Below are 114,044 nucleotides of genomic sequence, written 5' to 3'. Positions count from 1 at the left end.
TGCATGGGGTGCAGGTTGGACCCGCAGCTCTGCTGGGACCTGCGCACTGAGGAGAGGTGCTGGGACCCACCAGGATGGCCGGTGGCATGGATGGAGCAGTGCTGCGTGCCAAGGTAAGGCACAGCAAGGGGCTCCAGTGATGGCTAGTGCCGTGCACCCATCCTGCTCCCCAGTGCCACACACAAGTGACTAATGCAGGGACTCGGGGTCTGCCATTGAGAGAAGGAAGCGCTGGCAGGGGGGTGCTGTCGGGACATCACGACCGGATGGATGCAGCATCGCTTCAGGGAGAATCGGAGCAGCCTCAAGGTCACAGAAGTGTCCTCTTGTGTCCCACACGTGTGCTCCTCTGGCTCACAGCAGCCAAAGGTGCTGTGCTGGGGAGGCGCAGGCTGCGTCCCTGCGCTCGGATGCAGGCGCCAGAGTCTGGATCTTGTCTCTGGAGGAGGTTTTGGCTCAGCCCAGTTTAGATAAAGGCTCAGATTTGCAAGCTGGGAGCTGGACCCAGGCTCTGCTCTCCCCAGGATGATTTTGAGCCTGTCTCTTTGTTGGTGCCCAATTAAAACCCCTTATGGAGATGTATCTGCTGCAAAAGGTGAAGGTGAGGCTGTGCAGGTCCCAGAGAGGGATGTCAGCCCTGGGATGGAGACTGAGCCCTTAGGAGGAGTCCAGCCCTTGGAGCTGGTACAGATCCCCCTGAGCATCTCTGCTCACCGTGGAGGTCACGCTATAGGCAGCAGTGGGGGTGACCAGCCTGTACCTGCTGGAGAGGGGCAGCTGGGGATGGAGACGCAGAGCAGCTCTTATGGGGTGACACCAGGGACAGGCAGACACAGCCACCGGCACAGAGCGCACCCAGACAGAGGTGCTCCTGGTGCAGGATCTCCATCCCTCTCCTAGCGCTCAATGGAGGCTCCCTCAGAAGCGTGGCTGTGAGGTCCCTGTGGGGTGAATGCATTTTGGGGGTGGTGTGGGGTCACCTTGGAGTGGTTGTGGTGGTTGGAGCAAGCCAAGTGCTTTGCTCCCTCGATGCAGTAACTGCACGTGCAAACGTCTACTGCCTCTTTAACAAAGGGAGTAAAACACGTGAAGCTGAGGATGAGTGTTGGACTTGGAATTCCCTTTTGGCTCCAGAACTGTGGGGGAAGCTTCAAAGAAACGTTGAACCTTTTACTGCTCCTTCTGATTTCTGAGTGATTTTTATACCAGGCGAATGTATGAGGCTACACATAACTTACACTGAGGTTCCCCAGGTGCTCTGCAGGCATCTCCTTCCTTTTCTGGTTACTTAACATGGTTATAGGACTCTATCACGGGTTCACGAGGCCTTTGGGGGCAAGGGCAGGAGGCTGGGCTGAGGTCAGCTCCTTCCCTCCTGAGACAAGCACTGCAAAGGGGGAAATACTTCATTTCCAAGAGAGGTTTGCTTAGGAAAATGGTGGTTAATGACAGGACAGAAACACAGGCTTTAATATAAATGGCACGTAATACAGATACATGACACAGACTGCCCTGCTTCCAGGAATGCCTGACCAATTCCTTGAGGTCTGGAGGTGTTGCGTGGTAGCCAAGGGGCTTGTGGTCCCCGGTAGCGGTTGGTCCACAAAGCAGCGAGGCTCTGATGTGCCGGGTGTGATGGAGGTGCCCAGCTCCCACAGCGGAAGCTCCCACAGCAGAGGCTGTCGTTTCTTGCTCTCCTGGTTTCCACTGGTGCTTGGAAGGGTTTTGCACCAACTCAACCTTGGAAGCGCAGCCGTAGGCTCGGGAAGCGGTTGCCCCACAACCGGGGGCTGTGTTAAGTTTGGCCCGGTGTGTTTGCTTTAAAACGGGATACAACTGCTGCGTGTCCTGGGAATGGGCTGGAGATGCCTCCTTAAACCAGACCAGTGCTGAGTGGCAGCGGCAGGAGTTGGCTTGTCTCGTGAATGGGTTTACGCTGATGGGAGCAGCGAGATGCGTGGCTCCTGCTCTGTGAGGTGACACGGATGGAGGACCCTGCAGATGGGTTCCTGTGCAGTGCCCTGGGGTAGCAGGAGCCCCCCAGGATGTAGGATGGGGTCTGCCTGTTTACACCAGCCTAACCCCTCCCTGCTCCTTTGCTGTTGGGTTTGCATCCAGCCCTCTCCTGTTTGCTCTCTGTGGTCCAGCAGTGGGGCTGACTGGATGCGGGCCCTTCCCTGAGGAGCAGGATAGTTGTGCCATTAGCAGCTTAAAGAATGTGGCAAAGTCCCATCTCAACAACCCCTGTTAGTAGTATTCTTGTTAGCGGTGCGTCTTCAGAGCAAACCAGCTGGGAAGCTAAAAGAGGAATTGCATTAATCCTATGGCGTGTAATCCATTCTGCCGGCCAAACCCACCCTCCTTGGAAACAGAACGGAAGCAAGATCCATCCTCCCATCGCTCCGTGCAGGACCCTGCTCTCTCAGCGAAGGTACCTTTGGTTGTCAGTGGGAGAGCACACACAGTGAGCGCTGCCCGCTCAGCTCCGTCTGCCACCAACTGCCCTCCGCTGGGAGCTGCCCCGGCATCCATCCTGCTCCTGCTCCTGCTCCTGCCGCTCCGGCGGCTCGGAGCCCAGCCTTAGGGGCGCGTAAGCGGGTGGGGGAAGAGGATCAGGTCCTTGGAGCTCGCGGGAAGTCCGAAGCTGTGTAAGGCATGAGGAGGAGCGCTCCCACCCGAGCCGCGCGCCACCGGGTTAACGTACATGGAGAGTGCCCTTGGGACGTGAGGAGGGGAGGCTGCCCCGGTGCTCGCTCCTGGCAGGGTCCCGGCCAGGGTGGTTGATGGAGGGGGGAAAGGCCACTGTCAGAGATGAGGAGGGGGTTTAGTGGAAAACACTGTAGAGCTGGCTCATCCCTGGTGCCTGGGGAAGACGTGGACTCGGGTCCTGCCTCCCTCCCTGGCTCCCAAAGGATGCACATCCCTGAACTGTGCAAGCTGCTGATGGGGAGCTGCGGGGAATCCTCCACCCAATCCCTTGGGTGCTTCTCATCCTGACCTTTGGTTCCATCTGGTTTTCAATATGTGATTTCCGGTCCCCTCATCCTATGTTAATACTGGTCCTGCTTCCGCTCCCTCTTTGCTACATAAGATACATGGAGTTGCCTTTAAAAGAAAGCAGGCATGGTCGGGGGGAAGTTCCCCCCACCCAATTCTTACAAAGCAACGACTAAACCCAAATGGTTTGCCTACAGTTACCCGGCAAGCAATGCTGTTCTCCAGGGCTTGGAGGGTGAGCGGCACCTGAATGGCCTTCCACAGGTCCCACAAGCTCTTCTGCAGCCTCTTGTCTCTGAGGATGCTCTGGAGCCCTGCCGGGGGGTGAGTGATCACCCCATGGGCTTTGCAGTGGGGATGGATGGCAGAGCCTCGGCACCGATGTGAGTTATGGTGCCAAGGGCAGTGATGGGAGCCTCCCTTCCATGCATAGGTGCTGCTGGATCTGTTGGGAAGGAGGTGGTGGTGCTGGCAGCTTGGGAGAGGCTGTGGGCAAGGTGCTGCCGTGAGGATGGACATCTCAGTCACACAGTGCCGTGGTGTCGCTGCCCAAAGACCCTCTGCTTTCCTCCTGCCGTGCATTTCTGCTGCTCACCCTTTCCCCTCCCCACGTTCACCTTTTGGTTTCCTTCCCCCCTCCCCTCTTATCTGAAACCTTCCTGTAAAGATTAAAAAGAAGAATTGTTAACTCCCTCCCAAAAAGAACCAAAGGGGCCTTGGGGGGGGGGCAGCTGAGACCACCCCATGTCCCTCACCAGGCTGGCTCGGGGTACTGGGACCAGCCCTGAAGCTGGGGTGCAGCTCGAGCATCCCGCTCCTCCAGCCCCTGTGGCTCAGCCCAGCTTCCAGCTACAGCTCCAGCCCATCCGTGCCCCGGGAGTCCTTGCTCTTTGCGTGTTTGCTAAGGAGAAGATGGCATCGGCAGCCCCTGGGCTGCCTTTTGCTTGGGGTTTAAATTGGTTTTCTATTTTTTTGTTGTGTTTTTTCTTATCATTGTTGGTTGCTTCATTCACACGTTGCTGTTGGCGGCGGCGGCGGCTGTTGGTTAACCCCCATCCACTACGAACACCTCCAGCTCTTTGTGGGTTCAGTGCATTGCGCTATGCCAACGAGTAAATAGCATTGACTGGGGAGGTGGCTTCCGAGCTCTCGTTGCCTTCGGTCTCCTCTTTGTCCTTCTTCACCGTGTACTGGCCGATAAAGGAGCCGTCCTCATTAAACTGCCCTTCTCCCCCCTCTCCATAGTCCACCAAGCTATCGTCACTCTCCTGCTGCTTTATCGTGCCGTCCAGGGAGGTCTGGCTGTTGGGCAGGGGCTTGTTGTCTTCATCGCTGGGTAGCAGAAGACAGACAGACACCGTTAAGGGTTGAGAACAGGGCTAAGAACCTTCAGCCAAGGTCTGGATATTCAAAAGACAGATCCAGTGTGCGCATACATGGAGCAGAGCCCCCGCGTGTGGGATGCTCTGGGTGCAGACAGCAGAGTCATGGTGTGTCTGACCCGTGTGCGAAGGCTGGGAGGCATCCTCCACGAAGGAGGAGTGCTGTGGTGGGTGTTTCTGCAAGCCCAACCTTCGTGGGTTTAGTTTATGGCAAGCAGTTGTGGGGTTTTATCCTCTATTACATACAACGCTTAGATCAGTCCAACTGGATGCATGTTCTAAATATCCTTCCCTTGTCAGTGCTTACATTCTTTCTTTCTGTTAGCATTTTAGCTGCCCTTGGTGGAACCTGGTTTAATGAGGTTTGCTTCCAGGTTTCCTTGCATAACCCCCCCACTTGGCTGTTGAGATAGCTACATGCAATGGGGAGTGCTCTCAAAGCACTGGGAGGGGGCATGTATAGGATGCCAAGTTCTGTGCAGCTTCCAAAACTCATGGGAATTTACCTTTCCAAGCTTATTTCTGAGCATCTAAAGCTTGTTTGCTCAGTTCTTTCTCCTTTTCTCTTTTTCACTCAAAAGATTAAGCCAGGTCACTGTAAAATAAATAGTCTGACCCACAGAAATAATCCCCAACCCTTTAAATAAACCCTTTTACCAAAGAAACAGGGCAAAGCTGTTTTCTCTCTGGAGGGCAAAGGCTGGTATCTCATCAATCCAGATAACGTTGTGTGGAGGATGAGAGTGGGTTGCTATATATAAAAGGTAATTTTCATATCAACTCGTCCTTACTTCATCTTTGATCTTGGGGCCAGCATGCAAATCGTGTGTTATTCCTCAGGGTATCACACATGTGCCTTCTATTTGTCCTCCAGCCTCCACCCCTGACTCCCTGTTGGGGTTGGTTTAGTTCTGGCCTCCCCAGCATGACTCTCAACTCTGTTCCTTCATTTCCCTTAAACCCAGTGCAAGTGCAGGGCTTTGATTGCAGCCTTTGGTAGTCGGTGCCCACACAAAGGTGTTTGCTTCCCACAGAGAAGCACTTTGCTTGGGCCAGGGAGCAAACCCCTCTTTAGCTGGGGAAGGCATTAAGTCTCTCTCATGCCATTTAATTAATGGCATCAGCTCTGTACAGTGGGGGAGGAATTTGGTATCCCACAGCAGAACACGCAGCTTTCTCCTGGATATCCTTCTATCAGCACTTTGTGCATTAAAGCAATATCACAAAACCCAATATTTGAGGCCTTGTGTTAACTTGGCATCACAATAAAACATAACTTGTTAGCTTGGAAAGCAGCTTCTTTTACGGGGGTGAGGAGGAAGAGAATTCAGCCTGCAAGCAGGGCTGCCTGTTAGGAAGCTTAATAAATGCCAAGTAGAGAGTGGCAAACCCCAGCTCCCTTCAGTTGCAAACCTTCCCCAAGGTTTGGGCTTTGGTTACAGCTGAATCTAGAGCCAGATTTTCCCTAAGGGGGGGTTCGCTTGTGCCTTTCTTGCACATACCCTTGGGTTTACCTCTCTCTGTTAGTGTTTATCCTGTTAGTGCATTAGGAGGGTGAAGCAGAGAGGCATCAGCAGCTTGATGCATTATAACCCTGTTAAGATTCGGGGGGGGGGGGTAAGTGGCTGATGTGTGTGTTAGGGAACCAGAGCACCCAGATGAAAACCATGTGGGAAACATTGTCCTGAGCTGCATAAATCATTGAGGAGGGGGGGAGGCTTGAGCCTGGGCTGAGACCAAGAGCGGGCAGGTTGTTTCGCATAGAAAGGCTTTTGGCTTGTGTCCCTTGCCACCATCCTCTGGGTGTCTGGCATCAGGGTGAGTGCAGCAAGGGCATCATCTCCAGGTCCAGCTCCACCAGGAGGGATGAGCTACTCGAGCATGTGGCTGGGGATGCCCAGCATATCCCAAGCTAGAGGCGCATCACTGGACGTGGGGGTACCCTCCGATGCCAGCAGGAGTTGGAGGGATCTTGTTCAGTGTGTTAGGTGGAGGCAGGTACGTGGGAATAGGGAGGGGGAGGTAATAGTTTCAGCTCTAAAGAAATAAATAGCTCGAAGGAAGGAATATAAAGAAAAAGCTAAATGTGCCGGACTTCTGGCAGCACGTGGTCCTACCTTTCAAGAGACCTTCATGGTCCATGTGGATAGACCAGGTGAAAAGGAGAAGAAAGAATGGGAATAAAACAGAGAGAAGCAGAAAGAGCCTGATCAGAGAGAGATATGATGAGGTCTGCATTTACAGGGGCAGTGCTACAAACCAAACCGTCTGCATTCCTCATGGAGCTGATTGCCTCGTTATACCAAATGGAGCCGGTTTAATTGAGCCTCAGAGGCTTCCCCTGGCAAGCTCATGCAGAGCAGCAGTGGGTGGTGCAGGTGGGCTCTTCACAAAGGGCTTGTGGTTGAAGTCCATTAGCAAGTGGCTGGGGACCAGGATGTGCAGCGGGACAAGGGCCAAGTGAGGGGGTTGCTCAGTTTCCCCTCCAGTCTTGTGCTGGGTTTCCTTGCTGTCGCCATGCACGAGTCTCATGTTATCTACTGACAACCTCCACCTCCCCTGGCTGCTTCACCAGACCTCTGCTCACATGGCTGGCTCCATGTCCTCCTGTCTCAATGCCTGCTGAGATGGTCCATTCGGGACAAGCTGGCACTGCCTCCACCATGTAACCTGTGCCATGGGTTATCCTGCATCTCAACTGGAGCCCACTCAAGTTTCCCTTCCCATTGGCCAGGGTTTCCAACTGACTCCCCCATGAGCAGCTTAAACATTTGGTATAATGAGGCACAGTCACTGGCACAGAACATTGGCCAAGGATAATGGTTTCCTGCTTTGCAAACAAGCTTCTCAGCTTAGCCTCTGCTCAGGAAAACCATTATTCTGTTAGTGGAACAGGAAGATGTGACAGTATCTCTTAATTATAGGCTGCAGAGATTTGAAAGTTGCATGCACGGGGCATTAAGGATGTGAGATATGATGAGAGCGTATCAGACATGCTATGTGGAGGTGGGGAGGGAAACCAATGAAGAATTCATGTCAGCTCAATCCCTGTCCTTGCTTGAAATACTAATTGCTACCCTCCTTGAGCCTGACGTCACAATCAGGTTGAATCTTAATCAGCCAACAGGGTTCCATCTCAGTCCTTCAGGTTCACCTTCCTTTCTGCCTCTCGTTACTTCTCCCATGAAACCCGTTGTTCCTGAGGATGGGGCAAAGCTCGAGGGTGGTTGGGGATTGGTTTTGGTTGTTCTTGCTTGACATCTATGGGATGGCGTGATTGGAACTGCAGGAGCATCTTGGAGCTTTCTTATTGCCCTTCTACTGACCTCTGCCTTCAGCTTGCAAACTTTGGGAACGGGGCTGTCAATGGAAGCTTGAGCTTCAGCCAAGCAGAAGCTGCTGTGTGCTGGGATGGGGGATTTACCCTGTTCCTTCCCACTGCCTGGAGGGCAGTGACCTTGGATGGTGCCTGGGCAGTAAATGCAGCACTGGGACTGCCTCAGTGCTGGCAGCCATGCCAAGAGCTTGGTTTTAATCCTGTGCAAGGCAAGTGGTCCCCATGATGCAATTGCCTTGGGAGGGGTGCAGTGAGGAGGTCTGGCCTGCAGCCACCCCAGCGGGCTCTGGAGCAGCAGGTCTGAAACCAGTGGGTACGGCCAGGAGCTCGGCTACCGAGACCTTGTCTGAGGTGCAGGGGATGGGGCTGAGCCCACAGGGTTGGGTGCAAGCCCCTCCTGGGTGAGGAGAGCTTCCAGGTTTGCTACGTGGCGTTTACCCCATCCCCACATCTGGGCACCGAGAGCATCTCTGCCATGGCTCAGAGCATTAAGGGGACTCAGCTGCCCAGGGAAGCTGTGGCTGCCCCATCCCTGGCAGTGCTCAAGGCCAGGTTGGACACAGGGGCTTGGAGCAAGCTGCTCCAGTGGAAGGGGTCCCTGCCCAGGGCAGGGGTTGGAGCTGAATGAGCTTTAAGGCCCCTTCCAACTCAAACCAGGCTGGGATCCTATGAACTTATTCTGGTTCCTGCTGGGGTGCGTTTGTCCTCTGCCTCGTGCCAGCAGCAGGCTGGGGAGCTTTGGGCTCCAACATCCTTTGTAGGAAAATCGTTGCTACTGCAATGGAGTTACCGTGCTCCTAACGACATCAGTGTGCTTGTTCTGAGGGCTGCAGCTCTCCCACCTCCACTTATGTGCTGCGTGCAGGCAGATGCCTTCCTTTTGCTTCCTCTAAAGCCTTCGGTGGAACACGAGTGTCTTGCTACATCCCTCGCTGAATTGTAAATAAGCTCTTTCCATCTTTGCTACCTCCATTTGTAACGCTAGAGGTATCAGTAATGACACAGGCTTTAATTAACCCCTGTTTTGAAGGCAGGAGAGAAATTCCTGCTGCCTGAAAGGGCTCTGGATCATCCAGCTCACGTGGAAAGGGGCATTTTAGTTATTTAAAGGAAAGCCAAGCCCAGTTCAGGGCTCAAAGGGCAAGCTGGGTGTAAGCAGTACACCCCCTCTTCTATCAAGTGTGGGCAAGCCAATGGGATCTGACACATTACCTGCTCGTTGGGGCAGCCACCCCCAGCAGCGGGGCTGCGAGTGCTGCATTGCACGGGAGCAGGCTTGGGAGAGCCTTGTCCCTTCCTGATGTAGCCAGGGAGCTTTCCTGGAGCAGAAATGGGCACTGCTGCTGCTTTGGGTGAAACTGAAGTGGTTTCAGCAGAGCCTTGCAGGGCTGGGGTTTGCCTTGGGACCTGACAGAAGAGCATTGGCTCCATGCAGGCAGGTCCCCGAATCAGTGCTCTGAATGCTTTTAGGGCTCATCTGCTGATCCAAACATAGCTTTTCTCTCTGGATACTCTCTTATAATTGGGAGAGAGGCTGAGCTACAGGGTGATAGACCTGGAATATCCCCAGGCTGCTGCAGAGTTGATGTGTTTTGTGTGTGTTAGGGGTGACACTGAGCTGTGCCCCAGGTACCTGCTGCCAGAGCCCCAGCTCCCTGCCTGGACTGGTCCTCCCAGGCTGCCGTAGGGAAAGGAGGAGACCCCTGCAGCATCCTCACAGCCTGGTTCCTCTTCCAGGGATTTAGGCAAGGAGATGTTGCCTTTGGTAGAGGGCTTGCAGAGGGAAGGAGGCAGGAGGAGGTGAGGGCTGTGATGGCTGGGAGTGGGGCTGATGGGGAGCCGGGGGGACACATGCCAATGGGAGCATACCTGTAGTCGAACGACCCGTCTTCTACATTCTTGTCTTCAGGATTGAGATGCTCGTCTTTATTGTCTCGTACTGGAAAGAAGCACATGAGCAATGTTCACGTTAAAGAGCTGTACAGGAGGTAAAAGCTTTATGGGGTGTAACAGCAGCTGGTGTTGAGGCTGTGAGAAACCTGAAGGGTGAGGTACAGCTTTTCATTGCCTGGTAAAACCCCAGCGCCAGGAAGGGCTTGCAAGGGGTGTTGCTGTGTAGTGGCCCCAGGGCTCAGATAGCGAGTGAGGATGTGAATTCCCTTAAGCCTTATCTTTACTTTGCAAAACTTTAATGAGGTTTTGGCCTGAAAAGGTCCTTTTCTAGATGAGGACAAGAGAATTTGCAGAGTTAGAGGCTGAGTTGAGCATCACCGGAGGATCCAGCTCCACAGAACTGAACCAGAGCCTTAATGAACTGCAATGCTTCCCACTAATAAGAGTTCCCACTACAGAGAAAGCAAAGCCCTCGTAATCACAAGCATCCATCCAAGAGCGAGCCAATCTGATTAGCCCCCAGAAGCCTGGAGATGTTTAAACCATGAGCACAAAGGATTGCCATGCAAGGCTCTTACCTGGGTATTTCCCACCTCTGCTCCTTTTAATGAAGCAGACGATCAGCAGGATAAGGACCAGGAGAGCGATGGCGCACATCAGCCCGATGAACCAGCCCTGCGTGGCGATGTCCACCTGGTTCTTGGTGTAAGCTGGGGGGAAAATGGAAAGGGAAAATAACCAAACCCGTAGGGGATGGGCCAGAAGCACAGAGGGGATCGTCAGACACAGTCCACTGGTTTAGACATTGTCTGTAGGCCTGCATTGGTGTGTGTCTGCGTGTATTGACCAGGTTATCTGAGGCTGTGGCACAGGGATCTGGCTTTTTGTTTCCTTTTGTGGCATTAGGTCAACTCAAGGTTTTAGCAGGAGCTACAAAGGGTCACAACATAAAGTAAAACCTAGCACAGACCAGAGAGAAAGGGACATTGCAAATAATGGCAGAAGAAGCTGGGTAACAGATCTGATCTTTCATTTGCTGTGTCTGAAAACTGCCCGGGAAGTACCAAGGTCTAAAAGAGATGTGCTGAGCAGATCCATGCCTGGTGTCCAGTGGGGCTGAGGAGCACCCCTGGGTCCAGAGGGCTGGGAACAACTGGGATTCTTGCCTGTACAGGGATTACAGAGGCTCTGCTGCCACCCCACAGGGGTCCTGCTGCTGTTGGGGGTCTCCAGTGGGGGGGAAAGAGGGGACTGGGGAAGCCCACCAAGACTTGGCCAAAGGACGAGTTGGGACAGGGTGGGAACAGCTCATTGAGGACTGTCAGCTGGGTCCTGGGTAATGAGAGGTGTTCTGGGCACACTGAGAGGTCTGCTCTCCTTGGGCAAGCTCTATAGCACTGCTCCTAGCATGAGGCTATTCAATGCTAATATGGTTCATACCAAGCAAGGAGGTGTCCTGTGCCCCAACCACCCCTGTGGCTCCTAACGCCCGTGTCCTCCCTCACGTACTCTGACTTCTTGATTGCAGCTCCCGTACACGGTCACAAAGACAAATCTGTGTCCTATAAATAGCAGCAAGCTGCCATGTTCTGGCTCTCATTGACATGCACTTCTTATTCAGCAAGACAGAGCAGAGGAGAAAATAACCTTCAGCGCAGCGGGGGGGCTAAATTTAACCAGGCTGCAGTGCAAACAGAGATGGGTGTTCCTGGCAGGGGCATGGGAGAGCCGAGCTGGATGGGACTGAGTTGGGATTTAGCAGGGTTTTGCCTGAAACGGGCCAGGCTGATGCAGCAAGCATCCTCTTTGGTGCCCGTGTGACAAAACCCAGGATGGTGCTTCCAAAGCAAACATTGAACCTATTCTGAATGAAAGGTTCTTGTAAGAGACAACAGCTTTGAAACCGGATTGAATCGGTTCAGTTCCTAACCCACACCATCTCGTGGCTCTGAGCATGTACTTGTTCCATGCAGATTGAATCCAAGAGAAGAGGTGCTTTCCTTAGGATGAAATCTAAGCAGGTAATTGCAGCCAGACTGTGACAAGGAAAATCAGATGGAAGAGGAGAATGAGCAGAAAGAGTTCTGTTTGCTAAAGGAATGATCTCAGGTCCTGAACACTGTGAGCAGCACCGAGCTCCTGCCTCCCATTGCCTTGGCTCTCTCCTGCTTCCCTTCCCTCTAATGCTGCCACATTTAATATGTACCTTCAGTACAACCTGAGCTATGAGGTCCTCAAAGATGCACTTGTAATGGAGACAATGAGATTAGAGCAGCAGAGCTGAGAACTGGATTCAATTAGCTGAGTGCTTGGGGAGAGAAGGGGAAGGAAAGCTTTACTGGGAAGCTTTGAAATGGAAACCGATTGTATTGGTGCTCCTGGTGGGATGGGGTTCCTACAGAAACCCCTGCTAAGGAGGAATAAGGGGGCCCTCAGAGAAGTGGGTTTGTGCCTCCCTGCAGCTTGGGTTTTGCAGGGAGGGAGGGGTTTGGGTACTGAGGGGATCCTGCAATAGGATCATGGCACTGCCTAGCACCAAGGGGGGGGATAACTGCCATCCTTCCCAGAAAAGCAACACATGACGACAAGCTGATAGTGCCAGCAATCGTGTACTTAGAGTAAACGAGTGACTGTCATTGCAGCGTTAGAAAGGGAGATTAAATCTGCGGCTGTCAGAGGGTGTTGGATTTGCTTTCGCACAAGGCCAGCGTCAAGGGGAAACAGTGGAAAGCAGCTGCGTGATCCAACAGGGATTGATTGGGAATGCAACGCAGCGGCTTTATTTATAATGAGCTAGAATGCTGTGGCAGAAGACACGGTACCTCACAGTCACTGTGTGTGTGCCTACAGCAAACCTGAGTCTTCCACCAACAGAGCTGAGCGGTTTTGTCTCCCTTTGTCAAGCAGACCATTAAGTGTGTGAAGCCTCACACGCTCCCCTTCCCCGTGTCTGTACACGCGGGGGAGTTTTAGTTCTTCTTTAAATACAGATCTCTTTGTATTAAGCTATGTTTTTACAAGGTGCTGTAGGGATAGGAATGGCTTTAAACTGACAAGAGGGGAGTTTCAGGTTGGATAACAGGAAGAAGTTCTTCCTTGAAGTATTCAAGGCCAGGTTGGACACAGGGGCTTGGAGCAAGCTGCTCCAGTGGAAGGGGTCCCTGCCTGTGGCAGGGGTTGGAGCTGGAGGAGCCTTAAGGTCCCTTCAACCCAAACCAGGCTGGGATTAAATGGTAGAACTCTATGGTTGTAGTTCTGATGTGTCCCTTCCTGATGGAAGGAGCCCCGGTTCCTGAGCTCTCAGTCAGAAGCAGAGTCCTAGGGCAGTGCCCTGCAGCCACAGTGCAGGTGGATTTCCTTACCTGCCCTCAACCTGCAGGACCATTTGGCAAATCTGTTTGCAAAACATGAACCCAAATGCACAAACCCCGAACGCTGCTGCTGCTTTGTCAGAAGCATTCCTGATGGGTTATGGGTGTCAGCAGGGACCACACGCTTGTGTCAGCAGGATCCAGCCAGCAGCAAAATGGATCTGCAACGTTTATGCATGCAGGGATGGGGGAGCTCTGCATCCCACCGTGATAGGGCTCAGGTCACCCATCTGCCTCTATCACAGGGATGAAAGTGGCCCCATCCTTTAGTCTCAATGATAATATCTGCAGGAACCCCTCAATTACAGAAAATAGATATGCCAAGACTGCCAGCATCCATCAGCCAAGGCTATTGCTTCCCCCCTCTCTGTCTGATGATTCCCTGCCCTTCCTGTCTGTTGTGCAGGGCCTCTGCCCTCTACCTCCCACATCCCAAAGTGGGTGAAAAGCAGGGGAGAAAAGACAAAAGGCGGGTCCAGGTTGGGAAATACTCATCCAGGAACACACGTTGCATGGTATGAATGGGGGCTCTGGAGCCGGTGGCGATTTGAGGCAGGCGAGGGTCCAGGAGCAAGAAACCAAATTGGGGATGTTTTGAAGAGAGGCTGAGTTGCAAATCAGCTCTGAGTGTGTTTGGAATGGTCACATTAGACCTCAGGGGCAGGACAGAGCCAAGGTCAGCACTTGCAGGTTGTTTCTGAGGGTTGGGCAGCATTAGCCATGCAGAAACACCAGCAGTTGCCATCTGTCCCTGCATCATCTTAGCACATCAGGGAATTAATCAGCAGTGCTACGGCTTGCCAAAGTTTTGGACACCAAATAAGATGTGCATCGGGAATGTGAAGGGAGCTGCTGCCCCTCCAGCACTCCCTTGCTGTGCATGGCGTTTCCCTTTTGCACTTCTCAGCAGAGAGGCTTAATCAGTGCTTGAGCTTCCCATTACACGGCTGGACGTGAGCACGATAATTGCAGGTCTTTGGAAATCGCAGCCTCCCTCTGCCTCCTGTCTCAGTGTGGGCTGCTCAGTGGCGCTCGCTGCTTGGTTTCGCAGCTTTGGGAGGACGTTGTGCACAGATTCCTACAGCAAAGCCTCGGGTGAACACAGGGGAAGTTTTGATTTACTGAAACTCATCGAGTGTGAACGGTGAAGGTTTATAAATGCATAAAGCTCAATACAGAACCCGTGGAAGGCAATAAGGGGGTTTCTCAGGCATTCGGTGGGCAGGGTGCGAAGCCCATCAGTAGAAAGCTGTAAAAATCACTCAGGTGCTAAACCTGGAAATTGCTTCTGCAATTAAATGTGAAGTTGCCAGAGGAAAGGTACCTGGAGGATGGGAAACCCAAGTTACCCGTGACTAGGACTGAGGCGGTCTGCGAACACGCTGTTCTCCCTCCCGGTCCTGCCCCTCGCCTCTGTCCCATCGCCAGGCTCTCCCCTCCTGCCCCTCTGCCATAACCTGGGCCAGCCACGTGCACGTTCTCCAGGGTCAAAGCACCACCATCACCATGGGTAGCAACGCGTGTGTGGAAGTGGAGACGCAGTGGCAGGGCTTCAAGCAGAGCCGCTGGCAACAGGAGTTCTCCCCCTCCTTCAAAGGGATCCCCATCCCCTCCTGGGGCTCTCCACCTCCGTGCAACGCAGAGCAACCTCCTGGTGATGCTGGGGTGGCTCTTCCATAAAGGCAGAGATGGGGAGGGGGCCGCTGGGGTTGGATGGGGGCTGTTCCATGCAGTCATGGTCAAACCACCTCCCGCCACCACGCGAATGACGGTGGTGATGGATGTGACATGCCTCGGAAGCGCTGAAGCCCGTCTCACCTGAGCTGGTGGTAAAGGTTATGTACGAGTGCTCGCTGGGGCTAGACCATATGGGGAACACCCACAGCTTGTACATCATTCCCGGCGTCAGATTCGCCAGCTGCACAGAGGAAGGGGTCTGAGCTTTAACAGGGATAGATTTCTCTGTGTTGTTACCTGAGAAACAGAAACCGCACATCAAACCCAGCCGCAGGAGGCGCGGAGAGATCCCCGTGTTGACACTGCAGGCAATGCATTACCCTGTCCCTGGCCACTGAGCAGCAATAACCCAGCTGGGTGGGCAAGGAGCTGTTAACGGCTTTGTGATCGTTACTCACTGAGAAGAGAAGGAGCTCAGTGAGGCAGGAATACGGAGTGGGTTTTGCTGCATCCCTGCTTGCCGTACTAGGAAGGCAGACCGGCAGCTACCCAGGTCTCTCCCTACTTTTAAGCCCTGATGGAGCCTTTATCTGCCCAGCCTCAGGTCTGAATAGTTGGGAATTTATCTCAAAATATGGCCTTTGCCTGCTCAGCTGGATGGAGATGCTGCAGGACTCAGTAAAGGAGCCAGTTCTTGTGCTTTTGGGAGTGGGACCTGGGCACTGGTTTTGCTGGGACCTTAAGGAGGCTTTGAATGTGCTAGAGATTGGGCTAGCCATGCTGTGGGACTGCTCACCCCTGCTAGCAGGCTGTTACTTTTGGGGGCGAGAGGAGCTGAGCCCTTCAGCTCATGGGGTGGTTGCTCCCAGGCTCTATCCGGGGATGAGCTGCTCTTTGTACTGTGTCAGGAATCATTTGCTGATGAGTTTAATGCTGAGCATTAATCCAGTGAATTGTAAGTGAGCTGGAAGTGGGGTTTTGGTCTGTGGCTCTGGAGGTGCGCACCTCCCGTGCTGTGGGCAAGGAGAAGGGAGGCTTTGGAGCAGAAAAAGTGCTGCCTGCTTCAAGTGACACTAGAAAGGGGTGGAATGTCCTGGATTTCCTCCCTGTCATCCAGATCCTGATAAGGGTATCCTAATCCACTGCTGCTGTAGCCGATCCTGATCCCAGACCCAGCTCTGGGAAGGCATTGCCCCTGTTTTGTGCTTCCCAGTGATGGGGAAGACCGAGCGCTGGCAGTGGGTGCTTTGGGAGCTTGGATACTTGGCATTTAGGGCTTGGGAAGCTGATGTGGATCCTGAATTTGGGAAGGCTGAGCATTACCCAGCCTGTGCTGCTACCAAAGCCCTGCAGGCTGCAGAGCAAGGCCAGGCACTGGCTATGTGCTAGGAACTCTTTCAAGGAGAAATCAAGGTCATCTTTAAGTGATCTTGTAAATGGCCAGAAGTGGTTTGCTCTCAATGATTGCACCTACTTGGTTCATAAATGCTGATTTAAGACTGGTCTACTAAATAATGTGAGGGCTGAAATGGCTGGGAAATAAAGTCAGAGATAAGCAGTAGTCGTAACTGCCTATCTATAAAAACAACCCCCAACAACCAACCAACAACATGTAAACATCTTTCTAAGCAAGTACTAAAAGCAGAGATACCAGCTTTGAGTTTCCACACTAAGGATGTAGCCTTACAATGTTAAGAGACAATGATATCCGATACGACGGGAGGTTTGGGATCAGAGAGGATTCTGCCAACTCCAGGTTCAAGAAGCCCATTTTCAAAGCCATTGCAAACTGCTCTCCAATTTAGATAATCTCACTTGTTTAAAGGTTTGTCTTCTTTCATACTTATATATATTTATGTTTTCAGGCTCTTTAAGGTGGGACCACATACGGCCCTATCTTGCGGCAGTCAGTGCAAGGAGGGGGAATAGCTCTGGTGCCCTCTCAACAGCCAAAACCATGACCTGCCTTTCCCTTTCCATCCTCTGCATGGGCACAGAGCATCATTCCACACCCTCAACCACGGGAGCTGGCAGGATCTCTACTGGCGTCGCCACCCTGTAGAGTCCCCACGCGATCTGATGCTTACTGGTGATATACTTAACCACAAAGTCAGTTCCTGCAGAGTAATTGTGGCTCCAGGTGATGTTTGCCCAGTTACTATTAGCCATAGCTCTTATGTCCCATATGGACGATCCATTGGTGGCTGGTGGACAGGTTAGAAGAGGAGTTAGTATTTTGGATTATACATGAATGAGACCCTTACAGAACCATGCCTGATGTTAATGCTTTGGTCTTAACCTACAAGTTAAGTGCCTAAGGGTATAATTGTTCTTTCCAAGATCCCTCACTTCAAACCTTTGGGGGAGGTTCTGTAGCAGAAGCTCACTGTGTGTTGGTGTTTAATTCCAGCTGCCCTCAGCTCATCGTTGGAGTCTGGAGGCTTCTGTGGCACATCCCTGAGGATTTCGGTCTGCAGGGAAATCTCTTGACTAAACTCATGTCCAAACGGACACGTGCATGAGTGCACACGGACTCCCTGCCACGACGGAGGAGGGAAGACTGGGAGAGAACATTGTCGTGTTACTGGGTCTAGAGACAGCCAGTGGGGCAATGAAGTCACTCGTTTCTGATTTTGAAGTTAAGGATTGTCGACGTTGCTTTGGAGAGCGGATGAACTTCGTTTCTAGTCACTAGAGCTAATGCGCCGGTTTAGTGTGTGTGTGAGTGGCATCAGGTAAGTCACACCTTGCTTTTATTGCTGGTCTTATTTACTTCAGGGTGCACCTGAGGTTTTGGGTTGACAAAACATGGGTCAGTAACTGCAGTCCCCGGTGCTGTGGCTTTTAGGGCATCCTAGCTTGGGAACTTGACCTAGAATCCCTCTTGCAAGCACAACCTGTGCTGCCACACGCTTGCCCTGTCTGCCCGCATTACAGCTCAGCCTCTTCCCCTGTGTCCCCAGGGTGGTTGGGGACACGGGTGGCTCCTCTTGCAGTTCATCTTGTGCTCTCCCTGCTCTGCAGCAGCGTGCACCTCACCACTGGCTTGCCCGTTTCCAGTGAGCAATGCTTCCCCACGTACTCACTGCATAGCGACTATGTTGTGGGAGCAGTCACCAGGACCTCCTCTCTAGGCTGAAGCTCCTCTGTCTGTCTGCCACCACTTTTTAAGGTGGTTTGGTTGTGGTTCGGCGCCCAGGGAATGGTTTCACTGGCTGGGGAGGTGCCAAATTCACGTTTCTTGGGCTGGGGCTGCACCGGAATGAGCCCAGAGCAGGCAATGTGCCTCTGATGGAGGCAGGACCTCTCAGCACATGGTTTTGGTGGGGTTTTAACCGTCCTGAGCTAATCTTATGCAAGAATGTAAAGAAAGGGGGCTGAACTGCTTGAATAATCCAATTCCTGAGTTAAATGGGTGCCAACTTTGATGCTCATTATTGCTGCTCTCTCTTTTGCACCTGAGTGTATCCTGTCCAGCCATGCAGCTGTATTCTTTCGACTTCATTCCCCTTTTCCTGCTAGCTTGAGTTATTTCTGAGTATAACTGCCCATAATTACTTAGCAAGTGTAGATTGCATTATAGCCATGTTTTCAAACCAAGGCTCAGTGAGATACAGCTCTCTGCATCTATCAGTAAAACACAGAGCATGCGGGATATGCTTTCACCAAAGCAGAGTTTGAGCACCCCATCCCTAGCTGATTGCACGAGGAGTTTCTCTTGACCTGGCGCACACCTGCGTGCAGGAACTTAAGACTTCCCCAGCTCTCCCGTGGGCTATGGTTAGGTTCCATCACAAAGAGCAGGAGCATAAACCAAAAGACTCATATAAGTGATGACAGGTCTCTTAGCTAACAGTTGGTGGGCTAAATTTGAAGTGACATCTTCTATAATAGTAACAGAACCCCCTTTTAATGGCAGAAAGACATGAGATAATACTTTAGAGAAATTTTGTAGGGTCTTACACCTCCTTCCCAAGCACTGATGCTCATTCAGCACCACGGCACCCCAGGGAGAGCTGTGTTAACCCCGAGACTAGACCAGGAGGGTGGCACAGAGACCCCCAGATTGCCAGGAGCCACTTGTGCACCTGAATTCCCAAGCCTGTGCCAGCTCCATCTCCACACCGAGCCATTCCCGGAGTGTGGAATGCCTTAACTTTCCCCTGTGCCCATTATTAACCCTGGCCCTGGGCAGGATGCAGGGAAGGTCCCAGTAGGGTTAGAGGGGTTAGAGGAAAAGGAAAGCGCAGTACCCAACTCCTGCTTTGTGGTGGCTGCCGGAGCCCTCTCTGTAGGTGCTGTAGTGCTTGCGGCGATGGTGGCGGCTGTAGTGGTGGTGGTGGTGGTGGTAGTTGTGTCGGTGGTGGTGGTGGTAGTTGTGTCGGTAGTGGTGGTAGTAGTGTCGGTAGTAGTGGTAGTAGTTGGGGTGGTTGTAGTACTGGTTAGACCGACTGTAGTTGGAGGCACCCCAGTTGCAGCTGGGAGAGGGAAACACTGGCTTTTTAGAGAGGTGATGGCACCTCAGGGCTTGCACTCGCCATCCCCAAGGCTGGACATGCAGCACGCGAGGGGAGCAGAGCAGCACAGGGCAGGGACAGGGGTGGGAGGCAGCAACAGCACCGGGAAACACGAGGCTGACCCCCTTGTCCCATCCCCAACCCCATGCGGAGCCGGCCACAGGCAGGGAATGATGCTGGGGCAAAGAGGGGCTGCCCCTGTGCACCCTCTGCTTGACCCCTTTCCCAGGGCTGAAGGACCTGCTTCTCTTCTGCCTTTGCTCTGCTGCCAGTGCTCCCCAATACCCTGGTCTTAAATAGAGTGGAGGGACGGAAGGAGGGGTGTGAAGGATGTCTGGGGCAGGCACAGCACAGGCTGTCCTTGCTCCATCATCCCCCAGCACAGAGCTGCTGCTGAGAGCACCCTGAGCTCCCTGCAATAAGAAATAGGATTTATCTCTTAAGAAAACATAATAATCCCTTTTGTTGTGGGCCAGGCCCGTCACAATCCCATTAATTCAACAGCCTCTGGACTACACCTCCAGCCTCTTTCTGAGCTGCCAGTTCAGCCTGCAGCTTGTCAGCCATTCCCTTCCTGGCTCCTCTCATCCTGCAGTCTGTGATGGAGCAGTTGGAGCATTGAGGTGGATTTTTGCTCCTTGGTGAGTGATGGATGGTGCTTTGCCATCCCCACCCCTCACGATTTCCATTTGAATTAGGATAAAGGGATTGATGCACCCCAAACTGTCCAAGGGGAAAGTCTGAGCAACTTGTTTTCTAAGCAGCCCCCATCCACATCTCACCTGTGCTGAGCAAAGGGCTCAGTGTGCACTTTGTGGGGTCGAGGGGGTCCTGACCACCACCAAAGCGAACTGCAATGGCTTGGGTCTGAAAATGCAGCTGAGATGCTGCTCAAACTACCTGCAGCAAATGAGCAGAGATTCACCCTGCGGTGCTTGCATTCAGTCATAGTTACTTTGAGTGTAGATGGAAGGATTACAAATCCCCGTCAGGCAAATGAACCCAGCTATTGGGAATATCACCCACGAGCACAAACAGCCCCAGGAAAGCACTTTTAAAGGTCTCCAAGAACTAAACCAGGGCTTTCTTTCTCGCCACTGAGAGCCAAGCGCTGAGCCCTCAGCTCCCGCAGAGATCCAGCAGCAGCAGAGCAGAGCAGTAGGTCACTCAGCCCATCTCCACGGGTACCAGCACGTCCCAATCCCACCAGCCCACCCCAAGGAGCGCCCAACGCAGCATCCAGCCAGCCTCATGCAGCAGTGCAGCCACCCGGAGAGAGCACCCGCCTTGCACGGCCAGGCAAGGGGCTGGGGACAGGGAGGGGACCTGTTCCCATGGGAATTGGCACGGCTTTGTCCTCAGGGGTTTGCACCTTTCCAGCTCATCACTGGATGAGCTTTGAGGACCCTTCCAACACAAACCAGTTTGGGATTCTCTGGTCTCCATCACCTGGCTCCTGATGAAGGGCTTTGCTGTGCCCTGGGTTTATAAGTTACAAAAGCCTTTCTTGGGTTGAGAATATTGCTATCCATCTTTGCTGATCCACAGAGGTTAAGAGATTAGTGTCACCAGGTTAATGCCACCATTACCCTGATTAAGCTGCAGCTCCTCAATAGGTTTGCAATGGACACAAACAGCGTCGTGGACACTGGTTATTACCTATTGCAGTCTCAGCATTTCCCTAGTGAATCCCTGGCTCCCCTTTAAGGAAAACAAGACTGAAGAAGGCACAAAGTAACTTGCTGAAAGGCAGGAGCTGGTGGGGAACCTTGTACACCCCCCCCTCCAGCTCCCAGGCCTGTCTCTGCATCGTTCATCTCCCGCACCACCTAACACTGTTGTAATGGCTTTAGCAGAAGGAGAGCTTCAGCTTTAATGCTCCTCTAGCCCTTAGATGGGAAGAGATTATCTGGGATAAGGCAAAGCTTTGCTGTCTCTCGTGTAGGCACCATCTTTATGTAGTACATGCAGATACACACACAGGTGAATCTGCAGTGCCAAGACCCTCCTGGATGCTGCATTGACCCATTCAGCATCAGGCTGTGCTGTGCTGCTCAGCTCTGCCTGGCAGGATTTGCCCAAACCACCCAGCACTAACGAAAGCAATCCCAGAGAGCAGGGATATCACCATGTAACAGGAATAATGATGCCAGCTCACTCCTGAGCAGGTCCCTGGGTGAGATCGAGGAGGGGGTGATGGCACTGGGGGTAGGAATGGTCCCAGAAGGACAAGGAGCAAGGAAAAAGTGGGATGGGGGAGTCTGAGAAACAATAGTTCAGAGAGGGGAGGATGCTGCAGGATGGAGCAAGGTGACTTTACAGCTGGGCAGGGCTCCCGCAGCCATGGGGGGGATTTAGTCTTAAGCTGCCCCGGGATTCAAAGCTGCAGCCTCATTTGTGTTTCAATGTGAAATGTATGCGGGGGAGAAGCTCAGCTGGGAGATTTGGGGGAGAGAAGATAAGGGGCATTTTCCAGGCTTTGAAATCGAGCCCCTAATGAGAGCTGGTTCCAGCCTGGGAGGAGATGAAGGCGGCCTTTGACAGAGATCAGAGCGCCCCAAAGAAAAGGGCCCCCTGCCATGGGGAGCCTCAGCCCTTCCCTGGGGCGCTGGGGTCCCCCCTCGCTGCCCACCCTGGCAGGGCTCGTTACAGAGGCACGGATCCCTGCTCCCAGCAGCACGGGGGCACAGGGATGGGCGCTGCCAGCACTGCAGTGGAACCCAGCCCGCACACATCCTCCTGCACCAGTGGCTGCAGTTCTTCCCCAGGGCTGGCATCTCTGAGTCCTGCAGGGCACCGTCCCTAGCATGGGGAGAGCTCTGACAGCGTCTGCCTCAAGTGTAAATACAGGACTGAGCCTGCCAGTGCCTAAAGGGGCTGCAGGGAACCGGGAGAGAGGCTTGGGACAAGGGCCTGTAGGGACAGGCCAAGGGGAATGGCTTGAACCTGCCCGAGGGGAGACTGAGCTGAGCTCTGGGGCAGAAGCTCTTCCCTCTGGAATTCTACTGTTTGTGTGATGGGGGGAACAGTCTCCCCTCTCTGAAAGCAGGAGGCGACGCAGAGGAAGGACTCTGCCCCTTTCCCAAATGCTGGATGTTTCCAGCTTGAAATCACCCCACTACACCCAGCATCCCCAGAGCAAAAGCCAGCACCAGCAGTTTCCCTTCTCTTCCTCCCACCGTAGCCTTGCCCATCTTCCTGGAACCATCTCAAGGAGCATCCAGCTCATTTGGAGGCCCCATCTTTGCTAAGATGCTTTTTCTGTCTGCAGGATGCATTATTACTCTCTCAGGTAGTGGAGACCGCAGCGCAGAGGAGATGGGTGGCTATAATGGACCAGGGAGGCAGCGCTCTGCCTGCCGCACTTAATAGGCTAAGTAAGGAGGGAGATGCTTGCAGCAGGAGGGCTGAGCTCCTTGCCGCAGCCTGGCTCCTCTGGCCAGGGAAAAGGAGCCCAAAAAGCTGTGTGGGATAAAACCTGAGTGGAAGACCCCTAAAAGCAAAAAGGGGGGGCTTGAAAGTGGGGCTCGAGTCCTGCTCCGGCATTGTAGGGAGCGGCTGCATGGGGCTTGGTGCAAAATACAGGGAGCACCACACAGCCATACGTCTCTTTAATTATTTAAAGATGCTTTTAATGTGTTGTTGGGCTCTAGGAAGAGCCTTCCCTTGGGGGTGCCTACAAAATAATTAGGCTTGGAGAAATGGGATGAATTTTTCATGGGTTTTGATCAGCAGCCAAAGACATTTGCAGAGATTTCCCTGTTGTTTCTCCTCGCCCTCTCCCAGCTTTTAACAGAAGGAAATTGTGAAGTCTTTACCCCAAAGTGTCCCAAATCTGATGATAGCTCGAAGAAAGTCAAGAATAGAAAGGAGCAATTGAGCAGCCTCTGAAAGAGAGGGGTCAGCGGTTCTCGCTGTTCCGCTGCTGTTTCTAAAATGAACAATAGGATCTTTCTCCTCCGGTTCCTAATTATGGAGGGACAAGAAGGGAACAGAGAAAAGTCCATTTTTTTTTCCTTGAAGTCTAAGACCAACGATCGTTACAGTCTCTGATGAAGTTTTTCCATACACATGGGTAATCTAGGATCCAGTTTTGATTTTTTTCTCACCCTAAATACCCTAAATGAGAGCCCTTTTCAGATGTCCTCCCTTTTCCTTTATCACCGCTCCCTTTGCCCAGGTCTGGCTTCAGGAAAGATAAAGCCTTTCCTACGGGAAAGTCCTTGCACTTTGATTTCACGAGGCTGGAGCAGTTTCTCATACACACCCAAAGCCACTCTGACCCTGTCTATGTGAGGTTACTCCTGAGAAAAGGCCTTGTTCTCACTCTTAGTGCCAGCAGCCCATGGCAAAGAGCATTTGCCTGCAGTTGAAGACAACTTTCACTGTGAATCCGTGAAGATCCACAGAAATCTAGGTCACTGAGCAGGGAGGGATGCTCCGAGGAAGGTCAGGCAGTGTTTCACTTGAGCCCTGTCCTTGTGGGAGGAGAAACAGCCTCTTGGGACGAACAGATCTCACAAGTAAGGAGACGAGACCCTGCTCAAGAGCGGGACAAAGACGTGTGCTGGGTCTCACCATGGCTCACGCTGCCTTGACTCCTCTTGCTGGAGCCCAGCACGGTGAGGAGCTGTGAACAAGGCTGAGTTAGCACTCAGTGACCTACTACTCCAGGCAGGACTTCTTCCAGCTCTGGCCTATCTTTGCTCCTTATTATTTCTCCTATCAGAAGGTCAAATACAAGGGGAGCAGCGAGCTTTGTCATTGAATTACCCTTTAAATGGCAAATAATTCACCTAGCTTCCAGTGGTGGGAGAAATTGAAATGAGATGAGGCTGGAAGGATGAAGAGCTCACATTGCATTTTCCAGCTTCAGCGATAGAAGGGTACTTTAGAAGGTGATCCTGATCCACAAAGAAAAGCTGGATTCCTGCGGACAAGCTAAACTGTGCCTGAAGTAGGAGCTGTAGCAGCAAAAGAGCCATCCTAGGGTCCTAGGACAGAGATCCTCTAAGCTAAGAGGTGATGTCCGTGCACAGTTTCCCACCACCCAAAGCAGACCAATCTGTTACCCCCTTTATTTCTTTTTAGGAAGAGGAAAAATACAGCAAGAAGAAGTTGGCATCTATTCAGAAAGGAAAAGGAAATGCAAAATAATAGTGGGTAGGGAGACATCACTGCAACAAAAGAAACGGAGGAGAAACATCTATGAGGTAGGAAAGCAAAACCTACGGGTGCAGAGAGCAGGTCCTGCACTTGCATCACTTGGGGAGAGCCGTCCCTAAGAAGCTGTTCCTCTGTGGGAAGCCCCAGGGCTGTGTCCAGCCAAGGCAAAGCAGGACCTCTTACAGAGCCCTTGGTGCGGGGCCAGCGAGTGCTGATGCTCCAGACCAAAAGCTTTTAGGGCACAGGGCTCAAAGGGTCCCTGGTCCTGAAACCCTGGCTCAAAGGTGGTGTTGGACGGGGGGGGGAAGTCCCATCTGCAGCTTTTGTACGAGGCGGGCGCCCTGTGGGCAACCAGCAGTTGTGCTTTGGGTCTTGCAGGGTTGACACTGGGTGAAAGTGGGGGTTTGGGTTCCTTGGAAGCAGTGGAGATGCTGCCCCTCTTACAAGAAAAGGGTTCTCGGGTTCTCTCTGCTGTAGGAACACGCAGTCGAGGGCAAAGCCAGCAATAGCCTCGCATGCAGACATGCACAGCTGCGGCACAAACATTGTCCTTAACCCTTTCAATGGGCACCTGGGAATAAAAGGGTTCTCCTGTACAAAAAGCCCTAAAGGAGCCCTGGGGAGATGAGTGGCTCGTGGTGCCCGCACGCTGCGACACAGACCTATGCAGCCAGGGGAGGCAGCAGCTCCAGCAGCACCCCTGAGCTGCTTTCCAGCTTCAATCCTGCAGGACAGAGCCCGGGTGCAGGATGGGCACCACCGAGCCAGGGCTGGCTGGGAAAGAGGGTTTGGATGTTGAGGCTTCAAAAGGGAGAGGGCTTTGTGCAGACCTGGGATGAAAAACCTCTTTAATAGGGCATCGACTCTCGGTTTTGCTCATCATCGGTGGCAGCTGCAGTGGTCGGGGGCTGTGGCTGTCATTAGGCAGCTGGGAGGCTGTTAAGCCCCATTCAGAGATATTTTGATCTCTGCAGACCCCCCTGCAGAGCCTGCCCTTGTCCCTTTCTGCCTTCGGGGCTTTGCTTTTACCTGCTGTCGTCTCATATTTAGCCCAATTTAGCCTCCTGCCACTTCATCTCCCCATTGAAAGGGTTAATGGAGTGCATGCTTCACTGCCAGCACCCCGAGCAAGCCTTGCCCCATGCCTGTTACCTCCTCCGCTGGTACGGTACCTGGGGTTGGCGTGGCTTCAGAGGGCAGCGCCAAGATAGAGAGGGGAATGCGAAGAGAGCAGCACAGAAGAGAAGGGAAGAGAAAACAGAGGAACATATAAAAACAACCAGAACACACCAACAAGAGACAGGGACCACTTGCACACAGGCACCAGGCTTGAGAGAGAAGGGATAATGCATTAGGTACAACCCTCCGTGTGCATCAGAGCTGTTGGCAGAGGGCAGAGAGCAGGGATGTCCCCTCGGCGATGGGGATCACCTCTTAAGACACACACCAGCTCCACTAATCCGCCAAGGGCCATTTGTGACCCCAGTGCTTTGCTGGTGTGTTTCTAACATCAGTGCTCATCCTGCCCTGGGTGGGTTGGAGCCCGTGATGCACAACATCAGAGCATTGCATTTAAACTCAGGTGAATGAGTCTGGCAAGCAGAAAACCACCTCTGAAGGCATTAATGGGTTCGATTGTCTTAATCTGCTGCTTTTTTTACATTCCAAGCTTGTCTTTTGCGTAGCTTTCCAGCAGGTAGCTTCATATCCAAGTGGGAATTTGGAGCTGCTAAGGGTACTTACGTGCCTGGTGGGGACCCTTACCTTACCTGCCATTTCCTGATACCAATCAGTGCAGCAAGGCTGGTTATGGTGTTATTTATCTGTGCTGTTCTCAGCATATGGAAACAAACCCAGTAAAGCAAATGGATCTGAAACAACTCCAACTTTCCACTACCAGCACCACCAGCTCCTATCTTCATTCTGTTCTCTATGCTTTAAAAGCAATGTCGTGCCCTCTCTCATGTTTGCCAGGGTGTAACTTAGCTGATTTCTCTCCCATAGCATAAGCAGCCCCATCTCCCGTCCTGTCACTGCAATGAGCGATGCTGGAGCCCACCTAAAAGGTGTCAGGAAGCATTTTATTTCCACTGGGTCATCAGGAGGAATGACTTTTCCTACTCAGAGCCATTAGCTGGGGAGGGGGAGATGGAAGAGAGACAGAAACCCCATTACATCGGGGCACTAACCAAATCATGGGTCTCTTAGCAAATGCTAAGGGAAGGAAAGAGAAAGCTTTTGTCTCCCGCTGCTCCCTCAGGGCTCCTGAACTTTCACTTACTTTGATGAATGTCCCACAATGGGCATTTGATCTGATTACCAACCTGGGAGCTGGGGCTTTGCTTTGGAGGGTCAGGGCAGCTGCTGGTTATGGGGTGGCAGGAAGGTGGCCCTGGAGCCCCTGCCCTGGGGGATGCAACTGCTGCATCCCCTCCGAGCCACATCAGAATCACTCACATCTGCCCCTTATTTAGCTCATGCAGAGGCTGTAAACTGGAGCTTCACTTTAGCATGGGCAGAGCAGGATGCCCTCCTGTTCCTGGGCACGTAAGGAGGACCGACTGCTTAGGGGGGCATCAAGGTAGTTCCCTGGAGCACAGGACAGTATCCCCAGTCCCCTCAATAGCGTTACTGCTGCAGTGTTTGATCCTGTCTGCCTGTCTATCTTTCCATCATCCATCCATGCATCCATCATTTCCCTATCTGTCTCTGCAGTAGAATGTAGCTGAGCACCAGTTGCTCTCTTGTACTGGTCGCTCTGTGACCGCCCATCCTCTGCCCTGCAGTTTCTGGCTCACAGAGGTGCCATTGCCCCCTCCCTCCTCGGCAGAGCCAGGAGCTGGTGCTGCTGCACCTACCTTCATTCAGCAGGGCTGGGGACTCCTCCACCAGGGTTTCTCCTTCTCCCACCTGGGTCCGTGCGCGCAGGAAGAAGCGATAGCGCGAGATGGGGTCTGTCCTCTGCAGGGTGAACTTTGTCTGGTTGGGAGAGAGGTTCTCTACCAGGGTTCGGCCTGTTTTGGATCCGTTAACTGGGGAGGAAAGGCAGGCGGTGGCGGCTTCAGCCTCGGGGCACAGCACCCTGCGTGAGCTCCCTCATCACCTCACCCCAGGGCCAGCCTGTGGCCAGTGCTCAGAGCCGCGGCTGCTGTTCAGTGCACTTCACTTGGTGGCTTTGGGGCTGGGGACCTGCTAGAGGGGATGCTCAGGGCTGTAGAGGCACAGCACAAGTACCAGGGTCTTGGAGAAGGCCGGACCCCCCCGGGCATTGTGGGCTCTGCGCTCCCAGCACATTCCTTACACAGCCAGGACCTTGTGAGCACAAGAACTGCTCAGAATGAGGTCTTTAAGTCAGAGATCAGGCTTATCTCCCTTCACTGATGAGTGCGAGCTGCAGAGCACCCCCCACCCTCCCTGGTGCTGCAGCTGCCCAGCACTGCTCCAGGGTCCCCTCTGCACCACCGTGGCCTCCCCTTGTGGTCAGAGCCCCCAGTTCCTTATGGAGACCTTTCTGTGCTAGGGGAGGGGGTGAGCAGCAGCAGGGAGCACGCTCAATGGCCCAATGATTATCACTAAGAAGATAACACATGGAACGTACAGGCTTGGTATCTGAGGCTGTATCCTGTGAGGACTCCGTTGGGATGCTCTGGGTGATCCCACTCCAGATTGATGCTTTCCAGGTTTGGCTGTCGGATTCTTAAATACCTGGGGGAGCTGGGCACTTGGGAGGAGGATGGGAGCAGGAAGGAGAGGGAAAGAAGACACACAAGAGAACATACCTTACAATACTGTACACAGTGCAGGCTGAGTGCTGCACTTGACGCCCACAAATACACACACAGATCACATACTAAAGGTCAGAGAGCGACGGAACAAGAATCCGTGCCAGAAACCATGCACCAGGCCGGGGTTTTCAGCAGCACATGTGCAGGGAGCAGGAAGCAGAGCAGCTCTGCATGCAACCCAGCAGCACCGTGCCCGCACAGCACCCGCGAAGGATGCTGCAGTGTGAAGCAGAGCTACGACACAGTTCAGGGCCCAGTTCTCTATGTCATACACACACTTCACTGGTCTTATTTACAGCCCCCACCCAGCCCAGCATCTACAGCTCAGCTATTTATCTGTTGGAACAGTACAAGAGTAGAGCAGCTTCTCTTATGGCAAAGCATCACTGTGTTATTGACACCTGGAGATCCAGAACAGGGGGCTGGTGCTGTGTGCACACAGTGGTCCTTACCCTGAGGACTGGCTGCTGTTGTGACTGCTTATTCAGAGCTAGTAAAGGAAGGAAAGCATTATACATTCTTGAATGCAGTTATTCTCCTGGTCTACTCATTATTGTGGTGTCTTAACTGGGGAAAGCTCTCGGTGCTCTGATCTGAGACATCAGTGATTTCTGTTTCTTTAACCAGTTTTTCAGAGTATCATTCAGTTTCCTAAACATCAATGTATGTTATGTAGATAGAATGGGTTGGCAATAAAATAGCTTATGGTATTGGAAAAAATATATCAAGAGTTTCCTTATTGCAAGAGTCCGATCCACTATAATCATTTCAATCAGTGCCACCCATGTATGCATGCAGCTACCCCGAACCCATACAGGTACCTCAAAGTCTGTGTGCCTCTAGCACCCAGGTAAAGCAGCTCCATCCAATGCCCTATTGAAACAGTCCCTTCTCTTGGAACAAGCTTAATTGTGGCTGATCGAGTGAAAACCCTTAGAAAATGGTAGAACAGGAGCAAGAGTTCCTTGTGCAGCAGGAACGGGATGAAGGCAGCGAGAAAGACCACCACGGTATTCTGTGTTACTTGAGACAGGATTTGCTTCCAGCCTCTACTCGTTTCTCCTCTTGCAGTTTGTGCTGTTCTGTGCCCAAGCCATCTGTGCTCTAGGCAGATCCCTCCCCAGCCTCGGAACGTGCAGCTCCAACAGGAAGGTATCAGTGTGCCTATAAATAGCTCTTGTGACAGCAAGGAAATGAAAAGCTCAAGTTCATCCTTGACACAAGCTCTTTAACCAGAAGAATGAGGTGCTCTTGCCTGAACAGCCTGACAGGGTATCAGTGATGGGCTTTCGGGAGAGAAGCACTCAGGTCTTGGGCAGATCTGACTGCCGTTTACTGAGCACAATGAATGCGTTCCCTCCTCTTCACCGACCCGCAGCACAGGGAGGTGTGGGGACACGTGCAGGTCAGGCAGCAAATCAAGGGCACGGTGCTGTGCTGTGATGCTGAAACATCTCTCTTGCTCCACCTAAGAGCTACTCGCTGATGTGTTCGAAGCACCCAGAGGGCACTTTTGGGTGGCTGAGGGTGCCAGCCGTTGGCTCTCGGTGCGGAGATGTCACCTCTCCCGTGGTGACAAAGGCAGAGCCGTGTGACAATGATGCTGCTCACAAGATGCTCGCCTAAATCTCATCCCTGGCACTTCTCTGCAGCAGCATCACCTCTCCATGGAGCTGAACCACCCAAACCTCTCCCTACATCACCCCCCCAGAGGAACCTACCTCCTTCTGGTGTGGGGAACTCCTTAACTTCACTGCGTGGCCCATCTCCTCTCCCGTTGGTTACAACCATCTCAAGCTTGTAGTTGCTGTAAGGAAACAGCCGGGACACTATGCCCCGGTTTCGGTCTCCAGGAAAACTCACATACTGCCGTTTTTTGGAGACCCACAGGTTCTTCAGCAAACTACTGTCTCTCCAGAAATAGGCCTTCAAGAAACATGCATGGCAAGTGAAGCTTTTCCTGGGTCAGTGCAATTGGGTTGTTTTTCTTTCATTAACAAAAGCAGAGCAAAACTTTGCCTCTCCAAAGAGCATCTCGTGGCTGCAAGAAGCCTTTCAGAGGAGTTAATGAAGCTCCACGTCCCCCCAGGCAAGGCAGGTCAGTGGTGTTACCCGAGGAAGAGGCTGAGCACAGGGTTAGGAGCTTACCAAAGGTCACACAACACTCAGTTCAGGCTACAAAGAGCTGTTTCCTGCTTCCCAAGCTCTAAGGATCAAGTGATTCTCCCTTTCTACCCGGAGTAGCAGCATAGTGATGGACAAGGAGAGGTGGGTCACGTCCAGGCACAAAGGAGAGCCTGCATTTGGAAGTCTCCCATTTGAAGCCCTGGCTGTAAATCTTATTTCATGCAGAAATAAGGTTCATTCAGAAAACAGACCAGAATGACAGAGCAGAGGCAGGAAAAAGGAAAGCAGTACCCAGGGAGCTTGCTTTATGCCCAGCACATCGTTGGATTTGAAATGCTCTGTTTGCAGGGCACGTGCTTTTGGTAATGGCTTAATCTGTGATACAAGAGGCTCTGTCCAGACTTTTGCTTGTTTTGAATGGGGCCTGTCCTCTGGAAATGGACACTAAGGTTTTTAGCAACAAATATTCACCATTAAAAGAAACCACACCACAACAGGATCCAAGCTGTCTTTAGTTGCCAGTTAGTACGACCGCTGGGTTTAGGCTTTGCAGGGGTTGGTGTTCACGAGAGACGATGTAGGAACTTTGGGGATGACAAAAACTTAACCTGTTGGTACCCATCGGAGGTGGCTCTTCCCACAGCCACCCCATGGGCAGCCCTTCCTGCATGGGTGCAGCACCCCACGTCCCTCTCCGGGCAAACAAAGGCAGCCCCGCTTGCTTTTAGCACCTCAGATCCTGCAGCCCCAAGCCTGTCCAGGCACCGAATCAAAGCCCTTCATTGCTGGTGCTGCTCTGGAGCAGAGCTGGGTCTGCCCCCAGCCGTCCAAGAGGGCTTTGGTGGCTGGAGGAGCGGTTTCTGTCATCCCCGTTGCAGGAGGTTAGCTGTATTAATGGTGAGCACGGAGAGGTTTGGGGTTGCTCACTCTGTACTCCTTGAGCTGTCCCTGGATGGTGTCCAGGTGCACGCGGGTCCAGGTCAGAGCAATGGCAGTGCTGTTTAAAACTCTTATCCTAACATCCGTAGGCGCAGCCTTGGGATCTGAGCGGTCGGGATAAAGCAGAGTGTACGTGAGGTACCTGCAGTACCTGAACACCAGACAGACAGATGCCCCTCTGCCCCCCATCATCTTCCCATTGTCAGGCTCTGCCATCCCTGCTTTCATGGGGATGTTCGTCTCCTTTTCTCCCTCCTTAAAGTCAGTTTCTGAGGGTTTCCAGCCTTGGCAGAACAGCAGTGACAGGCCCTGGCTGCCCTCACTTGGGGTGAGCAGAGCCTATGACCATGCAGATACACAGAATAGCATCACCTCCCTGCCCAGCACTCCTTCTCACTGACACGTACATGCTTTAAAAGCTGACTGTTGGGTTTTTAGCATGGGAAAGGGAGAACTGGAACTGGATGAGCTTTAAGGTCCCTTCCAGCCTAAATGAGTCAGGGATTCTGTGGTTACCTGGCTTATCTACCTTACTTCTTGATACTCCTGAAGTCCCACAGCCAGGGACCCCCCACTGATGCTGCAATGCAAGGAATTGATATCTATTTGTTTAAAAATAAAGCTGTTGTCAGGAAATCTCATTATCCCAGCAGGATGAGAGTCCTTCAGGAGCTCGGATGCTACAGGCACAGAAAGTGATACCAGGAGCCCAGAAAGAAGGTGGAAAGAGAGTTAAACAACCTGGGGCTGTTCTGTGGGACCAGGCAGAGAGGTTTAGGATAAGCTGAGCCAGTGTGTGTTGCAAACAGGAGCCCAAGCCGGGGCCTTATAGAGAGGCACAAGAATCCAGTCCAGGATGAACCAAAGCCCTTTTGGTCATGGGTAGCACCTCTCACCTGAGGTGAGCTCAGTGCTCTACAGAGGTCAGGGCAAGGAATTTAATGGGGATTTAGCTGGAATGCAGCCAATCCTCACCCTAAGGGGATTGTGACCATCTCCCAAACCCAAACTGTTCTCTGGGCGCTCCAGAGAGCACGGGAGATGCTGAGTGACCTGGGTCATGCAGGCAGGACCCGGAACAGAACCCAGTGACCAAGCCTCTTTCTACGATGCCCAGAACTGGGTTTTTGTGCCCATTCAAGCCGTGCTGTGAACACGTCCCAGGCGCAGGCGCCAGCTCACGGAGCCGGGGTGGGCTCCTGCCCTGAAACACTGAAGTCTCTGCCTGAGGAAGTACTCACAATCTTCTCCGGAATAGCCGATGTAGGTGTCAGGCTCCGGTGCTCTGCCAAAGTCATTCTCTGCCTGCACCTTGATCTCGTAGGGGACGTAGATGGGGGTGTTCCAGACAACATGCCTGGGCGCCTTCACGGTCTCGTTGTACCAGCTCCCTCGGGGGTCCCTTCGCCTCCACCGCACGATGTACCTGAGGTTGGGCCCGTAAGCTTGGGTTGCATTCAGAGGCTTCATGGACCAAAACAGGAAAAGAGAGTGAGGAGGAGGAAGAACAACTGCATTGAACAACTGCTGTGGAGCTCTGAAACGTTCTGTTCAGCAGCTGGTTCTCATTTCATGCTCCATCAGCAAATCTCCAAGGAGGTCAATACACTCTTTCCCAGAGAGTCACATCCTAAGCCCTTGCCCTCCAGACCCAAGGCAGGATCAAGACCATAGCCTTATATTCCAGTCCATGATACTACTGCAGTCTCTATCCTCCTTACAGATGCTGGTTTGTGGGTGACACCTGCTGGTCCATGAGGAAAAGCAAGAGCTGCTCTGTCAGCCCTATGTACTACTTAAGGGATCAGACCCCCTGAGCATCCTCCCTAACCTGCACCTCTGACCCAGAATCCTTTCTTTGGCTAACATAGTTCAAATGATTGTTTTTATCACAAACCTTCTCCTAGGCACTAACAATGGCCTCGCTTATAGGTGCATCTTCTGCTTTTTATCCCCTTTCTGATCCTGAAAGTGTTGGTATCCATGTGGTACCTCACACATGCTAGAGATGCCGAGTTCTCTCTGTCATGGCATCTGTGACCCTGATGGTAAGATGCTGGGCCCAGCAGCACAGAAGAACTCACCGTCCAGGTGATCTCCATGTTGTTCTTCTGGGTCCCTGCTCCTTGGACTCCCGTTGGGTTAATTTCAGGACCTGAAATCCACATTGAAATAAAATAAAGAGCAGTTCATAATGGTGGGGAATGCGCAAGCCAGAAGTACTTCCAAGGCAGAAGTCAGTGGCCTGATTTTTCCAGAAGCTCCCATTCAGGTTAATGGAACAGGAGCCTCTCAGAGCTGGTGAAAACCAGGCCATTTATTTAGGAGCCTCTTTCCTTTTCTCCCTCCAGAATGTCCTACATTGACAGAGCCATTGTGCCCCGGGAGCCGAGTCCTCCGCTTGGCATCTGGAACAGGACGAGTGATGTTCAAAGCCAACACTAGATGCCAGCAGATGCCGCCGAAGAGGCTCTGTGATGGCTGCAGTGGGAAATGCAGCACAAGTGCAAAGCTGGTGGATTCCTAAGGGGAATTTTCCCAGGAATTCCACAGGGCACAAAAACTGAAGACAAAAGCCTTGGCTGTGGGCTGGGGTGGCAGGAGCCATAACGCTTAAAGGCAGCTCCAGCCCCTGCCATGGGCAAGGACCCCTTCCACTGGAGCAGCTTGCTCCAAGCCCCTGTGTCCAACCTGGCCTTGAGCACTGCCAGGGATGGGGCAGCCACAGCTTCCCTGGGCACCCTGTGCCAGCGCCTCAGCACCCTCATGGTGTGGATGTGGGCTCCCGGCCAGCTCTGGCAGTGGAATCTGCAGTTTTGGAACATTCAAGCCTTTTACACTCAAGTCTCATTTCCGCAGAGACTTTGGAGCTTCCTGCGGTCAGAAGGGATGGAAGCCTTGCTTTAGAGAGCCTCTCTGTGCAACAGAACCGGCCTTTCCTTCCACAGGCGCTGCTGGAGAGACCTCGGCATCAACCTTTCCATCTGAGTAGTGCTGCATGGACCAGCTCATTCCCTCACCTGTGCGCATCTGCTCCTGTCACAGGAGCTGGGATGTGCACCACGGGGAAGGAGTCTGCATGGAGAGTGGTGGCCAGGAGCTAAGAACAAGAAGTCACCACGGCAAGAGGGAGCGGGTGGGTGGTACTCACGTGCCCCGTTGGTCTGGTAGCGCTCGGAGGGCACGCTGGGCAGGCTGCTGCCCACATCGTTCACTGCTATCACCCGGAACTGGTAGTTGACGTAAGGAGAGAGGCTGAGGATGGCCGAGTTGACGCTGCCGGGGTACCGGGAGTGGTTGTGCCACATGCCGGGCTGGAACCGGTCCTCCTCGAACTGGACGATGTAGTCTGAGGGAGAGGATGGGAGCTGGGGTTAAGGGCTCAGCTCGCAAGGGGACAGGAGGAATGGGATGGACGCGGGCAGAGCGTGTGGTGGCACCTGTGATGGGGCTGTTGTTGTCGTCACCCGGGATCCACGTCAGCCGCACGCTCCTCTCGGCCAGGTCCGTCAGCTCCAAGTCCCGGGGCCGGTCGGGTCGTTCTGGTGGCCGAGTAACAAGAGAAATGAGGCTGGGGTTGTCCCAGGAGCGAGTCCCATTCCCATTCCCACCCTGGCTGCCCCAGCCCACACCCAGGACATGAACTCCATTCACATCCTGCAGCTCTTGGCAGACCAGGGCAAACGCGCTCATGTTCTAATAGTGCCATGCCTTGAAACCCTGCCGCTGCCTGGATCTTCTCAGGTGGTAACGCACAACACAGAAGAGCTTACAACAAACTACATGCAGCTATCCAAGGAATAAATGTGAACAAATGGAATAGAAAGGACACAACACCTCAATGAAAACTAGTTAGAAATGCTATGGGCACCAACCCTGGTTTCTGTATCTGCTCACAGCCCACACGGTCGCACAGAACCAGCTCATGCAATAACAGTAAGAACTTCCTTCCAATCAAAGGTCAAGGGATTCAGAGTCATTTGCTTTTCTCCCATCAGGGCTCACCATTTCCAGGTATGGGTAAAGCCATCCTTGCACTCTGCAAGTGGGACACACAGGACCTTCCTACCTGCGGCCATCTGGATGGGTTTTCAAGGACAACCTGGGCAGGACTTGGAAGCTTCAGCTCCCAATTTTCAGCTGTTTTCTGCTGGTGTTATTGGCAAGGCAAAAGAAAATCATTTCACAAAGTAAAGCAAACGCCATGAATTAGTGGTGATTACCTTTGGGTAAGTCTCTCAAACGGTTAGCGGGGACGGCTGCAAGGTAAGACATTGGATGTTAACGGGGTTAGTTTGGACATTAAGTTTGGGTAGCCAGAGCAACACAAAATCATGGATTACAGAAGGATCCAGCCCTGCCTGGGGACCAGAGGAGGGACAACCCAGAGACCTCCAGGCAAGCTCTGCACACCTCTATTCACCCTTGTAGTACACAGCAAAGGGAGACGTCAGCCTGTTATAGAGTTGATTAGCTATTAGGGGAGAAGGAAGGGAAACAACTCAAGCCCAGTCAAATCATTGGGCATGTGGGCTCATGTTTCACTCTTTTATAGGGCACTGTGGGTCTGTGCCAGCAGCACTGCTAGGTTGGGGCCCTCTGTGAATGCAGCAAGACCTGAGGTGGCCAAGAGCAGGGATTGATGAACTGTGTTGTACCAATAGATCTCACAGGGTACATACATGGGAATGGGGAAGGGGCTTAGGTTTGTCACTGTCTACATTGCAAAGGGGACCTGCAAGGTCACCCCTGGGTTTGCAGTGTTGCTCAGCACCCTGACATTCAGTTCAATGCAGTGACAAATTTAGGGCTGTTCTCCCAGAGCTTCAGCGTCCACATTTGGGTATTTTTAGCTCTGTAATAACCACTCTGGGTTTTTTTTGTCTCAAATGCAAGTTTCCCTCAACTCATTCAATGCCATTGTCTGAGCCGGAGATCAGGCAGCGTGTCCTTGCCGAGTCCTGCAGCAATGGAACAATTGCTTTGCCAGCATCTCTGCTTCAGAGGACAATCCTGTGATCACCTTTTCCATCCGACCTTCACCTTGTTCTATTAAAACAAAGCACTTAGGACAGCCTTACCTAGTACAGTGAGGTAGGCTTTAGCCGAGTCCTTGTCCAGCTCCGTGCTGGCGACGCAGGTATAATCCCCTTGGTCCTTCTCAGCCACACCATATATTGTCAGACCATCATCTTCTTTCTTCATCCTGAAAGGGATGAAAACGATGATCACACAGCTGTGCCCAAGCACATTAGGCAGCAGGATTGAGGTCTAAGTGTTCTCTGATAAAATACATATAAAAGCCCAAAGAGAACAGGAGTATGCCTCTGGTCTGAAGATGGTATCAGCTAAGGACGTGTTGAGTTATTCTGGGAAACCTCATTTCCTAAGGAATGAGTGAATGTGCTCTGCTGTGTACAGGGAATAATCACACTTTTAGGACAGCAGTCTGATTCTCAGTGGTTCATATCCTGTGATTGCATCCCGCTGCTTGAGAAGGGAGTCAGCTATGGAAAAGGAAATTGTAACTGGACCTGATAGCAGATAAAAATTCATGTTGAAGTAGCTTGTTATTAACCCACCCCTTTGCTCGAGGTGTCCTGAAATAGCTGTAAATAAAACCTATGAACTCCGGATTTACTGATAAATCAATATTATTTGCTAGGCAATAGCTGTTGGACGGAGCTGGTAACATTCTAAGTATGAAGACCAGCCCAGGTTGCCTAGATGAGGCCTCCATGTTCATCCATATCATCCCTGGTGACTCTGGAGCTGTTCACCACCCCAGGTGGATGAGAGGCCCCATGGCAGCGCTGCCCACAGACCTGTTCCCCATGTACAGGGGTGCGTCGTCCTTCAGCCAGGTGACGGTGAGCCGGAGCGTGGGGTCGTGCTTGACGCGGCAGTGGAGGCGCGGCATGGAGCCCCTCTTCACCACTTGGTCTTCGGGGCCTCTCACAATCCTCGTTGGGTCTGCAGCAAGGCAGGAAGGAAGCATCAGGCACCGAACTGCTGGGCTCAGCTCAGGAGCTCAGGGAAGAGTGGGGTCACTTGGGAAGGACAAGCAGGCACGTCAAGTGTTGGGGCAGCTTCCCACAGTGAACTGTCCAACGTTAGAGAATCATAGAACAGTTCGGGTTGGAAAGGACCTTCAGATCATCAAGTTCCAACCCCCCTGCCATGGGCAGGGACACCTCACACTAAACCATCTCACCCAAAGCATCATCCACCCTGGCCTTGAACACTGCCAGGGATGGAGCATTCACAACCTCCCTGGGCAACCCATTCCAGTGCCTCACCACCCTAACAGGAAAGAATTTCCTCCTTATATCCAATCTAAACTTCCCCTGTTTCAGTTTTAACCCATTACCCCTTGTCCTATCACTACAGTCCCTAATGAAGAGTCCCTCCCCAGCATTCCTATAGGCCCCCCAACATTAAAAGGGAATCTCTACCATGTTCTGGATTCCAGCTTCAAATGACAAGTGCCCATCCTGCTGACGGGCTGCTGGAGCCCACGACCAACCCTCCCTTAACCTGAACTATTCTTTCTGCTGCAGGTTTCAGGAGATCCGAGAGATCATCTTGACCCAGAGCCCTCTGTGCCCCCTACCTTTAACCTCCAGGCGAACCTGGGCCTCTGCTTTGCCCAAGATATTGGTAGCTACGCAAGTGTAGATGCCCTGGTCCTCCTTCCGAGCCATCTCCATCTCCAAGCTCCCGTTCTCATGTGCCTTGTAGTTTCCTCCATCCAGCGTGTTCCCCTGGCCGTTCTTAAACCTCACAACACCACAGAGTGCTATTGTAAGGGAAGAAAGAGGAGGAAACCTCCCCTTCCTAACCCTCTGGGCTGGCAAGGGATGTGCTGCAGCTCTTACCAGCGCAGGGTGGGGATGGGTGAGCCAAAGAAGGGGCAGTCAAGTCGGGTCCTGTTGTTTTGGATCACTTTGATGAGTTGATTGCGGGGGGCCAGTATCCGTGGGGGGACATCTGCAAAGAGCAAAATCACAGCCACTGAGAAAGAAAAGACAGTGTCTGGTTTCTGCCATTCCCTTTCCATTCACCCCCCCTTCTCTTTTGGTCACTCTTCCATGTTGGCACTTTCAAGACTCAGTAAAGCTTCTCCATTCCCTCTTTAACCTTGCCTTCATCTTAGCATCAGCAGGACTTGCTCAGCCTTGCCTGGCTTTGCAAGTTCATGGCAATGGACTTCTGCTCCATGTGCCTTTGTGCATTAGCCTCAGAGCAGCTAACACAAAGAGGAAAGCACATAGAGAACTCCTGCAGGGAAAACTTGAGTATGGGACATTCATCTGCCATGAGCAGCGTTCATCTTCCATCAGGACTTACCCAGGACACTGACAAAGGCATTGGCAAGGAGGTAGCCATGCTCGTTGGAGGCGTTGCACTGGTACACGGCACTGCTGCCGATCTGGGTATCTCGAAATACAATGGTGTCTCCAGCCACCTCTCGGCTGGGGTTGGGGGGAGAACCTGCAAAACAGAGAGTGCTCCTTCAGCTCACATTACCAGAGAACATCATCATGCATCCCTCTGCCTGCAGAGCAAGGCAGGCGAGGGCACAGCCTGCAGAGACACGGCCCAGCTGGCCCCAGCTCAGACAAGCAGGTGGTTTATGTGCTGTGATGCTGGAGCCCACGCACGCAGCTCAGCGGGTGCCTGGCTCTCATGGTAGATCCTTGGCTAGGAGGCACGGCCTCTCCTTGCTCACCTTCTATGGGCTCGCCATTCACCAGCCACTGGATCGCAGGCTTGGGGTTCCCGTTGGCGCGGCACACCAGCCTGCCGTCCTCACCGGGGGCCAGAATGAGGTTTTGGGGTTCATCCAGCCAGTATGGAGCAGCTTTAAAACACACCAATGCACCGGTTATAACCGCAGCAGCACGAGCTCACCCCAAACCCCCTCTCTGCTGAGCTAACACAGGCTTCCCTGGGTGCCCAAGGGGAGCCTCTTCTCCCCATCTGTGGCCACACAAACACACAACCACTGATGTCAGCGGGGCCCTGCTGGTTACACACGGCTCACACTGCTTCTGGGTCAGATTGGACAAGCAGCGAGGGTGGCTGGATCCAGCACAGGGGCAGCCCCTTCCATGCTGCTGGTTGGGAAGGGCAAAAAGACAGCAAGGTAAAGGTGACGTACCCTTCACTCTCACCGAGATCGTGTGGCGGATGCTGCCCATCTTGTTGGAGGCCAAGCAGAAATACTCCCCGGAGTCCTCCTCGGAGACGTTGGAGATACGAAGAGCCTTGTTAAAGTTCTCCAGCTTGGTTTTGCCGACTGGGAGCTCTCCTCCTTTCTTGTACCACATGATGTCCGGTGCTGGTCTAAGGAGAGGGGAGGAGATGAATCCTTTTGCAAGGCGAGAAAAGGACTGCTAAGAAAACAGCTGAGAATCTTGTCCTCAGCAGGGAGCCCCCCTTGGACAGTGAGCACCCTGCTCCTGTGAACAGGGCTGCAAAACTCAGCTCTCCTGCTCCTCCATGTTCTTACACTCCAAGGGGGTTATGACAGCTACAAGGAAAGGATTGATCTTTTCTGCACCAGGGATTCACTGGGGCCCCCAACATAAGAGGGACCTGGAGCTGTTGGAGCGAGCCCAAAGGAGGCCATGGAGATGCTGCGAGCGCTGGAGCAGCTCTGCTCTGGAGCCAGGCTGACAGAGCTGGGCTGGGGCAGCCTGGAGAAGGGGGAGACCTTAGAGCAGCTCCAGTGCCTAAAGAGGCCAACAAGTGCTCAAGGTCAGGCTGGATGGGGCTTGGAGCAAGCTGCTCCAGTGGAAGGGGTCCCTGCCCGTGGCAGGGGTTGGAAGTGGATGAGCTTTAAGGTCCCTTCCAGCCCAAACCAGTCTGGGATTCTGTTCTATGGTTCAGCATCCTGGTGCCAGGCCACCCTCTCCCCATCCCCACCAGTGGTACGTACACTCCTGAAGCGATGCACTCCAGCAAGAGGTCCACTCCTCTGAGCACCATCTGACTGCTCGAGGTTCCATAGGGATACATGAAGCTGGGGGTCGTTTCCGTGATCCCTCGGGCTGAAATCAGCAGGAGAGAAAGAGAACAAACACACAAACAAAACACAGTGCTTTTAAACTCTCCTTTGGTGCAGCAACGGGGAGGGCACGTAAGGGGTGGGAATACACAGTGCTTGCATGGGGGAGCTGTCAAGTTCCTGGTCAAGCCTGGGATGCTGAACTCACCTGGAAAGTAGAGGGCTCAAGGTAATACTTAATGTAAAAATGGGTGGAGAGAGGATGTTTGGGAGGCAGAGAGGAAAAGGAGCAGCAAAGGATGGGCAGAGGGAGCTGAGCAGGGATGGTCCCATCACCATCAGCTCCCAATGGGGCAGTGCTTTCCTGCCCCCCCTGCCTCTAGCACAAAGAAACGCTCTGAAATCAGATGAGACTTGAAAATCCTGATGGACACAACATGTAGTGAAAGACAAAGGGAACAAATGGGCACAGGAAGGGTTTACTTGGACAACTGAACTGCTTTGCAACAGGGATCTCCGAATTATGGAGCATCCCAGCACTGTCTGGGGCTCCAGCAGCACCAAGGAGGTTTCCCACCCTTACACGGAGCTGCTGGGCCTGGAAGGACAGTGTCCTTTGGGAAGGAACAGCTTAGCCACCAAAAGGATAAATTTCAGGACTGGACAAGAATGTTGAAGAGGAGAAAACCATGATAAGACAGGAGGTGACTCTGCACGTACACACAGTGAAGGTCTCTTCGTAGGGCACAGAAATGCGTTATTAATGGAATAAATTCCATGGAATAAATTCCATTAATAAGTGGAATTATTAAACTAGATCTTGATCAGTGAGGACAAAACAGGATGAGATGGGCTTGAAAGCAGCAGTAGCAGAGATGGAGGTTACGAGATTAGGAGAGGGGACAGAATGGCCGGGGCTGGCACAGGGTCACTGCAGATACCAAATGGATCTTTGGGGAGAGCCCATGGAGCAGGATCTGGGGTGCAGAATGAGCCCTTTTCTGCTTCCTCGATGAGCAGAAGGCAGCCAGGGGTGCCCAGCACCATGAGGCTTTTGGGAATGCCCACAGCTATGTGGGAAGCATCCCCATGCGCTCTGGTAGAGAAAAAGGGCTGGGAAGAGGGAGAAGAGGGAGGGCAGGGGCTGCTCATGGAGTTCCCATCAGCTGGCCCAAGGGAAAGGCTTGGACCAGGCTCACAGTGGGGATGAACCCAACCCCAGGAGTTGAACCGTGCCTTTGAGACGAGCCCGGAGCTGGAGCTCAGGCGCACACGCGCATCCCACCGCTCCACACCCCGATCCCACGCGTGCTCCTCGCTGGGTTAGTCAATTATTGGATTAATGGATTACCAGGAAGGCGAATCTTGCCCTTATCCTGCAGGGCCAGCTCCTGGGGCAGGCACCACCAGGCTGTTCGCTCGCCTGCTTCAGGGGAGGATCTCATCCTGGTTAACCCCAGCCAGCCCATGCTGGGGCTGCGCTGGGAAGGACAGAGCCAGCGCCTGGGCTTAGAGCTGGAGCTCATCATCAGCTCCCATCCCTCTGCAGCCTCGTGAGCTTCTCTCTGCTCACACCATTAGGAGAGTGGGATAAGGCTCTATAAGCCACTACTAGCCTTTCTTAGCCACCAGGCTGTGCGTTTCACCCCCACAATGAACCACTTGCTCCGGAGCCCGGGCCATAACTAGAAGAGATAAGCAGCAATGCAAGCCAGATTTTACAAGCCATATATTAATGATGACAATTAAAAATAAGGGAGATAAATTAGTGTCCTATCCACTTCCTAAGAAAGCCAACAGCAACGCTGCAGAGCTGATGAGCTTTTTGCCTTAGTACAGCATTCCTAACCCATATTTTGCTGTTTAGAGCGGGGAGCAGCCAGGAATTCTCTCAGGCAGAGGAACTGCTCCAGCTGGATGCTGTCACACAAACAGCAAGGTCTCACGCGTGTTTGGATGGAGCAGAACTGGAAAAATAAATCCTGTGGCTATTTATTCCTGCTTAAAAACAGGCTCTGCTTCCAACCTGTTGCTGCTGTGCCCCTGTCTCTGTGAAACGGGACCCGTTCAGCTGTGAACAAGGTATCCCAGGAATGGGCCCTTCTCACCTACCCCTCCCCACAGCCCTGACCCAAGGCATCTGAAGGTTGAACATCAACTCGTGTTGCTGCTGAAAGGCAATAACGGGAGCGAGCACATGGAGGCACATCCCATCTGTTCCCTCCTGCACACTGGAACCAGCTTTAAATCCTCCCGCGGGTTTGCCAAAGGAAAAAGAACAAACCAGCCGTTCATTTCCATTTATAGAGGAACGGGGTGAGAAGCTTCTGCTAATAAAGGATTCAATTAATCCTCTCAGATCCTCTCTTTCAGAACTGCAGACACTTTGCCCAGGCAATTAAGCTTTGCAGCAAGGAAACCACTGCGCCCATAATGAGACACAGGAGAGGGGCCTGGAGGAGTCTCCCGGATGCATCTCCCACATCTGGCCTGGCCCTTGTGCACTGCGAGTGTCCCACAAACTGCTCGTGCCCCACACCCACGCCAGCCGGTCCCACATCCCGAGATGAGCCCAGGCACATCCATCACAGCTCCCGCTGCAGCCCATCCCTGCACGCCCTGCAGAGCCCTGTGCCTGCTGGCTCTGGAGCTGAGCCCGTGCCACAGGGACCAGCACCCCAAAGCAGAGGGTCCAAGAGCCCCAGGTCTCCCAAAACCTAAAGCATGTGGGAGACAAGTCCCTATTCCCCGCCCCTAAGAACTTGCTTTGCTGCAGCTGGTTCCAGCAGCCAGGAGGGCTGGATAGGGCATTCTGGGGAGAAACACAGGCTTAGAAAAGGAAAAAGGGCTGAGGGTAAGAAGTTCATCACCAGATCATTAAGGAATGCTGCCTGGAGCTCAGATTTGCACAGGAGTGTGAGTGAGTGAGTGATCTGAGCCCACTGTTCCATAAAGCATTCCAGGGCATGTTAAGTGCACATAGCCCGTACCATGCAAATACCAGATAGCTCTGCACCTGTGAACAGAGATCTATGAGGCTGTGCAGATAAGACCCCATTTTGCCTACCCAGGTGACTACTGAGCATCCTTTTTCCCTGCACAAAGATGTGGAGCAGGAGATCAAGAAGCCCACAACCACCTCGGTGACTCTCCCTCCCCAGCCCATAAGGCTGCAAGCACCAAAACAGTTCCCAGCCAGCACAAAGGTGTCCTCTTTGGAATGCAAACACCATTTGCACTGTGAGGTGCATGATACATTGAGAGGGATGCTCACCACTGGGTTTCTGTGGTTCCTGGCCCCATATGCCTGTAACAGAGGCATCACCCATGCTCAGCTGCATACTGAGCCATGATGCAGCTGCTGCAGTTCCCATGAAGCTGATTTTGCCAGCAATCCCTTTCCAGAGCCATTTGTACAAATATCTTCAGACTAGACCCAGCCCCTTTTCTGCCACCAGCACGTGCCCAAGGCTGGTTCCTCTGCTGAGCTCCTCAGCATCCTCAGGAGCCTCCCAGTCCAGTGAGATGCTGCATCCCGGTTCCCTCGACGTTCATGGGGACACTGCCCCCAGTGCTCTCACCTGGCACATCCTCCTCTCCTCACACTCCAACTCTCTCTGCTCTAAGCTGGCAAAAGCACTTCTTGTCCCCAAAAGTCCCCATGGAAGAAGGAAACACTGGGATCCGCAAGGCACAAAGTGAGCTGGGCCTGCGGGTGGGAAGCTGAGCAAGATTTCACTACAGGACGTGGCTGGGGACCAGTGTGGGGTCCCCATAAGCAGCAAGGGGGGCACAAAGCAACCCCTTGCCCACACCAGTACTGGCCTGGGGCAGTCAGGCTCTGTGGTGGTCTCTGGTTCACACCCCTGGTAGTGCCTGTGCTCCCTGCAAACAGCCCCGTGTCCCCCCATGCAAACCCTAACCCTAACCCCACGTTATCCCACCCCATCCATGACACTGCCAGTCTGTTCTCAGCACCGGGGGCCACGTGCTTTGTGTCTGAAGCATAATTTATGAGTGTGGGATGGGCTCTCCCAGCAAACATCGGCTCCGGAGGTGATCTCCCTGCCCAGACAAAGGGGAAGAGCCTCAGACAGCATCCAGCGCATGTACAACCTCGCCGCAAAGAAACAAAGCACCCGGAACCAAACCCGGACTCCTTTTTGTCCCCTTTTCTCCCTGTGCTTAGCTGCGAACACAACAGATGCTCTTCTGAAGACAAGGAGAGGGATGCTGGGTCTCATCTTTACATTAGGAGCCTTGCTGAGGACACTTCAGCAAGGCAGCAGCAGCCTGGGCTTGCTCAGCCCTGCACTTGGGCCAGACCCCAGTAACCCCAACACCTCTCAAGCCTCTGTGCATCCGGTTAATTCACTGAACACTCAGCCCCTGGGACCAGTGAGAACGTCAGGGGGGTGTCACCCTTCGGCTCGTTTTGCCCCGCTTGTTTTGGCCAAGTTGAGGCCACGACGCACAAGGGGGCCCGGGGCACACACGTTGGGGTTAGCAGGAGTCAGTGGGGTTAGGCAGGAGGGGGTTAACCCGTGGAGCTCTCCAGAAGCCAGCGTTGACTCACCACTGTACATGGCAGTGTGATTTCCTAAGGACGTTTCGTTATGGGGTTTCTCTGCAATAAACAAAAGACCGTGAGCGTCCCGAGGGCCGCAGGGGGGCAGGGGCCAAAGCGCTTCCCAGGACACGAGAGCAAGGAGGACAGGGAGGAGCAGGGACACAGAGGCACTCTGAGCACAGCTGCCTGCCAGGACAGACACCACAGCAATAAAGGGGAGGCAAAGAGGACTCAGTCCCGCCTATGGGATGGGAAAACACATCAACGGGTGAAAACTGCATCATAAGCATTTCCTTAGGGTGTTCTGTTTGTTATACATTTATATCTTTGGGGAAGGGGGAATAGCTCTGTTCAGTTTGGAGAAGAAAATGGGGTTTCTCTTAGTTAACTGTGAGGGAAACACATTCCAGCCCCTCTTTCCCAGCATAAGGCATAGGCTGGACCCAGCCAAGCAGCAGCGTAACAGTGCAGAAGGGCATGGGGAAGATGAACAAATAATAACAATAATTAGGTCCTAAAAGCACAATCTGGTGGGAAATCCCTTTTAATTTGCAGATAATTAAAGTAGCTGTTGCCACGTGCAGAACACCAGCGTCTCAGTAACGCGCTGCTCTCATGTAGTGACAACCACCACCTCTGCTGGAAGAAACAAGCCCACAGCTGCTGAGGACCTGCCCTCCTCAGCTCACACCGTCACCTAAAGTACAGTTTTGGTGTCCAAGAACACCCTGGTTCCCCCTAGGATGTGGCACAGCCATGCTATGGAGTCATCTGCCCAACAAGAGATGCCACAGGCTGTGTTGGCTACCATATAACGGTCCCCCTGAGCCTTAAGTCATCAGCCACACACCATGCCTCTGTGCAAGGGTGTCAGGAGAGCCCCGCAGATGCCCAAGAGGTACCTGAACCTGGATACCAAGTGTTCAAGGCCAGGTTGGACAGGGTTTAGAGCAACCTGCCCTACTGGAAGGTGTCCCTGCCCATGGCAGGGGTTGGGACTGGAGGAGCTTTAAGGTCCCTTCCAACCCAAACCATTCCAGGAGTCTGTGATTCACCAGAGGAACTCTGTATCACTTCCCAAAAGCTCCCTATTTTCCTCCTCTGGCAGCCCAGGGCATGGCAACCCCATGTAATGATTTCTCAGCAGCTGATGAACTTCCTTTAATGCTCCTGGCTTAAGGCTAAGATGATGGAACAGCTTGAGACAAACACCAGCTCATCTCCTTTGAACATCATAAAGAACTTTATCTACCCAAGCTGATGAGGAATTAGACCCTCAGTTCTTTACATTAGAAGGGCCTCTGTGCAGCTCTTGGGATGGGGTTTGCATCTGATGGTAACAGAGCAGAAAGGAAAGCTTAAAGAGAGGATCCAGGAGAACTGAAAGCCATTTCTACAGAGCTCGGGAGCAAAACGCTCTGGTGGCATCTGAGTGTGCAGGAGGGGAGCTCGTATCTGTTCACAGGAACCAGAACCTCTTCCATGTGTTCTCTAGAGCTGCACAAATCGGGATGGAGCCTTCGGTGCTCAAGTGACAGCAGGTCTCTGTTTGCCAGGATTTGCCCAGCTCACACCAGTGCAGGGCTCAGTCCTTCCCCAGCAGGTAACTTTCTGGCCAGCTCTGTGCACCCATGAGGAACACTCACAGTTAACTACCTACACACATCCCTCACCATCAGCAGAGCTGATACTCTGTCTTGCTGATTCTCCATTCATGCTTTGCACCAAGGAGAAGCTGTTATGGTAAAAGTGCAAAACCCTCCAGGCCCTGTCTGCTCTCACATCACTCCCAGCTCACTTTAACAGCCCTACTTCTCATTTAAGCTGCTGCAAGTCCCAGTTAAGCTCCTAACGCCAGGATTTGGGAGCACCTTGTGCCTGCTTCGCACAGGGGTCTGCTCCCCAAGCCTTGCATCTGCCAGCACACACTCACTGGGAACAGGAGATGGCTCCTGCCTGATGGCTGGGGCGCAGATGCTGTTCCTGTGCTGGTTGCTGCCCTGCAAAGGAGAGCCCAAGCTCTGCAGGACCTGCACCAACTCCAGAGCATCGTGTCCTGCAGGGCTCTGGCATCAGGAGCAAACCTGCCTTCAAGCATGCCTGGAGAGAGCCGTGCACGTGCTCCTCCTGCTCCCCAAGCCAATGCTCCTCGCCGTGGTGAAACGGAGATGGCTGCATCTCCTGCTCTCCTGAGTGCACGCTCAGAGCCCTCCTGTGATCACATTCCAGAGCAGAGCCCTCCTGTGATCACATTCCAGAGCAGAGCCCTCCTGTGATCACATTCCAGAGCAGAGCCCTCCTGTGATCACATTCCAGAGCAAAGCAACAGCTCCTGCCCCATAGGTAAACCCTGAGCTGTGTGAGGTTCACACACACTCAGTCCCCCAGTGCAGCACCTGCACATGAACCTGGAGCAAACCAAGGCTCTTCCCAGCTTTTCAAACTGGGGAAGCATCACTTGATATTACACATTTCCTTCAGGATGGGGACAGTGCCCCACCTGTGGTGAAATGCTTTCCAGTCTATACCAGACACACAGAGATACCCGCACCAAGCTGCCTCTGCAGCCCTCAACCCCTGAAGCTGTGATGCTGGAGGGAAAGCATCCCTCAGCCCTCATCCAGACTGGTTCTTGTCCCACCCTAAATGAAACGCAGGAAGCCACTCTTCTCCCTGGTAGCTCTCAGTGCTGTCAAGGGCAGAAATCAGGTGTGTGGAAGGAAAACCCTGCCTGAGAGGCCGGGAAGAGCCACCCCGAGCGGTCACCGTGACACTTACTGGTTTTCACCTTGAGGGTGTAGGGGTTTTTCTGCTGGATGGTGTGGGTGAAGTGGAAGCGCGCATTGCAGCTGTAGTCGGTCTGGGCATCCTGCAGCATCACGTTGGAGAAGTACAAGTCCCCGTTCTGGCCCTGGGAGACGCGCTTGTCCTGGTGGATTGGCTCCATGGCTGCAGGGCAGGAGAGGCATTGAGAGCAAGTCAGGTACCCCCACAGGTGGTAAAGGAGAAAAGCAAACCCAGGACCCAAGCTACACATCACAGAATGGGTTGGAAAGGACCTCAAAGCTCCTCCAGCTCCAACCCCTGCCACGGGCAGGGACCCCTTCCACTGGAGCAGCTTGCTCCAAGCCCCTGTGTCCAACCTGGCCTTGAGCACTGCCAGGGATGGGGCAGCCACAGCTTCTCTGGGCACCCTGTGCCAGCGCCTCAGCACCCTCACAGGGAAGAGCTCCTGCCTAAGAGCCCATCTGGGTCTCCCCTTGGCCAGGTTAAAGCTCTGTGTGCCACACAAGTGCCTCCAGCTCTGAACAAGCAGCAACAGCGCTCAACAGAGCTATTTGAAATGACCACCGCAGGGGATGGAGAGGCTGCCCATGGGGTCCATGGGGAAAGGGGTTTTCTCCCAACTCACAGCTGCTCATCCAGAAGATGACGGGAGAGGGCAGGCCTGGTGGCGGGTTGCACTGCAGGCTCAGCGGAGCACCTTCATCCACCTCTATCACATCCACCTTCTCCTTGGGCCACAGGGGAGACTCTGCCATTAGAAGCAAAGACACCACGTGAGGAAGGGAGGGTGGCAGCGCTGTCGTTCTCTTCCCTCTGGACCTGTCCTGGTTTCGGTGGAGTGGCCTCAATGCAAACTTCATTGCTATACACCCAAGATTCCAAGTGTACCCCTGCTAGCTACAGCCATCACCCCCGTGCCTTCATCTCAGCCCTGTTGCTGGATGCACCCCAACACAGGTAACGGGGGCAGGATGAGATATTTGAGCACTCCAAGCCTCTCCTACGAGCTCTCATGTGATGCTCCCGGCTTTCAGGCTGCTGGCTCTGCTGTTACTCACTGGAGACCTGGAGGTGGATCTTGCTGGAGAGGGCAGTGCCGTAGTCATTCCGGGCGAAGCACTGGTACTCGCCCTCATAGTCCTCGGGCCGGCCCCCGCTGTGGAAGTCAATGACCAGCGTCCCCGACCGCCGCCGCATCGACACCTTGGGGTCCTTCGCCACGTTGAAGAACTTCCCGTTCCGTGTCCAGGAAAAGCTGCAAGCACGGGGAAAAGGTTGGGTTTGTACCATGGACCGTGTGGACCCGGCCAGGTCCTTACCTGAGCTCTGATGAGCAGCAGAGCTGCGGCGCAAGGGCTGAGGATGCGCTTACGTGGGCACAGGGTTCCCTTTGGCTTCACATTCAATGAAGATGTTATCCCTTGGGTCGACAATGTAGTCCTTCACGGACTGCTTGGTGATTGTGGGGGGCTGAGGCACTGCAAAGCAAAGGAAAAGCCATGAGGAGGGGGGTGTGGAGAGGGTGAATCCCTTCTTTGCCATCCTGCAGCAGATCCCGATGGGGTTTCAGCTTCTTCCCCAGGCTGGATGGACAATTTGTGCTTTAAAGACCTCCAACACCTGAGGGATTTCCCATGGGGGTGCTGTTCATCACCTCTTGAACCCTCAGCACTCGGGGTACCAGAAAGCTCCTGTTTCTCACTTGGTATCTTGGTGCCATTAAGGAATTTCACAGTCACTGCAGACTGAATGGGACCGAAAGGCATCCTGGCTGCGCACCCCACAGAGAGGGGCTGCAGCTGGGACTGGGAGCCCGAGCCCCACAGCAGGACCCTTAGAGGTTCTCTCTGTGCAAACCCCCCTGGGTTACCCCAAGAGGCGCAGCACTGGGGCCTGGAAGTGCAGGGCGTGTGAGAGGCATTGCGCATGCAGGGCATGGCTCTGCTCCCCAACTGAAGAGCTCAGCCCTGGGGCTGACCTGGAAGGAAGCTGCTCAGGTCCAGGGCTGTTTGCTCTGCCCCTGAGAGCTACAGCGATGCCCGAACATGTGAGCCCATGGAGCCCATTGGGCACACGCACCCATGCAAGGCAGAGGAACCTGCTCTCCCCTGAGCATTAGCAGTACCAAGCCCCTGCAGAAACAACATTCGCCTTGCAAAGAGAGCCCAGCTCCTGCTCCAGGGACAGCAGCAGAGCCCAGGCACTGCTCCCAACCTCCTCCAGCACCTCCCTGTCTCTCCCAGCCATGCCTGAGGCTGGATTGTCTCAGTTCTGGCCACAGAAGTGGGCAATGCACCCAGTCACCATGTGCCAAGCCACAGCCACCGGAGCCCCTACGCAGCACGGACCCCTCGTGCCCTGGTTGGGCCATGCAGGACAGGCATGCACCCGGGGGCGAGGGGAACACTTACATTCACTCTGAATATTTGCTGTTATTCCCAAAGTGCAAGCATGATGGGGAAAAGAGACAAGGTTAATGGAGGAACAAACCCGCACACGTCCCTACACAAACCTGGGGTTACCGTAGGGCTCGCAAACACTACACACAAACCACGTCACGACCCGAGCGTGTTCTCATCTACTGCAGAGGAGTCCCATTGATGCTAACAAAGCCAGGGCTGAAGGAACCACCTCGTTGTGTGCATCCAGCAAAATACCCATTGCTGGGAACAAGAGGGGTGGCTCCAGGGTATTTTCAGCTGCAGGGACTCGAGCCTGGGACCCTGTGCCCTCATCTACCACAGGTCTTTATTCCCCCCCATAAATCAGAGCTCTCCCACCCTTTCTCTTGTCTTTTCCCAGTGTCAGCCAGAAGCCACCACCTCAGGTTCTTCCTCCCCATTTTGCTGCCCAGAGCCAGGGGTCAGCAAGAGCCCAGAGGGCAGAGATCCCTCCTGTCAGGACAGCTTTGTGGCTTGGGGCTGGATTCAGAGCCTGGCCCAGGGCTGCGCTTCCCTGCTGGCACTGTGCTCACTGGGGGGCTGTGCACGGTGGGCAGGAGGAAGAGGCTCCCGCAGCCTTGGGCTGATGGTTACAGCAGCAGCTACGGGAGGAGCTGGGCCCCAAGGGAATGGCACGAGTGGTTTCCCCACCTCAGGTGCATTCAGACAGCTCCTGAAGATGCCCGCTCAGCAGAAGCATCAGCCCGTGGCCCCCTTCCTCCTCGCTCCATATCCCCCAGCTCTTCCATAGAACATAATTCCCAGCTCACAATTAACCACAGAGTCCCGAAGGAGAGAGATAAACCACACTGCTCTGCAGGACCTGCCTGGGTCTGCACTATCCTCAAGGACATAGGTGCCAGATAAGACCAGCAACGTGCTCATATGTGGTTGTGAGCCCTCTGCTCAGCTTTTTGATAAATCACTGTTTGATTTAGACAACCTCAGTGGCTTTATAAAGTGGTTTATAACAAGAAAAATAGCCCCAGACAAGCACCAGTGAAGAAAAGCTGAGGCAGGAGCAGGACCTGGGCTGGCCACATCTCCACCTCCTCAGTGGGAGCTGTTAAAGCGGTAAACCACAACTTACAGTCCAGAGGGACTTCAATGGCGCTGACGAGGTGATGAAGGTAGAGGGCGAATGCTATTCCTGCGCAGGTGAGGTGGTGTCTTTGCATGACCATTTTGGATGCTGGGCAGCCTCAGGACCTCAGTCGTATCCCCCAGGGTGAGCAGAGCAGCAGCACACACGGAGGGATCCTCAGCTGCAAAGCAAACACAGAGCCAGCATTACCGACCCAGTCACAGCCCCACCTCTGCCTTCTTCCTATTGGGAACCCTGGAGCATTTCCAGTCCAAAGATATTGGTGTGAAGGGACGGGGGGGTGAAGAGTGCCAGGAAAAGGGTCTCCAGGCTCTGGTGACCCAGGTACAAGCCCATGGTTGCGGTCCTCCAAACCGCTGGCAGAAAATCAGCCTCTTGGGGTTGTTATGTCCTGACCTCATAGGTTTAGGCAGAAGCTCTTCCCTGTGAGGGTGCTGAGGCGCTGGCACAGGGTGCCCAGAGAAGCTGTGGCTGCCCCATCCCTGGCAGTGCTCAAGGCCAGGTTGGACACAGGGGCTTGGAGCAAGCTGCTCCAGTGGAAGGGGTCCCTGCCCGTTTCCAGCTGCTTCGCTCCCTGTGCCAGATGTGCAGCAGCACCATCCCCACCTCCCGGGGGCTGCCAGGTTATCACACGCATCCCCATACTTCTTATTTTGCTGTTAAACCCACAGGCTAAATGCAGATTAATAAAGAGTGAAAAGGAGGAGAAATCATCCCATTTGTACCATAAAAGCCCCTTAGAAACGCTGCTGTGGTGCATGGTGGCTGAGATACAGCCCTCTGTAATAGAGCTATAAAAAGGACATCAGCCGTGCAGAGAGCCCAGCTCAGAACAAGAATGGAGCTAGGACAGCGAGCAGTGGAAAATCCCAGCCTCGCTCCATGCTGCTCCTGTCCAAGGTGGGATGTGGCCAGGCAGGGAGCGGTGCTGAGGCCATTTGGCAAGCAAGGAGAGCCCGTCTCCATCACACATAAATCAGCTTTGGATGCTGCTGCTGCCCCTTCAGCTGTTCCCAAGCCCAGTGTGGAGCGGGAGGGAGGAGGCACTGGGAACAACGGAGAAACAGGGGGTGCTGGGGGGCTCCGGGTCCAGAAGGGGATGCTGCTGGGAGCCAGATGTCACAGAGAACAAACAGCCCTGACCCATGGCCCCGGGCAGGCTCAATCCCAGCACAAGGCAACTCTTAAGGACACTTTTCCCTGTTATTCTTATGGGGAACCAGATGTTCTTGATGGTTTCCCCATCCAGCCCTGCCGGGTGCGAGCAGGGTCTCCGGGGCCTGAAGGAGCTCTCTTGTCCCAGTTACACCCAGTGACAGACTGTGGGTTGGGAAGGGGCTTGGAGGGGAGGGAGCGCTGCTTTGATCTTTTCTGCTCATTCCAAGGATTTTCCAATCCAGCTGCTGCAATAGAAGAGTTAAGGGACAGAACGATGATAGGAGCGAGGCAGTGATTAAAGTCATGTCCCGGCCTCGTGCAGCCCTGTGAGCAGGTCACGCTGAACAAAGCCTTTCCAATGACTTCTTTAGCTTTCTGTCCAAGGGAAAATGGCATTTTGATCTGTAGCCTTCCTTTCTGAAGTGGTTCATTTCTGCAGTTACAGCTTAACGTGAGTAACGGGTCAGGGGGTTTTATGCCCTTCTGTTACGAGCCCAACTTTGGAACTGAATCAGCCTGAATACTGCAACCAGGGATTTTGTGAGGCTGGAGTTTCTGGGGTCCTTACTGTGCTCACACACTGATGCTCCCCATCACTGCCACAGAATGCTCTAAACCCCTCTTCATTCGCAGATGAAGTATGGGAGGAAAGGTGCAAGACAGCAGGCATTTAAATAGCACGCATTTAAATGCTGCTGCAGCCTGGAAAGCAAAGAATGTGCTGGTTCCTGTAAGCTGGGGACTAGTTCATGTGAAAGACATGGGAGTGACCTGGAAGAGCAGGCTCGGGGCACAGGTGCTTGGGAGATATTTGTCTACATGGGAATGCCCTGGATGGGCACCAGGCAGGGAGGACAGGGCTGCCCGTGCAGAGCTGCGCATCCACCGACCAAGAGCAAACAATGAACCCAACAGAGCAGGCACAAAACGGATCCCCACCTTCAGGAGAGCAAACACCAGGCTCCTCCAGGGCCCCTTTGTCCGGGGCAGATGTGGGTGCGCTGCGCCCCAGCAGCACGCTGCAGACGTGCCTGCGCGTGTAGGTGGGTGCTGGGGAACAGGCAGTGCCCAGAACACAGCCCCCATTGTCCGGGTGCTCCGAGCCCGGGGACGGGGACATCTCCCAGCACAGAGGCTGGAGCCGAAGGAGGGGCATGAACGTGCTCATGTGGGGATGCTCAGAGTCGTGAAGCTCACCCAGCGCTGAGCCTGCACCCGAGCACCAACAAAAGCCACATCCCACTGGTTCCTGCAGCTCCGGGCAATGGGGCAGGCTCAGATGCCTTTTCCCCCAGATATTTCCCCAGAGTTCAGAAATGGTTTCCAGACTTGTTGCTGTTTTCCCTCTCCCTGTGACCCACTCCCAACAAACAGTCTGCGTTGCGAAACGCACCCCAGGCCTTGGCTCAAATCTCCCTCCAGAGGCATCAGATACTTCTGTGAGTAAGAGGAGGATGTGAGACCTTAACTCTGCTCCATTTGGAGCCTCCTTCCTCACTCTGAACAGCACTGCAGGGAAAAGATTAAATGCAGACCCCAGGGGATGATGGAGACACCCATGATGGGGTGATGGAGGCACCCGTGATGGGGTGATGGAGACACCCGTGATGGGGTGATGGAGGCACCCGTGACGGGGTGATGGAGGCACCCGTGACGGGGTGATGGAGGCACCCGTGACGGGGTGATGGAGGCACCCGTGACGGGGTGAGGTCCCCAGCGGGGACCAACCCCCCATGAGGTGCTGATGATCCCAGCACCCCCCAGGCAAGTACACCTTGATGATCTCAGCAGCCATGTGGTGAATGGGATGGCAATGAAAGCAGATCCGGCCCCCGCATCCTGCTCCAGGGTCATTGCCTGGCTCTGCTGCAAGTTTCACACTCTCAAGTTTCTCGTTATGTAAAGTCACCACTCACGTACCAATAATTAAAGCAGAAAAGAGCTCTGGGCACTTTGGAAGCCACTGCAAAACCTGCAGTGAAAGGGGAAAAAGGCCAGGTTGGACACAGGGGCTTGGAGCAAGCTGCTCCAGTGGAAGGGGTCCCTGCCCATGGCAGGGGTTGGACCTGGAGGGGCTTTAAGGTCCTTCCAACCCAAACCATTCCATGGGTCTATGAAAAATCAGCTTTTCTGACCCCTGCAGGTCCTCCCCATGCCAGGAATGCCATGGATGGTACTGCTATAGAGGGGCTCTCTACAGACACTGCCTCCTTCCTCACTTCACAGCTCCCAAGGGGCACCAAGCGGGTGTCCACCAGCCTGGCAGAGCCACAGACCTTCACAGCCATGCAGAAGAGACTTGGAATCTCTCTTTCTCCACACTCATCAATTCCATCTGCGCACTGCTTCCTCCCTGCCTTGGGATGGGGGAAACCTCTCCTCTCCACAGATGGCGGAGAGCTGCTCTAATGCATCCTCATTCCCAGCCCCGGAGCATCCCTGCTTCCCCCCGTGCTGCAGAGCCACAGTTCCCATCTGCTCGGCACCAACAGGTTTCCCATTGGCTTCGACTGGCCCGGCCAGGAGAGGTGGGAGGGGGAGGTTTGCCCGTGACAGGCTCTTTCCCAGCAGCCAGGGGCTGGCTGAGGCTGGACATGCTCTGCTCATTAGCAGGACATGAGCCCATGCCATGGAATCCACTTTGCTGCTTCTCCAGCCGGGCTCCGCGGCGCTGGAGGGCAAAGGAGACAGGCAAAGACCTCCTGCTGCAGAAATGCACTCAGCAGAAGCCAGGACCCTGACCCTGTGCAGGCTGATTTGGCCAAAACTTGGCTCTTCAGCATCATTCCCAAAACCACATCCCTGCAAATCACAACACGCGGAATGTCCTGCTCCAACCCCACTGGGCTTCATCCTGCCCCTGGGAAGCCGAGCAGAGCAGGAGGACTTCCCCTGCGAGCACAAAGAGCATTGGGGAAGGGTTGAGATTAACTCCCAACATCTTAATGAAATGAGACCTTCCGGAATAAGGATGGAAACAAATCCCTTCCCCATAGCCCTGCTCCTGCAGAACGACCACAGGGATGAACTCTCCGAAGCAGAGAGGGGGCTGCAGAGCAGACGCAAGAACAGGAAGCAAGGGGAATCTCTGGTTGAAATTAAATGAAATTAAACCATTCTGCAATGAAGGATTGGTTTTAGTCAGCTCATTGGGTCCAGCAGGATGCTTTCAGGAGCAATTAGGCATTTATCCTTATTTACGGTTGTAACAGGAACAGTAAAACTCGAGCTGTTAGTGTTCCCAAGAAGATTCCTACAGCACCATTTAATGCATTTCAACCACTTAATTAGTACTGATTGAATAGCACAGAGCAACATTTCCAGAAGGAGAAAACCCTTTTTGTTTCAGAGAATGGAAAACATTGGTTTAGAGGGAATACATTCATGGGATTCCCTAACAACGACTAAAGGCTCCGCTTTGCTCCTGCTCCGTTCAGGCTCTCCCCGGCCTTCCAGCACCATATGGAACACATCAGAGGGGTTTCCAGGTTGATGACTTCCAGGCCATAAACCTGCACCCCCCCACCCCCTTTTGTTTGGCAGGGACAGGACCTTCTGTCACACCTTGTGGAAGCCACCACGTGTGTGCCAGCCCATCCTGACACTGCATCAGTGGAACGGCTCCGTGGGGTTGAAATCCATGCAAGGAGCAGGGACCCACTTTGTGACATGTGGGTGGCAGGGATGGACACATCCACACACCTTTCTATTTCCCTGCTCATGCACACATACCCACCAGATGTACGTACAGCTGTGTCCTTACAACCCACACAAGAAGCCTCTCAAAGCAAATGTTGCATTACAGCACAGAAATCAGTGGGGAAAAGGAAAGGAATGATTATGAAGCATTCAAATCCAGGTTGGACGGAGCTTGGAGGAGCCTGCTTGAAGGCTTGAAGGCATCCCTCCCCGTGGCAGGGGATTGAATTGGGTGAGCTTTAAGGTCCCTTCAACCCAAACCATCCTGTAAAGCAGCAAGGCAATGATCACAGGGACAGGATGATCTGGCATTTGCACCCCAAGGAACAGCCCGTGCTGTGCCCTGCCCTGGGGACGGCCGCAGCGCTTCCCCCTTGCCTCTGTTTGGAGGAGAGAGAAGTGCTTTGTGTGTGCCTGCGGTTGGGGACAGCTTGCACAATTGTTCTGAGAAACAAGGGCCGGAGCAAACACCAGCAAACCCATTTGCATCTCCTCGCCCTTACAGCAGAACCGTCCCCCTCCTCTCAGAAACCGGCTCTTCAGACCTGGGCACCCTCTCATCACGGGCAAGAAGAGAAGTCAGGCTGCTCACAGGAACCAGGTCCTAGGCTAAGGTTACTGATGGCCCAGTGCCTATGGACAACCATTTTCTGTGCCTGTTCTATCCCCTTTGAGTCTCCAAACACATCTTTGCTCCTGTCCACTGCACAAAAGGACATTTCTCTAAGCAGAGCCCACAGCAGCTGACACCAAAGCATGGCTGGGGTCAGAAAGGACCCAAATATCATCCAGTTCCAACCCCTTGCCATGGGCAGAGACACCTCACACTAGACCAAGGCTCTGTCCAACCACTTCTGATGCTCCATAGACGCTCCAGGCAGCCCAATTTGGGCAGGATAACTGCCCATATACTCTTCCCATCAGGTTTGCAGCACATCCTGAAGAACCACATCCTCAGGGAACACATGCCCAGGCTGTTTCTCAACCCCTGGTCTCTCCTCTCACTCCTCCATGGGATTTTTGCCCTCTGTTGCAGTTTCCTTTCACTCCCTGCACTCCTCCTGCCTCCCCTCACTCGTGGGTGAGTTTTCAATCCTGAGCCCCATGGGCTGTGTACATTATAAAAGGACTGAGCAAACAAACAGGCATTGAGAGAAAGGAATAGGGATGCCTTCCTAAAGTCACCCACCAGCACATGCCAGGAAGAGCCACGGCAGCATCCCTGTGGCTCTGCATAGGGCAGCATGTGGGAGGTGGGAACCAATCTGTCAGTCCCTGAACTTTAGAGCTGATGCTGGCATTGAGGGGATTTATACTTTAGCTTATCTCAACAGCTCTCAGCCAGAGCCCATCCAGCCTCCTCTGCAGCGCTCTCAAGCCTGGACCAGCTGCAGCCAGGCTCATATTCCAGAAATGCTTTAAAAACACAGGATAAAGGGAATTATTGCTCTTGGTGCTATTGCATTTCGCAGGCTTGCCTGCAAACAGTGGTCATGCTTTCAGGAGGTCCTTCATTCCCTTGCAGGGCTGTGTCTCACTACCGAGAGCACAGGGAACTCCAGGGACAGGCTCTTAATCTCTCGCGGTCATATCTCGGTGCTACATAAATGTGAATTCATTTATCATCCTGTCCCTCTGATAATGTAAGGAAATACTGCCATTCTGTCACCAAAGGGACTCCAGTCCAGAGAGGTCAAGTGCTACGCCAAGGTCAGACAAAAGATACGGCATGAGTGGGAAATGAGCTGAGATCATTTGGTTTAATCAGAAAACACCATTTAACCTTTACAAACCGGTCATAGTCCAAGGGAGGCGGGGGGGGGATAAGGGGAAAGCATGAAGCTTCCCATGGAAGATGAGAGCGTGGCCTCAGCAGCCGGCCCATCACCCCCAATCCCATTCCATGCCCTCGGCAGCTGGGAAGTGGCCCCACGACAGCCGATCCGCGGGGCTCTGGGTCACAGCAGCCCCTCTAATCAGCTTCCCACCCTCCCAGGGAGCTGCTGCTTCCCACAGCTCCCGCTTGCATCAGCGAGGGGAAGAAGAGGGCAAGGAAGAAAACCCACACGGATTCGTTGGAGTTATCCCTGGTCAAAAACAAAGGGCTCCAGAGCATCGGTTCTGCATGGGCTGTGATGTGACATTTAACGTGTCAGATATGGGGTACAGCTAAGAGGAGAAAGCAATCAGTTTCACTTGTTATTGGGGGGGGGGGGGGGAGGATGTTTAAAGGCTCTTCTCACATTGCAACGTATTTGAATGAATACATGGTCACTGCATGAGGATGTTGCTTTGAGAGGGACAAGGACAGGAACTGTACGGTGGGAAATGAGAAGCTTTAAGAGGCAGTGCTGGGGCACAGGGCACTCCAATGGCACCTGCCTGCACAGGACAGTGCCCATGGGCACTTCACCCCTGATACTGGGGCTGGCCCCGGAGCTTCCCAGTCCTCACCTATGTGCAAACCCAACCACAGCCCCGGTGCTGCCACCTCCCCCCGGCAGTACCAGTGGTGACGGGCGCCAGTCCCTCACCCTCCCAGCAAAGCTCCCTCCCAAGGCCCATCCATCCCATGCTGTGCAGGGGGAGCAGCCCCCAGCTGACACCAAGGGGTAACGCCTGTCCCGCTGCGGCCCGCGGCCACCCCGCTCAGGGGCAGCAGCATCTGGCCCCTGGTGATGAGCCAAGTGCTGACCACAGAGCGCGAGCTATAAACAGCAACCGGAGCTCGGAGCAGGCACCAACTGCTCGGGGAAAGCCGCTGTTCCCCTCCGGGCTCCATCACCCGCCTCCCTGTGCACGGCACAGCCCCGAGGGGCATCGCGCACTGGGGGCTTGCAGCGGGAACGGCTTGAACCTGCCCGAGGGGAGACTGAGCTGAGCTCTTAGGCAGAAGCTCTTCCCTGTGAGGGTGCTGAGGCGCTGGCACAGGGTGCCCAGAGAAGCTGTGGCTGCCCCATCCCTGGCAGTGCTCAAGGCCAGGTTGGACACAGGGGCTTGGAGCAAGCTGCTCCAGTGGAAGGGGTCCCTGCCCGTGGCAGGGGTTGGGGCTTGAAGGGCTTTAAGGGCCCTTGAACCCAAACCAGGCTGGGGTTCTATGAAATTGTAGCATTCAAAAGGTGGAGGACTTGAGCATGAAAGCTTTAACACTTGTGGGGTGGGATAAGCCCAGAAGAGCTTTGACAAGAGCTACCAGGAGGGGTTTGCCCTGGCAAACAGGAGGCAGAAACAGCACCAAGGGCTGTGACCAGCTCTGAGGAGCCACTGGGCAGCATCGCAGGGCAAGACCTTCCTCACCTCATCACAGAGCTCAGGAAACAAAGCAGATTGGTGCAGCCACCCCCCGCTGCCCCTTCCAAAGAGCTGGGAATGCCACATTCCCATCAGGAACACCACACAGGAGCAGGACAGGGCACGGGTAGCAGAGATGCTGAGGTCCATGAGGACCCACCTATGCAACCCCATAGGTACTTCGCAGGAACATGCAGGCTCTGCTCCCCCTTCACATCCTCTCCCATCCTTTCGGCTGCAACACCCCCAACCTGCCCCCCTCATCCAGCACCCCCCAGAGCCTCCATCCAGGTCCCAGCCCCCATCTCCCCCCAGTCTGTAACCGGATCAAACACGGAGGTGTCACTGACAAGGCAGGAACATGCCTCCTGGTGATCAGCCCCGTAAGCGAGCCGCACTCACAGGCACCAGCTCTTCCCCGAGCCTGCCCCAGGGCCCTCAGGCTGTCGTACCCCTTACAGCTCCTCACCATGGGCACGCAGCTGCCAGATGCTGCCCTCCATCCACCACCCGCACCCCAGGAAGCCCGCACTGCAGGGAGCATGGTGTTCCTCCCCATCCTCACCCTGGGTACCAGCCCAGATCCAGGGATGCTCCTCCCAGCGAGAGTCACTGTACGTGATCACACCGCTCTGCTCCTCCCAGCCACAGGCTCGGGGCACATCTGGTTCCCATGTTCTACAAAATGCCTTTGACATTTCATATCCAACCCCGGGCGCTTCGGCAGCGGGGACAGAGCAAAGCAGCAGCAGATCTGACATTTCCTCCCTGAGCCATCTCATGGGCAGCCTTTAGACGGGACGACAGCCCAAAACAGGTTGGAGAAATGGGAGGGGACCAGGAGTGATCCTTCAGGACCTTATATGAAGATGCAAACAAGGCTGTCTGCAAGTCTGGCTCCATCAGGGGCACTGGGTTTGCTTTTGAAATGGGCTTTCCTTGCACTGTGGATGCTTACTGATCCCCTGATTCCACGTGGGGAGTCGCAGGAAGGAGATCCTTACCTCTCATCTGCATTCCCCTCACAAGTCCCATTTCAGACCCCACTGAGCACCCCTTTGCTCCTGCTGGAGACACTCCGTTCTTCCAGGTTCAGTGGAAGTTTGGCAGAGAGACCTCAATGCTCTGAGGTGTTACAGCTCAAATCCAACCAGCTCCATGCATCCCCTGCCTCGCACCCTGCACCCCGACCTGGGCAGGCTGGGTGCCTTCCCCCTCAGCCCAACTCTTGCAAGTAGTTCCTTTCCCAACAGAAGCAGTTGGCAACCCAAAGTCAATGGTCCACGTGTCTCCCATCAGCCCCAATAGTGTTTTAGCAGCCCCATCCTCGCTGCCTGTCCTTCAGATGCGAGGCATCGACAGCCTTGCCAACAGACTGTGTTTTAGTCTGGGACAGCAGAGACCTGCGGGATCACACGTTCTTCATTACCCCGAGCTCAGAAGGGAAACACCATTCTCCCGTATTTCAGCAGGGCTTTCACAAGTTTGCACATTACTCTGCATCAGATTCTCACCCTTTGCCACACAGTCATTAATATTGCCAGCACAGCCACTCCATCTGCCTCCTGAGCCCCCTCCAAAGCAGTTATAAGTTAATTGGTAGAAGCATTTGGCTTCTACATAACGAAGCTGGCACAAAACCAGCTTTTAACCTTCAGGACTGAATACAGGATGCAGAATGGGGATTACTTGTTTACTGTGCTGAAAAGGAAAAGAAAAGGGATGTGTACCCGTACTGAAAGGCCAGGCTGGGGCTTTGTATTGCACAGAATCCCAGCCTGGTTTGGGTTGGAAGGGACCTTACAGCTCCTCCAGCTCCAACCTTCCACTGGAGCAGCTTGCTCCAAGCCCCTGTGTCCAACCTGGCCTTGAGCACTGCCAGGGATGGGGCAGCCACAGCTTCTCTGGGCACCCTGTGCCAGCGCCTCAGCACCCTCACAGGGAAGAGCTTCTGCCTAAGAGCTCAGCTCAGTCTCCCCTCGGGCAGGTTCAAGCCATTCCCCTTGCCCTGTCCCTACATCCCTTGTCCCAAGCCCCTCTCCAGGTTCCCTGCAGCCCCTTTAGGCACTGGAGCTGCTCTAAGTTCTCCCCTTCAGGAGCCTTCTCTTCTCCAGGCTGCCCCAGCCCAGCTCTCTCAGCCTGGCTCCAGGGCAGAGCTGCTCCAGCCCTCGCAGCATCTCCATGGCCTCCTCTGGACTCCCTTTTCCTTTATAAGACCCAAAGGCAGTGGGGCTGTGCCCGGCCCTGGGCCTTCTGCCGCAGAGCATCTCTCAGGGGCTGTGCTGGAGGAAGGAGCTGCAGCGCTCCTGGCACAAGCTGTGAAAATGGGAAGGCACAAAGCAACTGGTTCATACCCTGAGAATGCACGGACAGGAAGAGTGGGGGTGTCTGTGGTGGATGTAGGTGATGGTAGTAACAGCAGAAAACACCCATCCAGCTGCAGGACTAAGCATCACTTTGTGATCTCCTGCTGTGCACCGTCATTCCTGATACTGGATGCAGTATTGATCCAGTTGGAGCTGGGGATACATCAGGTAAAGACCTTTACCTGCCTTCTCTGGACCACAAAACACTCCCAGCACCCCACAGGAACATCAGAAACCCGTGTCCTACAAACCCTTGCCAATAGAAATCTCTCACTGAGACTGAGCTGAAATCTGGCTTTGGTTTCCTAGGAAAATACTTGAAGGATCTTCCCCTTCACAGTACTTGGGGAGAAATGATCCCACTGGATAAGACCTGGGATCACCTCTGGCAGGAGCTACAGGGGTTGCTGGTGCTCAGCATCACTCAGCCAAAGCATCCCAATGCTTCCCATCCCATCCCATCCCGGCCAGGCTCCAGCCAGGCAGGCTGCCTGCCCTGCCTGCAGTGCTGCCTGAATAGAGCTTGGAGGAACCAGCCAGGCACGGGGCTCAGGACACGACCCGTCCCTGGGCTTTTCAAACCCCTGTTCCCGAGCCCCTTCCCTCGGGACAGGAGGTGATGAAGATGCAGAGCATGCCCCACGCTGGCTGGAGCAACACAGAAATAGTAAAGGTTTTTCACATGGGTTTTGGAAGTTTCCTCCCCTTTTCCTCTAGCACAAACCGCTGACATCTCCCAAGCAGCGTTACCCCTACACTGAAGGAACTGTGCAAGTGGTGGCTTTAAGGGCGGACCAGAATCCGAAGGAACACCACACACCAACTCGGGTTTGAAAGACAGAGTAAATTCGAGTTTCTTGGCCAAAACACACAGAGAGAATGGCGTGGAGCTGGATCGTTGCACAAGGACACAAACCATGCAATACAGTGGTTGCCACTGTTTGGTGTAGTACTGACTGCACCTGCACCAGCCTTGGGGCTGCTCAAGCCCAGGTCCTGCCTGTCCCCAGGAGCCAGCACCATAACGTAGGCACTGGTACCACTGCTTGTGGCTGCTGGGCTTGGAAGTTGAGCCTGGCTGCTCTCTAAAACCCCCGTGAGAGCCGGCAGCACTCGAGCCTGACCCACTTCCATGTTCCTCCGCTTCAATACTCGGTTAGAAGCGTTGATAAGGCAAGCATATGCTTAAAAGATCAAGTCATCTCTCCCCAGAGATATCTTCACAGCTCACTCATTACACCCCCTCAAAGAACAGAGGGCAAGAGCCAGCTTCAATTGTCTTGAAGCTACAACGAGGGATGAGAGTTCAGTTTTGCCTCCCAGCCAGTTCCACTCCTAACAAGCTGCACTTCAAGGCAATGCGTTTATCACACGAGCAGCTTTATTTCGAGCCCCACATGAACAAAGGGAGAGCTGGCCACAAGCCTCACCACTTCTGGGCTCATCCTCTATCTCCCCAGCTGCATCTTTATACCCATTTCAACCAGGCTCCAGGCTCAAGTGTTACGCTCTAATTTAAGGATGGGGTTTTCATGCTCGCTTGCAGACAAGCAGAATGGTAAAGCAATACCATCCCCATTGGAAGGGACCGAAGGGCTTCACATGATGAGCTTCCCCTTGGTCCCAAGCAGCACCACTTGGTTTTTCTTGCCTGAATATGTGTATATATATGTATAGACAGATAGATATACATACATAGGGGCAATAACATGTATATATGTATAGACAGATAGATATACATACATAGGGGCAATAACATGTATATATGTATAGACAGACAGATATACATACATAGGGGCAATAACATGTATATATGTATAGACAGACAGATATACATACATAGGGGCAATAACATGTATATATGTATAGACAGACAGATATACATACATAGGGGCAATAACAGCATTTTCCAGGTGCTCTTGCCAGAGGAAGAGCATCAGTGACTGGCTGCAGGAGGTGGTGCAGTATTTATCACCCTCTGAGGAGGGAATGCGCTTGCAAACCCATCGCTGAAACATCCCTATTACAAATGTGGACAGAGGTACCAGGTCTGCACCATTTTGGACATGGGAAGATGCCCAAACCCCATTCCCTGAGGACCTTGGCCTGCTCTCTCTCCATCAGAACCAAGCCCGCTGAAGCAGCTTGATAAAGCTAGAAATCATTTCGCTGCCCACAAACGTCTGCTCTTTATGATCTCAGCCTCACAAACAGCTGCTTATTTCCCTAGCTGGCCCTTCCGAAGCGCCCCTTCCAACGCAGCAAGGAAAGCGTCAGGCGTTTTCCAGGAACTTTCAGAGCAGGGTGAGTCTGGGGCTCTGTTATTTGAGAGTCACGGGGGAAAGGGTGCAGTTAGCTCCAGAATAAGCATCTATTCTGGGTGGCAACCTCAGGATCCTTCCCCTGGCATCCAAACAGCCCCATGTGACGAGCGGATGCCAAGCAGCCGAGCCTCCCTCCCGCTCAGGCATGCATACAATTCCCATAATATCTGCCTCCCAGCCTAGGAAGCTGCTCAAAGCCCGCAGGCACCTGTAACCCTTTGTGTGCTTTGCCTAGAAAGGTTGGACCAGATGATCCTTGAGGTCCCTTCCGACCTGGAATTCTCTATTCTATAAAGCAGTGTGCTCAGCTGTGGAAAACCAAGGGTTTCCACACGGCAGGAATGAAGCCAGCAGCATCATCCCCTGCCTGGGGGCACACAGGGAGGCACGAAGCCATTTAGGATTTGGAGCATCACCGAGGCCCACACTGAGACACAAGTGGGGCAGTTCGGAGCAGCAGACACCCTTGCAGGATGCTGGATCCCTTTCTGGTGGTCACAATCCCCCAGCGCTTCCCACAGCCACCAGCATCCCATGGGAGCCTGTGGCCATGGCAACCCACAGCCATGTGCGGGAGCATCCACATGAGCAGAGAAGGGGGAGAAGCTGCTCCTGAGCTAAAAACCATTCATGAGGAATTAGTGGGAGCCCCAAGGAGCCCTCTGAAGCACGCTCCCCCCCCAGCCCTGCCAGGGAGTGAGCAGCAAGGGCCTTCCTCCCTGTTCCCCTTGGCAAAAGGCTGCTCATTTGCTATTAAAAGATGGACAGAGCCTGTTCCAGTGATGGCAGCTCTGCAGCACCAGCCCCTCAGTACCTTTTGTTGGGAGTGTTCTTTATTAGGGGACAAACCCCTAGGAGGGAGTCTCTGAGCAGTTGGCAGAGACCGGTCCCCCCATCACTGCTTCTCTAGTTCAGCTCCTGCTACAGCCCAAGCCCCCATGAGCTGCTCCCACCAGATTTCTGACCCAATTCTGGATTTCTTTTGTTGTTTTTACTTTTTTAAGTACTATTTTTACTTTTTAACTATTATTTTTACTTATTTTATTATTATTACTCATTTATTTCAAATGTCAAGCCTGATTTCACACTAAAATGTGACTTGAGGCTGCAGACCCCCCCCCCCGAGGATGCAGCAATGCTATGGGTAGAGGGGGGAGCCCCAGGCCACCCCTTTCCTGCCACAATTACATGATGGTTGAGAACCAGAAGCCTGCTCACCCTTCACAGCCCTCCAAGAAGCATTTCACACTGAGAACTGCTCAGGGGCAGCTTCTCCCCATCCCTCTGGAGCGGGCACAAGGGGTTTGCTGGAGCCATAGCAGAAAAGAAGGTCAGCACCGCCCAGAGTCCCTGCTGCACCTCAGGGAGTCCATTCCCCACCCAACAGCTTCACTTCAGCTGTTTCGTGCTCATTATTTCCTGTGGAGTTTTGTGCCAGTTCTCCCTATGGAGACACACGCATGGGAACGTATTTGCCACCCTCCAAGCAGTGCGATCAGCTCAGCACATCACCCTGGGACACAGCCGGCCCTGCTCCATCTGGGGATGCTAATGCCAGCCAGGTCACTGCTGGGATGTGGGATGCAGGGGGGCTGGATGCACATTCCAGCTTTCCACTGCTTCCCAGCACACTGCTGGACGGTGACAAACAGCTCTTGTGGCATCTCCACCACCCCAGCCCAGCGTGGAGCCCAGGGGGTGTAACTCTGACTCCCAGCGCTGGGTCTGCACGGCACAGTTACGGGTATGGAAAGGACGATGCCAGGGAGGAGGAACACAAAAGGCAGCAAAACCGAGCTCATGCAGAGACTTTGGTTTCTGCTTTCCCAAATTTAGATACAGCACAAGCAGGAGAGAGCTGGGACCTGAGCTGCATTCACGGATCTGCAGGCAGCTCGGGGTCCATGAGGCTTGTAAAGGCAGGGCAAGGGGAACGGCTTGAACCTGCCAGAGGGGAGGCTGAGCTGAGCTCTGAGGCAGAAGCTCTTCCCTGTGAGGGTGCTGAGGCGCTGGCACAGGGTGCCCAGAGAAGCTGTGGCTGCCCCATCCCTGGCAGTGCTCAAGGCCAGGTTGGACACAGGGGCTTGGAGCAAGCTGCTCCAGTGGAAGGGGTCCCTGCCCGTGGAGCTGCAGGAGCTGTAAGGTCCTTTCTACCCAAACCAGGCTGGGACGCTATGAACAGATGTCTGATGGAGCACACTCTGAAAGCAAACCAGCCACACTGAAAGCCGCTGTTGCTATCAGCGCTTTCAGGATAGGTTTTCCCATTCAATCTTTCAAGAGGTTTTCATTTTAATCAGCTCAAATTACAGCAACAGACAGGTAGGACTCATGTACAGAACCCGACACAGCATCTCCAGAGCAACCTGGCTGTAATTACACCCAAACCATCTGACCATTCTGCCTGTGTCAGAACCTGGAGCAGCTCAGGGAGCAGCTCCCACCCTCATAGCACAGGGAGGCCTAAGGGCTGAACCTGTGTGCTGGGATGGGCCAGCCATTGCTGCGAGATGCAGCATCCTCCTTGCACCACACAGCTCACAGACCCACCTGGGCAGAGGGGAAGAGCAGGGAGACTGATTTCCTGGTCACCAGCTCATACATGCAGGCCCTGCTCTGTGCATGGAGCTTGCTAGGTCCTCAAGAGCCAAAGCATCTCAGCACAGCAGACAAAGCCTGCCATTAAACAGCAATGAAAACACGCAGCACAGTCTGTGGGAGATGACACTAATCACCTCCCCAAGGAGCTCACCTCCATCACCTCCATCTCCCTGTGCCCAGAGCCTGCAGGGTGCAAGTGCCTCTTGCCACCACTGCCTTGGGGCTGCCTGCGGTGCAGGGGTGCAGGCAGAGCCTACCATGGTAACTGCTCTGCTCCCCCTGCTCCCTATCTGCCTGGGGAGGGGTATCTGTAGGTGCTCTGGAATGAGCATCCTGGATCCAAACAAGCCCACAGCACAGCGCGAGCGAGCAGGAGGCTACAATCAGCTTACACCCAGATTACTGCAACTCCTTTGCAAGAAAAAAGCTTATTAGCAACCCGAGGAGGGAGGACAGCACTTTTACATCTTGCCCTAAAGCTCTCTGGATTAAAAGAGAGGCATCCTAATTAAATCAAAAGGTTCATATGCTTCTGGTGAAGCTGGCATTTACACCACCACCAACCCCCTGCAGAGAAATGGGCTGCTTCCATTCCAGCACAGGCAGCGTTATTCAGCTCCAATCTCAGTGACAAGCAGGAATTAAGGGGTTAGATGCACACGTCATCCCGGCCTGACTCAGGAAAGAATGGAAAGCAGGAAAGTCAGAAGAGACAGTGATAATGGAGATCAAACCCCGATTAACTGGCCCTGGGCAGCATCCAACCATGGCAAAAGGGGGCAGCCGGAGAGCAAAGGGGGGTCCTCAGCAGCCAGAGCCACAGGGCTCACAGGCAGAGCCACCAGCAGGTCTCATCCCAAGGCACCCGTGCCCTGCCCTTGGGACATGCAGACAGCCCCCAGGCAGGACACAGCAGCAGTTTCCCACCCATCCTACTGCAAACGTCTCCACATCCAAAGTCACCTCCACCACCACCTCCTCACAAGTTCCTCCAAAGGCAGTCGCCTACCTTTGCCCTTCCCATTTAAGACAGTTCCCCTCTCCAGAGCCCGGGTTAAGGTTCTCCATCTCCTCTATCCCAAACACAAGGTGTCTCCATGTGCCGGGGGGGATGCACACCAGCATCCCCAGGGGTGAGCCCAGAAATCACTGAGCTGCTGCCCAAGACCCTTCCCCATCCTGCCCCTGCCCCACTCCCCAAGGCTGTGTTACCCCCAGCCCACCCATCCCACGGGCGGTGAAGGGGAGAAGGCACAATGGCTGTTATTAATAACTCCAACTTTCTTCTCCCTGCTCTTGCTGGATTTTCCTTCATGAATAATGCAGGACTGTGGCTCAGGACACTGCCCACTCTGTCCCCCACCGGTCCCCGAGCCAGCAGGGAGTGGGTTCAAGTGCCAGCCAGGGCCTGTCCCTGTGTCCTGGGTGCCAGCACTGCCGGTACAACAAGGTTTTGTTCCCAGATGCAGCTTCCTTTTGTTCCAGCCCCGCTGGCAGCAGCGTTCGCGGTGGCCAGACAGCCCCGTGCATCCTGCGGCAAAGCAGAGACCTCAGCGCCACCGGAGCCGGGCCGCTGATGGGCACTTCCCAGCCAGGGAGTCCTAAGCATTGCACCAGTATTCCAGCACAGTTTCTCCCCTCTCCAACAGCAGCTATGGAAACGAAGGCAATAACAGTGCAGAAGGATGAGGGAGCCTCATGCACCGTGCTCATTTGAGTGATACCCAGGTTATTCGAGTGCCAGCTCTGCCGGTACCAAATTGAAGTGCAAGAGCGTGATTTAATTGAAGATACTTCCCCTTTGTCCTGTAGCCACAGTCCTGACCTGCCCCAGACACAGGCTTTGATCTGCCCCAAACACAGACCCTGCTGAGGACATTGCTTCGTGCAAAGTACAAGGGGAAGCCCAAGAAGTGTGAACCCCTCCAGTCGAAGCCAAAGAGGATTCTGGCCCATGTTTGGGAGAACACATTTGGATCGCATGGGCTTCCCTGCCCTTCTGCTAGCAGAAAGGTTAAACCCCCTTTGAGTTCCCAGAGCCTGGTCCCAGTGCAGACAGCACAGAGCACACCGCAGAGCCAAGCGGCTCCCAGTGCCTCTGAAACCCTGCCTGCTCCCAAACCGCCCTTGAGACCTGGGTGCAGGGTGCCCTGCCTCAAGCTGCTGCATGCTGGGAGGTGCACGGGCTCACACCAGCCCCCCAAAACACCCCCCGCCCATCCTGTGCCCCCATCACACAAGCACAAGCAAACAGAGCAAAGCCGCTGCCCCCTCCCCAGCCCCGTTCCCCTCCCCGCCTTGTGCTGCATCACTTACTGCATCGCCGGCACCGCTGCTGGGCCCTTCCCAGAGCCTTGTGCAGTGCCCAGCAGCATCAGCTGCGGGTTTAACTCCTGGAGCATCGCAGCGCACCAAAGGCATCCCGAGCCGGGCGGAGGACAATCACCTCCCAGCAGGCTCCAGCGGAGCCGGAACCATCCTTCCCTGCATGTGATCAACTGCGCCTCCAGCAGCTCCGTGCCTTTCCCCCCGCCAGGCCCCGGGTCCCAGTGAGGGCAGCTCCGGGGTGCAGGGGCACGCGGGGGGATCCCAGCGGGGGACGCGCAGACGCAGCTCAGCTCCTTCCCACCCGCCGGCAGCGGGGGCTGAGCGCTCAGACGGGAGCGGGGTTTCCCCATTGTGTGCCCCCTGGTGCAGACACAGCGGCTCCGAGCACAGGGCAGGGGGAAAGGGAGGTGAAGGAGAGGTCGAGGACAAGCGCAGAGAGCGCGGGGGAAAGGGAGTGAAGCTCCAGAGCACTTTGTGTTGGAAGGGACCTGAAAGCTCACCCAGCTCCAACCCCTGCCCCGGGCAGGGACCCCTTCCACTGGAGCAGCTTGCTCCAAGCCCCTGTGTCCAACCTGGCCTTGAGCACTGCCAGCAGAGCCCCGGCCCTGCAGCGCGCGGTCCTTTGCAGCTCTGCAGTGAGAGCCAAAGGCTGCAGCAAACCCTGCACTACGCAGGCACCAGCTCCCACACAGACCCTGAGCCCCACTGCAGAGCACTTCCCCTCCCAGTAGCCCCAGCACAGATGCTCCAGCCCCCCCATCATCACCCAGGGCCTGTGCTTACAGGAAGGGAGAGCTTGCTGGCACCCCAGAGCTCTCTGGAGGAAGCAGGATGGGGCCGGCAGGACCCACAGCCTGTCCAAGGACAGAGGGACACTGGGGGGGGAACGGTCCTTCTTAAACAGAGAAACAGGACACTGTTCTCCCAGAAACACTCCCCCGGTCTGAAAGCCTTCTTAAGGATGAGCAGTGGTGAGACCTCTGGGATGCAAGTCACCCGCTTGGCTTTCTGATCCAGAAGGACCGAGGTGACTCTGCTGTCCCAGCTCTGACGTGAAAACACCCCAAGTCTGAACCTCAGACCCTTTCAGGGCTCGCTCACCCCTGTGGTACATCCTAGGCTTTACTGCGCTCCCAGCAGCAAGACACAGCTTTTAAAGAGGCAACCCCAAAACACTGCAGAGAGGTGATTTGATTTAAGGGATGGGCACAGCCTGCGTGTGTATCCCAGATCCAGTGGTAATTAGGAAACAGATGGGGAAGGAGGGGAGGGAGGGAGGAATCTTTGTTGGGTTAATTGTCTGAAGTCACTAAATGAAATAGAGGTGGCCTGATTTCCCCAGAGGATCCTACATAAACTTAGGGATACACTTTGCTGAGAATGAAAGAGGGAGCTTCCAGTGAAGGATTACAACAAATCAGGCAAGAACAGAAGTGATAAACCCAAGTTAAAACACAAAGATCCCCTTTGTAGCTTCAAATAAGGGATCGACCAATCTGACCCACAGCTTCATTACCATCCTATTAAAATGCTATCTCCATTTTCCTGATTCAATGCTGTAGAAAAGTCTTTTTGTCCTCCAGGGACGGGGGAGCTTCGGTGCAAGGGGACCAAGCCCCATGGGTGGTTCAAATGACACCTTTTTGAGCAAGCTCTTCAAGTCCCTTGCTCCCCAAGGTGCCCTCCAAGGATCAGATGGACCCAGCACCGGATACTTCAGAGCAAACACAGCAACATCCCCCTTGTTTCCTGGCTCCTGAGGGTTTGGTGCCAATGCCCACTGGATGGTGTATGCCAAGGGCTGCGTTCTTCTGTGCCCCAACAAGAGCACACAACTCACCCCCAGTGCTGCAGAACTTCCTTTAGCAACCATTACCATTCTAACAACTTCAAGCCTCAAACAGCCCATCACACGGTTCCTGGTGACAGTTCACTTCATCTGAAGCACGGCGCTCCTCGGTTCCCCCCATCACAGCCACCACAAACTGATTTCAGTTCGGCTCTGCTGTCTCCATGTCCCATTAAGCCAGAGCAGCTGCTGGGACAAGCACAGAGCCAGCCTTGCTGATCCGGATTAGTGACCTGGGGCGAGCCAAACAGATTTCAAACCACTCGAAAATTAGAGTGGGTCTGGAAGGGAGAAGGATAAAGGGATCAGATGCAGTGGGACTGTGCGAGCAGGACCAGACACTGGGATTTGAAGCCATAAGGCACGTTGCTACTAATCAACCAGTTCCTTCTCTCTGGTTCCCCTGTATTCAAGCAATGCTTTCCCTATCTGGTGAAATTAAAACGCGACTCAGCCTCTTAAGAAATAAACACTGATGAGATACAAGATCTGAGTTTAAAAACAGAATTACTTCTAATCTGTAAAGACTGCCTATTGCAGATCAGCTGAGGCATCACCATGCCAAAGAGACCAAAGGAGGGGCAGGGATACACCTGAAACTGTGCCCAGAGCCACTGAATCTTGCCAGGTGACTGCAAGGCCTGGTCTTGCCACTGTGCCCAGCATCTTCATTTCCCCTGTGCAGGATGGAGCAGGTTGGGCTCTGCCTGCAGCTCTCTATGGGGCTGTGGCTGCTGGAGCTGCAGAACCCATGTGGTACCTCCCAGTGACATTGCCCTCAGCCCATCCAGTGAGACAGCAAAGCCTTGCTGACAGCCCTCCTTCTGACCTGAACAACACAGAGCAACCCAGGAGGACAAAGGGATGCACAGCGCACATCAGCACCATCACCCCGGAGCTCTGCTCTCCCTAGGGCTCCAGGCAGCAGCAGGGCACTGCCAGCACTGCAGGCAGCAGTGTCCCATCACAGCTGATGCTGGCTGCCAAGGGGAGAGCCAGCCCCTTCCAGCAGCACAGAGGAGGAGGTGCTGAGCCTGGCAGAGGGGGGGCTCAGTCGTGCCATGGAAAACAGGGGCAGGAGGTCAGAAACAGGGCTGGTTGCCAGCAACAATCCAGCCCTGCTTGGAGATGAATGAGGTCGCTGGGGATTAACTCAGTCCAACACCTCTATTGCTTGAAGCTGGAGACAGCACAGGCTGCGGGTCTGGGATACAGGGAATAAGGAGGATGAATAAAGGCTCTCCAAGGAAGATGAGCCGTGTTCTCTTTTCCGGACACTTGAAATCCCATTGATTCCTTACAGGCTTACACTGAGCAATCAGGACTCCAGGCAGGTGTCAGATTCACTTGCAGAGACCAGGACTGCACTATCCCCAAGGCACATCCCCTCTCCCACCACAGGCTTATGGAGAAAGGCTGAATCTGGACCCTCGCACCCACTCCACATGGAGCCCCATAGTGCAGCTGCCCCTGTGGGCAGCGGTGCCTGGATCCATCTGCCTTCCCCATTGCAGCATCTGCTTGGAATCAATACCAAGAGCACCCCCAGCACAGGTCAACAAGCCCCCTTTTTACCAGACAACAGGCAGAAACTGCATTTCCATTGTAGGTAAGCATTTGGTTTGCTTCCTGGCGTGTAAGTTCCGTGGCTGAGCACACACTGCATCCCTGCTGTTTGCCTGCACGGATTTATTTTGCGAGAGCTCCTTCTGACTGAGAACCAGGATTTATTGCAAATTGATGGACATCTGTTGACTTGAGCCAGGTGACAGCAGTGATTTAGTGCATTCAGTAGCCCACAGAATGACTACTCGGTGCTTAGACAGGGCATCAAGGTTTCCTGACATGAGGAGAACACACATACCAGTCCCTGCAGCATGGGCAGTCCTCCTTATCTATCTATAGGGAAACTGAGGCAGGGCATCTAAATGACTGGTCCACCCCCAGGGTGGCTACAGACATCAATGCAAAGCATTCAAAGCCTCAGTTAGGTCACGTTAGCGCCATGGATGCTCTCTGCCACTGCAGGCAGTCCAAAGCCATCCTTGAGTCAAGCCACACCACCCCTGCCTGAGCACGTCAGGGATCACACACTGAGAAGTTCATTAATGCCATTTCCCCACTTATCACAGCCTGAGGGGGGTAACACAGCACTGGTGATGCGCTGGTCAAGCGGGGAGGCCCCTGTCCCCGGCTGCACTGAGTGCAAGTGACACACTGCTGCTCGCTGCCTGCTCCTGGAGCTGACAGCACAGCTCTGCTGCCTGCTTCAGACAGGAGCGTGATGCTGATCCCTGCCCATGATACAGCCGCGCTGGTCAGTGCGGGTTAAGCTCCCTCCCACGACAGCAGCCTGTGTGCTGCTGCTCCCTGCACGGAGGGGAACCAGGGGCACAGGGATGTAGCTCCCTGGCCTGGGGAGGCAGCTCCTCATCCCTGTGCTCCTGTGGTCACACACACCAGCCTTCACAGAGCCTGAACCTCGGCTGCCAAGGTACCCACACACCTGCAGTGATATCCTGCACCCACAGACCAAACACTTAGAGGGAACTGCAGTTTCTCCTTTCCTTCTTATCCACTCCTGCTGGAGAAGGCCTTTTCCGAAGGGTTCCTGCCTGGCTGGTTCAGTCCTGGTACACATCAATGCTCCAGCAAAGCACCTCAAAACACCATCGTTCACATTAAACTGATGCAGATTTAAGCACACAGAGCACTAAGAGCAGAGCACAGGACTTCTCAGCCACCTATCAGCAAAGTCAGCAAGATGCCAGTGTGGCACAACTGCCTTCCCAGCAAGCAATCTCTGCTGTCCCCATGGAGCTGCTGGGAGCCAGCTCCTGCCTTGACATCAGCAAACGGAAGCCTACGTCATAAAGCACACGGAACCCCGGTCCCCAGAGCCATCTCCACTGATCACACCGAGATCCAGCCCAGGGCACAGACGTCTGCACTCACTGTGATAATATCGCATCACCTGCAGCAAGGGGAAAGTGCCTACAAGACTTTCTCAGGCGACTGCAAGGCTGCAGGGCAGCCTCCCGCTGCTTGGGGAGTGATTCCTTCTGCCCCATCAAACTGTCTATCTTACCCAGTGGACTAATAGCAGGTTCTAGCAATGCAACCGCATCTAAGGTGAAGCAAATGATGAGCTGGGCTAACAGAGATTTCGGAGATAAGGAAGGAGAAGAGCCTTCTTTGCTGCCAGGCGAGGGAAATGCCATTTGAAAGCAGACACTGCTCTGGCAAAGCCCAGATTGAGTGAAGAGTAAATCAGAGCTGACAAGCTGACATTTGAAAATGCAATTAGGTGCCTTGTAGAGCCACCCTGTTATCTTATTGTTAATTATACGTTTGCTCAGTCTAGGAGGCAATACACTTATTTAAAGCTCATTCTCAGGCTCTCCTGCTTTGACTGGTTGCTTCAATCAGGAACCCATGTCCTTCCCCCCAGCCCTACCTCCCAGTGCTATGGTGAGTTTGATTTCCACAAGCACCATCTTATTGTGTGTGTATTTATATAGCTCCCATCATAAACCTGCTCTTGGGAAAGCATCTGGAGCAGGTAGTGAATTCCCAGGATAAAAGGGTCTTGGGAACAATTGGATGCCAGTAAGAGAGCTGAGACTCACTGCATTCAGTTCCTATTTATGCAGTTCAAAGTGCCCTCCCTGCCCAGAAGGGACAATCCCAGTCACCCAACTGGATTTAACTAACCTGTTTCTGCAGCGCTTGATTCAAGCTCTGTAATCAGAGATTCATTTATTCTCATACAAGCCTCTAACTCCTCTCTTAATTGGGATAAAGAAGTCTTTTAAACACATTGATGTGCATCATGGACCAGGGCCATTTTATGAACATAAGCATAATTCAGCTTTGTTTGTCTTGCGAGGCAGGTTGGGGGGAGGAAGAAGCAGCACAGCTGAGCAAACACAGTCATCTCCTGGGTAAAAAACCTGCCAGGGATACTTAGAAAGCACAGGTTCCCCAGCTCAGCTCCTGGTGCTCACAGGAGCCAGTCCCACCTCCATCCCAAACCCAAGGCTCTATAGAGAGATTGGCCTGCTTGGAGAGGAAGACAAGGAAACCAGAGCCCATGAAACCCAGCCTGCCCTACTGGGCTCAAGCCAGCTTAACCTCACAGCTGTCACCATGGCCAGGAGAACCCGGGTGAGGTCAACCCTAAATACATGGCTGTGGACCCAGCTGCTGCTGTGGCTGGGAAATAAACCCCTGTGGGCCTTGGCATCTGGATAGCAGAGCTGTCAATGCCATGTCAGGCTGTGACATGCAACGCAGCATTTTGAAGGACACTTCTATTGTACATGTTTGTCTCCTTATACGTGCAGCCCCATAATACATGTGTGAATTAGCTCCAATTCAGTTTTGGCATAAGGGAAGGAGCACTTTGCTTCGAAACAAAGTTCGATCTTGAGACATTCTTTATTAGAATCCAGATTTCCTGCGGATGCAGTGGAGGAAGGAAGCAGGACGATCAATTCACTGAGGCCATGGGATGTGGTTTTCAAGAGGTTGCTCTTGGTGCACACTCACACCCACAGCTTCACTGCAGAGAGCATCAAACCCGACTTAGCTACACTCCCTTCAATTTGCCATGGGAGAAGTCACAATATGGCAAGATTTAAGCGCCCACCGGTGCTGCAAGGCCTGCAGCTCACCTACAGACTGCTCAGAACGACAGGGCCAAAGCATGCTCTGGGCCATGCCAGATGCATCATGAAAGCAGGGCTGGCCTGAGGGGTCCCATGCATGCTGCCACACGTGCATGGCTACAAAGCCTCGGTTCTCCATCCCTCTCCTCCCTCCCACTTGCCTGCACACATCTGTGAACACGTCACAGGGTCTGGAACAGAAACCAATGAGCTTGCAACAAGCAGCCTTTGTTGCTGGGTCTGGTAAGAATCTGAAAGCAAGATTTCACGAATCCTGACACCATTTAAGTGACAGCAAGAAAGAGAGCTTTTTCTAGGCCCTTAACTCAATAAGGGTGCAGCTCAGAGCACAGATGTGTCTTTATCAACTGCAGAGCCATGCTGTGCTGTTAGGCATATTCGTAACTCTCCCAGCTAGCACAAACAGGGCTGTGTAGTTAAACATGAGGTGGCTGGTGGTACCATACCCTACTGTGGAACTGTTCAGAGCCTGTGGAACAAGATGCAGGCTGGCTCCAAGTCCTAATCATCCAAATGGCTTGAGGAAGAATGGCATTCAGCACCACTCACGCACCAGAACACAGGCAGCTCCTCATTAACTGAGCAGACTGGGTAAAGCTTCCAGAAGCAAGCCAGGCATCAGGGCTGGCCTTCACCTTCTCAGTCTGTTGTGTGAGAAGGGAGGGCTGCAGTTTCTTTCCCTCCCTCCTGCCCCCTGTGAATAGACAATAAAAACTGCTGTGAACACCCAAGAAAAGGAGCTTCGCAGGATGGAAGTTGATCCTTGTACATCAGAAGGGATTCACAAAGCCATGCAAAGAGGGAGCAGGTTGGTTTGCTTCCTGCTGATGAAAACCCTGAAGGTAACAGGATCACAAGCCACTTCTGTCTGGAAGGGACCACAGCAGGTCACCTAGTACAGCCATCAGCTGGAAGCAGGATGAGCTATAAGGTCAGACCAGGTTGTTCAGGGTCTGATCTAGATGGGCCTTTAAAATGCTCATCCAACAAGGGTGGAGACCCCTCAGCCTGTCTGGGTAACCTAAACTACTGCTTGAGAGCCACGCTGGGGATGGGGGGGATTCATGCCTCTCCCTTGTATCCTCTTGTTTCAACCTGTACCTGTTGCCCCTTCTCCTTACCAAGGGCAGAAGGAGCAACAGGGAGCTCGTGGGCAGGGATTGCGGTGGAGCCCGGGGTGCCCCCGCCACCCCCAGGCGGGGTTCAGCACCCTGGAGAGAGGCAGATTGCATCCTCCCACCCACCAGCGCTCCCGACTCCCTGACCCGCAGCGGCTTCGCTGGGGTAAATCATCCTTCAAGCAGAGAATCGTGGAACCCCAGCCTGGTTTGGGTGGGAAGGGACCTTGGAGCTGTGGTTTGGTTCGCATTGTCAGTGTGAATACACATAGAACCATAGAATTATTTAGGTTGGAAAAGACCTGCAAGATCATTGAGTCTAACCATAAACCTAATGCTGCCGAGTTCACCACTAAAGCATGTTCCTGAGTCTTTAATGGAAAGAAAAGTCTTCAAGTGTGGAAATGTCCATCCTAGTGCTGCACCCAACCCAGGCAGGACACCAAGCAAATTAAACGGAGGGCCTGGATGCCTGGTCAGGATCACAGCTCCCTGAATAACCCCCAGAACACAGAAGCCACTTCTTGAGGAGCTACTACTTAATACGAACAGAAAACAGCAACAGGTCAGTGCCTTAGCTGGTGGTCTCCTCAACTTGGGAAACCCCACATTCCCTTTTAACTTGGAGCTTCTTGAGGTTACTGAGAGGAGCAGGAAAAGTGAACATTTCACAGCAGAAAGGGAATTTCACCACATCTTCTGCAGACTCAAGGTGAGCCCCATCCACGTCCCAGCTTACACCGAGCTGCCAGCCCTGCTCATCTGTGCCAGGGCATGTCAGGAGGAATGCAGGCTGACAGCGAGACAGGATCTGCTTGCTGTGACTTAGAAGGTCTGTAAGAACCCATCAGCCTTCATGCTGGAAGACAGCAAAATCTATTGCCAAAGAGGCATAAAGCAGCAGAAAGCCTGCCAGGAACTCAAGCAAACCTCCAGGTTCACCTTGTGCAGTGAGAATAACAGCACCCGGCTATCACAGCAGCAAGAGGATGGGATACAAAGGATCCTGAACTGAGGTGAGCTCAAGAAGCAAGGCAAAGGGAGACTTGTCCCTGCCCAGCATCCCTGGGATCTTCTATTTTGTTTAGCCACACAAAAGCGTCTCTTCTTGTTCAGCTGTTAATCCTTCTCCTCCTATCTTATTAACAAGGGATGGTGATCCCTATAAGCAGGGCTGAGGTCTAAATCCTCCTCTGTTTTAATCCAGGACAACACAGAACGCTTTCTTGCAGATCTGGATTTAAAAATGAAAAAGGAGGGGGATTATTTTGCGTGGCAACGACTCCGAGTTCATTCTGAGCTGGATCCCTACAATTACACAACAATTATCCTGGACAGCAAAGGTAAAAGCACCAAGGTCTGAGCTGCTTCAAGCGAGAGGAAGAGAGCAGAAGTCATCCCACAGCACTTACAGTTCTTCTTGAAAGGAGTTACCCGAGGCAGGCAGACAAGCCAGACCTCCCCGACAAGGTCTGCCAGAGCCTTTCAGCAGCTCTAACCCCTCAATGCAATGCTGGGCCTGAGCTGCCTGCTTGGGTTTGAGCTACAAGGGAATATCTTGGGAAGGGCAGACTAAACCCAGGCAACAGGGAACACTCAAAGAGGAATTGCCAGCGGTTTTTTCCCTGGATTTTCTAAAATCTCCTCCCAGGTTTTGCTTTTGTTCACATTTATTCATACCGTTGTCCCTGCCCATGGCAATGGGGTTGGAACTAGATGATCTTAAGGTCCTTTCCAAACGTAACTATTCTATTCTAAGTAAAAACTGGGGTTTTATGCAGGACATGGAGACACTCAGTGTAAACTGGGATGGATTTAAACCTTCCCAACCCAGCTGCATCTTTAGTTCACCTGAACAAGCAGTGCAAACCTCTTCCTTGTGAGCTCCTTACTAGAGCACACCAAGAACAAGATGGAGCCAACACTCCCTGAAGCTCTGGGTAACCTGTCCAAACCTTCCCTCTGCCCAGGGAGGCTCCATTTCTACAAGCATTGGTGTTTATCAAGGCACTGTTTGGTAGAGACCCCCCATAACTACCACATTTCTACTCATTGGGGTTAAAGTGATGAGGGGAATGGGGAAAGGATTAAACTCTGGCAAAGCACTTGGTACCTACAAGTAATTCACCCACCGAGGCTTCTCCCAAGGACACTGGGTCACCCGACCAGGCCTGAAACACAGCAATGGAAGTAAAAATCCTTTCAGTGGAGAGTTATCACATAATGGTTTGGGAACGGATCTTAAAGCTCATCCAGTTCCAGCTCTTGGCCTGTCCCTACAGGTCCTTGTCCCAAGCCCCTCTCCAGGTTTCCTGCAGCCCCTTTAGGCACTGGAGCTGCTCTCAGGTCTCCCCTTCAGGAGCCTTCTCTTCTCCAGGCTGCCCCAGCCCAGCTCTCTCAGCCTGGCTGCAGGGCAGAGCTGCTCCAGCCCCCAGTTAATCTACTTTAACAGCCATGCAGTTACCATTTCCCATCTACCTGAACCAGGCACCAGCAAAGGTTCCTTTACCTCCTGTCCATGTCCACTCTGACTCTCCTCACAATCACATGAATCACCAGCAGCTGAGTCTGCATTTGCAGCTTTCCTTTTCTGGTCCCCAGTGTGTTACTATTCACACCTGATCTCAATACCTTCCCTCACCGTGCACAGACTGCACCTCACAGCCCACCCACGGACTCTCAGTGCTGTCCTTCCAAGAGGGGTACTATCAGGTGAAGACCTACACACAGGGGTCTTGTGTGAGCAGCCTTCCCACAGGGTCTCGGGCAGGAGCTCTGGTATGAAGACAGAGATCTTGTTTCTTGCTGTTATTCACGTTATTTGACCACCTTTGATGCTTGGGCACTGCAGAAAGCCTTTGCAGTGGCACTTTGCCAGCAGCAGCATCGATTTTCTACACCAGACCCATGAAGATGAAGACAATTAGATCACAGCAAAGCAAATAATTCATTATGAATTAATACCTTCTGAGAGCTTGGGATATTTCCCATTTAATCATTAGCCGGGAGAAGAGATGATTGGATTGACTGACTTAAGTTTAAATCAAACCCCGAGCCACAGCCAAGGCAACACAAAGCGATAACCCCTGGCGAGACGCTGAGGATGATGATGGAGCTTTGTTACTACCAGCTCCATCCTACAAGCAAGACAAGGCCGGTCCCCAGGCCTCAACCCCTAGGAGCAAAGTCCATCTTCAAATTTAACACCTCGAGCCCATCCTCCCGCAGCCCTCCATGCATTATTTATGTTGTACTCGTGTTACAGCTACACAAAAAAGGGAAGTCAGCGAGGGCTCAGCCCCAGCCGTTAAATACAATTGGATGCTGAATTGGAGCCATTATCTCTCAAGGTAGGCCCTGCAAAGAAGTTTTCGGGAAACAAAGCAGTCATGCTGCCGATCAATTTAGCCCTGCCGCCAAAGGGGAGTATTTCACAGGAGCACAGCCAGCAAGAAAGGAGGCAGCATCGCAATAAAAGTCACTGGATTCTTGCTTTTGTCCTCAGCATCTGCTGGGAGCACCCCGGAAACACTTAAACCCTGACAGCGCCACAGTATCCATCTTAAACCAGCCAGGCATCCGCTCCGCCTGTCAGCATCCCGGTTTTCCTGCACTATTCACCTGCCCCTGCCCCTTTCCTCTGCCCCTCTGCCAAAAAGCATTCAGAAACATCCCCGTTTGACTTTCACGAGTGCTCCACAGGACCACTTCCAAGGACCTGACCTTGAAAAAGAACCTCAAAGGCAGCACAGAAAAGGCAGAAGCAAGCCCTGCCCGAGCCCTTCCCATGGCAGAAGGGACGGGATTTTCCAGAGAAAACCTTCCCGACCCCTTGTCCCCCCCCACAGCCCCATGCCCGGAGGCCTCGCCACGCCGCAAGCGCTGCATCCTCCCTGCGCCCCGTCCTCCAAGGAGCAGCAAAGGCCACCGAGGAAGATGCTACACCGCGCTCAAGCCAACGGGTACCTCTTGCAGGCCACGCTCCCCCAGCAGAGCATCCCTCGGTCCCCGCAGTCCATTCCTGGGGTCGGGAAAGGCTGAGCAGCCCGGACAGCCGGGATTACAAATGATTCAGCACTTTCCCCACCTCCAGAAGCCTGATCGATGGCCGGGAGCTGCTCTGCGGGCACAGGCAGATGGGAAACACGCAGTCACCACCCGCGGCGGGGCCCGGCTCCCTCCAGCGCAGCATCCCAGCCCGGTGCTTCCCCAGGGGCCTCCAGACGAGGCCGTGGATGCGTTTTCCCAGCCCAAGATGTTCCAGATGAACACGAATCTACCCCAAAAACCACGAGAGGGAAGCATCAGTGTGCGGCCGCCCCGCAGGGCGAGCTTTGCTCCTCTGGGGACCGAGCCGTGCCCTGTCCCACCAGGGTCTCTACCCGCGGTGCGACCCCCTTCCCCGAGCTGACATATCGGGATATTATCGCCACGCATAGACACGATGTCATGACGTAACAGTAAAAATCCCGTCACATGCCCGAGCTCGGTACCCGGCTCCCCCTCGCATGCGGCTCCTGCCGGGGAGGGCAAAATAAGAGGGGGGACCCTGCAGGCAGCGGGTCCCAAACCCGCGGTGATGATGCTGACGGTGCGGAGCCAGCCCCCCCCACACCCAGCCCTGCGCCGGGGGTGCCGCTGGCGGGTGGAGCCGAGCATCCCCCGGGAGCGCCCCACATCCCGGTACCCCCCTTCCCCGCTTACCTGCTCCGGGAGCGCCGGGACTCGCCGCAGCCGGGCTCCGTGCGCCGCACTGCGCGCTCCCGAGCGCGGCCGCGCCGCACTGCGCGCTCCCGAAGGCGGGCGCGCCCCGAGAGGAAGCAGGGAGGAAAGCAGGAGCGAGCGGGGAGTGGGGAGAGGTTCATTAGCGGTGCCCGTAATTAGCAGCTGCAGCTCCGGCTCCGCCCTCCCGCCTGAGCCACCCCCAGGATGCTCCCGCGGGCACTAAAGCACAACCGGGGGCCATAAACCGGGGGGTGAAGCCCAGCTCGGGGGTTTGGGGCAGGGCAGGACAAGTGACCCGGTCACGGCCCTTCCCCGCCTGCAGCACCGGTCCCGGGCCGTTCCGCACGCTCGGGGCTGCTGCAGGGGAGCAGCATCATCCCCCTCAGCCCTGGGTAAGGTGCCTGCTGGTGGCTCCCTGCCACGGGCACGCTCCCCATGAGTGACCCAGCTCCTGCCAACATCCCAGCCCGGGCATCTCATCGGTGACTTGGTTATCAGGAATGTCAGTTTAATTAAGGCCTCCCCCCGTAGGAAGCACTCACAGCAAGAGCAGCCACTTCCCTCGCCCTGCATCTTACTGCACAGCAAATGTTCTGCTGAGGCTGTGAAACTTAAACTAATATAGGCACTTGCTCTAGCAGCACACTGATCCGTGTTGATTTAACACATATTCTAGACAACACAGAATCATAGAACAGTTAAGGTTAGAAAGGACCTTAAATCACCCAGTTCCAACCCCCCTGCCATGGGCAGGGACATCTCACCCTAGACCATGTGATAACACATAGCAAACATGCTGATACACATCATATATATTCAAGCCCTTTAGGGGTTTATCAAAGAAAGCTTTGAGATCCCGAAGATACATTTGCATTTGCATGTGTCACCATCCCATGAAAGCCAGTGAAGAATTAATATGTCAGAAGTTAAATGTGTGTCCTGGACCACCAGAGAGAAGAACCTCCCTGCATGGATCTGGAAAAGAAGCTGTAGAAGGCAGGATTCTTATGGAGTAGGAGACACAGGAACACAAAACCCGATTCCAAGAGCAGTTGAAATCACACCCTCTACTTGCAAGATACAACTGGGACAGTTACTGGTTAAAACCAGCATAAAGCTGGGCCTAGGTGCTTGGACTAGAAGGATGCCCCATACAAACAGACATCTGTGACCTCCTGCAAAGCAGAACCCAGTCATGAGAGGTGAAGGCTGGCTCCTGACACAGCCCTTGTGTGCTCCTTCCTTGCCAGATCCACTTGGATATTTGTCCTTACTCAAGAGCTCACAGAGGGTCCCTTTCTTTGCTGTCTCCCTAGGGATCCACTGCAATCAAATTAACGTGGTTAACCAGGGAATGGGCAATGAGGAGAAATTAGATGAGCTCCTCTCCTCCAACCAATCTCTTTGAACAAAAAAGTATTGATCAGCCTTAAAGTATTTGTACTTGGAAAGATGGATTCATGGGCTCCCTGCTATGGCACTTGAGCCTCTCAGGAAAAGCTAGTGATGGATGCACAGCCCAGGCACTTGGTTTTAATGGAGCAGCAGCTTCGCTGCCCCTAGGACATAAATCACGGTGTTGTCGCAGCCAGTCGGTGCTTCCCTATTTAAGAGCACAGGACACGGAGCTCATCCCATCTTGCCTCCTTAATGCCCTGCACTTTTATTCAGTGTTGGCATAGACGATTTAAAACCAGGACTGGCATTTAAACACATTCCTCCTGCCTTTGCAGCCGCTGCAAGCACACGGCAGAGCACAGACTTGGTAGCTAACGATTAAAAGGGGAAGGGATCCTTCTGCTATGAGGGTGCTGAGGCGCTGGCACAGGGTGCCCAGAGAAGCTGCGGCTGCCCCATCCCTGGCAGTGCTCAAGGCCAGGTTGGACACAGGGCTTGGAGCAAGCTGCTCCAGTGGAAGGGGTCCCTGCCCGTGGCAGGGGTTGGAGCTGGAGGAGCTTTAAGCTCCCTTCAACCCAAACCAGGCTGGGATTCCATGATCCCGTTGAGGAGCAGCCAACCCCAGAGGCCCCGGTATTCCCTTGCCAGCAGCACCGCCCCTCTGCGCCTGCAGAAGGATGCAGGAACCCACCAGCCCCTGTCCCCTCCCGGCGGCGATGCCCAGGAGCGCCCGCAGCCCGTCCGTTATCCGGTGCTGCCATCTGCAGCCCGACGGCGCTTCCCTGCTGGAGAGGACGGGTTTTAGCTCACACCCCCCCCGCGGGGCCGCTCGTGGCTCACCCAGAGCCTGGGAGTGCGCAGCACGGGCTCAGGAGCAGGGAACTGCAGCGTGAGTCAATGGGTGCAGTGAAGGGGAGAAACGAGCGAGCCTGCCCCAAGTCAAAACTCCACGTGCGACAGGGCTTGGAGCATCCTGCTCCGGTGGAAGGGGTCCCTGCCCGTGGCAAGGGTTGGAACTGGAGGAGCTTTAAGGTCCCTTCCAACCCAAACCAGGCGGGGACTCTATGAGCCCTCAGCCACAGCCGCGCATCCAAGCAATCCTCCAGCAGGTTTTGCAAAGCAGCACCCCAAAGCAGCTGTTTCCCTGAGTTTTCCCTCTAATAACCCCCACTCTGGGTCAAATCCCTCTGGAGTCCAACACCCAGAAATATTAAGCAGCTCAACGCAAACAAGGCTTTGCTCTGATCCTGCTCTTTCCAGACAGGTTTCACAGTCACACACACAAGAGTCCAGGCAGCTTTGTCCAGTGTTTGCCCTCCCTTCCCACCCTTCAGGGCCAGGCAGGTCCCCATCACATCCCTGTGCTCACTCGTCCTTTAAAGCCTCCCATTTTGCACGAGTGGATGGAGAGAAGATGAGAACAAAGCTGTTCCTAAAGGAAAGCTGAATCAGGGCATTCCCTTGTAGCCCCTCAGGTCCCAAGCAGGGGTGGAGATGAAGGAAAGAGGGAAACAATCCCCCCAAAACCCCTCTTTACCTCTCCCCTCCACATCCCCCCCTGCAGACTCCCCTACTGAAGTGAAGGGCACTCCCTGCACCAATGTGCTTTTTTACTGCCAGCGGATTAGGAGCTTGCTCAGCTGGGAAAGATCAGGCCGGCTCCTGTCACCTTGATTTCTAACACCAGACAGCTGCTCATGGTGCAAGACATCAATAACATACCCCCATCATAACCCTAAAGGTTTCCAGCACTCTCCAGAGGGCACAATTCAAAGGTTATGGTTCCCGAAACCCCTTTCTACATCATGTATCTGGCACGGCATCCATCTCTATTGCTCATTATAAAGAATAGTGGACATCATTTTTGTTTTTCATCACTGGATGGAGGAACTGTTAGCGCAGAGCACAGGGACACGAGTACCAGCTTCTGCAGCAGTCAGCCTTTACCTGTTAAAGCCTGGAAAACCTGTCTGAGAGCCTACCTTCAGCCTGAAATGACTGCTGTGAACCTGCTCCATGCACTACACCACTAGATTGCAGCAGAACACCAATTTCTGCTGCCAGCACACTTGCTGGACAGGATGGAGCAAACAGCAACAGGACTGGAACATCTCGCAAGCACACAAGCAAAGGTATAGGTGAGGAACCCTGCAGCAAGTGAGCTGCAGCAGAGAAAGCCACTGCCTTTGGGATGCACAGAGCATCCCACCTGCTTGGCTGGGCTGCAAGCACAACCCACAGTGCAGCACCCAGCATCTGCTGCCTCTCAGGCGGTTTGCCCACAGCTTTGCATTGCATTGGAGGCCCATGTTACACCGGTGGAACTGGAGCATCCTTTCCTACTGAGCCCAGAAGGAAAAGGTGACCTGGAAGAAACAAATGAGCTGACAAAGGCAATGTGCTCCTGGAGCTGGAGGGGCTGCCAGCAAGCAGCTCCTCGGCAGTTCTCCTTGTAGAGTGAAGGCCAGAGGGCTGCTAATGGTCGAGCACTCCCAAACCCCAGCCCAGCAAGACCTTGGGCTGGGGTCAACGTTTCAGAGCTGAACTTCAGGCTCTAACTTGGGCATTTTCGCCTCAAACCCCAGAGGGGAAATTCTCCCTCCTGCTGCTGTTCCCATCCCTCTGCTCTCTGCAGACCAAAGGTTCCCTCCCTGGGGATGAGCTTGGCCATGTATTAGTCAAGATCTGCTGCATTTCCCCTGGTGCCCCAGAAGGACGAGGACCTTCACTGCTGTCACTAAGCCCAGCAGCTCTCTCACCGCTATAGCAAATGACTCAGGGTTGTGTGGAAGGGAGATGTGCAAGGCCCTCATTAATCATGAATAATTAATAACTAGCAAGTATTATTTAAAATACCAGGGCAGGAAAACTCCCGGTGTGGCTATTTTTGATTTGTAAATGCCAGGCTTTTAATTAAAAGTGAGGGAACATCATCATCACTCAACTGGTGTTAGCAACCGGCAGTCAGGGTTTGGCTGCTAGAAGCCCCAGGCTGAAAAGGGCAGTGAGAAGCTTGAGTCTAAAGGATGTGCCCTGATAGAAACACCCGTTCCTGGGGCTGGGAATTCCATGGAGGAACTGTCAGCATCGGGGCCATCACTCAGATCACTGCTGCCAGGAGGGGAAACGTGGACTGGTTGCACTGTGCCTGGCACACGTCAGCCCTAAAGCGATCCCTGCCCTGGGCAGCCTGTTCCAGTGCCCGAGCACCCTTTGGGTGAAGAACTGTTTCCTAATCCCCATCTAAACCTCCCCTGGTGCAGCTTCCCCTTGTCCTGTCACTTGCTCCTTGGGATCAGAGGCTGACCCCACCTCCCTACAGCCTCCTGTCAGGTCATCTGTTCTTTAATCAATACGCTCGGTCCTTTTGAGGCACTTACAGAAACCTGCCTAAGTAAAGCCATTAGGATTGGGTGGGTTTCTGGTACCTGTATTCCCACTTCAATTCTCCCTGCCTGAGAAGCCGCTGCAGGCTGGGTCTTTGCAGCATCAAATAGCTTGTAAAAGAAAGGTCACAGACCCATAGTGCTTGTTGTGCAGGGGAACAGCAGCATCGCAGCCTGAAAGGTACTGGAGGTCTTTTGGACAAAGAATTCCCACCTGGAATCCTAGAAATCATATAAGTAGACTGCATTAGCTACACATCATAAATATTGATGCTGTTGCTAAGGGGAAGGAGAGCTGGGTTCAATGTTAATGGACTGATGTTGGCATGCGGAAAACACTCCAGGGAGCAAGAGGGACAAAATGCTGCTGTCAAAGAGCTGAGCGTGCCTCCCGTGGCTCCTGGGCAGGGCTCGTATCCCTGGCCTTGGGAACATGGGCAGCTCCATACATGCATGAGTCCCTCCTTGCTTTCCTTCTCTCTTTGGGTTAATCACAGAACCTTGTGGAAACAGCGACTGGTTTTGCATCGGATCTGAGGGTGCGTGCAGCACCAGCATCTGGCTTTGGATGTGTCCCTGGGGCAGGGGGGTCTGCAAGGCCTTGGGTGCCCCAGGCCAAAGCTGCCCTCTGCATGGGCTGTTGCTGCAGGGACTTGGTGAGCTGTGCAGCTCCCTACGGAGGACACAGCTCTTGCATCTCCACCACTGGCAGTGCTTGGTGGTCTAGCAGGGTGATGCTGGGTCCAGGGGACAATAACGCCCTTCCCAGTGACCAGAGGCTGGGCTGTGCATGGGGAGATGGCCAGAGCCGAGCACCATCCAGCCACAGAGCAGCTGATGGAGCAGAGTGGTTTTGGAGAGGGCCAAAAGAGACCTGTCCTTGGGAGTTCACCCTTGTCCCACAGAGCTGCAGGGATGGAGATGTCCTGCCCCATACTCAGCATCCCCTGCCCTGCGGGGCTATGCGTGTCCTGATGCAGGAGAGGAGGGCTCATTAAAGAGGAAAGCTTTGCAGGAGCTTTGCTCCACACAGATCAGGTTATGAGAAACCACAGGAGCTGTTCCCCAGGCCCAGCAGTGACCTGGGCTCCCCAGGCTGGCCATGGGGAGCACCACTGCCTGCACTGCCCTCTCCCCATTGCAGAGGCACTTCTACACCCCACCGAATTACTGCTCCCTGCCTGCAGCACTGACGGATTCAGGTATCCGAGATGATGCTGACCTTCAGTGCCTGGAATCCTCCTCCCTCCTTCCCACCTCCCTTGTTTTTCCGCTCCCTGCCTTCACAGTCCCGGATGGTTTCCACATTCCAAGTGCACAAGGTGCTCCAGAGGCCAGGCTTCTGTGGCTGCTTATTATTCACAGCAGAACAAGACCTAGACAGCAAATTGCCTTGTTGTTCCTGTGAAGGGAATCGATCCTTGCAAGCTTAGTGCCTCTGACATGTTTATCGCTGGCTGGGCACAGGGAAGGATGCTCACAACAGGGCCCGGGTGCTCCTGGGTTCCCAGAGCTCTGGTGTGGAGCAAGCGGGAAGGCTGGGATTAACTGATTTACTAGGATTTCAAGGCCAGGAGATGTGGTTCTGGTTCTCTGATCACCTGCACAGGCATTAACTCTGGTATCCCCTCAGCAGCCACTGAGCACCATGGGTGCGGATGGGGATTAGAAGTCCAACTGAGAGCAAGGGGGCGTCATCCCCAGTGACCAAGCTCAAACCCATCCCAGGGCCATGTGAGACTGAACGAGATGAAACCCCTTAACCAGCAATGGTTTCTATTCCTGATTCCCAACACTGCACAACACAGTTCAAAGCTCACTCCGAACTAAAGCCAATGATAGGAGAAGCCAACACAACCGAGCCTGGGCTGGAGAGAAAGTGATTACTTGTTAATGGGCCAGGCTGAGAGGAGGCTGTCCCAGCCCTGCAATTGAGGCAGTAAAACCCCCCCACTGGGAACCTCTGCCACCAACTTGTAAGAAAACAGAGCTCTTCAGAGAGAACAAGAGCTCCTAAAGCTGCAGGACACACACACATCATTAACAACGCGGCTGAGCCGGCACAGGCAATAGGCAACAAACAGGGGAGCAGCAGCGCCCTGGTCCAGTCTTCCCAGCGTGAGCATCCTGGAGGAGATGCTGCCACACATGGAGGGGAACGTGTATGTTAAAGTAATGCAGATAATGAGATAAGAGGCAAAGTGTAAGCAAATACCACAGGGAAAGAGCTGCTCATCAATCTCCCCACCTGCAAACAGGAGGAGGTGCAGGCAGGGCCGGCCGGGGTGCAGGCAGTAAATCAAATCATGCTCCAGCCTGCACATCTCAAAGGCAGCTCCAAGCATTCGGTGGTGCCTGACTTGACTTTTACTTTTGCTGATACAGAGCCAGCACTTTGCCACTCCAGCATCTTTTCCCCGACTGTTCATTGATTATCAGGCTGCAAGGGACAACAGTCATAAATTCATTTGATCTTGTTTATGGTATTCGTCTGTCAGACTTCCCCGGATCAATTCCCATTTAAAGCAGAATATTTCTTGCAGAGAAAAACATATCCATGCATGGTGGAAGCCTCCGCTGAAGCCCCAGAGCCCTCTGGTCCAGCCGCCCACAAGCATCGCTCTGGCCATGGTGCAGGGAGCACACTGGGGTCCTGCTTCCTTCATTGGCACAGGCAGGGATTTGACCCATGAATAGGCAGGAGGGAAACAGAGCCAAAAACAAGGTGGTGGATGGAGAGCAATGGCCCTGGAGTCACAGCGAGCTGGGGTCTGGGGGTGCTGGTTTGGGTGTTCTGTTGCTCCAAATCAGATCATGGAATGGTCTGGGTTGAAGGAGACCTTAAAGCTCCTCCAGTTCCAACCCTCTGCCCCTTGCTTCTCTGAGCAACCTTGCCAGGGTCTCACCACCCTCAGTGTAGAATTGCTGCCTCAGATCTACCCTAAACCTCCCCTGTTTAAGTTTGAACCCAAACAAGTTCCTGCCTTCACTGCCCCCTCCTCACCTGTGGCAGAGTGCAAATAACGGGGTTTTCCCTGGTTCTGGTGTGTGCAGCATCACCCTGTGGGGCTGGGGCTGTCTCCTAACGTGGGGCTCAGCAGCCGCAGAGTTTGGCTCTGGTGCATCTCCGCTCTCCCCATACACCCAGGAATACCCCCGGAGCCTCCAGCAGCCCCCATGGCCCTGCCTCCTCTGCCCTGGGGAATCCAGGCAGTTAATAGCGAGCCCATGGTGCTGCTGGGATCGGGGCTCTATTGCTCTAACCAGTAACAACAATTGCTCTAACCAGTAACAACAAGAAGCAAACAGAGCTGCTGCTGGGACTGGAGACTTGAAAATCCATTAAAGGATTTCTTTTTTCTCTTACCCAAGCCCTTGGGGTTTGCAAGCTCAGCTGCGTGTTACTGCTCCAAATGGAAACCCAGAATAAATGCATATCTGAAGTAATAAAAGCCCTTTCGTGCTAAATCCGAGTACAAATTAACAATTACTAGTGCTGTCTAATGCCTTTCTGCCTCAACATTTTCATTTATCAGCCCTTCTTCCATCCGCAATGCTCCAGGTAGTTCTTTCTCCTCCAAGATACTGACTGTTAGGGAGGGTTGTTTTGTTTTGGGCTTTTTCCCCCTCTTTCATTCAAATCTAACAGCAGGAGGAAAGGGCTTTGTTTGCTGTTCAGGCAAGAAGTGAGGAGCAAAGGAAGGCACAAAGCCCCCACCACACTCCAGTGCAGGATGAGCTGGGACCTGGGGGTGATGGTGCTGGAACCAACATTCCCTTGAGCATGAGTTTAGGAGGAGGGATGAAGGTACCACATCCTCCTCACCCTGCAGGGGAGAGCTGGGGGTCTCTGTGTGCCATGGGCACAATGCTGGCTCCTTGCAGTGAGATATCTGAGCAGGACGGATGCTGCATGGGTGGCACTGGTGGGTGACTGCCACCCCTGCTGTCACCAACTGCCAACAGCCTCCTCTTGCTGGCAGGTGGCAAAGGGAGCTGGGGACGGGGGATTTGGGTGGCTTTGCTCAGGAATGAAGAGAGGTGGAAGGGTTTTGTAGGAGTAAAAATATCCCAGGGTTGAGCATCCCCCCGCCAGCAGCGCCGCAGCACGGATACTGTGGGAGGAGGACAGGGAGGCTGTGGGCTTCCTCAAGGATCTCAAAGCACTGATGGAAATCTTCAGGGTGTTCAAGGCCAGGTTGGACACAGGGGCTTGGAGCATCCTGCTCCAGTGGAAGGGCTCCCTGCTCATGGCAGGGGTTGGAGCTGGAGGAGCTTTAAGGTCCCTTCAACCCAAACTGTTCCATGATTGAGTCTATGAAAATGAGGGAAGGAATTAGCAGTGGAGTGAACTGAGGGCATGAGAACAAGAGAAGGCTTCCCCCAAGCCCTGCTCGAGCGCTGTGCGTGTTTCCTCTTCACACCCCATTAAGTTTATGGGGAAGCACAGGACACAGCTGGGCTCCCTATGGCTGCTGTTGATTAGTGCTCTGCAGACAAGCAGGGCTGAGGGATCCGAGCATGGCAGCTCCGACAGAGAAGAACACATAATCCATGGGAAAGCTCTCAAAATACAAAGGGATGCGACCCAATTTCCAGCTATTCCCTCTATTGACCATGCACCTCTGCAGACCATGGAGGGTTTTGGGTTGGGATGTGGGATACTGAAAGCCACAAACCTCATCCTGCATCAGGGAACATCAAGGAACCGGCTGCCATCACCTGCATCATCACTGATGTGTGTGAGCATCATCCTTATGTGTACAGGAAGATGGACCCAGAGGGGCACCCAAGCTCTAAACACTTTCACTTGTCTCAAACCTTAGGAGAGGGGCATGAAGGGCACCTTTAAAAAGAAAGTCATTATGCTCTCCATAACATAGCAGGAGGCGGTGCCTGGTTTTGTTCTCCCTAAGAGAAGCATCCAGCTTCACTTTGATCCAGCTCCTCACAGCATCACCAAGCACAGCAACAAGCGAGCACCCTGCGGATGTCCCTGGGAGGAGCAGGGAGCCCCACAGGCTTGTGCCTGTGCTCAAGACCACCCTTGGATCCCTCACACCCCTCCGTGGAGCCAGAGCAGAGGCCAGTGCAGGCAGGGGGCAAGTAAGGAAGCTTTGTGGCATTTCCTTGGCACCAGAGTTGTCTGAATGGTTGACAGAAGTAAGCCCCTTTGGGACTCCTGGGTCCTCTCCCAGGAATCAGTGGGGCCCTGGGGCCAGGACACTTGGATCAGAAGAACCAGCTCTGCTGTTGGCTCATTAAATAGCCTCACAATTGCCCTTTCTGGCCTGCAGTTGCCCATCAGTGAGATGGGGACCAGCAGGATGCTCCTGCTGTAAAGCACGTGGGGATCTCACGTAGAAGCAGAAGGGGTCCAACCGTGCCTTGCCTGGGGTTGCTGTGTGGTTATTCGGCCTGGTTTAAATTCCAGTTCCTATTAGCTGCCTGTGTTCCTCACTGGGGAGCACAGCGTGCTCTCAGCCAGGCTGTACCATGCTTTGAAATTCAATTCATTGCAATCAGCAGCGGTACCGAGGGCAAGTGGAGAAAGCCAAGACCATTGTCTCAGTTAATAAGATAACCATTTAACACGGGGTGGGGTTCCTTTCCCTCTTCTTCTGCTCCCTTCAAACAGACCAGCAGACGCTTGGAGTTGCCTGCAAGTAACTGAGCAGAGAGGCTGCTGTGATTTCAATCCCCATCCACCCCATTACCAGCCAGCAGTGCTTCTTGTCACCAGCCAGCGGCATGTAAAATATTTACAGCCCTGTCTTTTCCCTGGGGAAGGATCACAATAAATCATCGGAGCCAACAATAAATCAAAAATTAATCTCCTGAAAGCACGGGGCCGGCCCCATCCCTCCGAGAACAAGCAGCAGGATTTATCAAGTAAATTGGTGCCGGTGTCTGCGTGGGGTGTAATGGATGGGATGGGAGGGCAGGAGCTCAGACACTGGGGAAAAAGGTGGGGAAGGGCGCTGAGGTTAGTAAATGCTCCCATCCCTTGTCACACACATGGGCTTGATCCTCCTACTCTGCCATCTGGAAGCGGGAGCTCCCGCTCCTATGCACTCACAGGGACCATGCGATGGGGCTGAGCACAGAGGAGGTTGCAGGGCTCTGTGCAGGGCAGTGGTGGCATTTTTCATCTCTCTAACACAGAAGCCTAAATGTGTTGGAACTCTGGAGCAAGTCCAGAGCAAGCCTTGATGGATGGGGCTTGGAGCAAGCTGCTCCAGTGGAAGGTGTCCCTGCCCGTGGCAGGGGGGTGGAACTGGAGGGGCTTTAAGGTCCCTTCAACCCAAACCATTCCATGATAAATATACTCATCCTATTGGCATAACCTAATAATGACCAATTTATACCACCAGTGTTCTATAGGATATCACCCTTTTAAATGTCCATTGCTGCTGCAAGCACTGCACCAAACCACACACTGAGCACCAGCATCCTCACTCCTCTCCCCAAGTCACTCCCACCCACCATCGCAATAACCATCAATGTGCAGTGCTCTTGATTACTGCTCTTTAAGAAGCTGATTTGTCTGAATACCAAAATAGCTCTTCCCCCACACACACCCCACCCCAGTCTGCAGCCATTGCATCTGCTTTTCCTGCAGTGGATGAAAAGATTCCTTTTTGAGCTGGCTTTTTACCCCCTTTGCAAGAAACGAAGGCTCAACTCCTCTGTAATAATTGCTCCCAACAGACTTGCTGTGGGCACCTCCTCTCTTTCTGCTACAATCTGATAAAGTCTATCCTATAAAGCCTGGTTTAATCAATCTTACAAAAGAAACAGATTAAGAGATTAGAGGAATTTATAGAGATGACCCCAAACTGTACAAATATCCAACTAGAGGTCGCTGGCATGAGCTGGAGCCCCCGCTGCACAGGGGCCAGCTCTGCCATTCCCTCAAACCTGCTTTTGTTAAGGCTTCTCCTCACATTTGGAGTCTCTGAAGTGCAGAGGATGTGGAATTCGGGTGATTTGTTACTAATAGGTGGATGCAAGCTTCAGTTTGTAAGAAACATGATGTACGAGGTGCCCTCGCTGCGAGGCTGGCTAACCTGGGCAGCACATGGACTTGGGAAGTGCCGGGGCGCATTAGTCTGACTGACAAGCAAACAGCCTGAACAGGGTCAGCACATTTGTGCCTTAGCGCTTCCCTTAATGGAATCAGAGACATCTCCAACAATGAATTAATCTCTGCCAATAGCACACATAATAGGGCTGCCCTAATAGACAGGTTCCCAGGCCGAGGCTCCTTCCTCTGCTGCACAGGACAATGTGCACTAACGTGCACCTGGATGGCCCCAGAATCCCTGGTCCCCCTGCAGAGCCACCTCACAGCACTCAGCATCACTTTTTGTTGTCAGATTATCACATCTTGTCTATAAACATCACACTCGGTTCCCTTCTCGTTCCATTTTCCCTCAGCTGGGCCAGGATAAACCAGAGCTGTTATTCCTCCAGCTGTGCCCACAGTAAGCTCAGCTTCATGCCAGGGAGGTGGACACTGCAGGTGTCCCTCCAGCCAAGGCAACCCCATCCCTGCCCCTCTGCCACCATGACCAGTCTGCAAAGAGCAGGATTGTACATCCAGGTTTCTCCATCCACTCATCTCATGCAGCCATCAGTCATCTTTCTGTGGCACATCAATCCAGCACGTAATTACCCACCCAGGATGGTTTATGGATTGGCTGTCCATCTGTATTTCTATTTGTCTTGCTCTCCATGAACACCAACACCCACCTGCTCAGTCCCATTGCTCTTTGCAGTGGTCCCTCCCCTCCTCCTCCTGCTTTGCCCAGGAGACCCTTAACTCACCCCAAGGCTCAGGCAGACCAGGAGCTAAACCCAGGTTTAAACCCAGCCCCAAGCCTCCCCCAGCAGCAGGGAGCGTTTGCCTCCAGGATTCTGGATATTCCAGACACCAGGTACCCTATGAGCACACGCAGCATCCAGAACCAGTACATGGAGCTCTTGGAGCAAGGCTGGAGGAGGCCACGAGGATGCTCAGGGGCTGGAGCAGCTCCCGTATGGAGACAGGCTGAGAACATGGGGCTGTTCAGCCTGGAGAAGCTCAGAACAAGGGCGCCCTGCTGATGCTGGAGCCAGGCTTTCAGTGCAGAACAGCAGCAAACTGTTTACAGTTATACAAAAAGCCTCTTTATTTGCCACAATTACTACCAAGAATGTAAGGCAAAAACACCAAGTTATGAGAAAATTGCTAGACTGCATTTCCCTGCCAAAAATGAAGCCTGCTTTTGGCTCAGGCTTTGGTCTTGTACCGCACACACTGGTTTGCTCCTTCCCATGAGGAAAAGGGAAACTCTGGCCCTGTTGGAATGCCACTGGCACTTACGGGGATGGTGTTTTATGGTCTCCAGAGGAGAGGATGAGCTGGAGGAGGGATGCACTCACCGACTGTCGCTGGAAGCAGACAGGAGAGGATGGAGTAAGCTCCACCAGAGCTCCATCCAAGGCACGAGGAGCTGAAACTGGTGTCTCCCTGATGCACAGAGGAGAACGCTGCACAGTTACTGCTCCAATGCAGCAGTGTTCATCCTGCAGCAGTTTCCCATAATTACACTGACGGTACCCGAGAGCCCCACACTAGCCACCATGAGCTGATGCTCTCCCTTCCTGCTCCTTTCCCCCTTGCCGCTGCTCTCCAGCTTTCAGATTAGCTCAATGATTTCTGACAGGAGATCTCAGGTCAGGAGAGGTGAATCTGGGCAGATCTTTGCTTCCCAGGAGACCAGAGACCCTCCCAGGCAGCATCTGCAGTTCCCAGCATCATTTGATGTCCAGCAGCCATGGGCTCAGATGGGGTTTATCCCAGATCTCAGTTTTGGGGATGAGCTGTACAAATCACTGCCAGCTCATTAACAATGGGCATCCCACCTGGCTCCCTGCAGCACAAGAATGTTCTTGGCTATCAGGCACACTCCTCCCCACTCTGTGACTCCTTCAGTGCTCACAAGCATCACCTACAGCCTCGATATCCCATATGGCTGCTGACACAAGTGTTTCTCCTGCAAGGAAGCTCACAGCCTGAGCTGGAGGGGAGCGTTGGATGCGGTACAGCTCCTCTCAGCTCTGCACCCAAAGGATAGGGAGCCAGACAGGCATCTCTCATTCTGCAGCTGTCCCCTCCACATGCTTCCCTATGCAGACCCAACCATCTGGGCACATCACTTCCACCAGCACTCGGTTTTCTCCACTGGCTCTGCTTGGATTCCATTCTAAATCACTCTGCTTCCTTTGGAACCTCACTGAGGTCTTTCCCATAAGGCACATCTGAAACTTTCCATCTCAACTTTCAATGCAATGAAAATTTTCATGGAATTTGCTCTCCTTGGGAAAAAGCTGCTTCATTAGAACAAACAGAACGATGAAAGCTGGGATTTCCAGAGGAAAGGTTTCATTTTGCAGATGTCAATCAGCTGCTGGCTCCTTGTTTCATTAGGCTGCCGCTGAAAGCAGCAAGTATCAAGTGAAAAGACAAGCCCCAAACCATGCAGCCCCCCGGGGATCTTGCCCGTGCCCCCTGCCCACGTCTCTCCTCAGGCTCTTCTTTGCTCTGCTTTCCATGCAGAAATCCTCTCCTGCACCCCAGCCTGCCCTCCTGCGCTCCGGATCTCTGCTGGGAACACTGCACATGGCTTTTCCCTTCTCGTTGCCTCCATTCTTGATGGTCATAGCCATGTCAGACCTCTGCAGCGCATCCTGCCACCTTGGGCAGGTACCCTGTGAGCAATGGAGCCCCAGGGCTGGCTTTTCCAGAGTCAAGGAAGGTCCTGACAGCTTCCAGTGGCACTGCCAAGTCATCTGCTCCCTGGCCCTTAACTGGAAGCTGGGCTCACGCCTTCCTCAGGGGAAGCCATCTGGAGGAGTCTGGTGAGAGACAAGGAGGAAACCGAGGGGACAGATGTGATCTTGTCTTGGACACGCTCCCAGAGAGGCTGCTCCACGCTCACTCCTGATCAGGGCAGCAGGTTGGGGAATGTAAATCACCTCCTTCAGCAGAGGCTTCAGATCAAGGCACTTTGCTCAACTCCACTGTTTGCTCCATACCCATGAGCCTGGAACGAGGCACGGTCAGGGGACTGAGAGGTCAGATCCTTCCCACACCATAGCAGTGCCAGTTTGCACCTGCCAAAGCTAAGGACCCCCGTGGGGCTCAGTGCCAGTGGTGATGTGGGGCTGCTCCGTGGCTTGTGCGGGGAGGTGATTCAGGAGGTGATTCCAGCCAGCATTTGAAGTGCAGCTCAGCAGGAATGTCAGTGTCCAGCTCCCTGTTGTCCACCTGCCTTGGTCCTGCAGGACCCATTTGGGGTGGTCAGGACCCATGTGTTCTCAGGCAATAGGTTCCAACACAGTGACACAACGGAAGAAAATGATCCAGCAAAGCCTAGGGGAGATGGCAATAGAAGCTTTATCACCCAGACCCTCTCCTGAGCCAGCAGCTGGGCACGTAACTGTTCCACAGTTAAAGAATAGGGATTAAGACTGACCAGGATGTAAGCACAGCTTGCCCCGAGGACAGAGCAATGTTCACATCTTGGTACCTCTGTTCAGCACAGCCTGGGGTGAGCAGATTCCCACTTGGGCATCAGGAACAAGGATGAACCCTTGGTTCAGCCACTGCTACGTGATTTCAACAGTGGCAGCTCCTCTGTTTGCTCAGAGGATTTGGAGCATGTTTGCACAGGTTTCTGCACTGAAAAGTCAAAACCTTGCACTGTGAGCAAGGGGCAGAAGGGAATTTAAAAGGAATTAATGGTCCTGCTCCTGATAACCTGCTCCAGCAGACCAGATCCTATGCATGGATTAATCCTCATCTCCCCAGCCCGGTGCAGGAGCTACAGAGCACAAGGGGTCTGGGGCAGAGGGACCAGGCCAGCCGTGATCGCTATTCATGCAGCAGAGGATACTTTATTCCCACATCAATGGCAAAGATGCTGAGGCAGTCGTACCGAATGTAAATACATAACAAACTGCTTCATTATTGATAACAACCCAGTTTATTTTATACTCTGGCCCATATACAAAGTGATTTCGGAGGCAGTTGGTGGATGAGGATTAAGAGCAAGTTCTTGCACTGAATCAGGAAGCAAGCCCTGTTAGAAACCTCCTGCGCACACGCATCAGACACAGGGATTTTGATCAAGCTCTGGAAATGCCCACACTGGATCTTTTGGTGCTTTTCTGTTTAAGGCAGCAGCCACCAGCTCAGGTCTCTCAGGACCCATCTCAGGTGCCTACATGCATACACCCAAACCCATGCCTGGAGAGCATTCAGCCATGAGCTGTCAGCTTGTACCTGGTTGTATTTATAGGATACAGAGTTTACAGGCTCCCACTTGTAGCAAACTCACTTACATTGCCCATTGTGGACCCACAACACTGCCAGCCCAGGCAGGGACTGCACAGCCACTGCAGCGGGTCCCGCACACCTTGGTGCACATCACACACTCATTCCTACTCATGCAGACAGCTTCTGGTACCCAAGGCTTCAATGACAACAGAATGTCTGATATTTAGCACTCCTACCATGGCGTATTAGTTCCATGTATGCACAAACACGAAGCAGCAGACTGAATTAGTGAGATGCTGCAAAGGGAAGAAAAATGGAGAGACACAGCAAGGAGAAGAGACAGACTGGAGGGGGAGGGATGGGGAAGGAAAGGGGAATACAAAAGACCAAGACAGTTGAGAGGCAGATAAGAGGTCTGTATAAAAATAGAAGCCAACTTGCTCTCCCTTATTTATGCACAGCGCAGCTCTGCGTATCAACAGCTAAAGAAAGGATTCCCCCCCAGGGCTCCGGGGCAGCCCTCCAGGGGCATATCCATTGCCAGGAACGAGTGACAGACGAATCCTTCCTCTCCCTTCTTCCCCACGGAAGGAGTGCGGGTCGCCAGGGCTGCTCCTGCCGCAGGAGACGTGACAAGCAAACAGGAGCTAGAAGCCCTGCAAGGAAGAGTGAGCCCAGGAGCCCCACTTCAGGCACTGGGACCCGGTCACGCAGGAGGAATCCGTGCCGTGTACACTGAATGTGCCTCACAAAAGCCCTCAGTGTGAGCGTGCTGACACAGGCACCCCTCCTCGCTCCTCCAGGACCGGTTACAAAGGGCTCGGGGTCCTGGTTCTCCTCCTTCCCAGTCCACCTCTCACGGGGAAAGCGGAGCACTGGAGGAGAGCAGCAGCGCTCAGATCCTTACTCCGGTCCCCCAGGAAGAAGCCATTTCCTTCTCCAACCGGCAGCACCGTCCGGGTTTTCCTTCTCCCGCTTTCATCATGCGGGAGATGAAAGAGCTGGAGGATTTCTCTCGGCCTCCCGCTCTGCGCTGGCCTCCTCCACACCCTGGGGATGAGCTGGCATTAAAAGGCTCTCAACTGGAGCATTTCTCAAGGCAATATTGACTAAAAGGTTTCCTTAAGTGTCCCCCGACAGGCAGGAGCTGATGGGGTTTAAAGGCAGTGGCGAGGGAGGCTGACGTGGGAGTTGTGCTCTCAGTGCCCTCAGGCAGCAGCGTGCGGACATCCCTTTCATTGCAAACAACAGCCCCCCTGGCCTGAAGCACGACCGCGTTTTAAAACGAGCTTATCCCTGCGTGGCACCAGCCGGGGTGAAACCAGGAGCCCGGTGCCCAGAGCCAAGGGGCTGCAGGCAGGATGCTGCTGCTCCTGTCCCTTGTGTAGTCCAGAGCTAATGGACCTGCTCCACCTCGGGTTTTTGAGGCTAAACTGGAAGAAATGAGACAACTCACACCTAAACCCAGCCCCACGTGCGTGGGGACAGATGAAGGTGCAGACCCCAGCCCGGAGCAGCAGCTCTAGCAAGGCCCCTTTGAAGGCACAACAGTTCCTGTTCATTCTGTGACACATCTGATGCCACCACACACAGAGTGCCCAATTCCCTGCTGCATTGATTCCAATGGGTGCTACTTGGCCGATCATAGACTGAGTGAAGTTGCTGATAAACACATTAGCTTGCCTCACTGTATGAATAAACGGTAACATTATGGATGCATGAGCCAGCACAATGAGGACCTGAAGGTTGTGCCATGTCACAGCAAAGTGAATGCCACCTCGATTTGCAACAAGGCTTATTGCTCAATGTCAGAAGCTTTGAGAGTGGATCCTGGCTCCATGTAAATCAGGGTAACAACGCTGAGAATGGGGCAGCTCTGATTTATGCCAGGTGACGAACTAGTCCATAATGTCCATATGGGTCCATAATTATCCATATGGACAGATAGAGACATTCTGCACAAAGCCACTACTGTGCTGGTACAAGTGAAGGTAATAAAAAAGGCTGGTGATGTGTTAGATGCCCATTAAAAGTCCCAGGCTAGTAGGAGAGTCACATTTTCCAATTGCTGCATGCCCTAAGCGGACTAAATAATGTCCATTTCATTTTGTAAGTTGGTTGAAGCTGAATTAGAGAGAGATTAACTTAATAAACAGAACACTCCAGCACCAGAAGCGTCACATACTGATAGCGCACATGGACAGCTTAGTTTAAGGTTAGAACAGGCATTGCAAAGCATGGTTTTACTGCCTGGGAAACACATGGCAGAAGAAGAGACCTGAATCCAGACCTCCCAAAAGCCACTCCAGTGCCTGGACCAGCTTCTACAGCAGCACTGCAAACTGCTCCTGGAGGTGGGATGTGGCATAGGAGCGAGGAGGAGGATGGCAGGAGGTGACTCAGCTTCCTCCATACTTCAGTGGAGATGCAGGATGAGCAAGCAGGGGATGTTGTGCCTACCTGCATGTTTGCAGCCTTCTCAGAGGGAATCCTGGAGAGCTCAGGATGCTGAGAACAGGCAGACACACTGGGGCAAGTGGGAGTGGAGGGCTCACGCTCTATGGAGTAGGTTCAAGGCAGGCTTACAGGAAGCTAAGCAAAGAAAGGTCGCTGTGCCCTGGGACTCCTGAATGTTCACAGGCTGCGCCATAGAAACAGGTCTCTTTTCCTGCCTTTAAGCCTTGCGAGCCACCAACAGAACCAGATACCTCATTTAATTCAGAGCAGGGTAGCAGAGCTAATAAGCCCCAGCAAAGCAAGCATTAATAAGGCACTATAAATATCAGTGTCCCTCTCAGAAGAAAGGGGGATGCAGCTTTCAGCAAGATGCCCTGCAGCAAACCTAAGGCTTGAACTTGCTCAGGACTCCCCTCTGATCAGCTATGGGCTCCCATTATCCACAGCACTCCCTCTTTGGATGTGACACTTTCCTCCAGCTTCCCCAGCCCGATTCAAACCCCAGCCACCGAAAGGGAGAATTTACATTTCCAATTCCTAGGCAATACAGTCCATTAGGTTTAACAAGTCAATGAACTTCACATGTAACCTACAGCAAGCATCAGCTCTGTGGCTATTCACTTCAACAGATTACCTCGCTCTCTATATCTAGGAGCCCCTGGCGTGGTCATGGCAACTGGTTTTGCTTAAATGCAGCTGAACAGTGAAGTTAATTTTAGATGAGGTGAGGAGGAAGCTGGTGTGCCAAGGGAAGCTCAGCAGCTCCATTCCTCTTCTCAGCTTCTCTAATGGAAACGGCTCTGCCCGCCAGCTCCTTTGCCATGCCCTTGTAGTCATGCACCAGGCTCCCAGCGCTTGCACATCCTCATTGGGGATGCCACGCTTCAGGCATCCCTGCACCAGAGCAGCCACGTGCAGCTCCATCACTCATCCATAACCCCTCCAAGGCACCAGCACATCACTGGTTGGATCCCCCTCCTGCAGCCAGCCCTCCTCAGAGCTTCTCTGCTCAGCTTAGTGCAGAGGCAGAGGGGAAAGCAGATGGTGTGGCTCCTTGCATCCCAGGGTACATCCCTAACCCAGGTAGGCTGGCTTGCCCTTCCCTTCCAGCACTGACATTGTTTCCTCTTGGTATGTAATAAAGGTGTCAAAAATGTCTTTAAAACCCAGGCCTGGGCGGTCATGTCCCAGCTCAGTGCACTCACCTACATGCATTATGGAATCATAGAATCCTTTAGGTTGGAAGAGACCCCTAAGATGAAGTCCATCTGTTAACTGATGTGAGTATTCATACCTTAGCCAGGAAAACCCATAAATAAGATAGAAGTGACCTTAAACTTAATTAGTGCTTTGGACTCAGGAAGTGTATTTGGTTGTTCTCAGGAGAATGATGTAAGTGGTAAATGGGCAGCTCTTGGAAGGAGATTCAGCTCCTTCCTCCAGCACAGCAGGCAGCAAGCAGAACAAGGCAGGTTCCAAGCCCAGTTTTCCAAGTCCCATCCCCAGCAACCCCTGGAATGCCGAGGCCAGGTTAGCAGAGCTCCCTTGGCTCTTTTGGGCTTTCCGCCTTCTCCACTGCCTGCTCCTGCGATGTTTCTGGCTCCCTGTGCTCACCCACACTGCGCCAGCCAAGGAGCACCCACACAGGCAGCGCTGGGGCCCTGCTGCACAAACATCTCCTCCTGGGCTGCTCTTTTCATCATCTCGGCTCTTTCCCCCCACGGAACCACACAGAACCCAAAGGAGGAGCAGCTGCTGCAGGCTCCAGCCCGCACCCAGTCCCAGCACAACGCACTCCAAGCTCCTTCCCCACCCAACACAGGCACTTGCTGCCAGTACTGATGCCAGCAGCACCCACCCCACAGCCTGGCTTCCTAAGAGCAAGGTACCTCCTCCAGCAGGCACCCTGCAGACCCATGGGTGGGCAAACAGATGTACATCACCCTGGTGATGTGCAGAGTGGAGCTGTACATGTGGTACATGCAGACAGCCGTGTGTTAGTGTTTGTTACACAGCTACACACTGCCTGCAAGCCATCACTATTAGTATGTACATAGATACACTCACATAAAGCAATACTGAAATAAAACCAAGACCAAAGCAGGCTTTCCTTTGGCTCCAAACTTCTGCCTAGCATAAAACCCATCCCTGCCTGCATTGAAGAGTGTGTATTTACTTCTAAAGCTCAGTATCTACCCAGGCAGCAGCCCTGCCATGCCCATCACCCACCACAACCATGCTCAGCTTTGCTTTTGGTGCTCAGCCTCTCCCATCCCCAGGGCTCTGAGATGGGCTGAACCAAGCCCAGGTCCTTGCTGCTGACACGAGCCCATTACAGAGCCCCTCCAGGCCAGGCCCTCAGAAGAGGGGAAATCACCAGGATCTCTCCAGTAGTTCCACCAATGCCCCAAACCGGGAGCAGAGAAGCAGCAGCTGCTACAGACTCTTCCAGGAGACAGTTAAAATACAGAGAAACCCATTGAGATTGATTAACCAGCGCTGTGATTTGTAATTTTGCTTAATGCTATTAAAGAAAAGCATTGACCATTTGCTCGGCAGAAAGACTGGCAGAGCACCAGGCTTTTGCGCAATGAATTCAGGGGATTAATCCTATTAGGCTCCCTCCCTTCCCCCGCACCTCAACTTGTCTGAAGATGAAGCACAGATGCAAAACAACCCAAGCAAACACATTGGCGGGGCTGCATCTGATATCTCCTGACCTTCGTGCTGGCCCTGCGCGATGGCAGAATGACTCAGGAGATGAGGAGAACAATGCTGATGCTACCACAGAGCCTGGGAGACTGTTCCAGTGCCTCCAGCAGCTGAACCACACAGAACAATAGGGCAAAACCTGGTGTGGCCGAGGAGGAGGCACAGGGGTATTATTAGGAGGTTACCAGTGGTGTGTGTGCGAGTGGGGCTGCACCCCATTGCATGGCACTGCAATGCCCTCGATGGCTCACATGCGTTGGTGTGGTCCAGGGGTTCAGCATCATTGCAGAGGGCACCTGCACCCCAGTGCTCTCCATGGAGGGCGCCACCACCCAGAGCTCACCCTGACCAAGCAACAACAACAGGGGATGTGCAGGAGAAGGGTTGAGGACCCCTCTTGCCTTCCCTCCACCCCTGAGAGGTCAGCACGGAGCAGGGTTGGATGAGAACAGCCCTGGACTGACCTTTCTGCACCCACCAATGCAGCAGTGACCCAGTGCTGCTGCTGGGGGACAAACCTGGAGAGCCTCTGAGCAGCACCGCAGAGCATGCTCACTGCTGCCCTGGGCCTGCAGCAAGGGGTGCTCATGGGGTACGTTTCACAGCAGATCCCACCTTGGAGCCATCAGAAAGGCTAAACTAACTTCCAGAGCTTCCCTTACCCCTGCCATGCTGGGGAGGAAACCACTCTCCCACCCCCAGCTCCATGGTCCTCCAGCTCCATGGGAAGCATTGCTAATGCTTTTCCCCAGGAGCAGGGGAGGATGTTAGCTGCTTCCCTTGGTGGTGCAGCTCATCACCTATAGACAGCATCACGTTAGCGTCACGTCGTTACATGTGACAAACCTCTGCATTAAGAGCCATAAATATTTATATAGCATGAACAGAGACACCAGAGCTGGCACCGCAAAGCGTGGAATATCATTTACAACTTCCCCAGTGTGTCCCCCATTGGGCACCTCCTCCCCACAGAGCAGGAGCGTGCTCCTCCAGGCACCGAGGGAGGCAGATCTCAGCTAGAACTGAGTGTGCAGTCCTTCCCTTCTCCAAGGACATCCCACACAGCCAGGCACCAGCTCCAACCAAGTGAGCAGAGAGCTGTGGAAATCAGGACCAGCTACTGCAGACACACAAACCCAACTGCACGGGTGCGCCGCAGGCACTGACTGCTGCTTTGAGCCATAAGGATGCCTCTCTGCTCATTGCTTCACCTTCCTTAGTGATGTCCCAAAGCCAGACTTTGCACAGTACCTGACTGCTCCCAAATCCAGCTGAACATGCTGAGATGAGCCCTTATGGGAGCTGCACCTCCCCAGAAGCTCCTGGGCATGGGCAGCAGCACTGCACCCTCCCTCCTTTAGGCTTTCCCTCCTTACCACATCACACGCATCCAGAGGGCAGCCCAGGATCACCACTGCAGCTCCCATCCTCACTCTTCTGCAAGAGCTGGGACCAGGCAACACCAAGAGCTGTGGTGACAGCCATTGCTGGCATGCTCAGAAGAGGGACCATGGACCCCAGCACTCCCCAGTGCTGCACTGAGGCTCTGGAGGCCCAGCAGCATCATTAAGGGAAGCAGCTCCTCCTGTGCAGCAGCTTTATTTGCAGAGCAGCTCTCCCACAGGTGCTGAGCGTCTTCATTCCCAGCACTTCTCAGGTGTTGGATGTCAGTCCTGATGGAAGCAGAGCTCAGACTCTGTGTTCTTTTCCGTTAATAGTTTACTAATGAACTTCTTGGCGCATGTGTGCGAGCAAACAGCCAAATTCAAAGCTACTTTCAGAGATGGCTCCGGAATGTGCATTCGGAGCTCACTAGCACGAGCGGTCAAAGAGCCATCCCGCTGGGATGCAGGGGCACAGGGGGAGTAACTGAGCCCCAGCTCACCAAAGGGGTTCATGTTGGACGTCTCCCATCTGCTGCTCGTGCATTAGCCCCTGTTTAAGCTGGTGCAGGAGCAATTCCACAATTGATTTTTAAGAGAAGACCTGGCCAGGAAACTCAGAACTGCTCAAAAGCAAGTTTCAAGCCAAGATTTGTCCATAAAATGATTTCCTGTGAGGCATTTACTCTGTTGGCACAGGGTGCCCAGAGAAGCTGTGGCTGCCCCATCCCTGGCAGTGCTCAAGGCCAGGCTGGACACAGGGGCTTGGAGCAAGCTGCTCCAGTGGAAGGGGTTGGAACTGGATGAGCTTTAAGGTCCCTTTCAACAAGAACCATTCCATGGTTCTATGAGGAGTAAACATCAGACCCTCCCCTCCAACCTTCCCCAGCTTCTTCATGATGTAAGCTCAGGGCGGCGATGGTTGCAGTGTCCAGGGAGCCCTTGCCACTGGCCCATCCCATCCCAGATCCATGGTGGCTGCCAATGCATCCAGAGAAGTGAGCAAGCACGGAGCGTGTGAAGTAATGAACGTTGCTCCTCGCACCCTCCTCGAGGCTGTTTACACTTTTAGCTCCCATTCATTTCTGGCAACCTGTAATTATTTCAGTTGATTCTTTCTGTATTTCATGCTCTGTTTCCACTCCCAGGGACAGGAGCAGCGCTGCTCACTGCTGAAGGGATGCTGGGGCTCTGCAGAAGAGCAGATCCCAGAACTGATGGTCACCAGATGCTCTCCAGACACCTCATGAGCAGTGGCCGTTCACTCCCCTGCCCCTCCAGCAGGGCAGCAGAAGTGTGGCTTCAATAGCCAGATTCCTTCCTCCTCTTTATATCACATCTGGTTTTAGTCCAGTGGGTTTTAATTTTCTTCCTTCTTTCTTCCCTAAAGCAATCAAATTGCACCTTTGCATGGGAAACCAGTGCTTTCTGCCCATATCACCATGTAAAACCAGTGCAGCCCAGAGCATTCCCCACACTGCTGAGAACAGAACCAGAATGCATCCCCTGAGCAATCCCAGTTGGCCATTATTCAAGCCCCATTAGCAGCTTATGCTTGCACAGCCCATGCTGGAGCTCTGCTCTCACCTGGGAGCAGTGGGGAAATCCTGGCTGGCACTGATGCTCTCCTGGTTTGGGGATAGGTAAATCTCAGATGCATTCATTTCCCTGACCCATTTAGTGGGCCACCTTTCTAATTTCCCGTGCCTTTTACCTCTTGCTTTCCTGGGAATGCTCTGCTGGTGCTGCAAAGGAAAGGAGTTATTATTCAGAAAAGAAGTGGGAGAGATGCTATAAATGTAAAGCGCAGGAGCAAGCTTTAATCATCCTCATCATTAGTTAATTGCCGTAGACGGAGTCCATTCCAAGGAGAACACAGTGTTAAATATAGAGCAGAACTGGGATCTATTTTTGTGATCGGATCCTGCTGCTGCTCTTCCCAAGGATGTCAACACCGGGGACTGTCAGAAGAGCGTCAGCCGCAGTCAGTGGGATGTGGGCTCCTACGAGAGCAGGTGGGAATGTGCTCAGCTCCAATGGTGCCTGACAGATGAGTGCAAGGAAGATCCCGCTGGATTCCGCACTCAGCTTGTGGGGAAAACCTGTGGAACCCCTCGTTCTGACAGCGCCTCGGCCAAAGGCTCACCAGGGGATCAGGAGCTGAGCCAAGATCAGCTGAATCCTGCCCAGTGCTTTACCCATCAGTCGGCTTCCTCCCCATAGAGAACCGTTTGAATCTATTTCTTGGGCCTCAGAGTACCAGAAGCCCCTGCTGTCCCCATTGCACGCTCCCCCACTTCAGAGCCCTTTTTGTCCCCACTGTGTACCTTTCATCCGTGTCCTCTCTGCACTTTCTCTCCTCCTCTCTCCTTCCCCCCATTCAATGCACTCCACTAAACGTCCCCTTCTCACTTAGGGTGGTGGCACCGTGAGGAGCAGCTGCCCATGGAGGGTTTGGAAGGTGCTGAGTGGCTCTGTCCTCAGTTACCTGTCCAGAGATCTCTCTGCTCCAGCACTTGTAAAAGCACTTTCCCATTAACTCCTCCTTTGCAGAGGGCTTTGCAGCAGCTCTGAGGAGGGAGCAAGGTGCTTTCACTCCAGCCCAGGCTCAGGGCGATGCGGAGCAGGGCCCTGTTCTCCCTCCAGCCACCAGGTTAGCAGAGACTGCTGGAGCTGAACCCCTTGGCAGCGCAGGCACCCGGGCTGGTGGCTCCAAGAGATAAGTCCCAAACAAATGCTTTTTCCCATGGCTGGCAGGGAGGGGGGTGCTGGGCTCCCCATAACTCATAGCTAGAGAAAGGGCAGCGTTGCCCTTCCTGTGCCATCCTGCTTGGCTCTGAGCCTTGCTTCAGTGTCTGGCCACGTATGGGGACAGGGTAAGGACAGAGGAGTGAGCGCTGCTTGTGCCTCAGTGAGGGAGTGCGATAGGGCAGGAGTCAGGGAACAAGCTCATCCTCAGGGGGGACCCTCCCCATGGTCCTTGGGGCCCAGGGTGGGTGTGCAAGTCCCTGAGCACCCCAGCGCGTCCCAGCAGTGATGGAATCCCTGCGCTCACCCAGGTTATAAAGCACACGTGGTGGATGCGTGTCCATGCAGAGCTGTGTGCATGCCACAGGGGTGACACCCCAGGGTCACACTGTGCGGCACAGCCAGAGCCAGGGGGTGCCTGTGCCTCTTCCCCATGCCAGCGTGCTGAGTGTGCTTGGACAAGCCCGAGTGCGCAATCGGTTGTGGTTGTCCGAGCATGTCCAAGCGAGCCCGTCCTTGAGCAGGGCTGGGGAGAGGAGGATTAAATGCCAAGTGCTCTGCGGAGCTGATGCATTGAGCCTGCCGGGCTGTTGACAGGTACCTGGGCTCTGGCTTTGCCGCTCGCTGGCAGCGCTCCTGCACTCCCAGTTCTGCTCCACTGAGCTTCATCGTGACCTCAGGGATGCTGCGTGTGAGACCTCAGGGATGCTGCGTGTGAGACCTCAGGGATGCTGCGTGTGAGACCTCAGGGATGCTGCGTGTGAGACCTCAGGGATGCTGCGTGTGAGACCTCAGGGATGCTGCGTGTGAGACCTCAGGGATGCTGCATGTGAGACCTCAGGGATGCTGCAGAGCCCCTCTGTGTGCGAGCACACGCGTGTTCATGCATGTGCAGGCGGGTGCATCTCCCCGCTGTGGGTGCGTGCACGCCTGGGTGCTGGGCACTGCTCGTGGTGTTTCCGTGTTAAGGTGCAGTGATGCTGCATGAGCGTGGCTCCCGTCGGCAGGACCGGGCCTTCATGTATGGGCTCTGAGCGCAGCTGCTTCCACTTGGAGCAGGGACCCTGGCGGCTGCGGACCCTGGGCAGGGGCAGCCTGGTCAAGCCGATACCTGGAAGTCAAGTCCCCATCTGGAACAGCAGAGCTCACCCTGGAATGCCCAAGGAGATCAAACACCGCTCCAAGCAGTACAAGAGGGGCAGGGGAGTCCTTGGGAGACGAGGTCAAAGCAGAACTTGAGTCCAGGAGCTGAGGAAAGGGGTTAGCATACGGATGTCCCCTCCTCCCGTACCCTGAAACCAGCTGCATTTGGTACATCACCATCAGACCCAGCTGAACGAAGGCATTGCCATGGCTGCATTTGGTACATCACCATCAGACCCAGCTGAACGAAGGCATTGCCATGGCTGCATTTGGTACATCACCATCAGACCCAGCTGAACGAAGGCATTGCCATGGCTGCATTTGGTACATCACCATCAGACCCAGCTGAACGAAGGCACTGCCATGGCTGCATTTGGTACATCACCATCAGACCCAGCTGAACAAAGGCATTGCCATGGCTGCATTTGGTACATCACCATCAGACCCAGCTGAACAAAGGCATTGCCATGGCCCTTTCTTGACGTCTCATCATCCAGTGAGCCTGGTGACAATCTGAGATACAAAGCCCCTTTGAGAAAGTACTGCTCAGGTCCTGCCAGCTTGGAGCTTGCTCCCAAACCATTTCCATTTAGAAGAACAAGAGCTCCTTCTAAACCATCTTGAACCCCATGTCTCTGGCCACCTTTCCTTCTCTTGCTCCCCCCCCCATCATTTCCCTTGGAAAATAGCCGTCTGTTCCTTAAATAATGGCATTTCTTTGTACAATTGCAGGAGCTTTAATACTTCTTACTCACTTCTATTGGCAAAATCAAATCAATTTACCCACAGGCTCCTGATTTCCTTGAGGTTTGGGGTTTTTTGCTAGCATTGTCCTTAATGTTCCTCATGATTCTTTGATCTGACAATCAAAGGGATCCCTTCAGCTGCTCACACACACACCAGGATGGCAGCAAACACACGATCCATAAAAAATACAGCATCCTTACACAGGGATTTACATAACACTGACACTGAAGGCATCAAAAAGAATCATTTATCAGATTTAGGAGCAATTACAGCAATGGCTCTTATGGAGGGGGAGGCGGCTGGAAGCTGACAGCGGGTGACATGAGCTGGTAAATGCTCTCCAACAGCTCCAGAAGTGACACTCATTCTGTTCTACACCTTGCCAAGAAGTTCCCAGCTACCAGCACCTCCAAACCCCCCCATGGCCCCTTGTTTTCCATAGCTGAGTGACAGCAGGTTTGCAGAGAGACAAGAGCTGGGGCTCTGCATTAAGCATCTTTAATCCCTGCAAGCACCGGCGAGCCCCAGAGAGGGAGGACGTGGGCTGGCTCCTTGCAAAGGGTCTTGCAGCTGGATATGGCTCCAAGCATGTGTGATGCTCCAGTGCTCCAGCAAGGGAGCGAGGGAGGTGCTGTGAAACGCCATGGATCAGGGTAGCATTCAATCACCCCTCCTGAAGCTGGGAAATAGCATTCCCAGCAGACAGCCACCAGCAGGGATTCAGGTCCCACAAGCAAATCTAGGGCCCAATCCACATCCGACCCCAAAGCTAACTGCATAAAGAAGCCCAAACCTCTGTTGCATGTGCCAGGTTTAACAGCATGGCCTCATAGTGCCAGGTAATTACAGATCTGGGGACGATCTGGGGCTACCGCACATCTGGGAAGGCAAACAGCAAATGAACCAGCCCAAGCTCAGCAGCTCTGGGTTGAGTTCACACTTGTGAGCTCTTCTTTTGGAAGGTCTCCTTTTGGGAGCTGAGCAGGGGACTCGCAGACATGGCTGTGGTTGTACATCCTACTGCTATGCACCCCGGGGGGCAGAGCCCAGCACCCTCAGCCCAGCAGCAGGATCCACTCCTGCTCAGCCCAAACAAAACTGAGGATAAATAATCCCGGAATTTGTAGATGCTCGATTGCCATGGCAACCGCGCAGCCTCCTCCTCCTGCGCTGCCTGCCAGCCTTGGAGCTGGCTCCAGCTCCCCCAGCTCCCATCTGCTTTCCAGGGCTGCAATCCCACCCCTTCCCCTGGATCAGCTCTGCCTTCGTGTCCAGCTCATGCTGTTGCTGGGGTTGGTCCTTGGCACTGGGCACTGACACATCCAAGGATGCATCCCATGCACTCGAAGGCAGCTGTGACTGTCACCATCACCCCATGCTCTGCCCCTCTGTTACCAGGAGCTGGGAGCAGAGTGGGGGCAAAGGGCCCATTCTGCCCCGCCTGGGTAGAAATCAGCCCCCTGAGATGTGAAAGCAGCACAAGTATGTTCTAGTGCACAAAAAAACCTCGGTCCCAGGTTTCCTCTCCCCTCTTTGCACATGTGGAATGTGCATCATCCTCTTCATTCTGATGGGGTTTGCCTTCCAGCCATGCTTAAGCCAGCTCCCAACATGCAGGGAGAGACTTGCTCCCACCCCACTTCACTGGCATGAACAGAAATGGACATCAAAGATGCCAGGGGGGAGCCGTGGTCCTGGGAGAGCCTGGGAGGAGCTCGGAGGTGATGCCCAGGTCCAATCCTGTCCCCAGCGAGGGCATCCAGGGCTGTGCCTGGCTCAGGAGGCACCCGAAGCAGGGTCATTCCCTGCTGCTCCTCCGGAGGGTCTGAGCCAGCTCCGGCCTTGCTGTGGCATCAGTGCCCTGGAAGAGCTGCAGTGAATCCCTCCTCAGCGGCAGTGCTGGTGCTCGGGGGTTCGCTGCACCCTCGGGTTCTGCTCAGGGCGAGCCAGGGGTTATTTTAAAGCAGAGAGCAGCAGAAACAGGAGAGGGGAGCCCCGGCCGGCTCTGGGGTGTTCACGGTGCGCGAGCAGCAGCGGGGATCCGATCGCAGCCTCCTGCCCTCGGAGCGCACGGTGCAGGGACCTGAGCCTCGGCGGCACCGCACTAACAGAGATCCACAGCCCAGTCCCACCCATCACACCCGGCTGCCCCAGCCCTGGCAGTGCTCAAGGCCAGGTTGGACACAGGGGCTTGGAGCAAGCTGCTCCAGTGGAAGGGGTCCCTGCCCGGGGCAGGGGTTGGAGCTGGAGGAGCTTTGGGGTCCCTTCAACCCAAACCAGGCTGGGGTTCTCTGCTACTCCCTCTGACACTGGGGCCGTGGTGAGGCAGAGGACGAGGACGGACAAGGGCTGCTGGTAGATGACTCATGTGCAGTGACCAAAAAGGGCTCTTCTTTTACTATAAAGGAGCGGTGGAAGGATGCCAGTGAACATAACCTCTGTGAGTGCTGGAGGAATCATTCCGGGCAGGAATTAGCAGCACAGTATTAGTTGCAGGCAAAGAACTTAATTAGCAGATTCAGCAGAGACTCCAATTTAAAAACAACCCAAGATAGGAGGAAGCCTTGTGCTCCCCTCCTGGCTATTCTGGGGATGGGGAACGCAAGGAGAGCAGCATCTCTGCATGGGGCTCATGGTAAGCCTGATACAAGCCAGGGAGGAGCTGGGAGGCTGAGACTGGTGGGAATAGGGAAGCTGAGAACCGTGCCCAGAGCCTGGGACATGGCTGATGAGGGATCTGTTCCAGTGAAGGAGGCAGTGCTGCAGGGTCACGAGGCAGCAAACCCAGCACCGGGCCCATGGGGTCCTGCCTGCAAGGGGCCAGGCAATGGCCCCAGCATCACCCAGCTTTAACACCCTCTGGGCTGTTCAGAGGCACCCTCACCTCCATCCCTGCTCCTCTTCTCTCTTCTCTTCACCCAGCAGCAAACCCAGAAGCCAAATGTCCACCTCCTGCCCCATGCTGGGACACTGGGCCAGGGCTCAGCCCCCAGTGCTGATGCCACAGCCTCTGAGGAGTAAGCATGGCCTGGGGATGGGGATGGGGCGGGTTGTTTCCCCTGGGATCCCCACTTTATGTCCCTGCAGAATCTTGGGAAGACACAAGAGCAGGACAGCGCTCGTTTTCCAGTCGGGAAGATGGGAAGGAAGCAGCAGCCTGTGAGGAGCAAGCAAAGCCTGGTGGAACCTGCCCTCCAATGGAAACAGCAGACAAAGGGAGAGGGGGGAAAAGCTGTGTGTGTGTGTATGTGTGTGTGTGCATGCATTTGAGTGCGCACGCATGTGCATGTCTGCGTGTGAGTGCAGGAGCACACGTGCCTGCGAGTGAAGACGTGTGTGCGCTGAGCATGTGTGCGTGTGAGCTCATACATGACCCATGCGTGTGCCAGCAGCGCCCATGTGCGCACAAGGGGAAGGAAGGTGGCTCCCATTGCCATGGAAACGGTGACAAATAACACGATTCACGGGGACACGGCACTGCCTCTGCCTCGTGCTGGGATCCTCCCCCTGAGCAGCATCAAAATGCACCCGGGGCAGCGGGGTCCCTGTGATGGTGACGCCTGTGGGCACTCAGGACCACACAAACCATCACTTGTGTTCTGCCCTCTTGCTCATCCCCTCGCATTTCTGCTGGGTTTCATGGATCACAGAACCATGGAATGGGTTGGGTTGAAGGGACCTTAAAGCTCCTCCAGCTCCAACCCCTGCCACGGGCAGGGACCCCTTCCCCTGGAGCAGCTTGCTCCAAGCCCTGTCCCTACAGGCCCTTGTCCAGAGGAGTTTCTCTCCTCTAGGTGGGGTTTGTTGCTGGCTGGGGCTGATGTCCCCAGGTAGGGGCTTCCAGCATGAGCCTGCATGGGGTGGGAGCTGGGCATGGGGAAGGGTCCCCACTCCTAGATCCCTGCAGGATGCTGGGAAAGCACACAGTTAATTTTGCAGTCCAGAAGGAAGCAGCTCCCAAAGCACCATCTTCCCAGCACATCCCTTCTGCCTTCCAAGACTGATTCTACACCTGGGAGGAGGCAATGGAAGAGGTAGCTGGACCTGGGAGATGAGGACATGCAGACACCAAAGGTGTTAATGATGCGCTAACGAACGCACCAAGTTCAGCTGCAATGGGCTGATGCTGCAGCCTTTTAATTACATTCTTGTCTAGCAATAAAAGAAACAAATCTGACTCTTAGAGCAGCACACAGCACACGAGCTCCCATTTGCTGCACTGGGTTCTCCTTTCCTTACCAGCGAACACGGTTCTCGGTAGGAAGTTTATTTCCCCTTGGACCAATCTCCTGCCTGTAAATTGGGGAGTGGGAGGGGGTGAAGCAGCGAGGAGCGGGAGGGAGTCACATCAAATCCCTGCCATGCAAAGCACATTCCACATAAAGGCCACCTCATTCAGCTGCTGTTCGTACAATGGGGACTCCATCAGGTTCACTTCCCCCTCTAACCCGCTTCCCAGGGTGGCTGTAAAGATGAAGAAGATAAAGGGAGCTGCTCCTCCTGTGCTCCTGGGGCTGGCAGAGGGAGTCAGTCTTTCCTGGGCTCTAACTATGGCTGTTTCTGCATCTTTATAGCATGGCCCCTGATTTACGATCGCCTTTTATAGCGGCTGTAAACCAGCGCCAGAGCAGAGACAGAAAGGAACCAGAGGAACATTTCCCCTTCCACCCATCATGGGGTGTGAGCAGCCGAGAGAGCAAGCGGGAGAGGGCAGGCTGGGGCTGCTGCTTGGCTCTGAATGGGGAGCGCGGTTACCCAGGGCTCTGTGTCCCTGCCTGTGGAAAGGATGGGGCTTGGCATTGGTCTCTCAAAGGTGGCTGGAGGCGGGGGGTGAATGTTCTTTAATCAGCCTGGAATGCGCTCCGGTGGGCAGGGACAAGGACAGCCCCATAACTCAGGACACTCGCCTCTGCCTGGCAAAGGAGTCCTGAAGAGTCCAATTTCCTTTGCTGCTGCAGACTCCTGGTGTGACCTTGGCTTGGCTGTATAGACCCAGCGCTCCAAACGTATTTAGATACCAAAATCAATGGGGGCTTGGAGGTGGATGCTTAAATGTCGTTATTGATCTGGCCCTCACTGTGCCTTCCTTTCCCTGGCTCTGAAGGAACTTGGCCTCCTGTCCATGGCTGAGCAGTGCAGGGGTTTGCTGCACCCCAGAGCCGGCACCCCAGCACTGACTGGTCCATGGCTTTGGGCTTGTCCCCTCACCTTGTGGCATCTCTGCTCCCCGTTACTGGGGGGAGATGGGGGTGTTTGTGGGCAGTGTTTAACAGGCATGGATTGATCTCAAAGGATTTGGGTATTATCCCCAAACAAGTACTAAAAGACACTGTAAAAATGTATTAAAATATTATTGGGGCATAATAGTACTAATAGCATGTTAATGGTGCTTGATACCACAGGGCAACGTGCTGCTCCATGGAGGAGTCAAGGACCCAGATCAAGTGAGGTCAGCATTCACACACCTCCACTGGAGCAGCTTGCTCCA

The 114,044-nt window shown here is 53.8% G+C and overlaps 1 protein-coding gene across 21 annotated transcripts; it reads right to left on the bottom strand.

The window, feature by feature from the left end:
• Positions 1-3,957: 3,957 nt before the first annotated feature.
• Positions 3,958-81,395, bottom strand: NFASC (neurofascin). Of its 21 annotated transcripts, none has more exons than XM_061362794.1 (32): positions 81,237-81,395; positions 51,093-51,267; positions 49,973-49,990; positions 48,934-49,039; positions 48,620-48,816; positions 48,187-48,309; positions 47,553-47,723; positions 44,781-44,831; positions 40,136-40,247; positions 39,356-39,540; positions 38,924-39,055; positions 38,542-38,685; positions 38,070-38,181; positions 37,805-37,971; positions 37,017-37,164; positions 36,273-36,397; positions 35,415-35,450; positions 34,632-34,733; positions 34,343-34,540; positions 33,276-33,346; positions 32,433-32,655; positions 31,180-31,295; positions 29,847-30,051; positions 27,939-28,061; positions 27,199-27,372; positions 25,513-25,527; positions 18,911-19,135; positions 16,745-16,861; positions 14,799-14,954; positions 10,188-10,319; positions 9,586-9,655; positions 3,958-4,329 (listed from the first exon to the last, which is right to left on the bottom strand). In XM_061362794.1, exons 2-32 carry the CDS (start codon positions 51,184-51,186, stop codon positions 4,098-4,100), a joined length of 4,080 nt encoding a protein of 1,359 aa, XP_061218778.1. In that variant the 5' UTR covers positions 51,187-51,267; positions 81,237-81,395; the 3' UTR covers positions 3,958-4,097. The 21 variants fall into 21 exon arrangements, 20 of the variants coding, with proteins under 20 accessions (XP_061218778.1, XP_061218781.1, XP_061218779.1 ...); XM_061362797.1 differs by lacking the exon at positions 81,237-81,395 and adding an exon at positions 80,499-80,604; XM_061362795.1 differs by lacking the exon at positions 81,237-81,395 and adding an exon at positions 67,556-67,660.
• Between the last annotated feature and the right edge of the window lie 32,649 nt (positions 81,396-114,044).

Source organism: Neopsephotus bourkii, unplaced genomic scaffold (assembly GCF_033783945.1).
Source record: "Neopsephotus bourkii isolate Nb327-2 ecotype Australia unplaced genomic scaffold, CSIRO-AGI_Nbou_v1 NB_1139, whole genome shotgun sequence".
Lineage (NCBI taxonomy): Eukaryota > Metazoa > Chordata > Aves > Psittaciformes > Psittacidae > Neopsephotus > Neopsephotus bourkii.
This window is presented reverse-complemented; position numbering and strand designations above follow the sequence as displayed.

Excerpts from the sequence above, each read along its gene's own strand:
- NFASC (XM_061362794.1), bottom strand. The coding sequence starts at position 51,186 with ATGGTCATGCAAAGACACCACCTCACCTGCGCAGGAATAGCATTCGCC. Across the intron at positions 40,248-44,780 it reads TCACACTGCCATGTACAGTG|CCCGAGGGATCACGGAAACG; the intron begins GTGAGTCAACGC and ends TGCTGATTTCAG. Across the intron at positions 31,296-32,432 it reads CGGCTATTCCGGAGAAGATT|ATCCCAAGGCTGCGCCTACG; the intron begins GTGAGTACTTCC and ends CCGACCGCTCAG.